We start from the raw sequence: 131,717 nt of genomic DNA on the forward strand, positions 1-131,717 counted from the left end.
AATATGAAGCTTAGGGGAATTGTCACATATATTTCGGTCCACGTAATTCCTTATCGTTACAGATTATGACTCCTTAATTATAAAATGTAAGGTAGCATGCTAGCCATTAGAATGTAATTAAAAAATTCAGTAACTTGTATTTTTATTGTAAATGCATTGTTAAATTAGCGAAAACAAAGTCATTCAATTTTGACTTACTCGGCTTCCTTTTTTTGTTTTATTTTGATTTTTTTAATTACTAATTTACTATGTAAATATTTATATTAGGTATAGAATACAACTAATTAAACCAACAAATGAATTGGAGCCACAAGTTGGCCGTCAGGTCCAAAACATTGCAGGCCTAGAAAGTAGAAGCCATACATATAACTAAAATAATTAAATGTTTGATTTGCTTATCTATGGCTAATATATTACGCTATGATTTTTCTAATCATTTTAGGAGGAAATGTATTAACTGTCATTTAACTATAAATAAAACTAAATAAACTTATTTTTCGCTTTTTTGCAATGCACTATTTTTATTAGATTTAAAAATTGAATGCGAGTGGGCATACTAATTATAGTACTTTCTTCGTCCCACAAGAATATCAACTCTTTCTTTTTTAGTCCGTCCCACAAGAATATGCATTTTCTAATTTTGGAATTTTTTTTCTCTCTGATGAGATGGTGGGACTCATTCTCCATTAACAATACTTTAATTACTTTTCTCTCTACCTCTCTCTTACTAAATTTTGCATTAAAACTCGTGTCAAACTCAAAGTGCATATTTTTTAGGGACGGGAAGAGAGTAATTATATAGCTTAAAGATGAAGTAGCATACCGTATAAAAATAGATTGTATGAGACACTAAATACCGCTACTCTGATCTCCTAAACTATCTGGGTACCAAATAAATAGGAGTTCTTATCACTGAATATTAACAAAAGGATAAAAGATAATTGAGATGGACACTTAAACAAAGAAATTATAGGATAAAGATTTCATTAATTTTCAATTGCATAACCTATTAATTCAATGTCTAGTTACATCAAAAGTGCTAGTTGATCACTTTTTTTGTTAAATCATAGACTAAATGTTCCAACCCAAGTTCCTCTATAGATTCCAAAATACACTTTCAAAAAGCTTCTCGTATCAATGCCCTCGACAAATTAGGCTCTCAAGTCTTTACGTGGGTCATCTGACCCCATCAACTATTGATCATGTAGCAATGTTTGTAGTGTGTACCTTCCATATCTACACATACATCCATAAACTAATAATCCCTCTCCGTTCCTAGAAAATATAAATTTATGTATGACATGAGTTTTAATTTGTAATTAGTGAAGTAAGAGAGATTAAAAAAAGTAAGAAAGAGAAAGGGAAAAGGTAGTGGAAGTAGTGTTATTGGATTGTGGCATCTGTATTATAAGTGTTGTGTAATTGATTAAAAACTTTTCATCTTTAGACTTTGTCTAATTTGTGGGAACGATCCAAAATGGTAAAACTAGTCTATTTTTGGGGACTGGGAAAGTACTAATGTGATGTTATAACGCACCCGAATCGTTCACGAAAATAATTGAAGCAAAATTTGAAAAGAATAATACTAGGACTATTTTTAATGGACACAGAGGACATGCTAGTAATTTTCAATAAACAAGGACACTGATAACGCAATTCCAAAGGAATACGTAAATAATGAAATAACAATATAAAACCCACATAGTCAAATCTCGTGATTCCTTAATATTAAGCACCTTCCTTGTTTTGCTTGATCTTCCTAAAATTTACGAGCAATATGTACATGGCGATCATGAAATACTATATATTGTGAAATTATGGAATATTATTTCTCTCATTATGCTCTAGTTCCGCAGGCATATTTCACAGTATTTGTAATGTTGGGGAATAGCTATTCGTGATAGAATTTGAGCTCCATGGGATATACTCCCTCTATCCCATTAAGATTATTCACTTTTCTTTTTTGTTTGTCCCAATCAAGATAATTCATTGTTAAAGATGGAAACAATTTTATCTTTACTTTATTCTCTCCACTTAACACATAAAATAAAGTTGCATAAATTCATGTGCCGCCCAAGTAAGGAATCGTCTTCCTTGAAATAGATGGAGTATTAAAGATTGACATCAAAAGAAAAGTTTATCTCTAAACTTTGCTCGGCCCAAATAACGGACTCAGCTGAGTCATTATGTTTCACTAAGTGACCCAGTCAAGTCATGATCTTTTTAGTTGCGTCAAACATTTATTATTTCACCACATAACTCGACAAACTCTTATATGCCGAATGGATAAAATATTGGTAATAACAAAGAAAAATATTGTAAATTCAAACAAATTAAGTTAAATCTAACCCTTAAATTAAAACACCGAAATTTACAAGTGAATAAGACTGACATGTATTTTAAGCATTTTTTCCTTTACTTTTTTTCAGCAACACATATCAAAAATCTTACACCGACCAAGCCATATATTTAATATTCACATTTTATTAATTATTCTCCAAAACGAACGAAAGATAGTTAAACAATATTCGATAGGAAGCATAACTAACATGGTAAAACATCAAACAAACCACATAAATTACTCTTGCACCAAAAAAAATGGCTTCAAATTTATACTAATTTTTAAAATTGATGAATGTTTTCAGAACACGGCATATGTTCCTAAAAACACAAATTCACTTTTTAATTGACATGTTATATTTGTGATTTTTAATTTATCTGATAATACATTTGCGTTTATCCGATGAAATTTTAGTGTTGAGAACATAGTTTATGATTTACATGAACACATGATTAATTCTAGGGGTTTAGGGATACACAATTTTAGTGTTGAATTATTAGTATTTTTTGTTTGCGTATGCCTTGGACCAGCACGGGCCAAGTCGACGTTCCAACAGGGGCTTGGTCACTGGTTAGTGTTGGACCACTGGCTCCACTAGAGTTTACAAGGGCACCATTTTGCAAAGTTAAGTGTCTGGGCTGGTTTATTCATATAAAATTAGTCATGTTCAGGCCCACTTTAATATGAAAAATTAATAATATTATGGGCTTCTACAAGATTCTAGATTAATACTGTCTAGTCCAGCATGTGAAAATTAGCATACTATTTTGTTTCCTGTCTTTGTATATAAACATCAAATTTTATTTTTCAGCTAGAATTATATTTGAGGATTTATTTTAAGTGTACGGGTTAGTGATTTGGGCTGATTCAATTCAAATTCAACCCAAACTAAAATCCAGCTCAATGATCAGTGATTTGGACCCAATACAATAATAATTAAAAGGAGCCCAAACCGATATCTGTAAACTTAGGCATCACAACAATGAATTGATTTTTCATTTCTAGAAGTTCAACATAGTCATTATTAATTTGGACCAATTCAATTCTTGCCTGAAAAGTACTACTCAGTATAAGTTATTTCTTTTTTAGCCCGTTTCTAAAAAATATAACCATTTTTATTTTAAAAATTTAACTACACTACCGCTACTATTAATATTACTTTACAATTATAACATTATTTTCACTATCATGTTTTTATTTGTCTTACTTTTATCGATTATGCATTCAAACTTCTATAATCTAACAGTGATATTACTAAAACCATTTTACTAATGAATTCATAAATTTGTAACTAATAGAGTACTATTATTATACTTGATAACTAAAATTGATCCAATTTAAATTTCTCAAAAAGTTAAATATTTGTGTGCACTAACTAACTGACAATATAATTTGAGATGATCGTAGAATAGTAAAAGTTTGATAGAATCCACAAATATGTATCGTATGTGATCATGATTATTAATTTGACGTTGAGTATTAGTAATTTTGTTCATTTTAAAATAAGCATAATATTAATTCTTGTGTATTGACGTAGTCAAAATTTGATCTCAATAGTAGAGTAAATTCGTTAACCTTGAATTTGATGATACTTATTTAGTCAATAACCAATTAAAATATGTGCCACAATTTTGCGGTCGTCGTCAACATGCTTGCTTTGCTGCTGCCTCCAATTCTTATTTCACCAAACTGAGAGAAACCTTTTTTTTGTACTGTAAAACCCTAAAATTCGATTATTGTGGAGAGAAATGAGCTCAGAGGTGTTGCTCAATTACGACCCTCCCGAGCTGAGTTTCCAATGTAAGTTTCATCGTTATCGCAATTTGACTTTTTCTTTTTCGGTTTCGATTGTAGCTTTTAATCATCTCATGATAATCGGTTGCTGTTATCGGGTTGTTGTATTTGCTCAGTTGATCAGAACAGACAGCTATCATCTTCTGTCCGATTGTTGAATAAAACCGACGATTATGTTGCTTTCAAGGTGGGTTTATTTGTTCTTATTCCGAATAATTGTTCATGATGTGTGATGTTTCGTTTTTTTTGTAAAAAAACTGTAACCTAGTTGTCTCTGTTTGTGGGCTACGTGTTCAGCTCAAGTCCACTAATCCGAGATATTATGTGGTTCGACCAAGAATTGGAATTCTGTTGCCTCAATCAACTTGTGAAATCAAAGGTTCTTATTTTATTGGTTAACTATTTCTTCCCAATGGATGTTAAGCACCAAGGAACCATTACTTTGAGATTGTTCCTTTTATTCTTGCATCATTTTGAAAGAACTCAACTTCGCACGTTTTGCTGTGACAGTGCGCGCCCTGAGGGAATCTCAGCACAGTCTGAGGTCCAAGGACAAGTTCATGATTGAAAGTGTAGCTGCAGCTCCTGATACAACCGTGGAAGATGCTCGGAAACTGGTAAATGCTTAATCTGATGTTCGCCTTTCCAATGCTTGTATTTTAGTAATTTTTAGCGACTACATGCTTGGCCTGATTCTGATGAGTGCTTCCAAATATTTTGGTTAAAAATATTTAATATGGATAGAGATAGTTCCCTGCATTATCATTAGTTATTCTTTTTGTTACTTGTTTATTTGCATAGACGTCTGTGGAGTAGTTTATTTTAGATGGGGCTAAGTTTCATTCTTTCAGAAATATATTGAGTTCAGCATTTGCTAATGGCCTTTTTGGAGGAGGTTTATTTTGTATTGGTAGAGATACTATTACTTTGATGAATTTGAATGAGTTGATACAACTTAATGAAACACCTAGTATTTCATTTAAAGTTAAAAAAATGATTTTCATGTTTATATGTTAGTGAACTTTCTGGTTCATTATTTTTGTAACTTTGTTGGTTTATATGGATTATGTAGTTTGATAAGGAGTCCGGACATCCTATTCAAGAGTTCATACTACGAGTCAATTACAGTAGGCCAACAGAATCTTCACCTGACACATCTGTCATTGAAAATACAGATGTATCTGCTCCTGAGGTTGGCTTATTAAAATTTTGAGATTTACTTGATTTTCAAATCCAGGATAACCACTTCATCCTTTTGTTGGTTACTCCAGGTTAATAGATCTCTTACGGAACCTCATGAGAACGGTTTACAGGTAAAAAATATGTTTCTCTCATGCCAATTTATTTTCCACTCCATGGGCATGATCTTGTTAGCTGGGATAGTGACTTGTGTTTTTGTTCGTTATTGCAGGTCACTAGCTCTGTCACTGACTCTCATGACTATAATTTACGGGTGAAAAGCCATTTTACTCTCACATATTGTTTTCTCCACTCACAAACATCAATGCACAAAGTGGGGATGATGACAACTTCTTTTGGGTTTATTCATAATGCAGGTCATCAACAATGTTAATGAACTTCGTCCCAATGGCGCACAGGTAGACATTCATTTTCTTGTATGGAATAAAAAAGTATGGGGGTTACATTCTTGCATGTTTGAGTACTGTGGTTGTTCCATTGAAGTCATCAACTAAATTGCTTTTAAAGTGTTATGAGGTTTCAGAAAAGATGCAATGATTCAAAAATCATCTGTTTAAACTTTTGATGAAGATTAAATCATGCATTAAGTTTTAGTTGCTATATGCATATTTACTCCTCACAATAGACTAAGTGTTGAGTGAACCAGTGAATTAAATTTGTTTAACCATTTAACTTTTGGGATTTTTATAGCTGTTTTTGTTAGGTTTCATGAGTGATATATATAATCTTCCTAGTCTTCCAATGCTGTAGAATGAAGTAGCAATCTATGTTTTTGTTACTTTTACCCATTTCTAGTTATTCTGGTTTATTTACGAAAAAAAAATAAAAAAACAGGACTGAAGATCCACTCTCAGTTATGTGTCTTTAAGAGCCTTCATGAATCTATCGACTGCACATATCGAAATAAGTCCAAACATTTCTTTGTGTATATTGTATTTGACCAGCAATACCGTGCACATATGTGGTGTAGGATAGTGTTAGCAGTTAACTTCACATTATCATTCTTACTAAGTGTCTTCTGATCCTTCTGCAACACAATGTTCAATGTATCTTGCAGGAAAATGATATCACTCGTAGTGGTGACTCAATTCTCGGGCGCTTTATCAGCAATTGTACTGGTGAATCAATTCTAAAGGAGGTCATTGGTAGCTTGCTGATATTAGTATTCTTATACCTCATGAAACAGACGATATCATGGATCTGGTATGTAACTCTAAGTCTATGTTTGATTCACATATATAACTGGGATACTATTGCCTTTATTCTCTAATATTTTGGACCTAGCTTGGCATTTAACCGAGGATTTTGCTTGGCCAGTGTTGAGTAATCTCCCGAAAGTGTTGTGCCTGTCTTCTTAGAGGATGTTTGGCTGAGCTTATAAGTCCTTAAAACAGCTTATAAACTGTTTAGGAGCTTATAAGATCTTGCAAAGTGTTTAGCAAAATGAGCTCCACAAAAAATAAATTCCCGAACCCCAATTTAAGTTTTCTTAAACTAACATTATATTCTTTTTTTACTCTCAAACTTAATATTCACTATCTACCTTATACGTTCAATTGTCCAAACATTTTCACAACTTATAAGCTCTTTAGACATTATAAGCTATCCAAAAATAAGCTTAGCTCTGAAACAACAGTTCATCATCATTAACCTACAAACACTTTATTTCCTTTTCTCTAATATGTAAAATTGCACATTTATTTCTTTTAGAAGATAGGTTACACTAAGCACGAACTGTATTATTCTAAAAGTGACTTCTGTTTAGTCCTGTGGGAAGGCACTACTATTGTCTCTGTCAAATTTGTTGGTTCTTTACATTCTTGGGGCATGCTGGATAGATGGAAACTCTCTCCCACTTCAACCATTATAAGCCTAAGTTGTAGTAAGATTTGAGTTTTGTGGTTGCAGGAGTCTGGTAATGTTTGTGGCCATGGTGATAATAAAGATGATAAAGAAATTGGTGTCTGATTCTGTTGAAGACTGGATAGTGAAAACACTTATACATATCGTTATGTATATTCTATTTGGGCGCAAGGAAAACACTGGCCTTACGTAGCACTCTGCCTTCTTGTGTCAATGATAGTGATAAACAGGGTTATGAAAGGAAGTATGTGTTCTATGTGAAGCTATGCCTGCATGTAAATTAGAAGCATTTGGAGTTTTGTACATGTTCTCTTTTAGATGGCGTATATTATTACAATGGAATGGACTACAGATAGTGATTGTAAGCATTTGCCACGAAATGAGAGACACCCGCACTGAAAGGTGGTAGGAGTACTATTTTTGCCATCATGTTCATATTTATTACTCTTGTTAATATTTATTCTTTCACTTGGATCATTATCCTGAAATCCATTTTATTCAAGTTTGTGCAGTTTTTTGTTCATTCAAGCTCTTCTCCTGATGTTGCGTGTTGTTGAGCAGTGCAGATCAAATTGTTCGTTACTTAGTTTACAATGATGTTTGTAATATATTAAGATCGAGAAACAACACCATTCGTTGCAAAATAGCTTCATATTTGAGTTTGTGTGGTTTGTTCATTCAAATGCTTATTTGAAGATCAACACCTGGAGTTACATTTTTTTCTCTGAGTATTGTGCAACCTTTTGACATAGATTTTTTTTGTGTGTGATGTTTAAGTATCAAACTTCACTATGGTTCGTTCATTTAAACGCTGAATTGAAGTGTAATTCCGAAAGTTTAAGTTTTTTAAAGCAATATCGCTACCTACCTTATTATGACGTGTCAAATGTAAAACTAGCATTATAAAAACAATATAATTCTCCTCAAAATAAGCATCAAATGGTTTGTTCATTCAAACACTTATTTGCAGCATCAAAACAAGCTATGATTATATGTTCTCACCCCTTATTACGATGTTTCAGATGTAATAGCAAATCTACTACTATTTGAGATTTAAATGGTTTATTCATTCAAACGCTTATTTGAAACATCAAAACAAGCTATAATTATAAGCTCTCACCCTGCGACCGCATTGTTGTTTGAGACGAGTTGAACTGAGCCGTTTGTGGAGAATTATTGTTAGAAGTGTTCATTCAGTTGGACATGTTATCCAATGCCGGGACGGGCCGCAAATGAGCGCAGCCCCAGGACCCTCCACCATCCCGAGTCACGTCCCAGGACCCTCCCTTCCCACCCCACCCAACCAGGCCCCTATAGCTTTGGGGATGGCCTTAGGGGTTCGAGCCCATGGGAATCCGTATCACCCAGCCCTAGAGCAGCATTACAGAAGCCTAGCTCAACTTTAACATAGTGTAAAGTTGTACAACTAAAATCGCGATGCAACAATTATTGACAAATAATCGAACTTACAAATTAAAGGGGTTACAAGTACATTTTTTATCAGGTTCAATTCTAAGAGAAATAAAGTTTACCATAGGAAAAATAACTAAACTAAACAAGTTCACAAAACAATACTGATTTTCTCCAATGCATACAATCTTCTTTGAATAAGATAAGGCGCCTCATCTGGAGCAACACTTGACATAGAGAGGTTCACAAAAATTTAATTAACTGATCTAACATCTAATAACAAAACTATTCAATGGGAAAAGGATAGCTGAGTTGTGATGAAAAGAGATACCGTTGAAACAGTAGCTGTAGCAACACAGGGTGGCAGACAGAGGTCTTTCAAAGCTACCGGCAGAGCTGCTCAACAGCCGTTACAATCTGCCCAGGTTGGACAACAGTCCACTCCTCCAACGTCCCAGCATAAGGAGTAGGGACATCCTGCGACGAGAGGCAAACAATTGGTGCATCCAAATAGTCGTTGAAATTCTCATTTATTGCAGCGGTAAGGCTGGCCCCAATACCACCTGTTCTCATGCACTCCTCAACGATCAATACCTTGTGTGTTTTCTTAATGGAGTTTCCAATTGTGTAGAGATCAAAGGGCTTCAAGGATCTAATGTCGATCACTTCTGGGTCATAGCCTTTGTTAACCAGAGTCTTGGCAGCTTGCATGACATGGTATCGCATCCTAGAGTATGTTAAGATCGTAACATGCTCACCGGGCCTCACCATCTCTGCTTCTTCTAGTGACACTACATACTCTTCATCTGGAATTCTTTCCTTTAAGTTGTATAGGAGCACATGCTCGAACAGAACCACGGGGTTCTCACTGCGGATGGCAGCCTTCATCAGACCCTTGGCATTGTATGGGGTCGAACAGGCAACCATCTGTATTCCAGGGATTGACTGGAAGTAGGACTCGAGCCTCTGTGAATGCTCAGCCCCAAGTTGACGTCCAACTCCTCCGGGCCCTCGGATCACAGTTGGAATCGTGAATTGCCCCCCTGAGGTGTAGTGCAACATGCCACAGTTGTCAGATATTTGGTTGAATGCCAAGAGAAGAAATCCCATGTTCATGCCCTCAACGACTGGCCTTAGACCTGTCATAGCTGCCCCAACGGCCATGCCAGTGAAAGAGTTTTCAGCAATGGGTGTATCTAGCACCCTCAGATCTCCATACTTGTCAGCAAGACCCTTGCTGACCTTGTACGAACCACCATAATGTCCCACATCTTCACCAAATATACAAACTCGAGGATCCCTCTCCATTTCTTCATCCAGTCCTTCTTTAAGGGCTTCAAACAACAGCACTTCATGCCTAGAAATATCCAAAATCAAAAGTTAATTGACATATTTCAGGTATCACCCACAATGCATCATTCAAGTATTTGGGATTGATCATCAGAGAATAATATGAAACACAATTGCAAATTAAAGAGATAAACATGATTGTGTCACCATATATAGATGTCTCCCAACACTGCAACAGCTTGAGTATAGAATCTCAAATGTGCTCACACAATTCCACCAATTGATTTAAAATTATAATTAGAAATTTATATTACATCGATTAGAAAGATCTTTAATGTTTAAAAGAAAACATGCACTTCAATGGAAAAATATTGCCACCCAAACTAAGGCCATTTTTTAACTTTGCAACCTAAGTTGTAAGTTGTTTTGTTGCAATATGTGGCCTGAACTTTTCAAAACGTAATGCTTAACAACCAGCAGCCAAAATATTCATTAGATGTCTATTATTTACTCTATCTTTGTCTTGTTAGAAGTTAAAGCTAATTCTTTTCTCACATGAAGTGCTCACAGTTGAATAAAATGTGCACATAATTGAGCTATACTCAGTTGATGGCGACTTATATACTAACTATTCAAATTCTCAATTAAGCACAATTAACATAAGTTAAAATAAACAGGCACCAGCTACCACTCATATAACAACAAAAATTGCAAATTTAGGGCTTAGCCATATCTGAATGCTTGACTGCAGTAAAATACTAATGTATATATGTGTAAAAGATTCCTAGTTGTAATTTTTGAATTCAATCTATCAAGCTACTGCACTTTCCAATAATTAACAAACTCTTAAAGACCATACCATAGCAAAGTCTGCATCCATGATTCAACCTTGTAGACAATCAAGCTAGGACATTATCAATTTATCATTCACGCGATAAGATTATACAACACAAACAAACTCATGATAGGCTTGTATTTTTCTATAACAATCACATGTACATCCATAATGCTGGACCAGGATACAAATTCCAAATACATACTATCATATAGTGAGTATGTGAATCAGGCATGACTCACAGTCTCACATCACTGCAAATTTCCAAAGATAATTGAATTTTCGGTTTTGTGTTGTGCAAGCAATGTATCAATCAACAGTCAACACTTATTATTTGTATGCTGGCTCTTAACGAAAAAATGAAAAGGTTTAGCCACTCCATATACAGTAAGAAGCCTATCTTTGATTAACATGGAAATTAATAACTATAGCCAGCACATGACTGACATTGCCAAAGGGAAGAAACAGAAGCCATATGCAAAGTTAACAACTAAAAACCTTACCCTGGTTTGGAAGCCGCTGATGCAGGATTTTCAGCCTGTGCCTGAATACCAAGTAAAAACCAAATAATTGCATTCTATGTAATGAAGAAAATGAACCAACAAGAAGTCCAACTACACAACATAATACTAACCGCAACTGCCTTGGTAGTGATTTTCCCAGCCTTGCGGGATTTATTAATTCGACAAGAGATCGGCCTCGCCTCAGATCTGATGACTGTGAAACCAACAGAACGTGAACAGCGGAATACAATGTGGAATCCTCAATGATTTAAAAAAATAACCAGACGCACTTTCGCAGGATCAAATTAATATATCTGACAATTCCCAATCATCATAACAGTATTCAAATTATACATGAGCAAAACTAAGATTCAGCTAAAAAAATCTAATAATTTCAGTTACTATAGTATTTGAACTTTTATATGAGCAAAAGTAAGATTCAGAGAGGGAGAGGTGATATACCTGGAAGAGAAGGAGGAGAGAGCGCAGGCGATTTGACGGCGTTGGCAGCTGCGGCCGATGAAACTCCAAATGAAGCTGCCATTGAAGCCTGTGTATCTACAAATGTAGTATGCGTTTGAAGCTGTGAGCGTGGAGAGAGATCGGAAGCAGGGTGGTGTGGCGGAAAAAGTGATTATAAAGGGAGAGAGAGAAATTGGGGAGGCGGAGATACAAATGCAAATAGGTGACCAGATTTGAGCAAAGATTCAATGCATATAGCAATGACGATGATTCCAATGACGATCCATCTGTATTTTCTTGCTCTTTGATTTTTATGTTAGCGGCATAGCGCTGTCACTGTGTATGCGGGAGAAATTGTAGGTCAAAATATCAAATTTTGGATTTAATTGTCATTATTAATTGACTTAAATTATTTAGTGCTATGTATTGTTGATTTTTTCAGCTATCAATTTAGATACAATTTCACAAAAAAGGGAAAAAAAATCAGTTAGAATAATTATAAAAAGTTCAAAGTTCTTAAATTTTTTACTGGTTTCTTTAGTTGCATGAAAACAAAAGGTTTAGGCAATTTTTACAATAATTTTTCCTCTTTTATACATTAAATATAGTATATCATAGGTAACAACTCAAATGTTTGATGGTATTGGTATACTTTTATAAAAGTTATTGACATTTTTAATTTACAAAATTTATATAAATCAAAATTTAATTTATTATTTTATGTATTTATTTAATTAGTTATAAAGAAAACGAAGAAATTGATTTATGAATTATATAAATTTAAAAATGTCAATAACATTTTTTGTAATATTCAAATCAAATTAAATATATAAAAAAAATAATATTAAACGAGCATCAAACAAGGATAATACTCACATAAAGTATGAATGATAGCATAATTTATCTATATTAATATGCACATTTTTTATTTTAATTTTTAGATTCATTGTAATGATACTTTGTTAAGAATAGACATACTTCATATCATTAATAAGCTCACCTGTTATTTACCTAACTTATAAAAAATACTATACTAATTATCTTTGTTCAATGACTTTTTCATATCTCTAGAATTGAGTCGAATTGAGTCCTCTAAGCTCAATCTATACTATATAAAAGTCAAATCCCCAAAAAGTTGTTTTTGTGCCGATTTTCATAAAATATTGATAAGTATATTATAAAATTATATCAGCATTTAATATACAATATTAACATATATATTAATATATGATTGATTTGATATAGAGATAAATGGTTGTCAATTAGTCAAATTGTACTCCTTTTGTCCATTGGATAAAAATAAAATCAAGCGGTCTCTCTTTCATTTATTTTATTGACCAATAAGATTATGTCATTTGTTACAATCTCGTAAGTCAATAAATATTTTAGTTATTATTCAAATATCTTTAATATATGAAATGAAATCGATAAAAAAATTATATCAAAATTCATATTTTTTCATCCTCTACAAATTAAGATCACATTTGCTATAGTTCTATTCACAAAAAAAATCTCTATTTCTCTCTACATACAATCTTCCTTCAATTTTATTATATATTAGCATATAATATAGTATTATATTAACATATGATGGATATAAATATGTAACATAAAGAGTTGTCAAATCAATCAAATCACACTTATATCCAGTGAACACAGTCTGATGCATAAAATGAGACCAAGTGGTTGAGGAATATATGTGATTATGCCATTTGTTACAATGTCATTCGTCAATAAATGTTTTATTTAATATTCAAATATTTTTTATATATTATATTTATATATATATATAGATAGATAAATTATATCAAAATTCATATTTTTTTTATCCTCTATAAATAGAGATCACATTTGCTATAGTTCTATTCAAAAAAAAAATCTCTATTTTTCTTTGTATATAATATTCTTTCTATTTTACAATTTCTCGTTTTTAAAAATTTATTGACATGTTCCCTAATTCCTAAAATTTCATACCTTCCTAAGATTATTTGTATTTTAATTGTTACTACAACTCCTACTAATTTAATGAATAGTATTTCAGATATTGGTTTGTTTTGTTTGAATATTGATTTAATGAATATTTTAGGTCTTGGATTTTTTTAGGAACTATATGTTTATTTGAATTTTTAAATATTAATTGTTATATTTTTATATGCTAGATTATGGAGTAGGTTTCTTTTAGGTGTTTAATTTATTGAAATTTTAGGTATTGAATGATAAATATTGTCGTCATGTCGGTTTGTATAGTTGTGAGTTTTTTTTTTTGAATTTTTAGGTATTTAATTTATTGAAATTTTAGTTATTGGATGATAAATATTGAATCATTTAAATCTTTATTCAAATAAATTTGGATTAAATATTACAACGGTTCCGGTTTTGAATCGGAATCGACCGGTTCTTAACCAGCCGGTTTCAAACCGATAGTTTCGGTTCTAAGATTTATGAAAATTTAAAATTGATTAACCGATCAATCGGTCCGGTTAGAACCGAACCGGCCGAATAAGCAAGCCTAGAGTTGAACAATTTTAAGTTGTCTTTATTAAAATTGTAGTACATTTATATATATTTAAGTTGCATCTATTACAGTAGTAGTACATTTTAAGCTGCCTCCCATGCAGACACACGTTAAAAATCTCGGTTATAACATAATCCCAAAATGAATAAACTTTAAAAAATGGTGCAAGTTTCAGCGGCTTCAATTTTTTCTTTAATTACGCTTTAACAAAGTTAAAGTTAAACTATATCTAAAGCTAACTTAAGCAAATGTGAAACAATATAAATTAAGTCAAATGTTACATAACAATACGAAAAAAATGCAACTTTGCTTTAAACAATATAAATCAATTAAAATTTTATATAAGAATACTAAAAAAATCATCATTCTAATAATACTATAAGTTGTTTATTTTTTGGAATAAAAATTAATCTTAATACTGTACAGTGATAACAAAATTTAACGTTATTAAAAACTTATTCAATTAATAAAATAGTGCATCGCGCTGGGATTGAATATATGGACAATATTTCATTAGACGGATGGAGCATATAACGATTTGATTCTAAAGTTCACATGTATCAATAATGTACATGATTATGTACTTATTTGATTACTATAAATATCGTCAGCTGCGCATCGCGTCGGGGCTGATGTGTAATTCCAACATGTTGAAATAATTGCGTGAACAATTACATAAACCGATGATTAACCAAGAAAAATGAAGAAAGAGCATAAACTAGAGCGGAAGCGTACCTTGATCCATCTAGAACAGAACAGCGGAATTGCTGGAATTGCTTTGCAGCGGCTATGGATCTTCCAAACAATCAGAGACGTTCTTCACAATAGTCTGTAGAGGGAATACAGAAATATCGAATCGTTTTTCTGACGTCTGGGGACCATAACCATAACTTATATTTATAAAAAACATAAGTTCCTTTATTTTCTATTTGGTCCCTCAACAAATAGAAAATCACAAATTGGTATCTACACTTATTTCCAAAACAAATAAATACACTTTAGTCCAAACTTTAATCTTTATTGGATCACCATATATTGGACAACTAAATGATAGTCATACACATTAAATTAGTCCAGTGGAAGTCCAAATTTCTAACACAACACTCCAAGGGTTTAGTAGTCCATGAGGTTAGGGTATAGCACCAACTCAATAAACTAGCATTTACTAAGTGTCGAAGTTAAATCCATCTCCCAAGGGTTTAGTAATTCATAAGATATAGTAGTAATTGAATATTATAATAAATCACCTTTTATCTATGAATGATTGGAGTAACAATCTCATCTCTTAATTCATCTTGCTCATTTTATTTTTTTTAATTGTTGTTGCATGGTCTTTGATCAAAATCTTCAGAGTAAAGTATTTATTGTTATGTGTTTTGTTTGCTTTAGAGTTTAATAATCTTTACTTTTCTTGTGGATCGACACTTGAAGTAGTATATTTGATGATATATTCTTGCAGTATTGTTGTAATATTAGAGTTATTTTATTAAACTTGTGTGATCTTGCACTTGATTATATAACTTGAAAATTATACATCAGTTGTGATGATGATTTATGTTAGTTGAAATGATACATTTAATGTTATGTCATTTTCGTATTTTATTCAGGTGTCTCGGGAGTAGATGTGGACAAATAAGTATTCACGTCTCTACACTTGATATTTTTCATATGTTGAGCCTTTCTTTTGGTTTTGTGATGAAAATGATATTAGTTCTAATGATATATTCAATGTTGTGTTGTTTCAACATAGATTCATATTTTTAAAATAATGAGTCGTGCATCGCACGGGTGTAATACTTATTTTGTTAAAATTGTATTCCAACTTTCAACAAAAACACCAAGACAAAACTTTATGCTAGAAATCGATTTTAATTTACAAGAAAAAGGTAACCTAATGACCTAAAAAAAATGAATATATAACAAGTTCATTTTAACAATGTCTTGTAAACTGAAATTTCGATCGATCAGCCCAGCCAATTCATCACATTCTGATCCAAAAAATTTCTATTGCTTTTTTATTTTGTTATATTAGATTTTCACTACTTTTAACTTATTGATAATTACAAAAATTTTACCATTCGAACTTGACATCTTGAATAGTGATGATAATTAATATCGAGATATATTTAGTATTATTACTGCATTGAATTTTATCATGAAAAACCAAATAAATTATAGTACTATTAAAAAAAAGGTTTTAGTGCATAAAGCATGACCAGTTGGATTTATTTCAAAATAGACCACTAATAATAGTATTTAAACTCCATTATATATTACTCCTATTATCCAACAAACATAAAATGAAGCCCATCTACATTTTCTCTCTATATTAATATGTCAACAAACAAGTCATACTAGTATTTATCCAAAATTGAAACTTAAGTGAAGCTTGTAGCCTCTAGGCCCGTCCATACTCATTGTTGCATCATATTTAATTATTTATATTACGATCTACACATATAATAAAAATAAACTTATAGGAGCTTAAAATGAAGCTTCTAGGCCCGTCTATACAATTTGTTGCATTTCCTCAATTATTGAGATTCGTCCCTCTATTATTGATATATTTTTGACACAAAAATAAAAAAAAAATTAATTAGTTAAATAAATTAAGAATAAAATAGATAAATAAAGAGATAGTAATAGAATATGAAAAAGTGTAATCAAAATAATTAAAGAGAAAGAAAATTATGCGAGAATAAGTAAAAATTAAGTGTGGATGTTTGCTATAAAAAAGAATATGATCCAATTACAATGAGACGAACGGAGAATTTATATAAGGTCACCACACAAAATAAATTAAATGAATAAATCACATGAACTTAAAGAAAATAAAAATTTAATTCTCTTCTATTTTTTTATAAATCAATTAATGAATATGCTAACAAACAAGCCTATTATTTATCCAAACTACTTAATTTTTTAAACTAAATGATGTGTTAAACAAACAAGCCCTAGTATTTATCCAAAACCCAAAACTTGATAGAAGCTTCTAGACCCCCTTCGATAGAAATGTATACCTCAGTTTCTTTGCTCTTTACAACAAGACTCGCATTCCCTCTCCGTTTGTACACAGCAAAGCTAGAATTTTTATTCAAGTAGCTGCGCAAAGGAGTTCAGTACTGCGACCATGGATTCATCAAAAGTAAATCAACTGAAGCAATTTATCGAACAGTGCAAGGCAAATCCGTCCATTCTCTCCGATCCTTCTCTCTCTTTTTTCCGGGAATACGTTGAGAGGTAGTAATAGAATTTGTTCGTGTATTATCTCTTTCCTTCAGCAAAATTTGTGCTTGAAATGCTGTAGTGAGTTCTTGTATTTAGATGATTCGGTTAGTGATTCCAATTTTAATTCGAATTTTTTTGGTCAATTAAATGTAATTGTTTCGATGGTTTTCAGTCTCGGAGGCGAGATTCCGTCGTCTGCAAGGGCTTCTGAAGCGGTATGTTCAAGTTCACTCGGATTTTGTGTCTCGTCTTTTCAAATTTTGTTTCATTTCCTTTGGTTTGATTCGTACTGGTGAATATGGGTTGGATTAATCTAGTGGAGAATAATTCAATGATGGGGAATAATATCTGTAATTTTTCTTTGATTCCATATGTTGTGCACGTCTTTTTGTTTTTCATTGTTTAGAGATATGACTCAAGTTTGTTTTGTAAATGACGGACTACAGAAGTCTCATGTGGCACATGATAGTGATGACGATATGGACAACACTGAGTATGAGACACAGCCACCTCAGGAAGAAGAGGAGCCTGAGATAGTTGAATCTGATATTGACCTCGATGATTCTGATGTTGTGGAGCCTGACAATGATCCTCCACAGAAGGTCTGCACAACCCACATTTGCCCGTTTTCTTTATTTCATCACTTCTGTGAAACTTTTAGCTGTAAATGAGTGTTTTTATGATAAAATTCTCTAGATGGGTGACGCTACTGTTGAGGTTACTGAGGAAAACAGAGATGCTTCTCAGGAGGCTAAAATGCAGGCAATGGAAGCAATTTCTGAAGGTACTTTGCTACTATGAACATTATCTTTTGGTAAGTATTACTAATCGCTTTGTTCCATTTAGTAATTTTTTCTTTTCATTAAATAGGCAAACATGATGAAGCTATCGAGAGTCTCACCAAGGCTATCATGCTGAACCCTACTTCTGCAATTATGTATGCAACCCGAGGTGTATTGCCATACCCATTTCTTTTGTATTCTTAAATGTGTTTACATCATAAATGCTTAGCTAATATGTGAATTTTATTATTAACTTGCAGCTAGTGTCTATATTAAAATGAAAAAACCAAATGCTGCTATTCGGGATGCTACTGCGGCATTAGAGGTATATATGTCTTACGATGTTTGAGATATGTAACAATAACAATTGTCATTCCAAATTTTGTCAGTACGGAGTATTATTCTCTGCTGGTTCTATTAATTAAAGATCTTACTTGATGATAACATGGTATCTTGCAACATAATTGCATATGGCATTTATGGATTGCTTTCAGCTACAACCATCCAAATTAGTAAAGAAATATTGCATCAGGATAATGTGTTCTCTACAATAATTTCATATCTGTAATTTCTGTTACTTGCATTCTGTTTGGATTTTCCACATTGACATCTCTTTTGAACTAAGCATATCTTGTGGTGGTTTAGGTAGTTCTGAATCCGCAATGTTGCATTAACATGTACCATCAGCATTTTTCTTTTCAAATTACATTTTTTGAGAAATGTCTGTGTTACACCCTTCTGTGGCCGATGAAAGTCATATAGATAACTTCTACTGCAGATCAATCCAGACTCTGCCAAAGGGTACAAGTCACGTGGTATAGCACAGGCCATGCTTGGGAAATGGGAAGAAGCAGCCAAGGATCTTCACCTGGCCTCAAAACTTGACTATGATGAGGAAATCAGTGCTGTGCTAAAGAAGGTTGGCTTTTGTGTCTTTTTCTGCAGTAAAGCTGTCATAGTATAATAGAAATAGCAACCTCTTACTATTGAATGTTTGTTAGGTTGAGCCAAATGCTCATAAGATTGAGGAACATCGTAGAAAATATGATAGGCTTCGAAAAGAGAGAGAAGATAGGAAGAATGAACGCGAGAGACAACGGCGCCGAGCTGAAGCAAAGGTGACTCATCTTTCATGTATCACTTGTGTTCCCTTTTACTCCCTAAGCATAAACCAATTTTCCATATTTCTTTTTGAAGGCTGCATATGAAAAGGCTAAGAGACAAGAGGAATCATCATCAAGTAGAGGAGCTGGGGGCATGCCCGGTGGATTTCCTGGTGGAATGCCAGGAGGTTTTCCTGGGGGCATGCCGGGAGGCTTTCCTGGAGGTATGCCTGGTGGATTTCCTGGCGGTATGCCCGGAATGGGGGGAGGTATGCCGGGTATGGGGGGAGGTATGCCCGGAATGGGGGGAGGTATGCCCGGTATGGGGGGAGGTATGCCTGGAATGGGGGGAGGTATGCCCGGGAATGTTGACTACAGCAAGATACTGAATGTGAGTTGTTTGTTCAGATCAGGTTTATCTTGTGGACATTGATATTTAAGAGATGTACAGGTTTATCTTGTGGACATTGATATTTAAGAGATTTACATGATAAATAATTTTTTAAAATTTGCATGACATCATCTGTGTTGTTTTCATCAGTTTCATTGTGTGCTATTTCAAAAGTCAGATTCTAACAGCTTGCAATTTATTGTAATGCAACAGGATCCTGAATTGATGTCAGCATTCAAAGATCCTGAAGTCATGGCTGCACTCCAAGATGGTATATATTTTCTTGCTCAATTATCCAATTTTAATTTTCTAATTTCGTGCTGGTGGATCTTCACATTTCATGATTTCTACTGTTGCTTTTCAACATCTTTTTAGAAGATAGTAGTTACTATGTTGGCATCGTTTGCAATATATCATTATGTGTTATTGAAAGTAACTGTGCTCAGCATCTTCTTATGGCGTTCTTCATCGTTACGTATTCTTGTTTTTTGTTAACATAAATTGGTTATTTTGTAATGGATAACTTTAGTTACTTGTGGATTAGATATCTAGAATTTTAGGGATTTGACTAAATTTCCAGCTGAATGATAAAATGTTTAGAATTTCCAAATTTCCAATGCCTTCTCACAAAAAGTTAAAAAGAAAAAAAATGAAAAAAGGAATAAAGTTTCCATAGCCTTGCTTTTATCGCTTGGTATCTATGTATTTAATGTTTGTCAGATTGAAAGTAGAGCGAACTATATGTGAAACATGACAATTGCTTTTAGCTCATTCACTGTTGTCTATTGTTGCAACCTATGTATTATTATAAGTAAATTGATCCAACATTCACCTGCATGATTTGTTTTGTATGTTTCCTAGGATCTTTAATTTCGAATGACATACATTGCTTTGTTAAGAATAAGCAGTGCTTCTCATGAGGGTCTTATAGAGCTCAAGATTATGCCTATGTTTTCTGATTTTCTATTCTTGTTGGCTTTTATTCAGTTATGAAGAACCCTGCTAACCTGGCCAAGCATCAATCGAACCCAAAGGTAGCTCCAATAATAGCAAAAATGATGGGTAAATTTGCTGGTTCACAGTGAGTAGTGATTGCTGGCTCTCATTTTGGCATTACTGGAGGTTTCTATTGTTTTGAAGGGCGTCTACATGTTTTCGGAACATGCTTTAAAAACTCCGTTTTAGACAGGAAATGTTTCTTTACAATCTGAGTTCACATATGATATGATGCAATTTACCTCAGAATATGGCAACTTGTGAAGATCATGGATTTGTTGCGTATGTATCTTATAAGTAATCATTTGGGGATGCTAATTTGTTTTATGCTCCACAAACTTGAAGACTAATGTATCTCCCTTTGTTGGCAATGTGGTTTGCTCTGGTAATGTAAAGAATTTCAACCTGTTGAAGAAACATTTCAAACTTAATAGGGTTTTTACAAGTACAAAACAGTGGCATGTAAAGCCTATTGGAGATGGTGAATTGTTTCAAAAATTAAGGCCATCAATGATACTCCTATAATGGAATGTTGGAAGAAAGGAATCATGTTTGCTACTTCTATTTTATTCATTTCTCAAAGTATTAGTACTTTTTCTTAGTCACTATTTCTATCTTCATTTCATCTATTATTGTATTATCCATTTTATTCTATTTCTATTTCTATTTCTATTTCTTATTATTTTAGGTTTTGACAAAATTTTACGTGCATTCTATTTTATGTTACTCGCATTTTATTTTATGTTACTCGCATTTTCTATTTCGACTCATCTCAAACTATTTATACTAGCTATTTAAGTAAGAATATGATAATGTATTAGAGTTAATTAAATATTTTCTTATTTAGTGATGTCTCATTGTATTTAAAGTACTAATTAATTCACTACAAATTAGTAATTTCAAATTTATGATTGAAAGTGCAAGTAACATTGAAAACCGGAAGTATTATATTGGTGGCTAGGGCTATAAGCGCCAATAAATAAAATCTCAATTGATTCTTTTTAGTGTGTTTTTAATTAAGAACTGAAAAAATGAGTTGTATTTAGATATAGTCCTTGAAATTCGAGTCAAAAAATCTTCGAGTTATTAAAGTATGAATTGCCGCTTGATTGCTGCAACACCTTATAAAAAGAATTTCCCTTCGACTATGAACGGGAAGGATGAAAGCGAGTCGGTATACTAATTCCTCATCTACAAATCAGCTCTTCCCATTAGTTATTTTCTCAACCAATACCGATAAGATTAAACAAAAGGATTCGCAAAGAGATGTGATCAATTGCTAATATTCTAAAGTTGTTAACTCTGCTAATTCATTAACACATTGTATTAAAAATGTCAATATGATGATATTAAAATGTCAAACATATAATTTTATTGATATTTTAATATAGGTGGTGTTCGGTTGCATAGATTAAATAGTCATAAGATATAGTATGAGATTGAATGTTGGTTGACACAAAGTTGTTCGTTTAATAGGACAATTTTGATATAAATATGCGCCATTTTGATTTGAAATATTAATTACAACAACTAACTGCATATTTACTACTATGCCCTCAAAAACACCTCTTCGATAAATATGTCTAATATGCTATAGTATACCAGAAAATAATTATAATTTAATTATTTTTCATCGGAACTTCCAAGACAAAATCATGCCACTTTCCAACCAACTAAAACCCTAATTTCTCAAAATAATAAGCGATCAACAAATCAGAACATTTATCCAAATTTCTAACCATGAAAAATTACTTCATTTCCTTCTTTCATAAACCATACAACGGAGATAAATTACCTATCTTGGAATTCAGTTTTCTTATCATCTTTCTTGAAATACCCAAATGATAGAAAATTGGTTGCGTAGCCTGGTTTCTTGCAAAATTGGACAATAGCAGAGATTGATTTGGCTAAAAAGGAAAAGGCTAAAAAAGGAAGAAATGTTAGTCGTGGCCCCAGATTGTTTTGTCGGAGGGGGGAGGCGGAGATTGAGAGTCCCGGGACAATCCATCTCTGATTAAGTCTTGGATGAAGTTGGGGATCTAATATTGCCATCCGAACATGAGTTTAATTATATCTGGGATATGATAGTCCATCCGAACGGGCCCATAATGTATTTTTAGCGCATCTCCATCCTGCCAATACCATAGTGTCACAATTAATTGAACCCATCACTAGAATAAGAAGGCGTATATAAATCAAGAGTAAAATGGTTCACAAGCTGACATCATAAAGTCGCTTGAAAGTAAATTGAAATAGTCGCAAGATGACGGAAATAGAGATGAGCTGCCGCCTGCCGCTGGCATAGGTGTCGCAGAATACTTGGCTATGTATCTCAGATTACTTGTCTAGATTATCATTTTAACTAGGGGTGTCGAAACGGGTAGCGGGTATCGGGTATTTTCCAACCCGACCCGATACCCGTCGGGTATCGGATACCCGTTACCCGCAAAATTCGGGATCGGGTACAAAATTTTCAGAATGTCGGGTATATTGGATATACCCGATACCCGAATAAATACCCGATTCAAATTTGAGAAAGAATGATTTTTCCCATATTTATACAACTCATCATCTAATATCATTTACCTCAATTTCAATGTGGGACAACTTAATCAACTACCACCACTATCATTTCAGATTTTAATCAAAAACCATATCATTCCAATTGTCATTACAAAAGTAATTCAACTAAACGTAAACGCAAACTTTTATTGTTAATTTTGAATATCAATTGAAATGAAACAACCATCAACAAACGAGTTTACAAAAATAGTTGGATTTAGACAAAAAAAAAAAAAAAAAAAGTAAAATAAATTCAACATTAGAATTAGAATAGTAGATAAAATCAAAGATAGTAAGTACATTTCCAAAAAAAATATTAAATATTGTAAATTTTGAGAATTTACATGAACAATATTCTACATGTAATGTATATTTGAACTTTGAGGTTTGTCGTCTTATTTCTATCAATAGTGTGTCTATTTCTATTTTTCTTTGTTTAAGATATTAATCATTATTATAGTATTTGACAACACTGAGTGTTTTGGATCTTGGCATACTTCCAATCTCAGAAATATATAAATATTACATAAATATATAAGCTTAAGCTGTGTAAAAATATTAGGTAATAAGCTTATTCACAAGTTAAAAATATTAGTAATAAGCTTATTCACAAAAGCCATCCCACATCGTTGATTACATAACAAATGAGTCCTTAATCAAGGTATAAATATCGGCATATTTGCATTCATTATTTCAATCTAACTTGCTGGCGGGTACGGATACCCGAGATTGCGGGTGCGGGTTACCCGCAAGCATTGCGGGTTGGGTGTCGGGTAGTACAAATTGTCTTTTTTCGGGTTCGGGTACCCGCAAAATCGGGTGCGGATACGTACCCGTTTCGACACCCCTAATTTTAACTATGGTGTCACAATATTTGTTGTAATAAACAAATGAGTGTACTTTATTCTTTTTGAAGAATCGAAATAAAATTATAAATGTTTGACAATAAGAACAGTTATCTTAAATAAAAACAAATCAATTATTAATAATAATAATATATAGCTAGAATTGATTAAAATTATAAATGTTTGACAATAAGAACAATTATCTTAAATAAAAATAAATCAATTAATAATAATAATATATTGCTGGAATTATGAAAATAAGTTAATATATTATTCCAACCCAAAATTAGTTTCTGTAACAGATAGTTCAATTATCTCTTCTATCTGGGTACAATTGAAAAAAAAGTGGGGATGAGATGTTCAACTTCGTCTATATTAGGTGTGTTCTTTCAATATCTTTATATTTGTGTAGTATTAATTATTATGATATAAATTTATAAGAAATATATAATTAAAATACATATAAAAATAATTAAAATAATATTAATACATAATATCTATGAGTTTAAGATAAAGACTTATTGTCATGAATTTGAGCATGAAACAGTGGACCACTTTGGCATTGAGTTAAAAATGATGGCAATATTTTTTTTCAAAGAAGCTCTATAAACAATTAACTATTGCAATAGTTAACTCGTCTATATTAGGTGTGTTCTTTCAATATCTTTATATTTGTGTAGTGTTAATTATTATGATATAAATTTATAAGAAGTATATAATTAAAATACATATAAAAATAATTAAAATATATTAATACATAATATCTATGAGTTTAAGATAAAGACTAATTGTCATGAATTTGAGCATGAAACAGTGGACCACTCTGGCATTGAGTTAAAAATGATGGCAATTTTTTTACTTTCAAATACTAACTAAGTTACCGTAATAACTAATATCAATGTTGTAGGTTAATAATAATATCAACACAAAGACATAAATTTATCAATCTTTTTGTGTTGATAAACTTATGTCTTTGTATTGATATTTAAATTTACATGTTGTATTGATGTAATTATGTCTTTGTGTCGATAATTTTAATACACAGAATTAAATGTTATTAGTTATTATTGTAAATTAGTTAGCACAATAACACAACCCTAACTATCAAAACCCTGCTGCTCTAATTAGATATGTATGAATTTATAATTTCAACTAAAAATTAAGGTTCAACCCTTTTAACCCAACCATTTAAAAACAGGCTCTATTTACTACACAAATCGGCCCAAGTACCAACTAAAAGAAATGACAGCCCATTTCCCATCCCTCTCATCCAAACCAAAATATTAAAAAATAAAAATAAAAATCTAAAATAATAAAAAAAAGATCAGCCCAAAACCCGGAGACATAGAATGTACGTGTCTACATGAATTTAAAGTTTACAACCATCATTCCAAGTGCAAAAAAATAATAGGATCAAGTATGCTTATCCTCAGCTGTGCCGGCGCTATTGTAGCTATTTCTGCTGCTTCTTCAATGAGTGTTTTGCAAGTAAGACTTTTAGTCGTAGCATACATCTTCAGCTCTTCTGAGTCTCACAGTACTCTGCACCCCATTGCGTGATCTTTGATACTTACGTAGACCCCATCCACTTCAGCCTCGTTTCTAACAACCACCCTCTCAGATGTTGTAATCTGCATACGCTTTTTCGTCAATCTTTTCAATGCAGTGTGTTGTGCTGGCAGGGAAACTTTGTGGTTCATTTTAGCAACTTCCCTTTCATAGTCTTTGATACTTTTGTGATAGTTATTAGCTTGGTCTTCTGCATCTCTGTACTATTGGGCCAATTAACCATAAAAAAAAGTTGAGTTTATCAATATAATAATTGTCCATTTATAGACAAGTTAAAATACTAATATAAATTATAGTGTAATTGTCTATTGTACTACTCCAATATTATACTAAGATTATCAAATTTGAAATTTTGTAGGAGTATTTCTATTTATATTAAGTTCATATTGGGCCCCCCAATTAGTCAGGGATCTATGGAAGGTTTTGGATATGGGCTCCCCCAATTAGCTTTCTACTAATTAAATTGAACCCCAATTTAATATAAGCTTTTAATTGGAATATTACGAGCAGTCACTACAGAAGTAATATTGCACTCCCCATCCAAATCCGAAATTACAAGTAATCTGGGTTTCCATTATTTATATTATTTATTTCTCGCGCTTAAGATATAAAATGTCCATTAATTAATTAATGTCTGCTATGGACTTAATTAATTAACATCTTATTAATTCCAAGAGTGGACTTAGCAAGAAACACTTATTTATTATTCATAGAGTAATAAAACTCCAACTGGCCAGTTTTCTAAATAATAAAACCTTGTTCGAGCTCCTCTTGAGGACATTATCAAACGAGACTCACCTCGCGCACGATTCAACATAATAGCAATCCTAGCACCGCTAGATATTAATCACCACTACCCAATATATCGGGATTATTGGGTTGCGAAAAACCTGCACCATTTGATAAGTCAAAGTAATGCATAATCAATACCGTATGCTCAATGCTAACGTATGTAGATTAAGAAATGGTTATTTATCAAGACCTAGTCTTTCGGTAGATAGGATAAAGACACGTCTTGCTGTTAGATCCATTCAGTGCTATACCACACCAATGTCATCTTATTTCAGTAAGGCTTAGAAATAATCGGACTGACATTGCAACCTTTCACGATAGGTAGTCTAAGCCTATCTGGGTTGTGAAATTCTTCCTTTTCTTTTGCAAAGCATTGCATAGAACCGACTGCGTTACCTTAAAGTGGACGACGCCCACAACCAGTCTACTAAGCAAAAGACTTAGACTTTGTTTGCTTCTTATACATTCAAATGTTTATAAAACATCTTCTAAATGCACAAGCAAACACAATGTGATAATATATTGATTCTATTCGTGCGAATCTGCTCGAATAATACTGAATCGGGTTAAAAGTGAATTATAGAGTTTTAAGTATACAAGCAAGATTCTATTCGAGCGAAACTAGCTCGAAACATGCTTTTCAGTATACCAAACCTAACTATAATATATAAATATATATTTATATATGTTATATTTAAACTAAATTTTAAAAAATAAGAATTTTTATTATACAAAAATAAAAGAATCAAAATTGGGAACCCTATTTTTTGAAGTAGTCTAAAACTAGATTTTTTTTTTAATATTTTGGATATAATAGATTTTTTCACGGTATAATGGTATAACGGTATGTCGTACCGTAAAACACGGTATATCGGAATGCCACATCGCAGTTCGGTATACCGCAAAAGTACGGTATACCGATAACACGGTATGGTGACGGTATGGAAAACTGCCATACCGAATTTCCGGTATACCGAAACTTACGGTACGGTATCGGTATGATTTTTGTCATACCGTAACTTTCGGTATGTTATACGGTATGACACTCCCGGTATGGTATACCGTACCGAACCACCCCTAGTTTTTATAGGCACAAAATAAGCATGCGAGAGGTTTTGTAATTAAGTCTCCTTAAACCACAAAGTTAAAGCAATGGAAGTTACAAGAAACGAAAAAGTCAAATGTTTCTCCATTACCATCCTCCACTACTCAAGCCATTATTCTCCTAAGAGATCTCTTTTTATTTTTTTTCTTAATTTCTTTGCACAATTAGTTAGATGTAATTTAACGTACGAGACTTGATATGCATGATTGAATTGAGACATAACATTAGTGATGGATCATAATATTAAATTATTTCAGTCACACATTAAATCCAACAATATTTAAATTAAATTATTCAAAACTCATAGTTTCTTAATAGTATTGCTAAATATATTGGATTGTCTTTTTTTTTTACCATGTACTCCCCGTCCCCGATTAAGAGTCATACTTTTCCATTTCAGTCCGTCCCCAATTAAGAGTCACACTTCATTTTTACCATAAGTAGTAAATAGGTCTCACATTCCACTAACTCTATTCACTCACATTTTATTATAAAACTAATATAAAAAATAGGTTCCACATTTCACTAACTTTTTCAACCAACTTTTTTTTACATAAATTTCTTAAAATTCGTACCCGATCAAAGTGTGACTCTTAATCGGGGACGAAGGGAGTATCATGTATATACTATATATGTTTATGGGGCGGTAGTATTTACTATGGTGAAACGGCTGGTTAAATATAGATAAAATCTTTTCATTTTTCTAATTATTATCACACAATAAATACAACCTTTTTGTTTTTTCAATTTTATTAAAAATTTTATAGTGGCAATTTGTTATTTTCTCCAAAACCCATATATGTATAGATTTATAATTAACAAAAATAATACTTATATATGCAATTTTCAATTTTGGAAACCCTTTTATATTTAATGAGGTTGGGTTCCAATCCCACTAATAATATTTTAATTACTTTTATTTTTTATCTCTCTTTACCAATTTTTCATTAAAACTCATATCGAACCCAAAGTGGATATTCTTTAGGGACCTAGGGAGTAATATGCAAATCTTCGTGGTATTACATTTTAATGTGATTGTGTTAAAATTTTTTATATACTGCGTTGATGAATTAATAAGTTAACAATTTAAGAAAATCAATCCCACTAATAATATTTTAATTACTTTTATTTTCTATCTATTTCTTTACCAATTTTGCATTAAATTCCGTACTGAACCCAAAGTGTATATTCTTTAGGAATCAAGCGAGTAATATGCAAATCTTCGTGGTATTATATCTTAATGTGATCGTGTTAACATTGTTTTATATACTGCGTTAATGAGTTAGCAAATTAGTAATTTAAGAAAAGTTATCATTATAATGCATTAAAATTGTATAAAATTATATATTAAATATAAAATGGTTCAATCCAGTATCTTGATAGATACAAATTTATTTTTGGTATTGTTTATAATATAATAGATACTTTTTAAAATTATTTTATATATACAATATATTTTTATATTATTTATTATATATTTATTTTTTAATATATTTAGCTGTTAATATATCTTCGTTACTTTAAGTGCATAATACAGGGTAACACTAGTTAAGAGTGAAGCTGACATCATAAAGTCGAGTAAATTGAAAAAGGCGCAAGGTGACGGAAATAGAGATGAGCTGTGGGCCCACCCGCTGCCGCTGGCACAGGTGTCGCTCCCTTCTTCTGCATGCCTGAGCACGCTGCTTTTAATAAGACTAGCAAACGCCTACGCCACTTCATTTGTGCATTTCTGGATGGCTCTTACTCGGATTTTTGTGCTCTTCATGTTTATCGCGGCGGTGGTGGCAAGGCGGCAGAGTGTGTGGGATCCCATTATCCGGCTGCCCACGGAGGAGAATGCCACCAGGTGGGCGGTGCTTGTGGCCGGTTCTAATGGCTTTGGAAATTATCGCCATCAGGTTTATTTTTTTGCTAAACTGATTTTATTGCTCAATTTGTCTATTCATTTTTTTCTTACTTTTTGTTTATTAGATATAAGAAATATATAAAAATGTTTTGTATGTCTTAATATCGTTAAAGTACTAATTTTTTATACTTTATACTTGTCTCTATGTAGTAGGATTATCATATTTATACTTTCTGAATGAAAGAAGAACCCCAAATTATATGTATTTTTTGTGAGAATATGAAAATAATGTTATGAACTATGTGGAGTCCCAAAACCATGTCTAACCTTTTTTTTCGACTGCACAAAAACCTCCTTCATTATCAGCTTTACTTTAATTGAAATATTAGCATGATTTTGTGGATTGATGGAATATATTCTTGTAAATAATTTTATGAGTAGTATAGTCTCAACTTCATCGCTACCATTTTACTGGATCATATTGAAGCTTGGTAACTCATCAGAGGGTAATATGCATTATAAAAGAAGTTTGATTTGAGTCATGAGGAAGTGCAGCAGCACCTGAATATGAACTACGCCTCAACAAGGATGAGTAGGCGTTTGTGTTCATTTCAATTGACACATAAACCAAATAATGCAGCCAAATTATGGTTTTGGATGTGCTACGGGCTACAGCTTTTGTTACATATGTTTCATTACAACTTCTACAATTAAATCGCATACACATGAAGATCTTCTACGTATATATGATAGATTGCTGTGTACTCATACATGAAAAATTACTGCAGGCAGACGTTTGCCATGCATACCAAATACTCAAAAAAGGAGGCATCAACGATGAGAACATTATAGTTTTCATGTATGATGACATCGCAATGAATGATCTAAATCCTCGAAAAGGAGTTTTGATCAATCACCCAACAGGCGAGGACGTCTATGCTGGTGTTCCAAAGGTAAATTGTGACATTTATGAATGTCAAGATTATTTCCTGAAATTATTATTTCAATCTCCAAGAGACTATTGGTGAGGAACTTGACAGTTTGATTACTTTGGCATCTATGTTAGAATTAACTTGACATGATGGTTTCTAGATAAATTTTAGACCTGATTTATTTATTTCTTATTGAAGGACTATACTGGTGAGCAAGTCACAACGGAGAATTTCTATGCTGTGATCCTAGGCAACACAAGTGCTTTAACAGGTGGAAGTGGTAAAGTTGTCGACAGTAAACCAGGAGACACGATATTTGTTTACTATTCCGACCATGGTGGCCCTGGAGTGCTTGGTGAGTAAATAGTATCCTGCGACGTCCATTTAGCATTGTAACAAAGCCCATGACTTAGGGCTCGTTGTAATCCTCAGGGATGCCGAATATGCCACATCTGTATGGAAAAGATTTCATTGACGTTCTAAAGAAGAAGCATGAATCTGGCACCTACAAAGAAATGGTGAGGCCTTCGTGTACAGTTTTGAAGGCCTTCTAAGTTGTTTTTGGTCTCTGATGTCGGTTGTGGTTCATGCAGGTGGTATATATTGAAGCATGTGAGAGTGGAAGTGTATTCGAAGGTATGATGCCGGATGATCTGGACGTCTATGTGACCACAGCATCAAATGCTGAAGAAAGTAGCTGGGGAACTTACTGTCCTGGGATGGATCCCCCGCCACCTCCCGAGTACATGACGTGTTTGGGAGATTTGTATAGCGTTGCTTGGATGGAAGACAGGTACTTCTAACTATGTTATTCAACTATTATTATCCCTACACATTCTGTTCTTATGTGGTGCATTTGAAATTACGACGTGCCTAGCTGACAGAGGAGCTCCTGTAATGTATTCCCTCCGTTCCATAGCAATAGAGGCGTTTCTTTTCGACACAGAGATTAAGAAAAATTGTGTTAGGTGAGTTAAATAAAGGGAGAATAAAGTGAAAAATGAAAAAGGTAGAGAGATGAAGAGAGAAAAAAATAAGAGAGAGTAAAGTAGGTGTGGAAAAATGTGTTGACTTTTACTAAAAAGGGAAATGACTATATTACTATGGAACGTACCAAAATGGCAAAAGGACTCTATTACTATGGAACGGAGGAAGTATGATTTTGAAATTTTTTTCAGCTGGCTCACGTTCAAATCTCAAGTATGACGTGTTTTCCCATCCTTCTCTTTCATGCCGAAATTTTATGATTGTTATGATTATGTTAGAACTCTTGATAGCTTAAATCATACTCCTACTTAGTACGTAATATTTAGACATTACGTTTCAAGTGTGATGTATTTTCCATCGCTATCTTATAAACTGGAATGTGCAATAAATTGCCAGGATTATATGAATCCTAGTTATTTTGATCAAAGCTACATTTAAACATTGGTTTCATCTTCTCTGCTTCTGCTTTTGGATTGGCTTGCTGATACTTACAGTGTATGCTTGTCTTTCGAGTGCAGCGAGTCCCACAACCTCAAACGAGAAACAGTACAGCAACAATACGACCAGGTATAAATCCGACTGATGGCTTGTAAGGTGGATGGCTATTTCTAATTTGCATTACTTTTTGTAGGTCAAGGAACGAACGTCTAACTACAACACATACAATGCTGGATCTCATGTTATGGAATACGGGAACAAAAGCATCAAATCTGAGAAGCTGTATCTCTTCCAAGGATTTGACCCTGCGACTGAGAACCTTCCACCGAATCAATTCAATGCCAAAGCTAACATGGGTGTTATCAACCAGAGGGATGCCGATATCCTCTCTCTGTGGGAAATGGTAAGTTGATGCACCGTGCAGTTTTCTCGCCAGAGTTGATGAGATCCCTCTCACGAAACTTGGATATTGTTGTTTCTGATCCAGTACAACAGGCTGGATGATGGTACAGAAAAGAAGGCACAACTGCTAAAGCAGATTACGAGCACGATGCTGCACCGGAAGCATCTTGATGGTAGCTTGGACATTATCGGCATTGTCTTATTCGGCCCAGCAAAGGCTCCTACTGTCCTTAAATCAAGAAGAGGAGGTGGTTTGCCCCTCGTGGATGACTGGGACTGTTTGAAATCAATGGTTTGTTTTCTTAATTGTGCTTTATAGTGTGTGTGTCTCGGCTAAGCTTATATAGTGGTTAATGTCTGAAGCCAAAATGGTTATTTTTGAAATTGTGTGTGTTTTTGACGTATATGATCGATGAACAGGTTCGTGTATTCGAAGCTCAGTGTGGCCCATTGGCGCAGTATGGGATGAAACACATGCGGTCATTTGCGAATATTTGCAATGCTGGGGTTTCCGTAAGCAGAATGGAGGCAGCATGTATGGCGGCTTGTGGTGCTACATCGACCCCTCTGCTGCCTGCTGCATAAATATGTACGAATTGTGGAAGTTACAGATTTTGTGCAATGTGGTGTGTTTAGATTGTGTTTGTTGCATGATACAGGATGATGATCAATGAATAACATAATTTATAGATATGCGAATGATATCATGAACGGATGATACATGAGCAGAAATGTGTTGAAGTGAAGTGGATCTCAAATTTGTAGAAATTCATACATTGGGATTGATAAATGGATCAACAAATACTAAAAAATGTGTTTATAGGCCTTTTCTGAAGGAGGAAAAGAGGAGACAAACGGGAGTATTTCTAGGCTGGAATGGATCCATGAAATAGAATTTGTGGGAATGGATATAGCAGTAGTTGCTACTGTCAGTCTCCGGATGGAGCAGAGGACATAAAACGCAAATCTCTGCACTCCCTCCATTCCATTCAAGATAACCTTTACTTTTTTGTTTGTCCTAAACTCCCAATTAAGTTAACTTTCTAATTTTGTAAATACTTCTCTCTCTTCGTTAAAATATCTAAATTATTTTTTTCAATTTTATTTTATTTCATTTAACAACACTTTCTAGAATCTCGTGCATGATCATTTTGAGTGGGACGGAGGGAGTACTATGCATGACACTAATTTTTATTACTTCGGAAATCGTATAGATAGATGATTTTTTATGAAAGAAAGTGGTAGCTTTAATTTGTTACCAGTAGTATTTAATTTCATAATATTCTTTCTGTCTAGACAAAAATACTCTTAAAATTATAGACTTCTAACGAAATTGATATGAACTGAGATTAAATTGGGATAATTTATTTTCGAATTTAATGGCATAAGGTGTTTGATTCCATCGCGGAAATTGTGATGAAATTAGACTAGTTTTACTTAATGGAAATGGTCTTATTTTGAGTCCATATTACTATGTTATTTCCTCGCGCTAAAATTCGTACCGGTTAGTGTGATCAATATTTCTGAAGTCACACATAAATATTTATTGGCTGTACAACTTAAGCATATTTTGTAGTAGCAGAAATTTGAAGAAGCCATAAGCCACAAAAATATATACCAAAGACACAGAATTTAGCATCATCATAACTAAATGTGGCCAGGGAGGTTATTAATGATGGTAAGAGTCAAAATTTCCAACTAAAATTTGAAAACACATATGAAAATAATTAGTCAAAATGTAGACATTAAAAATACAAAAAAAGGATCTAGATGGTAGACTCGGCTTCCACACCATTTCATATGTAAATTTCCATGAGAAAACCATCTACTACCATTCTTTTATCTTTACTAATTCAACATCCCGTTTTCACACGCAATCATATTCAATAAATACAAGTCCTCAACTCTCAACGACCCCACCCTCCTTTTTAAGATCGGACAACCCCAATTCCTAACCCACCACCACCAAAAAAAGGTTAATTTAATTTGCCGATCTATCAATTTCAATGGCGATTAGGTCCTCGACGATCGCGGCGGCGGTGATGACGGTGGCGGTGCTGTTGGCCGCTGGGAGAGTGGTGGAGGGGCAGTCGGACTGCGCCTCTAAGCTGATTCCCTGCGTGGACTACTTGAACTCGACGAAACCCTCCAAGGAGTGCTGCGACGCCATGAGCACTGTCATAACAACTCAGCTTCCTTGTCTCTGCGGATTGCTTAGAAACCCAGCCGCTATCCCCGTCAATATCACTCAAGCTCTTGAGCTCCCTAAGCATTGCAACCTCCCCGGCGACACCACTGCTTGCAACGGTATGCTCTTCATTTCTTCAATTTTTGGATTAATTAAATATTTACTGATAATGCAATAAAAAAAATTGAATTGATGTGTGAACTAACATCTGAATGGTAAAACTAGAAATACACATGTTGTCTTTATGAATGGCCAGCTAATACACATGTTGAATTTGGTTTCTGTCAACAGCACTTGCTGATGCTCCAGGATCCTCATCTCTCCCTCCTCCAGGTAAATTCATTAAATTATGCCTCTTTTGTTACTAACTACAACTACTACTAATATTTTATATAGCAGTCCCCTCACCCAAATTAGTTAAATAAATAAATAATTTGTTTAGTAAGTAAGTAGTATTACACATAATTGGTAGCAATTATTAATACACACGAACACATTAATAGTACTATTATGTAAATGGATTATTTAATACCACTATGCTAAAATGATAAAATAAATGATCGAGCACAATAATACTCTGCCTAATAATTCTGACTAACTCAAAATACAAGCCTAGCGCCTTAATGTTGATGACTAGATTCATAACATTTGTCAGTTGAAGTTTCGCTAGCCAATTAATTAGATATTGAATTACTAGAAGCTCTATAAGATGACCCAATTTATGTATATAGATTATGGTAACCTAAAGACTGTGTTTGGAATTAGAAAATGAAAAAGAATCTTTTGGTAATTAATTAGTGTAGCGATTACCAAATCAAATAGATAGACTATTACAATAAAGTTAAAAATTTGACCAGTACACCATAGTGGCCAAATTTACGCTATTTCCGAGCTGCTAAATGTTGACCCACGTGGCCGACCAACTATTCAAACACCTAATAATATACACCTAAATAGTACTTAATAGTTTGTCCAAATTGAATTGCATCTGTTTGTTTGTTTTCACTTTACATTAGCAACCAATAATGGTCTTAAAAGTCATCTTATCACTGGTTCCAAACATTCATGGGTGTTTGAGAATACAATATTTTTTTATCTCTGGTTATTTATTTATATCAAAAGTTTGGCATATGCAACTTACACGCTGTGCATTTAAATAGCGACACCCGGTGGCAACGGCGGTAACGGTGCTGGTGCACTCACACAGATGGGGATGCCGGCTCTTCTTCTGGCCTCAGCTTTCACTTTCTTCTATTAGTTGAAGAAATCGAGATATATACCCATTTCTATCTATGATTTATTTTGTTTTGATGGTAGAGGTTAATAAGTTTGGATGTTGTTGCTATTGCTACACTGCGTTATTTTTATTTATCTCATGGGTTAATAAATATTCGGCATATTATTTCCGATTTGGATCCCGATGGCGATTTCTATTTTCAGTTGTGACTTGTGAGTGTAGTTAAGATTAATCTAATTACTATGAAAATAATACTATGCATCATTGATTAATAAATTATTAATCTTATCACTTCCACATGTCACTCCGCCACATACGTTTTGAACAATGTTACTATCATCGATAAATTCGGAGAATTACAACATAGGACTAAGTTTAGTGACAAAGATTGTGATTACTCTGTCAGTGTCATTGTGACCCTATAACTTAAAATATTAGTTATATACTTATGATAGTATAACTATTTGACTATTTCTTATAATGAAACTTTTCTTAAAAATAAATTAAACTTTTGCGTACGTCAAAGTGATGCAATGAATACTGTTTATACCATTTTTGTTAAGGAAAACGAGATATTTTGTTAGATTAAATGAATATCCAACCACATAGAAGGATCATTCGGCTGTAAAAAATGTCCGGACCGACAGGCCGAACCTAATAGCCCAAGTATAAAGTGGAAAAGCCCAAAAGTTATAGCCCAAAATTTTAAAAATTTGACTAGCCTGAAACCAAAATATCCCGAAACTAACACGGTTTGCCTGGATACCAAATGGATTGTTCTAAATTCTAATTAACCAAAATTGATATATGATAATTGAAAAATGTGTTTTGATTTTCTTTATAACCTAATAAAAATATTTATGACATAAAAATTAAAGAACGATACTGTATTTATGTTGCATGTGTGTCACTATTTTTTTTAAAAAAATAGCGTTTAAGTATTACTCCATCCATTTCGCGGTGGTGGAGTGTTTCTTTTCGGCAAGCGATTTAAGAAAAATTGTGTTAAGTGCGTTAAGTAAATAAACAATAAAGTAGGAAATGAAAAATGTAAAGGCAGGCGAAGAAAGAATATAAGGTATAGTAAAAAATAAGTGAGAAGAAATGTGTTAACTTTTATATAAAAAAAAGAAATGACTCCACTACTATGGAACGTACCAAACTAGCAAAATGTCTCCACTACTATGAAATAGAGGAAGTACTTGCATGTATCTAATACTCAATCCGTCTTAAGTTTATTGAGATGATTTAAATAGAGAGAATATAAAGTGAAGTGGACAAAGTAGAAATAGAAATAAAGTACGAAGACAAATAAAATAATTGTTTTTGTCTTAAAAGAGAAAAGAAAATGGTTCATTTTAACTTGAAAAATCTAGTAAAAGAGTATAAACTTTAATGGTGTTATTGAGTCGTACAAGGTTCGTCCATTTTTAACTAAATGATTAGAAGATCGATCATTATTTTAGATTAGTTGTCTATCCTTCAAGGTGCCTACAAATTAGTAGTTATTGGATTTTGTCAATAGATGTCATTTAGAGCGTCCACAGTGGTGGCCTTCTTGGGCATGCCCAAGCCACCAAAACTTGGGCATGCCCAACAAACTTGGCCATTCCCGTCAAAACTATATGCCTATAATTTTGATATTATGAAAATGGTAAAGAAGGAAATTTAGGGTTTAAAATTGAGAATGAAGTAAACAATTTTCGGGAAAAAAAATTCTGAAATTCGGGAGGGCCGCGGCTCTCGGCTCCTTGCAGTGGAGGGTCGCGTTTCGCGCCTAAGAGCCTCGGCCAGGCCGAGAGCACGCCTCTCGCTTGGGCACCCCCCCTGGGCCACGCCTCCTCGCGCCTCTAGCAATGGGGGCCGCGCCCAAGCCAACTCCGGGCCAAGTGCCGCGGCCCTCCCACTGTGGACACTCTTAATCTAGTAGTAACTAAAAAACGACTATGGATAGATTAATTTGGAATAGAAGAATAGAAAAAGGTGGCGTTCGGTTGCCATGACTAATAATCATGAGACTATTCATCTAGGATTAAGTTGTGAGATAATTTTAGTTGGAGGGGAACTATGACTAATTATCAAGAGACTATCCATCTAGGATCAAGTTGTAGAGTTTAATCTTATGAACCAAACATGATACATAATTAATTATGAAATTTAATCTTGACAACCGAACACTCAAGAGTATACTATCGCAATTTTGAGAAAACCCAACCCAATCTTTGAAACTATCGCAATTTTGAGAAAACACAACCCAATCTTTGAAATAAAATATCCACTGGACCAAATAAAAATAGACTGATCAAACACCAATCAGTTACCACGTGGGATTGTTAATCTAATTTTGCCACGTGCAAATTTTATTTCAGCAGGTTCCCCCTGTAACCACTCTCGTAATCATATTTTGGATTTAAATTATCTAAATATTCTCCAAGAATGCTAAAAATCACAGTGCTTCACTATCTTCATCCATAAACATTGATACATTCACCACATTGAGCCGTTTCCCATCATTATCCGTTGTCAATTATGTCATCTACTTTGCATTCTCCGCTATCCTCCCCACTCTCTCCAACTTCATCTCTCCAGGCAAATCCCAAGCTCTCACACCTTTCTCTGTGTTGTACTTGTATGTATGCTTTAATTATCTGGTGGCGATTGATATGTGTGTATGTGTGTGTAATGTGCCCGGCAGGTGAAGAGACTGCGGATTCCAGCTCGCTCCGTAGATTCGGCTGTCGTTTTCAAGCCTCGGCGGTTTTACCCTTCGATTCGAGCTGCTGCAAACTTCTCTTCGTCGCTCGACACCGGTGCAGTTTTTGTTTATTTCTTTGTTTTGATTTTTTTTTCTCTTCTGTTTTTATTACATTTTATTAGTGGATTCCGGTGTTGGAATTAGGTTTGAGCACCGAATTGGATGCCGTTACGAGTTACAGCGAGATTGTTCCGGACACGGTCGTTTTTGATGATTTCGAGAGGTGGGGGTTTCAAAATCGTGAAATGAATAACTACAAAAATCTCGATTTACATTTATGTTTACGTGTAATGTGTGTATTGGTGTTTCTTTTTGTTATAGTGTTTCTAATTTACTGATTATATCTTAAATTCTACAGGTTTCCTCCTACCGCTGCCACTGTTAGTTCCTCTTTACTCCTGGGTATTTGTAGCCTTCCCGATACTAAATTCAGGGTAATTATCCAGATTTTATTTCAGTAAACTGATAAACTTGGCTGGTAGTAGTACTTTTTATTACTTTGCCCCTTACTTATTTTTCAGGTTAAATTCTGTCTAGGTAGATATAAACTCTTCTAGTTTACATGTTGAACTAAGAATTAGGTACAAGTCCACTAGCGGAAACCTTCCTTCTGTAACAATATTGCTTTACTTAATTTAATTTTCAGTGAGGACTTCAGCTATCTACTTGTATCCTCCTTGCAATCACACCGATTATCCATTCTGTATCAGCTCCCATTTAAAGACTGTCCATTTGGATAACCAATTCCTGTAACAGCTCCCATTTTAAAACTCTTTACATGGAGTATTAAGTACTCCATAAGTCCATATAAAAGATAGCTCTGTTCCTACCACTATATAATCATAAAGAAAACTCAAAGAGTTAACAGTGGATTTGGCTAGGTTAGGGATGAGTAACATTACATGTATAGTTTTACCTCAAAAAAACTTGAGTCACTTACTTTTACCCTAGCAAAAAGGGTCACTTTTCCCTATAATGTATGAGAACATAAGGAAGATGATAACGAATGTGTTATTAGTAAAGGATGCTCATACTTCTAAATTCCTTTTATGTTTTATTGTATGTGATTTTATTTGAGAAACAATGGGAATTTTAATACTAAGGAGCACTTAAACTATCATTGCTAATATAGATGAAATTCAATTTTATTTCTTTCGTTTTATAGAGCGCTGTTGACACTGCATTGGCTGATTCAGAGTGTTATGCCTTTGAAAATTCTGATGATCGAATATCTTGCTTCGTCAACAAGGTAGGTCCTGTAAATTGCACATGGAGTTAATAGCGTGAATTTTGTATGAGGTTATGAACATGTTACTGCATGCATTATTTGGGTGTGTATTTAATCATTGTTGTGTTAAAACTTATAATAGGCTTTGGTGAATGTTGGAGGTGATCTTGCAAAGCTTGTGCCTGGTCGCGTTTCTACTGAAGTTGATGCTCGTCTTGCATATGACACTCAAGCCATTGTTCAAAAGGTTACATTTGATTGATTATTCATTTTGGTCTTATGTCTTCTGCTTCTCTACTTGCTAAGCTATAATGTTGCTCGACCATAGTAGTAGTTTAATAGCACTTTATTTACTGTTGCATAGTATAATATAGCTTATAAATATTTTCACCAACGTTGCCTAAATATATAATCTCACAAACCTTCTTTTATTTGCATACATGATCTCACCAGAAGGTTCGTTGATCAACAGTTTGAATTTGCTTTTTCAGGTACATGACCTTTCGAAATTATATAACAAGATTGGTGTATCTTCCGAGCGTTTGTTGTTCAAAATTCCTGCAACTTGGCAGGTTAGTGTTTCCTACTTTAATATACAGATTTCACTTCTTAGAACAGCTGAATAGTCGAGCCAAAATTGAGTTATAAATTTTGATCATCTGTACCTGTTTTATCACTTTGCTTTATGCTTTTCTAGGGAATTGAAGCATCAAGGATATTGGAGTTGGAAGGCATTCAGACACACATGACTTTTGTCTACAGGTATTAAGCATATTGCTACATAACTTTGAAACTAATGCATTTAAAAGATTCTAGAGAAAATAACTACACTAACTATGGACACCTTAAAAGTTCTAGTGATGGATGACTAGTTTATTAGGACTTAGGAGTATCAAATAACCCCAGAAACCCCGGAAACCCGTGTACCTTCTCCCTAGAAATTGTACTGATTACAAGATTAATCGAAGCATTACCCTAACTTAAAACTTCTGCCTACCTAATAAGTAATAACAACATGCATTGATAACATCCCATCATATGACTGGCCCAAGAGGCACTTGAGATAATTGAAACAACATAATTAAGTAGTACATCGTCCTCTTACTGTGTTAAACAATGTACTACACATGCTGATTATATTCTGCACTACGATGTCAATGATAAACTAGGATTGACAGATCATTATCTACACCATCCTTATGCGCGAAACAACTTTACTCTTGAGACAGAAATGTGGAAATTCGCCTTAAAACTCCCACTAGCCCTATCAACTTATCAATCCCACAGCTTAATAAAGACTTGACCACACGTTCATCCTCCCACGAAGTTTTTGTCTACATATCACAAACTGAATCTTTTACCAGCAAATCTGATGACGACGAATACAGACCTCATTATTCTCATCCAGTACCTTCAACTGGGAGACGTGGTAAAAACGTAAAACTAGACGAAGACCCAACACAGGTAACTGAAACCGATAAGCTACAGCACTCACTCTGCCAATAACCTTAAAAGGACAAAAGTACTAGGAGCAAGCTTGGTATTTATCTGCTGAAAATGTGACTCATCTTGTGGGGTGTTATTTCATAAAAACCTTACCTCACATTGAAATTTGATATTCCAACAGTGTTTGTTGGCAGACTAACAAATGAATGTTTCAAGATTTTGTCCCTCTATGAGAGATCACATGTGGGAGTTTTTACTCAAATTTCTCTAGGAAAAAAATGAAGTCTGTATAGTCAGGTGAACAACCATACACCATCTCAAATGTTTGTTCTCCCTGAGTGAAAACTCATATTAAAGCAACTTTGGCCCTTTTTGGAAGAAAACCAAGACACATGAGCAATGTTAACTCATTTCTATGGTTACCTCATTCCTAAGGACCTCAAGGACTGCCAAACCTGATGACTGATTTCTGTTTTCTCTAGGTAGTACCTAAAACCTGTGCCCCTCAAGGACAACCTTACATATGAATGGCATGAGAGCCACTTGACAGTAATTGGAAAGTAACATATTTGATTAAAGTCCAGCATCTTTCCATGCTAAAGACAAGTACTACATAGGTGAAGTCGCCTGATGATGCTAAACTTGGAATTTTTAGATCTCTATTCATTATGTTTTTATGATAAACTTTCAAATTCATAATACTGTATGTGATTCAAAAGTTACCTGTTTTATTTTTTATTTTTTTGAATTTATTTTCTTCTACTTATACTAAAAAAGTGTAAGGTAGTGTCATTAAGGCTTCTGTGGATATTTTATTAACCAGTAACCACTTTAAAGAGTTAAGTCAATGATAAAATTATACATCTTGGGGGGTGTGGGGGGGGTCTCTATATCTTGTTTCTGTAGGTATCTTATTTCTTTTAGCAGGGGCAGTCGTATGTACAAGTTCTTATTTGATTGCCTATTAGCCATACTCAATCCCATCGAGGGGTTGCTATTTCTATGTTTCTCCAGAAAGGACCGCTGCCTAACTGCTACACCAGCACATTAGCCTCTCTTGTTCCTTGTAGCCAGAATAAATCTAAATCAGCCATGCCGCAGCCTCCTTCTATTTCCTTGATGCTGCTGCCTGCTTCTCTTGTTGATAGATTTGCTTTGGTGGCTTTTACTCTAGATGTTGTGGTTTCTCCTCTCCTTACAAAGGCCCTTACTCCTTAAAGCATTGCCCCTCTCTTGCAGAGCCCCCTGCATCTTAAAGGATGGGAAGAGCGTATGTGGCTTCCCTCATTGAAATTGGAGGGAACTGACCGTGGAGTCCTTTAACAATATGGACTCAGAAAACTAAGGCTCACTTTGTAGCAAGGGGATTGGGGAATATGGATTTGCTGATCAATATATAACTTGAACGAGTTTCAAACATTTGACCTCTTCAAATATCAGACAGCCGCACAAAATGGCTCATGTCCGCAAGCAATGACTATGACCTCCTTCCTAAAATGACAATGATGATTATGAAGTGACACATACAACAGAAATTATGGGTCCTGTTGAACTCCATATATTTTATGTGCCCGCATTCTCCACTTACAACAGCATGCCTCTTTCTTGTAAAATATTTTACAACCGCATTTAATGTGTATCAACAGTTTTTGCCAGGCTGCTGCTGCAGCTCAAGCCGGAGCTTCCATCATTCAAATTTTTGTCGGTCGCCTTAGGGTAATTCATTCTCAAATTAATTTGTGCTCAATTGTAATTTATTTACTATGGTTGAATAAGCGACTATGTTCTTTATTAGGACTGGGCCCGCAACCATACTGGTGATTCTGAAGTAGAAGCTGCTCTCAGTAAAGGAGAAGATCCTGGATTGGCTTTGGTCAGTTTTTCCTGTTGCAAAACCTATACCAACTAGACTATCTTGAATTTTCTGAATTTGCTGCCAATTTTTCATGATTAATTAAGTTATTTCACATCTGGTCACAAGTTCCATTGTTGTAACTTGTAATATCATTTAACTAAACACAGTTTGAGTTTTCTGTTAAAAATAGTGATATTTTTGTTCAAAATGTTTATAGTTGGAGAATATAATTACAATTCTGTATAAATTGAAACATTTTTGTTAAAAGGCTAATAGTTTGGTAGTCTTTTAGTGAAATTAAGAATCGTGCTGTTCTTAGTCTTGTCATCTCATGATTACTGATTTGCTGTCAATAACTTCTACTTTATTCTTAGTTCATTGTTGCATTTATTTAATATGAGAAGGGAAAGGTCGAACTTTTATCAGTACTATCATGATTTCAGGTTACAAAGACCTATAATTATATTCATAAATATGGACACAAGTCGAAATTGATGGCAGCCGCAATTCGTAACAAGCAGGACGTGTTTAATCTATTAGGGTAATATTCCTGTCACGAGCTTGTAGTTATCAGTTAGTTGTATATGACGGTTTCTCTTTTGCAGGGTTGATTACATTATCTGCCCATTGAAGATATTGCAGCTGCTTAAGGAATCAGTGACACCTCCTGATGAGAAATATTCTCTTATAAGGAGGCTATCACCACAAACTGCAGCCTCCTATAATTTTAGCAATGAAGAGGTTTGCTGGCTTTAATGCTGTTATGATATAGATAGAGATACTACTATAAGAAAAGACTTGAACCTTGAAACACTAAGCGGGGGTTTACTTTGAGTGCTATGATTAAATGTTAAAAATAATCCAAGCTACTTGTTTGACCATCTTATCGTTCAGATACTCAATCCTATATTTTCTCAATCTATCCCATCACTCAAAGTAAATGCCCCCCTAAAAGAAAAGAAAAAACTTTATTTTACTCACATCAGGTGTCAGTGAGTTCTCTGAATGCATTTTACCCTACATGAGTTCCATTTTTTAGGCAAACCTTGTTTCATCTTTGCTCATGTGTGACTGTTACAATTGTCATGGGCATATCCTTGTTTTTTGGACATTAAAAAGCTTTATCTCTTCCTTCCTAATAAAAATGTATCTAGAGGACATTCTTGACTAAATTCAAAATTGGACATATCATTCCCCCGCTGAATCTTCGTTTTATTTGAGGTGGCAAGAATCAATGCCGCATATTTATTTCCAACAGTAACATAATAATTCTTGTACCAAAATGAGTTGCTGGACATTTTTGTGACTTTTGTGGAACGCTGGGTGTATGATTACGTAATTCGTTAAACACTGGTAATTTTTTAAAAAAGTGATCTCTGATTAAAATCTGGACATTATGCTATTTTACCCAAAATAATTGAACCAATAGGTTTTGATCTCCTGTGTTAGATTATGGTTGCTCCTTCATAGGAAATTTGAGATTTGGGGTAAGAAACCATAAGCCTAAACAACATTTACACACCACACAGGAGTCTTTCTTTAGACTATCCTCTGGATCTGGTCATGGAGCCATCAAACAAGAATTGGAATAAATGGTTTATATTGGTATATATTTAGTGTCGTGGTGGAAATTATAACATGGCCTGGAAATGCATGGGATCAATCTGTGACTATCTTTTGACGTAATGAGCTTGAGATGTCTTTAGATGTTTGTTGGGGAAGATAGCCTCAGAGTCCTCTCTCTGTCCTTATCCTAGAAGATTAAGTCGATAGACAATGTGGAACCGAACCTTGCACTCATTCTTTCTTGCTCTATTTAACGCACAATTAACACACATTTCAGAGCTTTCCAGTGTTTAAAAATAATGCTTTATAATTAGTTATTTCATATATTCTGGCCTTGTACATATGTTTCATACCTTTGGAAAAATCCTTTTTCTTGAGAGATTTTTCTGTACCTGAGGATTGACCTAATAATGCTCAAATGGCAAATCTATTTTCAGCTTGTCAACTGGGACGAGAATAGCTTTGCCTCTGCTTTGGGGCCTGCAGCGATGGGGCTTCTAACCGCTGGAATGGATGGGTATGCTAGCCAATCTACGCGGGTTGAAGAATTATTCGACAAAATCTGGCCACCCCCTAATGTGTAAAGGTGTCATGAAGTAGAAGATTTTCAGTGGTGGAATTAAGGTGGTAAAGAGAGTTAGCTGCGAGATCTTTTGTTATAAATCTTTTTTACTCTGGTGAATTTGGCTGTGAAATTCCTCAAATTGTCTCTCTCCAAAATCCATGGGATAATTAACTAATTTTGTGGATCGGTATCTGCAGCAATTCTATTCGCATAACTCAGTCGTGCTTGATACTACTTTTCAGGTGCACATTTTTGGTAAGGAAGCAGTATAATCAACCGTATTTTGGAGTAATGACAATTGACAGCTTTACTAAAAGTACTCGGTGGTGAAATGTTTAATAAGATTAAATTTTAATATTTTTAAATTCAAATGTTAAAAATTAAATAAAAGATGGACACAATTCAAAATAATGAGAATACAGTTCAAAATAATGCAAAATGCCTCCACTATTTTTTAAATTATAATATTTTGTCTAATTGGTCCGATTGTCAAAATTAGTTTTATTTTTAAAATATATTGACAATAAATTACTCATATACATTATTTTATTTACTAACTTATATTTTTTGCAGTTAACATAACAAAACAATATTAATGATATGGATTTGACTTCTAACAATAACTTTTTTCCCATTTTCTCTTTACTAGTTTAAGAGACTACTCGAGTTACAAAGATGAACACTGTACGTGCTTCAAATTTAAGTAATAAACGATGAAGATAAAAAAGAATAATACAATTTATGTACATTTTCTCTAATGGAATAATACAAGTGCTTTAAAGTTAAGTATTTGCATATAGAGAACAACATGTTATTTATTATGAGTAGGTGGAGTAGGAGTGGAGTAGGGGATCCGGTCCGGTTATATATCTTATGCGAACTCCTTATGTGAGCAACAATCTCGTTTAACATACGTTTAGTATTGTTCGTTTCGATTTATATAGTATTTGGTTTGATTCAAATACATTATAAAATATTATTGAAATTTTAATTTCACATAATTCATTAAAATCAAAGTTCGATTTACTCATTTTCTCTATAATTTTAAATAAATTAATAAAATAATAATTTGATTTTTTCATGATTTTTTTAAATTAAAAATTTTAATAACATTTTTTAATATATTAAAGTCAAATTAAATATATACTAAATCAAAGCTAACAACAATAAACCCGTGTCAAACAAGAGTAGCGCTAACATAATAAGTTGGCAAAGAATGTAGCATAACATTCCTATGTGAATAAAAATTACGAATGGTGGTTGTGTGCTCAAGGTTTTTCCAAATATAGGGTCTGAAATTGATAAAAATACAATTCAATGCCATAAAAGATAAAGATTTCTTGCGAGGACCTCAGTGATTAAGTTTAGCTGTTTCGTTCACTCTTGATGTTTCCGGTTTCCCAATGCGTGCGCCAGCACAATGATGGGCCCCCCACCACCACGTGGACCGCCCATTTCGTTGTTTCTGCTCCTCGTCAAACCCAATGAATCGGAATTAACCAATTCTCTCCTAAATCTTGCAAAGGCAAGGAAAAAAGAAGCAAACCCCAATCAAAATCACAAATCCCAAGCTAATTAAAGGTGCAATATTACTCTTTAGAATCGATCTCATACAAAATTAGATGCGTTAAAATCGGCAATGAAAGGCTCATTTTCAGTCCCCGGCGACTACATCTACTTCAAGTCTCAGGTTCCTTTACATAAAATCCCGGTAAGCTCTGGTTTCCTTCCTCCTTTTGGGGATTTAAATATCGATTCACTATGAAACTGTACTCACTTATCTGTCTGATTTGCTTGATTGCTCAATTGGGGAATTTCTGGTTTCAGTTCTCAATTCTCATCTTAATTTTGGTGGTGAAGTAGTGTTTTGAATTTTTTGGATCGTCCATGATCACTGGTCTGAAGTTCTCTTTACGTGTTATTATTGAAGTTGAGATCTTTACTTAATTGATTGTCGTTTTGTCGAAAGTGTGATGCCATCAGTTTTTGAGCGGATTAGATTCGAGTTAATGGAATCATGTACATGCTAGTAAGGATTGGTATTGTCCATATTTAAGTAGAATTAGGGATGTTCTCCTTCTGTGCGGATTTGTCATAAGCAAAGAACGGATTTTATCACATTTTGGTGGTTCCCATATTTTTATGCCATGCTCTTTAAGGTTGAAATCATGGGAAAAATCTTGTCACATCAACACCCAATGATAACATTATCATGAATTGGAGTGAAAAGGTAGAAACAGGGACTGTCCAAATCCTCTTTCCATCTATAGAACGTGTGAAAAGAGTGTCCTTTTCCATCAAAGAAGAAAACACCTTTAATGAGTAACAAAGGCACTGCTGGGATGAAACTTCATATGAAGTTGTTCTTATCGGGATCTATTGTTCAATGGGAGGGGGGCACATTCAGCACAACCTTTATGATATTGGAATGTTCAGAAAGAAGTATAGGATAACCATGCTTAAAAATCTTCAGCTATTTGGCAGTTTTTTACTTTCTAATTCCTTTAGTGATGTTGGGTAATTATACTCCTAAATGTGATATGGAGGCACATTCACCCGTGTCATTTTCCATAACTGATGAGCATCTGTGAAGGACTACTATCTTGTTACTTATTAAGGCTAGCATATGCTATGCTTTTCTGGTTTTCTTATAGTTGACATTATTCATGAGAAGAATGAACTTTGTATTGGGCAACAGAAGTTAATAGTTTCTCAAATTTTCAATGTAGATTGGCTCAAAGCAATGGAGATATTACGATTTTGGTCCAAAATACGTGCCTCCTTTAATCTGCCTGCCTGGTATAGCTGGAACTGCTGATGTGTACTACAAACAAATCATGTCACTATCAAATAAGGTAATGAGCTCCAGATTACTCAAATATCAAACTAGTTTATGGTTGCTTGCAGACACTTAAGTGTTTTATTGAACGGATGCTGGATTCGGGAAACTGTGACATAAGATGAGTGGCCACAGTTCAATGAAGTACTTGTTTATCGTTGTACTTCACATCTGTGCTTTTTAGATAAAAGGACCCCCATACCTATATGATTTTATTACATATTTTGAATCATTCTTCATCCATTATTTATTCATACATTATACATCTATGAGCATTTGCTTGGTGTTAAACTTTCCCTTGTTGGCTGTCTTCCAGTCACATAATATACAGTGTGACCTAGGCGCTTGACTTTCATTACAATATCCACTTTAAACTACTCCTATAAGTTAAATGGTATTCTCTTCACAAGGTCCTATGCATACAGAGACTTCCCGATACCAATTTGCTTTCTCTTTCATGGTGACTGCACAGAACTTCCAGTGAATTTGCGTTTGCTACTTATGTAGGTGTCTATTTGTTATCTTTGTATTCAAACAAATATCTCTTACTTTAACTGTTTAGCATTCACTTATTTTCTGTATAAAGAAAAGAAACATGGATTAGAATTTGGAGGCAAGAAAAGTCAGAATCAAGAGCCATTTGGAAAAGAAAGCACGCCATACCCAATGGGCTCCCATGTCTGGATATCTCTTTGTTACTCGATCGTCTTAGTTTACAAGTCTCTAAGTTGTGACTTCGAGAATGTTAGCAAAAATGATGAGACAAGTTGACGAATATTGTGCAAATTTTATTCCAAGATACACTTCAATGTTTCAGATCTATTATTGTGAGATGGTCTTCCAATGCACTCCTGAAGCACATTTCGACTACAAACTACAATTATAGTAATAGGAAATTCAACACTTAAACCTGCATTATTAATTGATTATATGTCTCCATCATTCTATCTCACTGAAGTCAGTAAAAGCCTATTGAGTTTGCCCTTTTGAGATGTTTCTATTACTTCATGTTTATTTTCAAAATGCCTAGCTAATTCTCTCTCCCCCCCCCCCTGAAAATGCATCTAAATAGACACCTGGCGACTGAAAACTGTCCGTTTCTTAAATTACTAAAATTTCTATTGGCAAACAGTGCCCAGAAAATTTGGGTAACCTCTATGCATGAACTGTTGGGAGTAATGTACTATTGTACTGCAGAGATTGTATACTGCGTCATCAACGTGCATATTTAACTGTGTTAATGCACAACTTTCCAGCCTAGCTCCAGCTTAATTCCCGTATTTATTCTAGGGTTTAACTTCTGAGCAGAGAGATGTTATGCCTGTTTTTCCCATTGTTGATGCAGTTGTCTCTCCTTTTGAATTCTGTTGTGTGGTATTTACTTATTGGAATTTGAAGGTGATCTTCATTTGAGATGGTTTCTACGATGTTCTTTCACTTGGCTTAAAGTAAAATAACTTGTTCTTGATAAGGCCATTGATTTGATTTACTAATGTCTCAGGGTTATCGAGTCATATCAGTTGATATTCCCCGTGTATGGAATAATCAAGAGTGGATCCAAGCATTTGAGAAGTTTTTGGATGTTATTGATGTCCACCATGTAAGATGTCCTTAAAAATTGCACTCAATGGGCATTAGCATCCTTATGTTAATATAGATGAAAGGACAGAGATTCTGTCATACTTATATTAGATTGCAAGTCCATATTTTATGCTATGTTTGTGTTGAATATCATTTTGTACATAATGAGTTGCTGGCTAGAGTATTTCTCCTCTGGTTTCTTGTTCGCTTTCCCTACTTTCTTCTTGCTCATCATGAAGGGAAGAGTTTTCTTCTTGACCTCCAGATACATCTGTATGGCACATCACTTGGAGGGTTCCTGGCTCAACTTTTTGCTCAGCATCGTCCACGGAGAGTTAAATCATTGGTACTCTCAAACACGTTCTTGGAGACAAGTAATTTTTCGGCAGCCATGCCTTGGGCTCCCATGTATGTCATTAATGATGCTTTGATCCTTTTCGCTAGACAAGCTAGATCTAATATAATATTTGTTTGTTTTATGTTGCATTACTTCAACTTAATATTTCAGTTTCTGAAATGTTTCTATCTGAATTCTGAACTGGGTCTGTAATAATCTGGGCCTTAAAAGACCATTGTTGTCTACAAAAATATATTTTAGGTGTTTCAATGTTTTTAGGTTGGGGTAAGGTTGGGGTATCAACCATTATATATTAATAAGTACCAGTTTTGACATTTTTTATTATCAAATGAGGCACATTAACAGGTGTCAGTTGAAATGCTAATTCTGTAATTAGATTGTGACTTTTGCCTAGTATATCTTTTCTATCAATTGGCTTTATTTGCACTCCCACTTGGTGAAACTGCTGTATTGTCATTGTCACTACACATGCTTCTTCATCTTCATGTGCTGTCTGTTGTCCGTAACCTTATTATAATTTATGGAAAACTTAATTTTTGACAGTGTAGGCTGGGCCCCTTCGTTTTTACTGAAACGGTATGTCCTTACTGGAATCCGTGATGGTCCTCATGAACCTTTCATTGCAGATTCAGTGGATTTTGTTGTTGCACAGGTGAATAATTTTTAAAAGAATATGACAACTCGCGATGTCTTTCTGCTTGTAGCTTCAACTGTTGCTCTAATTTGTAACTTCTTATGCAAAAACTGTATGTGCTTGCTGGTTTCAGTTTGTGTTTGTTTTGGCACATATTTTTAATGATTATGTACGTCCAGAACTCCAGATGTTATAGATGTATTTTCTCCCTCAGTCTAATTTTACTCAAATAGTTCCATTGGACTTGTGTAGAAAAATTGGCTATCAAATAGTAATTGAGTTACTAGGCATTCCTAGAATAATAAATACACTTCATGTTAGTGGACAACCAACCTTGATAAAGGGAATATGTGAACAAGAATACCAAAGATTCACGATTTGGTCGCTTTAATCTTTATCATCCAGGCATATGAACAGCAAATTCTTTACTAAGGCGTGTACATTGACTTCAATGCAGGTTGAGACCCTTTCTAAAGATGACTTGGCCTCAAGGTTGAGTTTAACGGTGGATTCAGCATCAGTTGGACCACTTCGGCTTTCAGATACTTTTATAACAATAATGGATGTAAGTATACTGTCATTTGGTGTGTCTAGCGATGAAGACAAGCATGTGGTTGATTTTCAATGATGGTTCTTTATCCATAGAAATCTTTCTAACAAATAATTTCTGACGGAAAACTTGTCTAATCTTACCAATCCAAATCCTATTATTACACGGAAGAAGAGGCAATTCTTTTTTATCTCTTCTAAACAGATGTAGCAAATTTTATCCATCTAGGCTCACCTCACATCCAGGGTATGATATAGTTGAAGAGACACTAAAGAAACCAAATCTCAGTATACTTTGTTTGAAAGGAAATACAGAGCGAATGCTAGATTGAATATGCGAAGGAACATGTTAACATCATGATTTTCAACTACACCGTGGAAGTTTTGAATATTTTGCTAATTGGCAGTTTTTTACATATACTTTGTTCAAACAAAACTGGAGCCAGGGGTTTGGGGATATAATTTTAAAAATGTAGACTTCTTCTAGTGATTTTATAAATTCTGTACTTCCAGTAACATAATCTAAGCTAATTTTACTTTCCAAGCATCATTTAGTACTTTACTATTAGTGATATCATGTTTTCCATTTTCATTCTTTACTCCTATCCTTTTCAAATTCATTAAAATATTATCAAGATCAATGTATCACTTTTACATACTCTCTTTTATCTTAACAAATTTTGCTTCTTATAGTTATTTTCAGTTTTCTCTTCACTGGTTCTACCTTGAGTGTTTTAGCATTTATGGCCTGTTTACTTGAGGATTAGTCTAGATAGATAAAATTAGTATAGGCTAATCCCTTGTTTATAAGATGGATTGGAACTTTGGATATCCCCACGGCTCTTGAATTATGATTAATATCTATCATTTGAGCTTAAATTTGCTGGATCCATATCCCTTTGAAAGGATGGAGTGGATAAATCCTAGTAATGAGAATAAAAATACTGATTTACTATATCTTATCAATCATGAAAAGTAAAGTCACCTTAGAATCTATTTCAATCATGAAATTAAATTCTAGTCTTCTTAACTATTTGTTAGTTGCTTCCTAAACCCTAATCAATTAGGGTAATATTACAAACTTTTTTTTTTCTGAATTGTTATATTATTATATTTACTGTTTGGAGGTACATGGTTTTCCAAGTTGTATTTTTATATTTCCCCTTCATAATGATTCATGAAATTAGACAAGCATTCTTTAAATGTAGAGTATCTTCAAAAATTTGCACGAAGTTTGTTATTTACTTGTGTGTCTATGACAATCGGTCTGTCCATCCCAAGCGTGTGTCGCTCAGCTCTGCTGCATTGTAACGCCAGCTGATTCAGTGTGGCTGCAGCATAGAGTTGGAAAACTCTGAAAATCCAACATAAGATGCAATAAATTGTATTGTGGTTATATTTTCAGCTTTATAGCTTTTGATGTACCGGATCACGAATCAACTTGTGCTTATGTACACCATGAATAAAAGGCAACTTTACTGAATTCATGATTATTTCTTGTTTTGTTGAAGACCAATGACTTCTGTGCGGTTCCTCAAGAACTCAAGGATCAAGTGATTGAACGATATCCTGGTGCCAGACTAGCGAATCTCAAGTCTGGTGGAGATTTTCCTTTTCTTTCACGGCCAGATGAAGTAAATCTTCATCTTCAGGTATATACTAATTTTTGCTTATTCCATCCATACCAAATCACGATTTTTGAGACTATTTTACACTGTGGTCATAGCAATTGCATCTTTCAAAAGTAATCGAGCATTAACTTGATTAATCACAGCTACACCTGAGACGAGTTGGTGTTGAAGCCCAGCCAGAACTTGTCCAAGGCACCAATAGGGATGGTGCTGGTGAGAGTTCAAGTGACCAAAACAATGAACGAGGTGGTGTGGACGATGTCTCAAAAGACGAGACGAGGGACTACATTGGTGTCACAAATGAAAACAGTGTCGCCACAAATGAAAACGAATCACCTCTGGCTTTGGAAACTCCTTTTCTGGGTAATTTTGATAATGAGATTCTCAGGAATGTGCATTTATCTAATGATGAGTGATCGATGCACATGACCACTTATGCTGAAAGCTATGGCGACGAATCGGAGCTTTCGCATGAATATATCATTCTTAAAATTGCTCCATTTTGCATAGATTGTACATTAATAGGATACCAGTGTTGGGAATTTAAGCATTATTTGATGTATTATTTTGTACATTAATATTGAAGTTTTCTGGATAGGGGATGCTTGTCTTGAAATTTTATCATCCATTTTCTGTGTGAGAAACCAACATTTTCCTTTGTATAATCGTATTGTGCTCCTCTGCAATTTTCTAAATAAGCATGTTGCCATGATGAAAAACAATCCGCTCTCACACAACCCAAGTAACTATGATGGTTTAATGAAGACCTATACAGAGAAGTGGATTTATCATAAAAAATTCATAACCAAAATAGTTGATTTAAATGCGTATATTTACTCGTGAAATTTGAAGTTTGAATATATATTTTGAATGCAATAAGTATTTCAAGCAAATCTTAATGGTTGATATTAGTACAAAATTTGACCTTGAAACAATGAAATGGAGTATAACAAAAGAAAATAAGAGTTAGCGTAAATCCACATTAATTCTAGATATTTCTTTCATATTACTTCAACACTTATCAAATTTAATTTGTAAGGTTGAAATGATCAAATTATAAAAATGAAAAATAAAGGAAAGATTGAGAAAAAGGCCGACCCGCCCGAAAATTCACCAAATAGGGGGTCGAACAGTCAAACCCACGCAAAACCCGAATTAAATGCCATTTCTGTCTTCCCTCCTTCTATGAAAGCATCTGTTTCTCTATTTCTCTCAACAATCAACAACCAGAAATCAGGATCAACAACGTTATTTCGGGACTCTGATTGATCTCTCACAGAAGGAAGCAGTCTCGCCTTTAGAAACTATCGCCATGTCGATGTCTGATTCCGATACGTCGTCGCAGGGGAGCGAGTATAAGAATTTTCGCCAAATTAGCCGAGATAGTAAGTCAATTTTGCATCGCTGTGCCTAATTTCTACGACCTGTACGTATTTTCCGGAGAGTGTGTTAAAATTAGCTGGTTTGTGCATGTGATTGGGTTGAGTGTGGTTCTTCATTCGAGATTGATGCTTGTTAGTAAATCTTGCGGGAATTATTTTCAGTTTTCTTTCCGTTATTGTATTGGTGCCTTTGATTTTGTGGTATTTGTTATTGTGTATGACTTGATCTCGATGTAGTTGTATACTTTGATGTTGGATGTAGTGATCGTGTAACATCACTTAAATTATTTGGGAGGCGAAAATTGTTGTTGGATTTGAGGCTTGAAAACTGATTTAGATCAACTGAATAAAACCGCCAGCAAGTTTCCAGTGCTAATGATTGATGTATATATTCCTAAGATTATACTTAGCTTATAATTCTGCTTAGAGTTTCACTCGAGTCAGCGTGTTAAGGGCACCAAATTTCCTCAGTTTCTTTAAAAAATGTGGTCATTTTCAGATACTACTAGATATGGCTCTGTGATACTTATCGTAAACAGTCTTAGCACGGCTCTATTGTTAATTATCTTTTTCAAATTTGAGTATGCCACCGTAACGCTTTAACAAATGAGTTAGGATCTAGTATGCTATAGTTATGCTGTATCATTGGCAATGTTTCCTGTATTATCAGCACTCTTGATCATGAAGATTGAAGATACCTTGATAAGTAATGCAGGTCCCAAACTAGTTCACAACTTAGAGTTATGTCTTACCTTTAGACAATTAATTGAGACTTTGAGAGTTTTCTAATACTCTATTGATAGTTTTTAGATGTCAGCATCTCCTGTTATTCAAGATCATTACTTTCTGACACAAAAGGATATATTCTAGTTCATGAAATTTTATTTTTTGTTCAATACTTTTCTATGATCAGAAAGAATGTAAATTGATTACGGAAGGCATGGAAACCAAATAACCAATTGACATGGTAGAGCAGGATTTTCCTGTATCACACCATAGTATATTAGAAAGCACCTTTCTCAGAAAAAAAAGTATCGGCAGAAGAGGAGGCCTTTCCGGATGAAATCTTGAATAACCTAATAAGATAGAACATTTAATTCTCTTATATTCCATAAGGTGATGCATAGATGAAGAATGTCATTGAGCACCAGAACTTGAAAAGCTTTATCAAGGTCCAGTCTGAATCAGTTTTTTTGTGCTGGTCACTTGTAGGAACTGTGGGTTGCTATGAAAATTCTAATAAAACACCACTAGTAAAATGGCCAACTGAGCCTCTCTATGGTTTTTAGTGTCTGTTGATACATTGATTGCAGAATTGAATACCTTCCATGCTTCAATCTGTTTCAATCTTTTTAATGATTACTTGTAGCAGCTGTTGATCATTGATACTATAAAATCCCTGTTTAAGCACCACTTTTAAGATCCAATCTGAATCAGTTTTTTTGTGCTGGTCACTTGTAGGAACTGGTGGGTTGCTACGCAAATTCTAATAAAACACCACTAGTAAAATGGCCAACTGAGCCTCTCTATGGTTTTTAGTGCCTGTTGATACATTGATTTCAGAATTGAATACTAGGATTTGAATACCTTCCAAGCTTCAATCTGTTTCAATCTTTTTAATGATTACTTGTAGCAGCTGTTGATACTATAAATTCCCTGTTTAAGCACCACTTTTAAGATCCAATTCAAGCACCATTTCTTTTTTTACGTCTATTGATGCATTAGTTAAAGAATATCATTAAGCACCAGAAGTTAAAAAGCTTCAGAAGCTCCAGTCTGTATCAGTTTCTTTCTACTATCTACTTTTAGAAACAGTTGATCGCTAAAAAATTTCCTGTTAAAAATAACCAATAAGTTTGGAAAGTTGGAATTCAATCTTCCTATGGATCTTACATCTGTTGATGCATACATTAATGATCATTGAGCTTCAGTCTGTATCAGTTTTCTTACAACTGGTACATGTTAACTGATTAAAGTAGTTTAACTATTTTGTAGTTCATAATATCTGGTCCAGAAGTCAATTTTCCAATCTCCTTTATCAGTTTCTTATGACTTGTGTTGTGCTTGCTGATGTAATGGTGTGAGTAGTAGTTTGTTCTCTGAAAATATTTCTTAGTGGTGGTTATTTTTGAAGGATTGCATTTATATATTTTTTGTCTTGTGTAAGTTCTCAAAATTGGTAATTTCTGCTATGCCATATACAGGATTGTTATATGAAATGCTCCGATCAGCCAAAACAGGGGACTCAAAGTCGAGTTGGAAGGTAGAAAAGAATAAACATTTCTCTTGCATTCAGAAAATTGATAAGATTTTAGGAGTGGGTAATTGGGTTGGAGGATTACTTGGACTTCTCCTCTCCATCAATCCCTTACATCTGCATATATGTATATTGCCTAAGGCATCGAGTTTTTAAAATTAATCTATCATGTGATGCCCCTTTATCCCTAATTTTCTACAAGTTTGTCACCTCCATGTTCTGATACATTGACATGTAGGTACTCATTATGGACAAAATAACTGTTAAAATAATGTCTTACGCATGCAAGATGGCAGATATCACAGAGGAAGGAGTTTCATGTAAGAAATACCCAACACTATTGTTTTCTTGTTGCTCTCATACATCTATGCCATGATCTTATCTTTATACATTACAAGGTGTTATTGTTCATAGTGTATTTATTAATGTGAGTGCTTGTATGTTGCTTGTAAAATGTTTCAATAATATGCATGTAACCCCTGTATAAAACTCAGTACAAGACCAATAATTGATACTTTGATAATTTAATAATCTAACAACAACAACTACATTAATACCACTACTATTTCAGGCAATGATTTGAACAGTTATAGTCAACTCTCATTGTAAAGATAGTGAATATAAATATTGATTATGATATTCACAGAACAAAACCTGTTGAAACTTACCTTCTTATGAAAGCAACTTCAAATCCATATTCTTTACTGTTTAAACGTCTAACCAAATACTTCAGGTACTAAATGTCTCTTTGTGCTAGCTATTTGGTGAGTTACTTTACTGTTTGCCCTTTATAATTTACATGCCTGTCAGCCTGTACCATCCTTGTACCTTTATGTAATTTCTCTAATTTGTGCATTTAATACCATTTTATAATAACATATTTTATGGCTTGCTATGAAAACAGTCAGACGTATTATCTGTATGCTTAGACCAATAGAAAAGCTTTGGATGTGTAGAGGTCCTTTGGTCCATGCAGTTTTGATTTATTATAAGTTGGTGGAAGCATTATATCTGGACTCCATGTCTAGTGTAATCTTTAACTTCATTTTTCTGGAAAGAAGAAACATGTATTTGATTGATTCCTAATTGCAATTCACTTCTTTTAGTAGTACTATTTTTTATGGAACAAAAAGTAGCATATGATTGTCTAATGTTTGAAAGATTCACTTTGATACAAATAAATGCAATAAATTCTTTAGATAGAGGAAGTAACAATTTCTCTGAACTGTTGCAGTGGTGGAAGATATACACAAACGAAGGCAACCTTTGCCCTCCATGGATGCCATATATTTCATCCAACCAACCAAAGAAAAGTGCGTGAGTTCACTTTTTTTTATCATCTGACTTTGGTTTTGGCATCACCCTGATAGTTACCGGACTCAGAGCATCCTTAAATGAATGTTATTCATCATATATCAATTATCCTTTTTCATTTTCTTCTTCTAACTATTATTTATGCTACTGAGTGACAATGAATTAACATGTAGATTTATAACATTTTGTAGCTTTGTAGTGCATGATTTTGTTAGCAGCAATTATAGAATTGGTGATCTAAAAGCAGGCCGTTTGAAGCACTGTGGCATGTGGTGCTCGTCTTTCTAGCGATGGTCATCCTTCAGTATATTTCGGAGAAATCTACCAATTTCTTCCATTTTGTCTTGCCTTAGATCATAATGCATTTGTGCTGCCTTCAGTTAGGATAGCAAGTATGAAAGTTACAGTTCTGACTTCTGAGCTAGCAGCATCGTAATATCTTGTTTGTTTGATGATAGTATTGAGTTGTAGGTGCAGTAGTTTTAAAAATATGGAAGTAGCAGCACTTTGGTGGCATTCTAATACCACTAGTTTGATATAGTAGTCGCTTATATCTGGAAGATAAATGTTGGAGTACTAGATAGTAGATACCATTATCTTTTACCATATGATAAGTGTTGCACATTAAAGCAGGAAGGGTTAGTTTACTGAACTTAATCTGGTTTTATGACTATGAGTCATGACTTATGTGAGATATCATGCTTCCTGCTGGGGTGAAAAACGAAACCAACTAAGAAAAGTCACATCGTAAATTGTAGGTGCACCATGCAATTTGCTCTAGCTAAATTGTAAAGAACACAAAATCTAGGTGGGCATTTTGAGTGAGTGCATAAGACATGCAACCTCCTTGCATTTAATCACAATATGTCCATATAGAAAGAGATTTTTCTCACAGATTGAGACACTTGAACAAATTTCTATTTGATATTCTTTTTCATCAATCACTGAGAATGCAATGATCTTAGGAGTATTATGTAAATACAAGGTGGTACGGTAGTGTTTATAACAGCAGGGGCAAGTGCTGACCCTATTAGGCCCCTTGACTAGGTAAAAATGCAAAAATCTTGTGTATCCTAAACAAGCTTCAGGCCTTCTATTCTCGGTTTAAACCTGCCAAGATGTGATATTCTTTTGTATTTTTCTTGTAATATGACCTATGTACAAAGAGCTGAGAGGTTGCATTTTCTAATTTCTACCCACTAATATTATTGTAATAGGTTTTGCTCAACCTTTTCCAATATTTATTGCCCAATGCGGTAGTTATCAGCACTGCAATGTTGTTTACGCATGTAAAGGGTTTTTTAGTTTTTACATAGGCTATTTGGAGGTTGCCCAAGCTGGAAGATCGTAACTACATCCAAAACTTTTTTCAGGAAAGACGCATGATATAGGCAACTTTTAATTCCTTGCTTGGCCCTTCACAAATAGCGCTCTTTTTCCTCGTTGAATTTGGATAACCAATGTACTTTATATGGTTTAAAATGTGCTTTTGCTTGGTGCGAGGCACCCAGAAATTGCTCTTGAGCACCTCACCTTGTTCGAACTGGGCGGATGCCTCGAACCTGCTGAGGCACACCTGCATTTTTCTTCTTCCTTTTTTTTCCTGGTTTTGAAGGACGAAAATTGAATGGGCTTCTCTCTTGCCTCAGTTTGAAGGGGGCTGTTAAAACAGCCTCAATAAACAAATTAAAAGTAAAAAAGTAAGTTCCTGAATGCTAAACCTAAAGAAAATGAGAGAACTCTCTCTCGCGCGCGCGCTGCATCGTGGACATTTGATTATGGATAATAATTATTTAACCTTTTAGATTTTGAAGCCATTAGTAGTCATGAGCTTATATGTTTTACTCCCTCTGTCCACCAATACACGTCCCATTTTACCATTTTTGTCCGTCCACCAATAAAAGTCTCATTTGCTTTTTTACGACTTTTGGTAATGGACCCCACATTCCACTAACTTTATTTCACTGACATTTCATTATAAAACCAATATATAAAAGTAGGACTCACATTTCAATAACCCTTTACATTCACTTTCCACAACATTTCTTAAACCCGTGCCCAGTCAAACTTGGCCTTATATTGGTGGACGGAGGGAGTATTGTTTTTCTCATATATTTGCCGTACTTAGTTTTTACGTGTTCTATTAGGCATAATTTTCATGTGTATCACGATTTCTGCCTTGGTGTTACGCTTTGGACTGCCTCGAGGCTTATGCCTCGCGGGGTCACTGGAAAATGTCTGGGGACTTAAAACCTTGGTACTTTGGCTATATTGATAGGAAACACTCAAGTGTTTTTATTTGTTTGCATTTTGTGGTAAAATGCTCCGTGAGCTTTGTTACTTTGTATATCAAAGCTCTGCAGTTCAAGCCTGGGGAGGGTTGGTAATTACTTGCTCTTTGGAATTTCATACTTCTGATGCTAATTACACAGTAAATGTTGTGGCTGCTAGCATAGTCCATACAGTTCCCTACTAGTTTTTTTGAATGTTTTTGCTTGCAAAGTTCTTCTAGATAACTTTTAGTTAATGTTTTCTTTTCTTTATATGCCTCTAGTTCTTGCTCTTATCCTTCATTTTCTTGATGGTGCAGCATCGTCATCTTCCTGTCTGATATGTCTGGAAAATCGCCATTGTACAGAAAGTATGTCAAATGTTCCATTTCTATTTCATTAGGTGTTCCTCTACTGTTTTATGGATTCCTTCCAACTAACATTTGTGGAGTTATCTGCGTCTATTGCTATAGAAAAAATATTGGGCTCATCATCTCTCTGTTTTATCTAATTTATTTTTAATCTGCCTTCAGGGCATTTATCTTCTTCAGTTCACCTGTTTCCCGCGAATTGGTGGCCCAAATAAAGAAGGATGGAAGTGTTTTATCTCGCATCGGTGCCTTAAGAGAGGTTACCCGATTTTCGTCCTTTCTTTTCTGTCTGTGTCCATACAAATTACTAGCGGTAGATCTAGTATTTGTTCTTATTTGAATCTGAAATGTACAGATGAACTTGGAATATTTCGCTATAGACAGCCAGGTATACAATCATTTATACTTTTGTGTTAGTTCTTGTAAAATAAGTCATGCTATATCAGAGGGGGGCATTCAGATCCGTGTATTTTAAACTGTTCCTGCTGCATGGTGATAACTACAACATTAAATGGAACGGATTCATTTAATAATTGGCTAATACAAATACTTCAGGGTTTCATCACTGACAATGAGAGAGCCCTTGAGGATCTCTTCGGGGATGAAGAAAGCTCTCGCAGAGGTGATGCATGTTTGAATGTGATGGGGTCACGAATAGCTACAGTATTTGCTTCTTTGAGGGTACGTCATCTTAAACCTAAATGTTGGCCCACTTCATTAGCAATTTCAGAGTGAAGACCTCTATTATATTGTGATGTGACAGGAGTTTCCATATGTGCGTTACCGTGCTGCTAAATCCCTTGACCCTAATACAATGACCACTTTTCGTGATCTAATTCCGACAAAGCTTGCTGCTTCTGTATGGAATAATCTGATGAAATATAAAGCCAATCTTCCTAACTTTCCCCAGTTAGAGACATGTGAGCTGCTAATCTTAGATAGATCAATAGACCAGGTTTGTAGCTATCTATTTCCTTCCCTATATCTCAATTACTCTCGAATCCAGTTTACCTTTTCATGTATGACATGCTTATGATTCTGTTCAGATCGCTCCTATTATACATGAATGGACATATGATGCCATGTGCCATGATTTACTGAATATGGACGGAAATAAATACATCCATGAGGTAGTGTTTCTGAGGTCTTACCAGTCTGTTATATTACAATTCGGAAGTTCCTCAATCATGTTAAGTAATCATATTGGTCAGGTTCCAAGCAAGACAGGTGGTCGCCCTGAGAAGAAGGAGGTTCTTTTAGAGGATCACGACCCTATCTGGTTAGAGCTCCGACATGCACATATAGCTGATGTATGTATGGAGAATCCTCCTTCTATATATTTTATGATAAAGTTTTGCAGAGATTTGTCTCACTTGCTATATTTACTTTTATCAATTATCAGGCAAGTGAGCGGCTGCATGAGAAAATGACAAACTTTGTGTCTAAAAATAAGGCTGCACAAATTCATGGTTCAAGGTTGGTTAATATATATTTTGGCTGCTTTCTAAAAAATTTGGTCCATCTAACCAATGTCAACTTTTAATTTGAAATAGTCTTAGATCACCGACAATTTACTTGTTGGGGAGATCAATATTTAATCTGTCAACTTATCATTAAATATATTATCTTATTACTTTACTAGGGACTTTTAACCTTCGTTTATGTTTCTGCTGCCTGTTTCGGTATTTATCTTTTTTATGTTGTTAAGATATATGGCTATACTTAGGTCTGGGTAGCTATTTCAATGCGAATATCTAAGACTATTGTTTTAGCTAGGATTTAACCTTAAACATTACATGGCTGACATTTTCAATGATGTTGTCTTATGTCAACTGGAACTATTAACCTCGGTCCCTTGTAATCCCCCCCCCCCCTATTTGAATGTGGATTAAAATTGTTTTGGTGTTCTTGGGTTGAATTAAAGAGCTGAGGGTTTTGCATATCTTTGTTTTTTCTATTTAAAGTTATGTTGTGCTGTGTGTGTATGAGTTTGTCATGTTATCACTTAAAGTTGTACCAATTTGTAGCAGGACAGGACATAACACTGCTCTGAGACTTTGAACCATCCAAGTATAGAAAAAAGTGAACACATTCAGTTATATGGCTATATTTTCATTTACCTAACAACCTTAATAATCCTAAAAGTTATTGTCTTTCTTTTTCATGCTTCTGTATTGTGGTAATGATATAAAAATATATATGTCCTGCCCTGGTATTATGTATATCTATTATGCGAGTTAAATATGCAGATCTGGTGGTGAATTGTCTACTCGGGACTTGCAAAAGATGGTTCAAGCTTTGCCTCAGTATAGTGAACAAATTGAAAAGCTCTCTCTCCATGTTGATGTGAGTATATTTTATCATCTTCTGTCATCGTCACTCAAGTCCACATGTATTATGACTTTGGCAGAAAGTGTTGCTAATGAGTACTGGTTAAAGCTAAATGGCATATGTTGGGTCGTTTTGATTGCATTTTGAAGCTCGACAAAAAAAATATGTAATCCGATTCTTGGAGAAGCAAATAAGTTACAGAAAAATTACTTCTATAGTTCTATTTTTGTTTCTGGGTTAAATCAAAATACTTCTGTTTTTGTTTCTGGGTTGACTGAAACTATGTGTTTCTTCAGATTGCAGGAAAAATTAACAAAATTATCAGGGAATCTGGGCTTAAAGATGTTGGTCAACTAGAGCAGGATCTTGTTTTTGGAGATGCAGGAACCAAGGATATTATTAACTTTCTTAGAACAAAAGAGGTGAGTTGCATTTTATACTTTCTGCTGAAAATGTGAAGAACCTTAGCTGTTGTTGACGGATTGTAATTTATATTGGTCAATTGTTGCAGGATGTGTCGCGTGAATATAAATTGCGATTATTGATGATTTATGCTGCCGTATACCCTGAGAAGTTTGATGATGATAAAATCTCAAAGTTAATGGAGGTTAGTGCTAACTTCGAATTTTTATTTCAATAGTCCAGGGGCTGTGACATGTGCCTTATAACCTTGTGGATGTGAACTCTTAATTGTTAATCTTAGATTCTTAACTACAGCAGATGGTATCACACTCCAGTGGTTGTTATATTCTTTCGTGTAGGGATAACCTTCTTATTAAGTTTATGTTCACATGCATGTTTACATATGGATCACCGGTGTGTTCATTTTTGCATGAGAAATATTGCATGTTCTACATAAACATGCATTTTCTTGAGATGAAAAAAAAAGTCTGGTGACCCTAAAATCCCAGGGACATGCCTTGACAACATAGTTCGCCTTCCCAACCAAAGGTGATTTCTTAATAAGGAATTTTTAGACCTTCAGCAAAAAACGGCTAAAGAGTTACTTACATATGTTGATGGCTAATATATGCATTTAGCTATTCATATGTAACCTTGATAAATGTAATGCCTTAGCCTTAAAATAATTTTCTTATAAGGAACCTGGAATCATGATACAAGTACAACTGGAATCATGATACAACTATAGAAACAACTACTGTCTCAAAAATGATCTGTACCATCTTTCTCACTATACACATCATCAAGAATTAGTCGCGAAAACTCATGCTGTTACTTTGAGAGACCTACTTTTAGGTCACCTTTTTAAAACTGTTGAAAAACATTATGAAGGCTGAATTAGTGCTGCTTAAAGTCTTCCCTTTAGCATAAGATACTATAAAAAGTTCTGGACTTGACTTTGTATTTTGCTTTAATTTTCATATTCTTGCCTCTTGCTCTTTTTGTTTATTTTTATTTTATTTTATTTTGTTGCATACAGGTAGCTGTATGTTTTTAAGTCTATACATTCCTAGAGGTGGTTCTTGTGGCTGAAGCTATTAAGCAATTTGGTAAAGCTTTAATATGAAAACTAATATCATGTTACAAAAAATGCAGCTGGCTAAACTAACACCAGATGATGCGACTGCGGTTTATAATATGAGATTGCTAGAATCATCTTCAGATCCCAAAAAGAGCTCACTTGCACCATTTTCTCTTAAGTTTGATGCCCACAAGGTAGTGAATACAAAAGTTGTTTTGCTTTAGTATCCATGCACATCATAGTGAAGTTAATTTCATATTTCCTTGTTTGCAGAAGAAGCATGCTGCTCGAAAAGACAGAGCTGGTGAAGAAGTGACATGGCAATTATCACGTTTTTACCCCGTTATAGAGGTAAAATTACAGTTTACGAATGCCACTGTTTTCTTCAAACAAGCTAATCAATAAAACAGATGAACAATTATAGGAACCTCTCTCTCTTTTGAGCCTTCTATTGGTAGAATGGACCATCACTGTGGTAACTCAATGACTTGCCTCAGCCAGTTATACTGCTTACTTAATGAGCTTCAAAATTCCATGAATTCTTATAGCAACCTGCTTGTTAGAATGGATTCAAATGTACTTATCTCAGACTAATATGTTGAATTGGTTTAAATTTCAATAACAATATGAAGATTATATGTATTCAGGGCCATAATTGGTTGATTTATTCTCTCATAATTATTAGGGGTGGGAATACGTTTATCCGTGGATATCCGACCCGAAAAAACCGGGTACTCAAACCCGAAAATCATCTAAAATGTCCACCCGATACCCGACCCGATATATTTTTGGGTAATCCAATACCCGCCCCCGGGTATTCAAACCCGAAAAATTGGGTACCCAAATACCTCACTCTTTACATGTGTTAATAACTAAATTTTTTTTCAAATTATAATTATATTTATATAACTATAGAAAATATTTAAATAGACTAATATCTTTAATGTTGCCTTTATTTTGTAGTATAAAAATATAAAAAAAATGGGTCACTTTTATTTTAAAGTACACGATTATATTTATAAGGATCGGTTATGTAAGTAAAACATTAAAAGTTACACATTTAATTAAAATGTAGAAGCACTGAAGCAGTGACCTAGTGTAAGAGAGATTGACTTATTTATACTAGGAGTATAAGTTTAGAGAAAGTTATAATTAGTAAATAAATTAGCCCGGCTCTTGAAGCCCGAAATGACTAAACCTAATTTATAAAAATACTTGAAATAATAAATCGGGTATTCGGGTAATTCCCGATGCCCATTCAGGTTACCCAATACCCGAATTATCTTAAATTTCAATACCCAATCCCATAAAAGTGGATATTGGATACCCAATACCGGGCGGGTATCAGGTCGGGTACGGGTAAACCCAATACCCGATATCCGTATTCCCACCCCTAATAATTATGATTAAAGTTTGCAAAGTAAATAAGGACCTGACCCTGTCATGCTCTGGTAGCTTGAATTAAAAATTGCAATATAGAAATTTATAGCAACCTATTAAAAATTGCTCTGGTTTGTGTATGCATTATAAGGTGTCTAGTGATGAAAACTAGTGGTAATACATGTTGGACTGCCATGTGAAGTCTATTGTAACCATATTGTCTGACTAATCTGTTCCCAATGCCGTGCAGGAGCTTGTAGAAAAACTAAGTAAAGGCGAACTACCTAGGAATGATTTTCCGTGTATGAATGAACCTAGTCCTACTATTCATGGATCCTCTCATGCTTTAACAGCAAGGTCAGGTAGCATGCCAGCACCTCATTCAAAGAGATCAAGAAGAACAGCTACATGGGCTCGTCCACGGAACTCTGACGATGGGTATTCAAGGTATCTACGGAGTCTTGATTTTGTTAATTGACTCAGTTTGTCTCCTATGGTTTTTGTAATATAAAAGTTGGCTTTATTGGTTTCTGAAAAATGTCTAGTGCTGTATTTTAAAGTTAAAAAAACTTGCGCATTTTGCCTTTCAACTTTTTGTTGCTCTGCCTGATGCTTGCCCATCATTTCACCTTGAAATTATATTGTTTGACGTGCCTTTTTTTTTGTAGTGATTCAATTTTAAGGCATGCTTCTTCTAGTGATTTCAAGAAGATGGGTCAACGGATTTTTGTGTTTATTGTAGGTGGGGCAACCCGTTCTGAGGTAATATATAAGTTGTGCTCTCTCTCTGTGTGTGTTTCTGGATCTCTCTCTTGTTTCTGAAATTTGTTTCTGCAGTTACGAGCTTGTCACAAATTATCAACAAAGTTGCAGAGAGAAATTGTTCTAGGATCATCCAGTCTCGATGATCCCCCGCAATTTATCACGGTAAAAGACTTCATTCTTTTCTATTATGCATTCATCTCCTTTTTTTTGTGTTACTACATTCACCGGGAATGTGTATTGAGTTCATGAGACAATGAATCTACTCCTAGGTCTGGTGTCTGATTCTTAGATGAGTCCTTGGCTAGCATGTTTTGTCTGTAGAATTGAATAGTCGATATGGTAGGAATATGCATAGGATTGAATTCACAATATAAGTTGCGCTGAAGTGGATGATTGTATGTGTTCCTTATTCATGATTTCTATTTCAGTAGATTAACTAATTATTTACGAACAGACTTTGCGTTCTGCATTCGCTTTGGTTTTAAACCTGTTGAAATGATTGCAACTGTGTCTATTAGAAGATTGCAGATTTACTATATAAATCAACATGATTGTATGATCGTTAACCTTAAGTAGAATGCCCTGATTCCATTCTCTATTTTACAGAAGCTAAAGTTACTGAATGCAAATGAGTTGTCGTTGGACGATCTCCAGATCTAGATATTTACGGGTGGTGAAGCTGGATATGCTTTGCAATTGTAATCATATAACAAAGTACTATCATGCTGCGTTCCACAATTCTTCTATTTACTCTCACCGTGTACAAAATGGGTCTGTGGCAGTTGTGTTGTACTAACTTATTTGTTGAGGCTTTCTGGAAATCCATGGTGTATGACAGCGTAAGTATACATTCTTTGAATATCGCAATTTCTGATTGCCTATGAATGTCACTCTTTTTCTCTAGCTAATTATTTACAGTTAACCCCACCTCGCTTCGTTGTGGATCATTATAATGCCAAACCACAAACAATAGCAGCATGTTCATAATTGAAACTCTATGTCCGACTAGGTATGTGAGTTTTGGTCGAAACACATCCCTTGCATTGTTCACGCACGATTCAATATTATCCATAATCAATTATCACTGAGAATTTGAGAACTAACTTTTCACTAACTTTTTTCTATTGTTCTTTTTTTTTTTATTATAACCACTAATTAAATTTACAAATAAACAGAAAATACTAATTTTTTCATTAAACAAGTAATTTTATAAGTAAAAGATAGGAGTAAAACTTTATAATTATTGGCATTCTGCCGTCACTGGAAATAAATTACTGCTACTATCAGTAATCTCTAAACATATTTTTGTCCCTTTCTTCTTTCTCTTCAACTACACCCTTCTATCTATTTCATTTTTCTTCATCACTCACGCCTCACCTCTGAACCGATAACCATCTTTCAGCTTACCTAGTCTACTCCGTCTCTCAGGACCAACAAGGGGTAGTAAAAGAATATTCCAAATTAGCACGATGTTTCTTTCCTATTTTGTCGTTGTGGTCTTTTTTAATTTTATTTATTGCATAATCGAGCATGCCTTGGTCGTATACAAAGTACGTAAAGAGAAACAATAACATATAAAAAGTAGGAGTATTGACAAAATAATTAGTGTATCTAAACAAAATAAATTAAAGTACATCAATGCTTTAGGACATCCACAACGCTATCTCTTAATCTCATGCATCCTTCCATCTCTTAACCATCTCATTTCTTAACTATTCATTCAATTTTATTTTTTATTTTTATTTTCAACAAATCCAATTAATAAAAAACACACTTCATTAAATAAAATAAAATTACAATTTAAAATCCTAAAAATATAAAAAACACATAATTAAAATCCTCAAAAAATAAAAACACATAATTAATTCAATTACTAGACGCATTTGCTCAAATGGATCCATGAATTGATTCAATTTGGGAGAAGAAAAATGTTTTGAGATGAAGAATGTAGAGTGTTTGATTGAGAATAGAGAGTTTTTTTATGGTGGATAATTTGTGGGAATGATTTGGTATTTTATAGAAGTGATTGGAGGCTTTAAAAATATTGAAAAAAAATTAAAAATTTGAATAAAAAAGGCTAGTATAATTTTTGGAATTTTTTTTATATATTTTTTTAATTTTTGAATTTTTCTGAATTTTTAAAAAAATAAAAAAACAATCAATTTTAACGGATATAAATGACTCCCACTCGCGGGCCGGCGATTGGGCGTCACGCACGAACCACAGCTCGCCACGTCGCCAAGGCGCGTGGCGAGCTGTCTCCGAGACGGCTCCTCCGGGCGAGACACGCGACGAGATGCGCTCCGCATCACCGTCTCTTATCTGACTCGTCTCTTCGAGACGAGATGGAGACCGCAGCGCGATGTGCTTTGGATGCTACTGCTACTACTAACTACTGTTACTACTAATTTTTTTGGTCCGAGACAATCTAGTTGGCAAATTCCAAGCTGCCAAGTATCCAACCAGCCACTTTCCCCTCCAATAACAGAAAGATCCTAATATCCTATTTGTTCGGATTTTAGATAAAATGACAGTAGAAATATAATTTAGAATAAGCTGTGAGATTATTTAGTAAGATAGGTTTGACTATAACTAATTATCACATGACTATTTATCTAGGATTAAAATATGATATTCAATTTTATGATCCAAACATAATACTTCATTCGGTCCATAATAATGGAGATATTTTTTCTGTCACGGAAATTAAGAAAAAAGTGTGCAATGAATTAAATAAAAAGATAATTAAGTAGGAGAGAATAAAAGGTATAGAGATTAAAGTAAGAGTGAGGAAAAAGTAGGTGAGAAGAAATATGTTGACTTTTATTAAAAAAATAAAATGACTTCACTACTATGAAACGTATTAAAATGACAAAATGACTTCACTACTATGGAATGAAGGGAGTATATATTTAATACTATGAGATATAATCTTGCAAACTGAACACCACCCTAACAATACAAACAAGTTGTGGTGCCACTTTTAGCCATTTTTAGGAATGCACGCCACCAACGTCAAAATGACAATCGATTTATCTTTATAACTACCTTCACTACCAAGCAAAACTCACCCCCAAAACAATTACCCCCTACGTCCCAACTTAAGAGTCCTAATTAATTAGGGCACGAGTTTTAAGAAATATAAAGAAAAGTGGGTTGAATAAATCGGTGGAATATGTGTCCCACTTATATATATTACTTTTATAATATAATGTAAGTGGAATAAGTTGGTGGAATGTACTGCCTACTTCCTATTTATGATAAAAGTGAAATAAGATTCTTAAATTAGGACGGACGAAAATGGCAAAACATGACTCTTAAATTGGGACGGAATGAGTACTTATGTACTACCCAAATGAAGGAGATCTGCTTTATGGGAATTTAATCTTCAGCACAACAGAAATTTCTCCCCATCTTGGAGGTACTTTCCTCAAATTGTTACCTCAGTTTCACATCACTTTTGGATTCGCACTTAGCTAGAACACAACATTAAAGATATAGCTCAAGGCTTCAAGCAATTATCTTTGGTTTCCAAGTAATTATTCATTCAATATTGACGGACGTCGTTTCTGTTCTCATCTTCTAAATCACCATCCATAGTAACAGTTTCACGAGCATTGCTACTATTAGCAAGTGTGGTCATGACAGAGTAGTATTACAGTAAACGAGAGCCTTGCCAAACAATATTCTAGACTCGTTTCACTAAACTAATTCAGTGAGTCACAAAATCTCAGCACTCCCACTTATCATGTAAGTCATTCTTTTTCAAAAGAAGAGAGTAACTCGTTTTCTCACCAATGTTTACAATACTCAAGTCACATTCTCACTTCCGCATCGTGCACCACCGCTTAGTCAAATAATCATTAATAATTTCATTTTTGTAATTGAAAAAGTAAGATAAAAAAAAAAAACATTATCTGAAATCCAAGTAAATATCCACACCATCTTGGTGTGCGTGATGCAACCAACTATCTAAACATACTTGGTTGCGCCAATTGGTTTAGGTTGATTGTTAAAGATGATTGTTCCAATCGCAAACAAGGTTGGAATTGTTTCGACGAGGATAGACACTTGCCGCAGCTCTCTCTTCTGCAGCAAGAATTCCTCCGTCTCTCTTCATCCCACTAACGTTGCTGACAGAGTGTTGATGGATATTCAAAATTCCGGCATTATTGCTTGCCTTCGCGCCAAAAGGTCCACCATTCTTTTTTTCAATTTAGGGCTTGGAGTTTCTTACTTACATATCTCGATTTCTCTTTCTTTTTAGTGCAGAGTTAGCCGTGGAGGCTGCTCGTGCAGCACTCCGGGGTGGAATTTCCGTTGTAAGTTGTGGCCATGCCTCAAATTCTCTACTTTCAATCTTTAACTTTTGAATTTCATGCAATTAGAAAAGAGAAATGATAATATTTCTGCTGATTTAGTTTGTAAAAGTATCGAATCTGTTGGTTATATTCTTAAAAAAACTTATCTCAGATCAATTGTGTTTCAGTTGGAAATCACAATGTCAACTCCGGGTGTTTTTGAGGTAATTGTTGAATTCAAACTTGATATACCTTGTTTGCAGCTCCATTATGAAATCTTGTGTTTTTTCAACAGGCGTTGCAATGTCTGGTTCAAGAATATCCTTCAGCATCAATAGGAGTAAGTGCCATTTGGTAGAATATTTTAAACTCTTGGGTTCTCATTTGGTCTTTGACAAGGATTCTAAACAATATCAGTAATATAAAAAGCTGTGTTATGCTTATTATGTCCATGGTTTGTGTTTTTTGAGGGTTCAAATGAGAAAAAATCTCACTAGCCTTACTTTTTGAATTGCAGGTAGGAACTGTTTTAGATAGACGAGTGGCGAAAGAAGCAGTGCATATTGGAGCTAAGTTTCTTATGAGTCCTGCAATGGTGAAGGTATCATTCATATTAGAGGCCTCAAATTTATGAAAACAAATCTTTGTATTCAGATTGATTCTATTTGGTGGTATCAGGGAATTCTAAGCGATGTTGCAGAGGGCCAAGCTCTGTATATACCAGGAGCAGCAACCCCTACAGAGGTATTATCTGCATCGACTGATGGTGCCAAACTCATCAAGGTGAGCGAGCCATTTTCACCGCTTTTTGTACTTGAGAGATCAAGCATATGCTACACTGAGTCTGTTATCAAAATCTGCACTACACTCATGGAGTATTTAGTATTGTAGGTGTATCCAGTCTCTGTATTAGGTGGAGTTGAGTATTTAGCAGCATTAAAGAAGCCATTCCCCCATATCCCACTGGTGGCATCACAAGGCATGAGATTAGGTCAGAATTTATTTTTTCTTAACCACATAGAATCAAACAAAACAAAAGAAGACATTATTAATCATGTCTGCAGTTAACTGATACAGATTCAGTTGGAGCATATATATGTGAGGGAGCATCAGCTGTTGTTTTATCGGATGCCATATTTGACAAAAAGGCTATGGCCGAAAGAAATTTTCTTCGAATACATCACTTGGCATGCTCTGCTGCAACTAAGGGGAATCAAGCTGTGAGGTTAGAACTTCAATCTCTCTCTCTCTCATGTCAGCTTGCCTAAACACCTTAATTAATGTGCAGGAAAATTAAGTGTATGGATGAATGAAATTGTTATGGTGCATTTTTGGAAATGAAAGACAGCAACTATGGTTCTTGAAAATCATCTTTGTACTTGGAAAATGTTGAAGCAACATACAAGACTTTCTTGGTTGTGGGAGAAGATGACAGTTTTGTTGTAGTCCTAGTCTCGTAGTTGTAGACAATGCCCCAATGTGTTGCAGTTGGGACTTTCAACTAATTCAGCAACCACATGAATGTAAACATATAAGGAGGTAGTATACTTCCTTTTATTCCTATCATGAGTGTAGTTTGAATCCACATAACTGCACAATTTTGTTTTTATCATTACACTTGAAAAAACATAGATCATAGTACGTAGTATGTTTTAGGTACCTCAGTAACCATTGTAAATCTTCAAACATGAAATGTCGGGGTTGGATATATATCTGCTTAAATAAGATACACCGTAAACATATCATGTCTAGTACTGACCATTGGAGTACATCATAAAGCCAATGGTATTTGAGTAAGGAACAATTTTTATCTGAGTTAGTTCATGTTCAGTTTTAGGGGATTGTTCTTTCCTCATAATAGGGAACAATGGATGCTTTTGCCTTGGGTCATTGAAAATTTTCTCAAACATAGATAATTGGTGTAAAAGTAAAATAGAACTTTTCTTGTTTCTATCGAGGTACACTCCTAGAAATTAAAATTGAGATTTTTCACTCATGTGGTAATGCCATAACTTAGTGCTATTAATCTTACAAAATTTTGAAAATTTAGACTTCCGTTGAGAAATATGGTAAATATCGTAGATATAGACTTCCGTTTGAAAAATAGAGGCGCATTAGTAAAAACTACCTAGCTACAATTATTATACTTTTGTTGTACTAATAATTTTAATTCAAATAGTACTAAAATGTGAAAACGGAAAAGAATAAGGTCCCACCGAGACTTGAACTCGGGTTACTGGATTCAGAGTCCAATGTCCTAACCACTAGACCATGGGACCATTTCATGCTTAAACTACATCCATATTTATTCATATCCTCTCAAATGTTAATGCTTTCCTTTCCGAACCATAACATCTTTCTTGAGGGCCAACGCCACAACGTGGCAATATTTTTGTTGTTTAATTTGTTGACTCCAAATTCAAGTACGTATAAGTTATAACTTAATCTTCCCTTTAGAATAGGTGAATTCTTTTTAAAGCTTTTTATCTCTTTTTTAGTTGAGAGAGAATTTTCTTTTGCCTATAAATCGGCCTTTGCGTTGTATCGTTGTTTAGGGAGCCCTATTATGATTCAATATATTATACTTTTGAGTGTCAAACTCTCTTTTGCATTTCTTCCTAGCATAATTCTATCCAACTTATCAAAGATCCTTATTACAGCCCATTGTGTAAAGCCATTCTACCCTTTGATATTGAATTGCTTGTTGGGTTGAAAAGGCTCATGCATTCATTCTTGCCTACAAGTGAGGATCAATATGTTGGATCGTCAGTTTCAACCCGCGGTTAGGTGCGTCCTGGGAAATACATAAATTGAGTGTGCCATTTACAGCTACATATTTTGCTTGTTCTAATCTTTTACACCTATCGACGAATACGTAAAATTTTTATAAGCGGTAGCATTAAAAAAAATCTCACTGTAATAATAACAAATTTTTCTTTAAAAAAAAGGCTGAACAAAATTTTGATCTTCTTTTATACGTAGCCTAGTTCCACTAAAACTCCACAATGCTCAACTTATATTGCAATCGTACCTGCGGATACGAAGTTTATTTACGAAAGTTATCTTCTTAATAAAAAGATGAAATTCAAAAAGAGCAGAATGTGCTTAATTGGTTCTTACCCATAACTACTGCTCATATCTCCTTCTCATCTGCACCCAAATTCCACTTTTCTTCTCCACCGCGAGGACTTGTGAGATTAATGTCGGGCACAACCTCAACGTTCCTGTCAGCCTTTTTAACACCCGATGATGACCATTAAATAGAGGTTGCAATACAATTAATGTTGCAATAAGAGACAAGTACCTGCCACAGCTGGAGCAGTCGCCATAACAGAAAATCGATTATCATGACCATGCAGAAGAGCTTTCCTGCCCATGTACCACAAGATAGGTACCTAGAAATTAAAGTTATCAACAGCTCTCCTCTTTCCAATCGCACAGTCATAAGTTAAGTCTTTGTGAGAGAATACCTGGGTAGACGATCTATGAGGGACTGATTGGAACATTTGAGAGCACGATCGTACACAATCTCCGTCCTTTTAGCAACATCATGCCAACTGTATAGTTTTTTAATCTGCATTCAAATGATTTCGGAAAGTCAATTACGTGGTGCTTATTTGTCAAGCATGAACTTATTGGAAACCATATTTGACACAGTTCAAAAATTCCTAGGAATGAACTTTTGTTATATCTGGATAAATGATAAAGAGAATTGGAGCTTTTGGCCATAGTTTTACTGTGACTCCATTGCTTGCATTGTAGTGCAAATGAAGTTCACGTATGTCAGAGAATACTCACACGGTTGTGCATTTCTTCTGGATCAATCTGGGGAAGCAAATCTATAGCTTTTGTGATTGCCATTACCATGTCATTTGGATCTGGCTCCGCAAGAACAATAATGTCATCTGGAAGAACCTAGAAAATAAAGGTGAGCTATCAGAAACCCGAATATAAACTTTACATTTGTAAAAATGTTCAAGGCAGTGGTGCTGGAAATCTCATCCCTATTTAACGTTAGCAAGAAAGGCTGTTCTCATCAAATTTAGCAAATGTAAGTGAACACGTTAAATGACCATGCCTCTGGGACACCACCGACTCGTGTACTGACAGTCAGCAATCCACAACTAGCTGCTTCCAATATCGCTATACAGAACGCTTCTGTTAAGGAACTGTTGAAATGCACATTTATCATGTCAACAAGATTGATACAGAGTGGTGGTGGCACAAAAACTGCCCATCATAGGCTTCAGCTCTTTGGTCAGATGCTAAAAGTTTAAAATATATACTCAATGCATATTGCCTATGCTGTAATTATTTATAGCCTGGATGGGATGATAACTTAGCTTTACAGGGTCAATTGAAGATGATTTTATGGTTATGCTAAGTGGTCTTCCAGTCTTTAGGTTATCTGTTTCACTGATTTTCTTTCACAAACGGCCTATTATAGTTTCCAAGACATAGTATATAATATATTCATTCTAGAACTTGACCAAATGATGTAGTTAATGATATGTGAGTACATACATTCTCAAGGGAATTTCAGATCCTTAGAACTAGCAATGTATAGTTCTCTGCTGATAGTACTTAAAGGTTTATGAGGAAAGAATGTCAATCTCAATTTAGCAGTGAATAGTACCTATTTAAGAAGATATGTCCTGTAACCAAAACAGACTGTACTTTAGCATGTGGGACAGCACCCAACATATCAACCCGATCTTGAAGAGAGTGCTTTTCCCTCATCTCTTCCAGCCGCACTCTTTTAGGTCCATCGCCACCGATTATGAACCTTACCTGAAGGAATGTTCCAACAAGATATAGGTAAAGAAAGTCATACAGACAGTGATGGAATAAACAAACTCACATAGCAGCTTAAAATCTATTCAACACCCTAACAACGGCATTTGCAGCAATAGAATTAAAAGAGTATCTAGCATGCTATAATACTCCCTCCGTCCCGCGTTACTTGCACTAGTTTCCTTTTTGGGCGTCCCAAGTTATTTGCACTCTTTCCTTTTTTAACAAAAGACAAAACATCTAATCACTCTTTTTTTATTCTATCATTTACTTTACTCTCTCTTATCTTTCCTACTTTTTTCATCTCTCCTATTTATTTAATATAATTTCTTAACCTCCGTGCCCAACAGTAAACGTGCGACTAACCCGGGACGGAGGGAGTACTTTTTTGTGAATAACAAATATGGATAGCTACTAATTATTTTATTTACCTTTTAAAAATACAAAAGTCAGATACAAAGGAAATATTGAAACTAAGTGCTCACATTTTGATGCAAACGACAAACTTCAGGGATGACTTCAACAAGTAGATCAGCCCCTTTTCGGTAGACCAACCGACTTATCACAACTATAACAATTTCATGATTGCTGAGTCGCACTGGAGCAGGCTTGAACATTGCCGTATCCACAGCATTTGGAATAACAAAAACCCTTTCAGGTGGCAGTCCAGACCTCAACACTGTATTTTCCTTACTCGTATGTGATACACATATAGCCTGGCTGACATCGGCTAGAGTAAATTGTAAAACCTTGTTCATGTGAATACTTCCCACATCGGCAAAGCCATAAAGGGAATGATCAGTAAATACAACTTTGTATCCCATTGTGCGTGCATGCATCAGAGCTTCATGACACAGAGTTGAAAAGGCTTGGTGTCCATGCACTAATGTTATTCTCTCTCGAATCAGTATTGTTCTTATGATTGGAAGTGTTCCATAAAATGTAGGCAATGTATTCTGCATTAGAAATGGCTTCCACGGGACGTAATAAACTTTCAAACCACCAGTCATGTATCGCACTCCAGAACGATTTCCATAAGCATGGGTCATAACTATCACCTAGAAGATGGATCAATCCATGCTTATTCTATTTGTAATATCTAAGGTTGATTCAGTTACAGAAACGAACAGAATCATAATTGAGATTACGTAAGTTCAACAGTAGACGAACCTTGTGGCCGAGTTTCATCAAACACTGAGATAGATAATAAATGTGATTCTCTACTCCACCGAAGTTGGGGTAGAAAAAGTCAGATACCATTAAGATTCTATGTTTTCCTTGGTGGCTCATTTTATCTTCAGGTCTCATAGCCTACAACCAATAAAAGAATGCGACTTCAAAACTCGTAACGAACATATGTGCAATAAAAGTATGGAAAATCACTAAACTCAGCAGTAAACATCATACTGTCCTAATACACATTTGCCATCAAGACAGGCTCATACAAACAGACATAACACTAAATTAAAATTCAAATCGTTTGTCAAAAATAAAATTAACAAATTATGCCAAAAAATCCACCCAATATAATGATCAGTACATACAGACATGCTTATTAGTCCACTTCTGATATTGCTAATCTTCCTTATCAGAAAATCAATCTATTCAACAAAGAAATCCAGCTGCATTTATTATAGCTTCCGAGAAATAGCGGCAGGAGATGAGCAATCATTTGGAGGTCACTATCAAGAAATCAAGTTGGATCATTTTCCTCACAAGCACAGTAGTGCAATACCATTACAACACTCTTTCTCTATGATAAATCTAAAACTTCATTTCTATTTGAGATTATTTTACTGGTTAAAAAAAACGAGCTGCGTTGAAAGGATGCAAGTTAGGGATCAGAAAGAGGGGAAACCAACATACTCCAACTGATATGCTTAGAATAAAGAATAAAGAGATCTAACCTCGAATTGCAGTATTTTGGATGTTGAGTTGATGTGGTTTTGAAATTCAATTTCTGAAATGGAGAAAAACTAATGGAAATTGGGAATTGGGGTAAGATGCGTGGACTTCCGGCGACTTCGCCGGCAAGTTCGGGGCGGCGGCGTGCAGCTGAACGGAGAGAGAGCGGGGTGGCGCCGTGGCGGTGGAGATTACATAGAGAGATGTTGATTCATTTGATTCAATTCTTTTTCTTACTTCTCTATTTTCTAGTGGTATTTCTTTTGTTTCTAATAAAGTAGTATAAAAAAACTCACTATATAAGTAAATTCTAATTCATACATATACTCCATAAAAGAAGAATTTTAGAGAAATTTATACAAATATTATTTTGCTTAAAAATTTATTTACTAATTAAAATATTTTTTATTTATAGGTTATGTGATATAGATTTCACTTAATTTTTATAAATTTTGATTTCTATGTATTAAATTAATGATATGTACAGCGTACATGTGTTTAGTTCTAAATCTAAATTCTAACATTTAAAATTTGGAATTTTACAACTTCTCTCCACTTAAAAATTTCATCCCGAAAATTGAAACATGAATAGAATGGTAGGTATTGTCATCGCATCACGTTCTTTGGCTCTCAAATACTCCCTCCATCCCATGTAATTCGTCCCACTTTGACCGGGCATGAGTTTTAAAAATTGTAATGAAAAGTAAGTTAAAAAAGTTGGTGGAATGTGAGTTCTATTTTTATATATTAATTTTATAATAAAATGTGAATAAGAATGAGTTAGTGGAATATAAGGTCCACTACCAAATAGGGTAAAAGTAAAATGAAACAAATTATATGGGACATACCAAAATAGAATACTGGGTCAAATTATGTGGGACGAAGGGAGTACCTTTTATAACATTGTGACTTCACCACAATACTTTGACAAGAGATGTACTTTTATTTCAAAGTTCTTTGATCCATCTTCTCCTGTTTCAAGTTTGGTTGTATAGTCAATCTGTATATCTTCTCAATATTGACGTGGAACACATTATGTATCTTTTATAACTCAGGTGGTAATGCGAGTTAGTACGCTACTAGACCAACACAGTCCAAAATTTCATATGGGTCAATAAATTTTGGGCTCAACTTACCTTTCTTACCAAATCGAAGTACTTTCTTCCAGGAAGATGCTTTTAAAAACACTTTCTCAATAATACATAATTTATTATCTTTTCTCTTCAAATGTGTACAAGATTTTTGTGTATCTGCTATTTTTTCAGTTGGTTTTGTATTAATCAATTATTTTCTTCTCTCTCTTGTATAAGATTGGGTCTCACTATCTTGCTTTCACTTAGCTTTGTATTGCATAGCGGTGTTCGATATTTACGGCCATATAATACTTCATATGGAGCTACCTAAATATTGAAATTTGAAATGGTAACTATTGTTACATGCGAATTCCACTAACGGTAAGTACTTTTCCCAACTACCTTCAAAACTGATAACACAATTTCTCAACATGTCTTCTAGAATTTGTATTACTCGTACCGACCAACCATTTATATGTGGATGAAAAGTTATACTATTGTGTAGTTGAGAACCCAAGGCTTCTTGAAACTTCTTTCAGAATCATGAAGTAATCGTTGATGTCTAACGGAGATTATTGAGATAGATACTATATGTATAACTCAATTAGTGAAATAGATGATGAAAAATATGTTAATTATTTCTTTTAATTCTTCCGATTTTTATTATCTTTAATTTTCATAGTACTAGTTATTTATTTATTTATTATAACTATAGCTAGGATTATTAAAAATATGTTATTTGTCATTTATAGACTTGAGCTCAATCTATACATATAAAAAAGCCGAGTTTTGGCTTCAATTTGAATATTTATAAGTTTTGGTCTTGAATTTTAATAATTATAAATTTTGGGTCAATTTGGATATTTATAATAACTAATGAATATTTATGTATAATAAATGCCATGATATAATATAGGCCATAAACGATATAACTAATGAATTTAGACTATAAATAACAGTTACAAATGTTTACGTGTTTTGGAGTGTTTGTGGTAAGGAACGTTTCCTTGATCTTCATATCAATTAGCACAATATAGCTCTCCGTTAAAGATTATATATAAGTTATCTTTGAGCCTCTAATACAATCAATTTTTAAAATAAATTTTGGATTTTTAATACAATTTTTCATATTGATAGGAGTTACAAACCTTAATTTTTGTGACCGTTAGCCAGTTACAAATATTATAATTAGTGTAACTTATTGCAACTAATTAGCGTCTATTATAATATGCGCAAAAACGCTTGATCTTATTATTTATGATTTTATAAAATTATTTTGAAGTATGAATAAATGTGAAGTAAATAGAATAGTTCGTGCATCGCACGGGTGTGATACTAGTTAGCATAATAGACTAGCTCAAAATCAAAATGTGTAGTTGGAATTTTTTTAATCTTGTAAATTACTTACTTCTACACCATAATTAATCCGCACCGAATGGCCTGCAATCCGAGTAAAGTGGGCTGAAATCCAATGGGCTGACCAGTCTTATTGACACCCTACTTATGAGTGGAAGAAACTCATATTTAATGCTTGCAAATTATTGATTGAATAAGGGCAATTGTAGCAAGTAGGAAACTGCTAAATACAATTGTGACAAAGGGACAAATATTAAATACCTTAAAAGAGGACATAAAGACAGAAGACTTTAACAAGAAGTTGAAAGGAAGACCAAACTTCTGCCAATGCTTCACAGCCCACGAAAACAGAAAAATATTCCAGTAAATAATATGTGAACCATGTGAATCAACAGTATATTAATCTAACATCTCCCTTTCCCACTTCTTAATAAACAATATGCAGTACGTATTAATTAAATAATTAAACACGTATGGAATGTCACATATTTATTGTTTATATCTAAAGTCTTCGCTATTTACTTATCAATTAGCTCAATTTGTGTCTCCTTTTTGCACTCTAATAAGTAGTAGTACTACTAGTCAATAATACATTTGGACCACTGCTATAAGTAGTCTACATATTCTGCTGAGAATTCTGAAAAGGAGTGGTACAAGGACCAAACTATAAATACGTATAGCTAAATAATTCTATTCCAAAATTACCTATTAGCCCTTTCCTTTTATGATTTGACATGTTTAACCTTTAATTCTTATATCGATTCAAACTATAAAATTAATTTTTTAGTACCAAAGTTTACTTACTGATATAATGAAATTGAGTTATGGTACAATTGACAGAGAATAGTTGTCCTATCAGTATGATCAATTATGCTGAAAACACGAGACAACTATAATTATGAAGATTGTACATGACAACTACCCATTAACTCTAATACTTACCTAAAAAGAATAATAGCTTTATCTCAGCCAATCATAAAAAATGTCACATAATGATTGAATTAATTAAATATCGTATTATAATGTGACAAATAAAAAAGAAAGTGTACAACTAACTATACATACCCGAAAAATTGGGCAAGTTAAAGTATAGTGAATTAATGTAGCTCTGTTTTTAATATTAGTAGTAGCATTATTTTAGCTTGGAGGAAAATCTTGGACATAGGAAGGGGAAAGATTCTTGGAGAAAGATTGTCGTCCTACATTAATGATTATACCCACTTTAACTTTTTTGTCAGCTTAGAGAGGGAGAGAAGCATATTTATGTATACTGGTGAAATTGTACAAACCTCTAGAAAAAGTAGAAGTGTGTAATTTGGAGTAGGTGAGCAGTCGGTATTACTAAGCTCTTTTCCTGTTTGAAAAACAATGTAACTAATCGCTGCCGACAAGAATTTGTGTCTCTCCACTAATTCTGTAATTAGATGACATAAAAGCCAAAGCTACCATAATACTCTACTCCATTAATTTATTCTACTTTTCTACTCTCTCTCACTAGCACCCAACCAAAAAGTTAACCAATAATTGATTTCTCTGTTTTCTCACCCTCCACTCCCCTTCTTGGTGGGTAGATGAATCTCTAGTGAAATTCCATCATTTCACTAATTATGCTTATGCATACATGTATGTGTCAATGAGTACATAGACAGTGAGAGTTGACGCCAATATGAATATCATCTTTGTAGTTATACTTACTTCATAAATCTATTGCTAGTATTTCATACCTATTATTGGAAATGTTGAATATCCATATTGCATGGCTTCAATAAACCTAATTCTTGTTTTCTCCTTTAATTTGAAATACCCATAATTCTTGTTTACTCCAGTATTTATTCTTCCCAAAACATGATATATAATCCACTACTACTACTACTATGGTTTTTTTACACTTCTTGATGATTTCAACTATGACTGTAAAATAAAGATATAAGTGTAGATGATATTTTTAATTAATGTAAATTCGGGTTTAAAAAGAGGTTATACTTCATTTTCACTTTTCAGTATTCAAACTCCATTTCGATTTTAATTTTTTTTTTATAATAAATGGCTAAATACTTATCTTAAATAGACAAATAAACCAATAAGAGCGCGATATAAAAATTGTCAACTATACATTTTCATACTACAATACATAGCATGTTTTATTATAATGCATGAAATATGAAAAATAAGGATAGAATATTGAGTCTCATTATGAAATGTAGTAATAAACTCACCTCGTCAATTAATGCATTTCCTCGTATGTCTTCTTAGTTTGGTCCTCACGTAACTCTTGGCAATACATTTGCTTCACAAACAAGAACACTCATCTTGATGTGCCTCGTTGACAACCAACATATAATAATGGTAAAGAGAAAAACAAGATACTCCTACTACAATATTAAAACATGATTTCTAACAATACATTGATGGTGTAATCAAATGAAATGAGAAAGTGGAAGAATAATAATAATTCATGAATAAGCAAAGCAAACACAAAAAAAAAGAAAAGTAGAGAAGCACATGAAAAATGGTGGATAATGATAAGTTTGCATCTACAATTAGTCAAATCTTGGTTATGCAATCACTGTCGACAATTTTGATCAACTTTGGGTCCCCTTTATGCGATGATGGGGGGCATCACCCAACGAATCTGCATGAACACCACCACCTTTCCAATGTTTAAAACTTAACCATGATTCCAATAAAGCCTTCTCTCCAACAACCAAAATTTGGAGTAGACTCCCACTTTGCTTTGCTCTTGGTGGGCCATCCCTCACATTCACCCTTTGCTCTCTTCATCTTCTCATTTTGTCAACTAGATGCTTCTGCCATAACAATTCCATCAGTTGTTGCAATTCTCTTCCAATACAAGTATATAATTCACCAATAACAAGCATGCTTTTCTAGTCTACAAATTTTGATATCATGAAAACAAGTGTGGTTTGTGAGATCATTTCAATTGCACTAACAAGGTAGCTATCCATAAAAGGCCATCAAGTGAGCCAACCTCTCATTTCATTTACTAATTCTAATCTCCTTTTCAACCAATACACTAACCACAAGAATTCAAACAAAACTCAAATAAAATAATGAAAAAACCAGCAAAACTATAATACAAAGATGTTAATAAAAAAAGGGGAAATCTTACACAGAGGAAGTATCAACAAAAACCTCATTGAGCACATCGTCCTCACCATTTGCCAATCCGAAAAGCTCGTTCTCCTTGTCGTCGCCATCATCGCCAAACTCCCGCTTCGAATGTGCAGATATGAACATCAACTTATGAGCCCTGTCCATCCCCACCCTCGAATGCGAATGAGCACTCACCCATCTCAGCAACGACGAGTTGCGTTTGTAGCCAGACGACGACGTAGCATGGAGGAAGATAAGCCTAACTGCCACCTTCCCCAACGACTTGAGCTCCGTTAAATGCGCCTCCCACACAAGCCTACTACTCTGCGGGTTGGCAATCCTCATCTTCCCCGTGCTCGGATCCCTCTGCTTCAGCTGCACAGCTTGCGCGTACACTGGATCCAGCCCTTCCGTCCGCCACTTCATCAGCTCCATGAGCGCAATGTGCGCCTCCTCCCTTGACACGAGCCGCATTATAAGCTTGTCCACGTCCTTCTCCTGCTCGTGGCTCAAGCATTTGAAGGGCGGGAGGTACTTCCCGCTAGCATCCCTAATCAAGTAGAGCGGGTCGAGAATGAACGCAGCTGCCCATGCCGGATGGTAGTTCTTCTTGAACCTCGATTCGATCACCTTCTCCACGGGTGCTACCATAATGTTGAACTTAGAGCACCAGTCCTTCACTTTGAGTTTAAGCTCCTCCCATAGAGGCAGGCATTGCCCGATCCGCGGCTTCTCTGTCTCGATGTCTTGAGCCATTGTCTTGATCAGCTTCACTAAAGAGTGCACGGCTTCTAACTCGTTCCAGAAGTGAGGATTCCTCATTGTCTCCGCGACTTCCCTAGCGATCGGCTCCTCTATTTTGTAGGACTCATCCGACAGCACCAAATGCAGGGCACGAGCAGAGCTCAGAATATCCTCAACGAGCGCGTAAACAGCCCAAAAATCCGAGGCATCGAACGGAACCCTCAGCAAGCCGGCGTGGCCGTATTCCTGCAGCTGGAATTTCTGAAAGCTGTGGCGAATTTGGGATTTGTTGTTGACGAAAGCCGCGAGCTTCATGCAGTTGTTCGCCACGTTCTTGAACAGGACAAGCTCTTTCCCTAAATCCTTGATCAGACTAGTGAAGCCTTGATACTGACAGCAGAGGTTCACCATCCACGGATGCTGACTCTCGAGATTCGCCAATGCTTTGGCCTTGAACTTGTCGGAAACGACGCCCACGCATTGACGCACATTGGAATCGCAAATGTCGGTTATGGTATCCCAGAGGACCTCCTCGGCGTACTTGGAGTGGACGTAGCCGGTGGTGAAGACGGCCCTCCGGAAGACGCTGGTGCCGTTGGGGAGATTGAGGGATAAATTGACCAAATTGCCATCGCGGGTGAAGTCGTGCGGCTTCCAGCCGTCGGAGGCGATTTGGAAGAACATGGCGTCGCGGATTTTGGCCTCGCATTTGGACTTGACCTCGTCGTACTTGGCGTCTAATCGGGAGCCGGCGAAGTCGGGCTTGGAGATGGCGGGGAGGCCGACTTGATTGAGGAAGGCTTTGAATTTGGGGTGGTCGAGGCTGGAGAAGGAGACGGAGCCGCAGCATTCGTAGACCCAATCGGCGAGGGAGTCGAGGGCGGAGTCGACCTGGGCCTTGCTCAATGCCGGCGAGGGAGAGGCTTTGGGGCTCTTGAGGCGCTTCACGCTGTCTTCCAGCACTGCTAGAGCGCCCAGATCCTCTTTTCCGCCGGAGAGGACTAATTGCTGCTGGTGGCCGTACAGGCCGGAGGGGCTTGCGCCGCCGGAGGTGACGATTAGGCTCGTGCTCGGCGGCGGGTAGGCTAAATCCACTGTGAATCTCGAGGGGTCGACGATTGCAAGGGGAGGGATGACGGAGGAGGTGCCGTTGCCGCCGCCGGAGGAGGAGGAGGAGGCGCGTTTGCGGTGGTTGTGGGGCGGGTGAGGGGAGGTGGGGGAGAGAGTGGCGGAGGCGGAAGAAGGGGGGAGGGAGGAGATGGGCTTGGGGGCGGAGGCGAAGTTGGGGCAGGTGCCGCGCTTGAGGTGCTCGGAGGCGGTGCGGGAGGGGTTGGAGGCGGAGAAGACGGCGTCGCAGAGGGAGCAGCGGAGCTTGACGGCTTTGGGGAGGCCGGTGTCGGAGTTGTTGACGAGAATGGGCTCCAGGTGGGCCCAGTACCAGGCGCCCTTCCCTTTAATCGCCTTGGTCCGTACCATCACCAGCCCCTCGTACCGCTTGCTCACCGCCTTCGCGGCCAGCTCCTCCGATGGGGCCGAGGTCGACTCCAGCGGCGGCGTCGCGGCGGCATTAGTTGCGGCCATTGTGTGTGGGGAAAGCTGTGGTGATTAATACGTTTGTGGCACGAGGCGAAATTAATTAGGTAGTGTGATTTATTATATGTGGAGGATTTTGATGGTGTTGAACGTGGAGTTGACTAGGTCGTGACGGCGGTCGTGGCCGTGGGTGCATTATATGAGTGTGAAAGGGAGGCGGAGGGTGGAGGCTGTGGGCGGAGGGCGGTGAGGGGGGTTTTGGGGAATGTATTGAAGGGAGGAGAAAAGAGAGAGAGAGAGCAAATGAGCAATGGAGTTAGTGCAGAGAGAGAGAGAGAAGGGAAATAGGAATATGGTGTGTAGTTGAAATGAGTTTGGCTGCTAAGAGAGCAGAACTGTTACTTCAAACGCGCGCGTGTCTACTGTTGATGAATAGAAGCTTCTAAGACCTCCGTCACATCGTCAAACCTTTTTATTCATCTGATATTTTAACTAGTCCCTTTCTCTATTTATATTACTAATATAATACTATTCATTAAAGTATTCTTGGACATCTTATTAAGGACAACCAACAACACTATAGTATTTATGAATTTTACATTTTTTTATCACATGTAATATAATACTCACAATGTCATTTACTAGAAAAGTTTCGTTAGGCATCATTAATTATGTACCATCTCCTTTTATTTTATTTAAGTAGTAGTATAATTGTAATTTCGTATATTTATATATCATAATTATTTTGATACGAGAATAATAAAAACAAATGACACTAACATTTTAAGAATAAATAAAAAAAATCAAAATTGATAGTATATAATGTAAAAAATTACAACTACATTAAAAGCCTCTCAATTCCCCGTCGGTCATTTAATTAGCGATGCGTTTGCAAATGTTCCTCATCCGTCTAAGATGTGTTTTTGTTGTATGCTTTGTAATATAAATTCCACAACGCTGACTTATTATATTGTAAATCACCGTCTGGATACACATGTAATTAAGTTGCTCGTTGTCGCATTGCTCGTGTTTGTTGCCTTCCATTATGCGTTGCATTTATTCACTTTTTGTCCATTTAGACGACTCCTACTCTATAGCACACCAACGCTTCTCATCTGCGTTGTCGCTTAGAATATAGTTGACATCCCATATGGTGGTGAATTGGCTGTTGGAGTTGTGCTCCATTCTCTTTATTTGGGTTGATACAGAAAACACGCTTTGAGCTACTTGTAATCTTATTTCCTGATTACATTAAAATAAATAATTTTCATTACATTGTTTTTGGTTTTTTTTTTTTATAATTAGAAGTCCAATTATTTTGCATTATAATATAAGAGGTGATTAGGTGTAACCGAAGAGTGCAGTGCCTTAGCATACTAACATTGAGATTACGAATGACATTAATGTGATATAGAGAGCTGAACATGATTGCAATGAGATAAGTTTTCTTGTTGATTTTGAATGACAAGATTTCAGTGATTATTATTTCTTGATCATGCATATGACATTGAGCATATATCATTAATTATTTATTTCTTTGACTTGTTAGATGGGTTTTTTCTTCTGATATCTTGGATTAATAATAATTAATGTCTAGGGATGTTATTGTTATTGTTATTGTTATTTCTTCTTAGATGTTATTGTTATTTATTTAAACCGTGTCTTGAAAAAAGTGATATTGATTGATTATGAAGTGTTTAAGGTACATGTTTTATTTTATGTAAACTTTGTTTAATTGGAATTTAATTCCTCTATAATAAATAATTAAGTGTTTTGGAAAATACAACTCTTAAAAAAATAAGTTAATGATATCAAGAGTTAAACGGATACTGGATATTTAAAAACGATGAAATAATCAACATGTAGAGTTTAACTCATTTTGGGTCAATCATATGACACGCATATTAATTTAAGGCCCCGTCGCATTATGGGCCATTCGATTTAGGGTAATTCGAATGACTTTTTCGGGTTATAAATTTTTAATTTTAACCGCTCATATTAATTTCAGGACAACCCCATTACTGGCTATTCAATTTAGCATTATGCGAATGAATTTTTTCTGGTAAATTTTAGCCTCAACCACTTAACCTTATCAAGTTGGGCTATTTGAATCAACCCGCATGTTTTATCATGAAACTGACGTCCCTAGCTATTCCCTCATAGAATTTTACTAAGAACTTTACTAAACACATAAAAATGGATGAGAACATATCCCCACCTCGACATCTCGGTAAAATGTTTCACTATTAAGAATAAAGTAGTAAATACTAAGATTTATCCCCGGTCCTATAAAAGCATGGTAAACTAAAATTTTCGATAAAGAAAACCCTCAATATCTAGTAAAATTAAAAATATGATATTGGAATATTCACATGACTCACAACTCGATAATAAATTAGAATTCGAATTATGTATCCATGCATATCGTGACGCATTACAATGGTAGTGTGACATGGGTCCACGGTCCAATCATCCAATTTGATCAATTATGGGCTAAATTAAAAACCGAGTAGAAATAAAAAAGGGCCGAATTAGTAATGCTTGGTAGAATGTCTACCATTAGATTCAGGTGAATTCAAATGAGCCTCACAATTATGGAAAGGAGTCTGACCATTTTTATTCGGCCCACACATTTATCTTCCACATATAGTATATTGATACCTATGTAACAATATAATGACACTATACTGCAATCACTATACCGCATTCAGTATACGTGTGCATTTAAATTGTTGTATTTATAGTATTATAACTCTATATCACAACTAATACAAATGCAACTTCTGACATACCATCAATATTGGAGTCTCTTCATATTTTTGGTTCGATGCAAGTACCATATTATATAGTGAACTTAAGCCAAATCATCAATAGCGAAATCACCACTAGCAAACTAGATCAGAAAAATCAATATTGAACTACTACATAGTAACTAGCAATTTCATCCCAAACCAAATTACTTGTAGAAAAGTAGTACTACTACAAGAAAAATATTAACTTGTGACTAAGTGAACAATATAAACCGAAGATAAAAATTTGTGTTAAGGCAATCACTTGCCCCAAACAATCAACCTTTTTTTTCCCACCTAAAAACAACAAGATAATGGCAACTACAGACTAAAAAGAAGAGATTCTAGACCAACACTACTACAAACGATACATGAGTTCAACTCAAAGGATAAATTGTAGTATGAAGATACAATACATGAGAAAAAAACAAGCGCAACTAAGGCACTAATTCGAAACATGAACCTTGCTCTGGAATTGGCGTACACGCCGTGGTTTAAGGCAAGCGTTTAAGAGACAAGATTCCTCAAATAGGAGCCTCCTTCAAAAGGAATACTATGCAGATGAGGTCGGTAAGAAATCAGAATCCTCTAACCGGGCAAAGTCACATTGATGTCAGTAGGCTTGTTCTTTGATTCTTGGGGCATCGAAGACCAACTATCACCACGAAACGATGGGGATGTATGGTAAGTGTCTTCCATACCTGCACTGGAGATGGGTATGGCAGCAGTAGGTATAATAGCCAAGGAGTCGGGTTTTTGTTTCTTAGTTGTCTGCTCGAGCTGGTTGCCTGCGAGAAAGCTTCCCACTACAATCTATTGCAAAACACGAGAAATCAAAATTATGGTTACATGAACAAATATTTATGTAGCTGCTAAGAAAAAGATTGCACGGTAAGTGTGCGTTTACTTTTCATAATTGATAAGATACATGATTTCTCCTATCCTAACCTTTGAAGGTTATATGAATCAAACAAAATTAGCGCAAACGACAGATATTATCGAGGGAAAAATTTATAGTTCCAATCCATCTTAGTAAAAATGGACTAGTCTACACTATTCATATCTATCTGAAGCTAATTGTCAAAAAGTAAACGCTGCCTAACGGAAATGTAAATACTAGAAATTCACTTTTCGAGCTGCTGATACCTGTACAGGACTCGCGGCTACTAATAAGCCAGCAACTCCACCTCCAACAACACGCCCATCAGGACTAGCCAAAGAAACACTCATGCCACCAGATCTGTTTCTCATTCCTCCAGTCTCCGAGGGCATGAATGAGCCAGTCAACGACAGTATCTCAAAGCGACCCTGGTCAACACAACAAATAACGATAAAAATATGTTGGTTGATGACAACTGACTAACATCTACAGGAGAAGAATAACGAGCAGGCAAGACTAGTTCAGGATAACATATCAATGCATTCCCATCTAACATAACATAAGAATGAAATGGCAAACAGAAGTTATCACTAAAGTATATCTCCTTATCTTGAAACATGTCAAAACATATGATTAAAAACAGGATGTGCTAATATATTCTCCTGCTAATAGCCTAATATATCACTGAAGTCATTAAAACCATTAATACTTTAATAATTCTATCCTCAAAATTAAACAACAAAACATCATAATCAGTTCCATGACTTTTCTAGTTCAAATCCAAGGACAAAGATAAAACAAATCATTAATCAATCTCCACTTAAGATGCGGTTCAGCTTCTGAAGACATATTTCAGAAACCGAAATTGAGAAAATCAAATAACTCTGCTTATAACCCAAATATTAGACTTCAGTTATATCTAAACATAAGCTAGATATAGAAAAATAGGACTAACATGAACTATCTCAATATCAGGTTTGACTAAACAACCATAATTTATAACCAAACAGGACAAAGCCATAAAAAGGCAGTCTGAAGAAGAAAAAAGATAAATTTTAATTATTAAAATCAGAACCTACTTCCATAGAGATGGCGTCCAAGAAACACTAGTAAAATATTCAAAATAAAAATATGCTTGGAAGAAAACACTTCACATATTAGAAATGGTTATGCATGGATAATTATGAAAGAGATATTTCACTTAGTAGAGTAAACTAAGGAAAGTTTAAACTATTGTAGTACCTCATACGTCAATGTACCACCGGAAGAATCAGGTTGACGAAGAGTTACACTTGAAATTACACCATTAGCCGAGAGAATGCATATTGCTCGGGGACCTTGCTGAGAGAACGATATGACCTTCATAGTGACATCCTGTAAACCATAAAGATACAAATGGATTGTTTGAAAATAAGCTATCAAAAAAAGCAGGAATAGGTAGATAAGACATGCAAACTTATCGCTATTTGAACAACGATCAAACTTTGGTTAAACATGAGAACATCGAAAGTAAAGAATCACAAGCAGGCACATGTACTCTAGAGAGCGGTGAGAGATAATTTGATCAATATCAACATAAAATGTCATGGAAAACATATTTATTCCCTTTTACCTCTCCAGCATTGACCGTGATAATATGAGGTGTAAAATTAGCACCAACTGAACATGAAACCCATTCACCTACAAAATCAAAAATAGCATCAATCAGCAACTAAGATATCTAGAATGTGTGCTGTCTGTAATCAATTTCCTTGCACCACCAAAAAGTCCAACATACAGTGTTTCACACAAAATAAAATCTGATGGAAAAACCACCAAAATCGAATACCATCACGTGAATTTTTACGCAACTTCTTCAGCTCAAGGCAGGTGAATGATGAATGAGTTTCATATAGATAACTACCATCAGCAGAATTTTAGCGAAAAAGGGCAGCTAAGTACCACTAATTGTTCTCATTTTCCACTAGACAAATTAATTCAGCTACAACATCCACTCCCTTGAATACCAGACACAAAAATTACAAGATAATACACCCACATTGAAGCTTCTAATAACGAATTTCAACCCTATTCCACAAAAGTGAAAAAGAAAAGAAAAAAAATCCATAAATTAAGTCCCGTGCAGCAAATGAACGCAGGTGTCAATTAATTGAAGAAGCCAACTCCAAAAGGGAAAGAAAGGGAAAGGGCTCTCTCAGTAACTTCCATAATTTCAAGATTCCCTTTTTCCCCACACTTTGAAAACCAGCCATTTCCCCCAAACCTATCACACTTGGATCAATCTCTCAACAGGCCCCACACACTTAAATTCCAAATCATCATGTGCTTAGATTTCCAGTGTCGGATTCAGACAACACAGCACACAACATAAGCCTCACAGATCGCTGCATAACATAAAACCCAACTCCATCAACATGCATGCACCACACACACACACACGCACTCACCCATACTCTCCGTCTCCATCACTGGCATCTGAACCTTGGCAGCGGAGGAGATAGAAGACCGGATTTTCCCGCGCTTTGAGACGGCCGAGAAGTCGATAACCGGAGGCGGAGCAGAGGAAGAAATCGGCTTGGGAGAGAGAGCCCCAGCAACTGACCCATCAGGGCCGTACTTCCTCGGCCTTCCCCTCTTCTTCTTCAAGATTGCAACAGTCCCAGCCACGGCCACGGCCGCTGCCGGCGGAGGCGGAGGAGGAGTTGCAGAAGCTGGAGGCGGCGGAGTCACGGCGGCGGGTGGTGGCGCTGATACAGGGGGGGTTTCGGCGGCGGTCCTGGGAGCCACATGGTAGTCCGACGGAGCATCTGATCCCACCACTGTTACTCCGCTGCCACTCAAAGTATTACTCACTTCCATTACTAAGCAAGCTGGTATCAGATTTTTTTTCCCTTCAAAATCTCATTATTTTTAAACAAGCTTTTCTTGGACTCTGATAAGCTATTAGAGAGAAAGAAAAGTTGTAAAAAAAATAAAAAAAATAAAAATTGGTTATGAGGGAGAAAATTGTTGGAGATGAAGAAGGATTTTCAGGGAGAAAGATTGGATTTTTGGAGGAAAAAACAGAGATTTGGAAGAGAAAAAGGTTTGGTGATGGGAAAAATGGGAAAATATGAGGTTTAGGAAGTTAAAAAAAAGCCAATTTAGGTTCTCTAACTTTTCTCAGATTGTCCGAATTGCAATTTAAAAATTGTTAGGAAAACATTAAATATTGGGACATTAATTGTTAATTATTTGAAGCAAGGAAATTATGTATTTTGGTTAATAAAATGGTTTGGAGTCCGGTTGGGGGAAAATTAAAATAAACAAAAAAAGAGAGAAATTAAATAAAGTAATTGTAGTTGGGAAAAGTGAAATTAGGTTGCCAAGGCATGAAGACAACCATCACTCTCTTTTAAATAAAGCGAAAAATAAGGATTATATACATTATCAATGGCTAATTTAATTAAAATACTTATGGGAACCAAATGAAGACAAAAAAGGAATATGAAAAGAAGACAAATAGGAAATATTGAAATAACTAAAACCCCAGTTGCTAATAGTCATCAATTTTAAAATCTCAGCCATATTCCAGCTCTTTTCCTTCATTATTTTGAGCCATAGTTAATTACCATAATTTTCCATAATTTATAAGATGATGAAATTATAAAAGAAAAGAGAAAGTCAATTGAGTTTATAACGGGGAATCATTTGCTAGATTGGTCTGGTCTCTCATTGGCCAATAGTAAAAAAGCATGCTTTATATATTCACAATGTACTAACGAGAACTTTAATTATCATTATTCATTTAATTTTAATTCTTTTATTTTAATTCTTTGTTATTTTACAATAATTTATAATTATATAATGTAGTAAAAATTCACAAATAATTAGACAATACCAATTTATTAATTTTTTAAAATTACACAAATTAAATATTCTATTCTAATTATGAACCGTTGCAAAAAATCGAATACCATAATCCGTATTAGGTGGTAATTTTTTATAACTTGATTAGCACATTAGTCAAAAATTGCGTTATATTTATCGAACTGGAGGGAGATTTTCAAAAAAATTATTTAAAATTTTAAAAACATTGTCAAGATAAAGAAAAATTATAATACACTAATTTAAAAGCGAAAAAAAAAGAAAATCGATAGAAAATGGATGGAAAAAAAATTGGTCTGAAAATAATGAACAAAATGCAAAAAATTAATAAAAAGGGAAGAAATTTTGAACTATACTAAGTACGATATTGGGGGAGAATCGTTTGTTGGTGAGTATTTGTGTATTTTACTTGTAAATGCGTATACTGTTAGCATGTATGGTGTATTACAACTTTGTGCGCACATATTATTTGGCGGCTTTATACAACGTGTTAATGCTCTTTTAGATTCTTCAATTTTCACGTGATAGTTTGAGCATATAATTAAGTTAGGAATATGCTAAATTAAGTGTATTTTGTTAGAGGATATATAAATTTATACTCCTAATTTCTTCACAAAAACTTATAAAAAATTAATATTAGGCACAATAAATTTGTATGAAGTTTTTAAAATTCAATTTGGATAACATAATAGGATACTTAGATCATCTTCAAATGTACTCTAAAATCTAAAAGGAGTAGGTAAATAGTCCAATGGTACTCTAAAACTTATCTCATTTTAAATTTTTTAGTACAATATATCTATTTTTAGGTTTACACTATAATAAACTCAAATCATCTTCTCATATTTTGTGAGTAAAAAAAGTAAGTGCATCGAAAATATTCTTTAAGCTTTAATTTAATATAAATAGTTAGAGTAAAATCACTACTTAACGTGATATCTACCTTCAAATTAATATAAATTTAATGTAAATAACTGATAGTGACATTATTAGTTTTAGAGTGTTGATCTTATTTCATATCCCCAACTTTTAGCATTTTTAGAAAATATCCTTAATTTTTATTTTTTACTCAAAATATTTTAACTATAACTTTCATAAAATATCTCGCTATCTAAAAGTTATTAAAAAGATGGAAAATTGATTCATCTCACTAAGTTTTAGGTTAATTTTTTTTAGCATGTTTTACCGTTCATTATAGTAGTGAATTTGAATTTCTAATCAGTCTAACTGTTGTTATACTTATACTGTACTCCTATTACATAAATTGGGGAGCTAATTTTATTTTATTGGTGTAATGCTATTTATTTTATCAAAATCTTCATTATTAAGTATCGATTTACTTAGTTGGGCTCATTCTAAGCTATATATTTTTTGTTTTTATGATATCTCACTTTAAATAACACATTTCTTAAAATAAATATATTATTGTACTATGTTATTTTATTTCCACTTAACTAATAAAATAAAATATTATATCAAATAAGTATGCTCCACTTAAAATGATACGCAGAGACTAGTTGTCATACATGATTAATCCATAAAGATCCGAGTCAGTCTTATTTGGGACAATCTTAATCAGACTGAAAAATCAAGTGAATCTATTAAATTTTTGGCCTAATTGCGTGTGCATTAATCAAGTAGAGATTTTATTTTGCTTGATATTTTTAAGTACAATCCTATAAATTTAAAGGGTTATTCAAATCGACCAACATGCTATTGGCTATATTGACATTAACACATGAGCTTGGGACTATATTAAACATATTTACTTTTATGCATTTGTCCAAATACAATAGATCATTAAATAAATGAGCGGAATTACTATTTCGCCGAAAACTACAACTTAATAAAACAAAAGCCATATTACATTTTTTCTAATACCAATAAATGTAAATCGTCTGGAATTCGCTCATTTATTTCAGAACATGCGACCTTAGTTAAACACTTAAACTCAATTAAGGATCATTTTTATGTGGAAGTAGTTTGTTGACTTATGTGTTATTTTGATTTTGCACTAAAATTTAATCTAGTTCATATCTAAACAAAATATCGAATTATACTTCTATTTCTTTTCTTACTTTAGGAATGGGAAAATGATGAAATTTGTTCTCGACAACTCTCTGTTACAAAGCAATAGATCACATTATTTATTATTCCTAAAGACATACATATACTTTTACCTTTTATTTCCACTTAATATGTACGTTATTTTGGTCTAAATATTGAAATTGAATTGTATGACTTCTATTAATTGACGCAATTTTCTCAACCAAGAATCCCTTTTTTTCACAATAAATATTCAATTATAAGATAACGAAATGGCATTTTAAAATTTGTGCTGGCCTCGACCTTAGACTTTTATGCATTCATAATAATTTAACTAATAATTAACTCATCAAATAATGGAGCAAGCCAAGCAAAAATCTAAATTGGCGTGCAATTATAATATTAACTTTTAATCTTTTGCTTTATTAATAGCAGTAAGATGCAAGCAACAATTTTAAATTTTATTTAAAGCTCATAATTAAGCAAAGTTGTACCATCTTATAAAAGCAGTAGTTTTCAAGTTTTCCCAATTATATTAAATTATTTCCATCTTACAAAAGCAGTAGTTTTCAAGTTTTCCTAATTATATTATATATTATTTTAAATGTGCAAGGTTTGTAGGGGACCACGCGTATTGACCAAGGCAGAATATGTATGGAACCCATATGCAACTCCATAAGTATGATGACACCTATATAAATAAAATAGTTAGTCCTCTCAATTAATTTATTTTATGCAACTTCTCATCAAAAACAAAATAAATAAATAAAATATAGTATTATATAGTAAAGTAGTTTTAGATAAGAACGATGCATCCTTTTTCAGAATTATTTACTGATAAAAAATTAATTTAATGAGGGTGAGTTGCATCCACACATAAATTATTTTAATATATTTCGGAACAGTCTTTCATTAATATTAATGTTATTTTAATGTTTACATCTTGTTTTTAGTTGTAGCATCTCGGAAAAATTGAACCACCAACCCACCTTCCAAATTGTATAATCATCCGAATTGAATAAAATTTGAATTATGCTTTATGCCGAATGGACGTCTAATTTCAAATTATATTGGTATCAATGCAATTCAATTGACCAGAGATTAATAGAGCTCCCATATATATTATGGGCCCTGAATTATGATATGCATCCAGGCCCAATAAACTGATTTTAGCAAGCAATGAAAAAAAAACAGATTGATGTTTATACATGAAAACAAAATACTACCTTGTGTATGGAATGATGCAAATCATGTACCTCTAAATTATTAGTTAATCACTTAATCGAGTCCTTGTAAATTGTAATGGCCGACTTCATTGGATGAATGGGAAAATACATGAGACTTTATCCATATAAAATGGAAAAGAGATTGAGTATACTCGATACCCATTAAAAGAAAGACTCACTCGATTTTACTTTGTCAAGACCTCTATAAGATTAATATACAATGAGATGGTCAATCTCACAACAACATACCGAATAAAAAAAAAACCCAATTAAAACAGAATTTTCAGTTAAAATCTAAACAAGAATACAACAGTATTTACAGATAAAAGTGGATGGATTAATCAGTAGCCATACAAGCATTTACCAAAAATCTCAATGAATAACACCAGTAAAATCCACACAGAGCTTACAACACACCAGCATGACCACCGTCACCACAATCCACGGACAGAGGTTATGATTGAACATTCACAGTCGTCCGGAAACCCAAGGGCCAAGGGGTAACCTCGACTAGAAGATTCACTTCAAACTCACGTAGGAAGAGAAAGAGGTGATCGTAGAGAGATTTCTAGTTAGAAGCAAGAGCGTTTCTCAAATAGAGAGACAAAACAAAATATAATGTGTGAGAGACACCCAGAGAGTGAGAGGGAGGTCGTTAATCACGATTCGAGTGGAGCGACAAATGGTTGACTCATCACTCTTTCCTTGTATTTAACTATATTTCTCCATCTAACTGCAATTCCTTTCTCCACCTTTTGATCGTCTCACCTATAAATTCTTCAATTCGGCTCTCTAGATTTTCATCACCATCTCCTTTTTCATCGTCGTAGTTGTCATCAGCTGACTCCTCTATTGCTACAGAGGTATCTGATTCTGCATAATCACCATCATCACTATCAACATTGCTCCTTTGCTCACCTATCGTTTCCTCATCTTCTTGATCATAAACCAAGCCATGAAAAGCCATAATCTCATAAAAATATTGCGCAAGATTCCTTCTCACATTTCATAATTGTGAAGGAAATAATAATGTTAAGCACTGCAAATACGAAAATTGGGCTAGAAGAAAATCCATTAAAGTTGCCATACAAATGCAGTGAGATGAAGAACATTAGGAAAAACAGAAATATGAGAAGCCACCCAAATTTCATAACCAGGTTCTTGCACTACACGCAAATTAAAGAAAACTTGATGTTTTGGTTAAGGAGTTCATGTCCCTATTTTATAGATTACAGTTTGATTAGTCACCAAGCACTATTAGTAAAATTTCCAAGAAATTTAATTGCTTATTTTATTACTAGTATATCATTTGTAACACATCAGTTTTGGATGTAATCCACGCAAAAAGTGGAATGAAATTTCGTGGAATGGTCTGTATCGGCAAAAAGTGGATTAATTTAACTTACTAGATGACGAAACTATGTATGCGTCACCATACTTAGCTACTGTGGTTGACATTTCGAATTAATAAAAATTGACTTGTAGGGTTTATTTGGTTAAATTTATATTTATATCTTGAATCCGGATGAGTGCAACCATTTAAGTTAAATGATGCAAAATTAATTTTAAATTGAGTTAGATCCCGTCTACTCTAAAATCAAGATCACCAACACAGGATTCATACAGAATAAATTTGGTAGAATGTCAAATCTCAAGTTGCCCTAATTAAATAGTTTTAATTTAAAATTTAAAAGATGTGCTCATAGATTATTTCAACTGTATTTGCTCAGTACTTGAGATATGTAAGACAAGAGTTAATGGGCTATATATATAATAAGATAAGAATTAATGGGCCAAATTATCGGAAAGCGGAGACTACTTTTCTCGACAAATCCTGAGTTTCAATACCATTAACCACGTTTTTGAGTTTTACTACTAGTTTTTATGCCCTTTACCAAAATAACATGGAAAATGCTAAAAATGAGATTCAAAACCCATATTAAAATTAAAAAATAGTAAAAAAGAAAAACCAAACACCGAATATTTTCCTATTTTTCTTTACTTCAAGAAAAACACCATACACCACAACAATCCATAAACACTTAACATAAAAATCAATCTTTTATGTAGCCATATTTAATTTTCCCAAAGACACATGTAGTATCAGTATTTATCTGACCCCAAAACCATTTTCGTATTTATCTAAATACTTCATAGTACTAATCATACATTTATTTATAATTTCCTCTCTCACACTGTACTTGTACGGAATTTCTTTAAGTGAAAATTTATGTAAAATGGTATTTAGATTAATTGTCTCGACCAAAACATAATATTTCATTGACAAGAGTGGTTGAGATGAATAAATTTAAAATGTAAAAAACCAATTTAATATGGTCATATTAAATATATAAATGAAAATATATAGATAAAGCTACATTTCATATGTTATGATAAAGTAATTATCTATTGAATTTCGACGCTTACGTACATGTTAGTTTGTATTTCAAAATAAAACTATTTACGTTTCAAAAATAGTTTAAAAACTATCATGATCCGGGAGAAATTAATTACAGTACTAAAGAAAGCTAACATGAAAAAATGGTTGAGGGAAACATTTTTTTTTTTAAGTACATCAATTATCCTAAATGAGCAAATTTTTCTGTAACATTTCATAATATCTTTTGAGGTTCTTCAACTAAGCTAATATCAATTTTATTACTTTTTGGCTATTTCTAATATTTTCATGACCAAAGTACCCTTAAGGCCATGAAGGGCAATTCGATCTATTTACCCTCTCATTTTCATTAAAGCATGTAATTTATTTTTCTTTCTTTATTCATCCACTTTCTGCGTTCTTCTAATTTATTTGGTATTACGTTTAATAGTTTCTTATACTATTGTTATTAATATATACAATACATACCTTATTTAAGTATTATGATATTACTTTCTAGTGCTAGTTAATACTTTTACATTCTCAACTATTTACATAAATATTTTATTTTAATGAATCTCATAATTTTTTTAAACTGAAAATTTAAGTTAATCATAATATATAACATATACTACATTGAAATAAAAATTTAATATAGTAGAAAAAATATATTCACGAATAGTCAAGGGAATAGATAAGAGGGTTTTCATGATGTTATTGTAAATAGTCTAATGATAATATTAAGACGCGACATTGTGATATTAAGCAATTGATAGCAACTATTAATTTTTTATTTAATTAAACAATTATAGATTTAAATTAATTATATATTCAACGAAGGAATGCTATTGTCTTTTTTATTAAATTGATTATGATAATTTCAAATAATTTTTTTAGACTACAATTACTGCATAAGAGTAGATAAAATAAAACTGAGCTCTTTGAATTATTTAATATTTTGTATATGTTAATGAATTTTAATTTATTTTTAATTGTCAATTTTGTATTGCACTTAAAAATAACATATTCTTCAACGTATAGCTTTAATATTGAAAACTTAATATTCCATCTAATAAATTGAACTACTTATTACATATATTGTATAAGTATAAAGTTTACATATATTTATATCTTAAGTTATATCACTATTAATATTAAATATAATACAATGATTTAAAATATTACACATACGTAAAACTAAACGTAAATAATTAATAGTAATAGAATATTAATATCATTAAGATATTTTTATTTTGAAATTAAAATTAGAGAGAATATCTTTTTTCGTATATCAATTATTCCAAATTATACTTTAATAAAAATGAGAGAATAAATAGATTTAATTGCTCTCGTGGCCTTAAGGGTATTTTGATCATGAAAATATTGAAAATAGTTAAAAAATAGTTGAATTCATATTAACTTATAATTGATGGACCTCAAAATATTATAAAATGTTATGGACCAAATTAATTTGCTCATCTAGGATAGTTGATAAACTTAAAAAAGATGTTCCATCAAAATGGAATTACAAATTTGACTCATATTAAATACTAACATCTTATTAAATAAGTCACTTTATAAAATAAATTTGACTCGATTCAATGGTTCCCACTATATAGATGATTTATAGAGAGTAGTCCACTAAATTATTTAGATTGTATGGCCACTTCATCTCGCTCTTGCCTCTCCCCTGTTGATCTCTGCCTTAGCAACAATACCTCTCTCAAAAATGGCGGAAAATGTTCATTTCTTCGCAGCAAAACCGATTTGCAGCTTCTCCACAGATCCCCCAACAAAAATATCTCCAAAAAGTACTTGTGTTTCTAACCCTCATTTTTTTTAATTAGCTGATCATTAATTAATACTTAAGTCGATCATCGCGCAGGAATTTTATTGTAACGAATATTGCTACGCCGGAAGCAGCTGCAGATCTTGTTTCCTCTTCGGCCGGCGCAGATCTTCTCTCTTCTTTCTCTCTCCCCACCTTCCAAGGCATCTCTGACAATCCATGGTCAGCTCATTAAATTTATTTCACCATCGATTGGATAAATTATATTATTTGAATCCTTTGGCTGCAGGGTTGCTGGGATAGCTGGATTGATGGTGGGAGTGCCTTTCCTGATCCAGTGGCTTGTAACAGTGTCAAGTATGTTAGTCAAACATTATCAATTATACTACTTGTAGCTAGTGTTTAATTGAGTAGTTAATCTTTTTTTGTTACATCTCCAGAGGAGGTTGGGGTGGTGGCGGAGACGGTGGAGGAAATAGCTGACGCGGTAGGTAAAGTGGCGGAGGAAGTGGACAGAGCGGCGGAGGACTTGGCGGAGTCGCTGCCGGAGGGAGGGCTAAAGCAGGTTGTGAGCTTTGTTGAGGATTTGGCTGAAGAAACAGCCAAGGACGCTCAAATGGTTGAGGAGTTGATGGACAAGGTGCATTTCTTATTTCCTTTTTTTGTGCCTTCTTTTATTCTTTGAAATATCAAATTATCAATGCCATGGGAATGCCAATTACTACATCAAATGGCAATAATTGAAATATCATGATAAATATAGTATATAACCAATAAATATGGTAGTTGGGGTTGTGGGACGCGCACCTGTCACACCCTTCAATATTTGATATGGTTTCATATTAAAAATTGAATAATAATAATAATAATAATAATAATAATAATAATAATAATAATTCAAGCTAATAAATTGATTAATTTAAACTTCTTGTAGCTAAATGAATTCTATTTAGTTAATTATTATATCACTCAAAATAAATGTTTATTCATTGGAAATGGTTATTTTAATTAATATTATCTCCTCAAATAAGTAGAGGGGAACACCAGACGTGGCCACGTGGGTTGATGTTAATTTCAATTTTCTTTCTTTATAAGGAAAACCACTTCAAAGTGTTTTTATAGTACACCCTTGATTCACGAAATGACGAAAAGTACTCTCTCCGTCAATATGATTTTTAAGAAGCTGTGATTTTATAAATTTTACTATTGCATTTTTTGTCCATCCACAAAAATATGGTCCTTCTGTTTTAGTGCATAATCTCACCATATCTTTTGCGGTTGGATAGGTGGAAGAATTGGACGAGAAGTTGGAAAAAATATTGGAGAAAGAATCCAAAAAAGGCACTGAGAAAGAATGATGGGTTATTGATTGTTAGAAGAATGGATATATTGCTGCACTTTAAAAGCAACAAATAAAACGTGATGATTATACTACTCAAGTAAGAAAGGCTTTTGGAGCTTAATCGGTTTAACTATGTATCTCTCTTTTAATTTCCTATTATTTTGGTTTTCGGATACAAATATACACAATAATGTAAGTCTCTCTCTTTTTTATTTAACTTGGGTCAAATCGCCATTTATTTAAATTACAACTTACATTAAACGTACTATTTAGAAAATAAACTTACACCTACTCATGTAACTATGTAAGTGCACATAATAAAATCATAGTGTTGCCTTAATTTGTATAGTCAATCAGATACGTGCCAAACGGAGAGAGTCTCTATTGCATGGGTTTCAGTTGAGTTGCAGAAAAAATGATAGAGAAAGAGTTGGAGTGCAACTTTGTATAATATAATAATTAAATTAATATACTTCTTTCAAACCAGAGCTTTTTTTTATTCGTCATAAATTTAGAATTGAATTTTTAATATAATTAAATTAGTCTTATAAATTTAACTAGAAATCTCTTAATATTGAAACACTTCATTAACTATAACATGGAGTAGTAATTTCGTTATTCTTGTTTAAAATAGAATTAGTATAAGTAGTTTGTGACGGGATGAAATAACAAAGTGTGAATAACATGAAATAGAGGGAGTTCATTTTATTTAATATTTAATTTTTTTTATCTTAGGCCATGGCCCAGAAAAAGTGTCATAATTTAGATTCCACATCTCTTATCTTTGTCAACTATTCGATTCTGCAATTGTTTGTTCTAGTTAATTATAATTTTCATTTCGATTATTCACAATCCTCACAAAAAAAATTGTAAATAAAAAAAACAATTCGAACGAACGGGTCGCTTAAATTATTTACTATACATATCACAAAACGTCAGGAACAGTATTATATGGTTCAAACCATCAAAAGACACCTGAAAGAAAAACTAACTAAATCCACCCCTATTTAATGAGGAATCAAAGGGACCATTTCTCTTTTTTCCTTATTTAATTCCAATATTCCATCATCATTTTTCCCTTTTTTTTGGTTCTTTTTTTAAAGTCAGGCTTTCTAAGCTTTCAAAGGTAGAGAGAAAAGCTGGACAGCATCAGTGGCCTCGCAACAAATTCTACAAGGTTTATCAGCCGGAGGCCGTAAGCACCTACGTTAGCTGGAGGTTCTCATTTCTCAGCGACGGTGATGATACCTTGCACAATATATCACATCCTCTTCTCAGAAAATAAAACACAGAATGTGCCTACTCTTTCACTACAAGCATTTCTAATCAACAAATTAAGGCATGGAATTACATGAACACAGTCGTTTAATGAATTTAAACTTATGGCAAAGTGTCAATACTGACTTATAGTATTAAGTGAAGCCAAGGTAATAATAGCTTGGATGGCTTCTTGTAACATAACCCTTAAAAAGCCGAGAACGAGGACTATGTATATATACAGATCATGATGGGGAGGGTAAGGAAGGAAGCAAGAATCGATATCATCAGTTGCGGTGCCCAACTAAATCACTTTCCCCCTCCAGGCAGACGAGTCTCAAAGAATGAGGAGCCAACTTATAAACTCACCAGATGATGAAACAGTTCGTTATATGCTACGGGTGGTATATAATTGCAATAGAAAGCAATAATCTTGCCACATGTAATGTGAGGTGTTACTGCAAGACTAGCACCTCTTCCATCTGCAGTTCCTTCAGTCGCCTTTTCGCATACAATGTTACTAGCACTGTCGCTGCCGCGGTGATGGAAAAGCCAGCAATGTTGAGCAGAATCTGAGGACCTGACATAGTTTGCCGATCATCCGCAGCATCAGCTATAGTTTGTATTATAATTCCACTGCATTTAAAGTAATAACACATTAGTCTCAACTGATAAGAGCACAAAAAGAAAATTGCCTGTGTACTTTTGCATCCAAGCAACACATGAAACAAGGAAAAAAGAAGAATCCAATATAAAATACTAATAAAATATGCATCATTGCAAGCGAGAGGGTACATCCCAAATATTATTAAGAGCACACAGAAGATAAACAGAGAGAAAGATAGAGACGAAACGAGTGAGAGGAGGGAGGAAGAGAACTAACGTGTAAAGTGTAAGAAATATTTCTGGCACCATCCCAACAAGTGTCCCAGAGAAGTAAGGACCAAATTTCACATCTGTAGCTACGGCACAGTAGTTATATATGATGTAAGGGAAAGGAGAAATCCTAATGAGTGCTACAGCTCTGAACTGATTAAACAGACTTCCCTCGCCAGCCAATCTTATCACAGAAGCTCGCTTAGGATATTGCTCTAGCCATACCTACAAGTGAGGAAAAGGATGATTAAGTTTGTAACGTGTTTATGAGTATGAAACAGTAAAGAATGACAAATGATATAAATATTCATCAATACCTGGATTTTGTGGTAAAAAAGTGAACCAATGAAATACGGAAGAGAGACACCAAATATGACTCCTCCAACAACCAGTAAAAATCCATAACCATATCCGAAAGTCATCCCAGCAAGCCACATAGACGGCGAAGAAGGTAAAAGGATGGATGGGAATATTGCCAGAGAACAAAAGATTAAAAATCCTAGCTGCTTTCTGCTGAACGATTCTCTCTCCCAATTAATTAACGGGATGATCTCCTGGAAAAGTATAGATAAGACTTAGTTAAAATTGGAGCTAGAAAAGAATGAAATGACAAATAGATGCAAGGCAGTGAAAACAGTCTAGTTATATCCAGATTTCCCACTTTATCTTAGGCACAGATATTACAAGAATAATGGCAATTTGAATTGCTTATTTGAACAAATAGATTGATACACTAAAATGCATCAGCTCTAACTGATACATGGCACTAAGTTAAAACTGGAACTACTAAGAATGAAATGATAAGCAGATGCTAATACTTGAAAACAATTGAGTTACAAATAGACTTCTCACTTGAGCTCTAAGCCTCTTTTGGGCACATAAAATACAAGCGTAATGGCAATTTGAATTGCACATTAGAAAATTATCGGAGAGAGAATACAATAGAAGGATCATTCCCCAGCTTAACATCATCCTCTACTTGTGAATTCCAAAGTAACTTGTAAGCAAAAACAGAGAGCCATCATCACATCTTAGATGAGCCCATAACTTTGAATTGAACAATGTAAGTTAAGATGTAAGAAACCTAAAATGCAATGGTACATTACAATGCATCAACTTTAACTAGCACAGGAAATGGGTCAAAGTAAAGAAGAGAAAGATGGATTACACCAAATACATACACACTAGTACATCCAGTTTTTTTCAACAACAACCAATCATCATACATTATACCAACACCAATAAACTTAATAATTGCATACAAGTTAGCTTCTCCAATGATTAAAGAATGAAGGAGCAATTCTTAGACAAAAGCACCTGAATCTTCAAAGTTTATGTTCCAAATTGGTACAAAGAGCTCACAAGCACATATACCTAAATTGGGTACAAATGCTTGCAATTGCTTAATGAAATCACAGCAAAATATAGACCTAACTTATAATTGAGAAAGAAACAAATGTATGCAATCTTTTGCACATAAATCCCCAAAACAGAAACAGACCCAAATTAAGAGAAACCTAACCTTCTCCATGACGAAGGGTCCGATCCATTTCAAGAAAACCGCGAGCAAAATCCCAATAAACAAAGCCACCAGTAGAAGCTTCGCCCACCACCACAGCCACGACCACCATTGGCCTCGTCCGCCGCAAGAAGGCGAGGCCTCATTCAGGCACTGGGCCCCAGCGCCCACGCCAACCGCCAATTTCACGTAATCCACATCCATCCTAAGATCGCCGTGGCCGGCATTATTGTAAGTCATCACAAACCCGAATCAAAAACCAGTTGTGATTTTGATCAATTGGATAGAATCCCAATTATTCAGCAATGAAAAAGATGAGAATTTGGGGGCCCCACCGAGAGAGGGGGGCATTCAGGGTTTCGCAACAATAGTCAAAATATAGCCGTTTGTGAACCTTTTTTCATCTTTTGGGTTAATATAAATTGAGCTAGAAAGATGAACGAATGAATGTATTTCTGCGGTGATGGAAGAAGAGAAACAGAGGGAAAATCGGAGATTACGTGGCAAGCTTTCCTGTGTATAGTTGCGCTGACTTGCTGGTTTAGAAATTAGAATGATGAGGAAACAAGTGACCGTTTCGGTAGATGAAATGAAATTTTCACCTTTTACTTTGATTTTATTTCACTATGTACAGTTACAACTTACAAGTTTCTTTTCTTTTCTTTTTTTTTTTCTTTTTTTTTTCTTCTCATTTTTAGGTGTGTCTGTTACTTGCAAATTTTACACTTCGTCAGCAGAAGTCAGCCAAAGATTTTTGGTTTTTTCGGAATTTTGGTTATGATATTCTTGGTTCCTTTGAAGATTTTTTTTCCGGAATTGTGGTTCATTGACTTTTTTTTCTTTCAGAATTTGGTTATGATCGATTTGCTTCTTAAACTAAATCTAATTGAAAATAAAAGTTTATATATACATATTTTATAATTTGATGTATTATTTTGTAATCGTAATTTAGTAGCCCCAACAAAATTCCCTCAAGTTTATCGAAGTAATGTCTGTTGTCTGCAATCGTGAACTCACGTACTCACCTCACTAGAACTAGAGAGATAACATGAGATAACGAAAATAGGAAAATTAATCATTTAGTTGCTTTAGCTCACAAAATATGTACCACATATTGTTACAAAGTACAAAAGATAATAGCTTTCGCAAACGCAAGATACATTTCAACTATTTAACCGTTTATTCAACTAATTTCTCAACCAACTTCTGAACTACATTATATTTCTTCGGTTAGTTTCATTATCAAAGAAATCAAGTTTAAAGGGATGACAAAAGGGTGCCTAAATGGCTAAATCAATTGGTTAGATGATGTTGTAACTTGCTACGATGCGGTGGCAATTGTATATGGACACGTGGCAGTTGGAAGGCCAACTGTCCTACTAATAAGAAATCAATTATGAATAAAGGAAATTCATTTGTATATATTAATTTTAAATAAAATAAGAGGTGAATAAGTCAGTGAAAGGTGGAATTCTATCAATATTTATGGTAAAAGTGAATTGAGACTCCTATTTGCGGACAGACTAAAATGAAAAACGAGACTCCTATTAGTGGACGGAAAGTGTAAATTTCTTGATTTATTGAAATAAAAAAAATATGGATTCAATTTTGACTTCTATTGATCAGACGGATCACTTAATTTACTTTATGTTATGAATCTCATATGCACATCTACCCACTTCGAAACTGCTATAACTAAGATATACTACTATAATGATAATGGTTGTGAACCTTATTTTAATTTTAACGAAGATTGTCAACAGTCTAAACTCTATATTAAAATGACAAAAGAAATCTACTATTGCCTACATTGATACTCCCTTCGTTCCATAGCAATAGAGTCATTTTGTCATTTTGATACGTTTCATAGTAATAAAGTAATTTCTCTTTTTAGTAAAACTCAACACATTTTTTCACACCTATTTTATTGTCTCTTACTTTTTTCTCTCTTCATCTTTCTACCTTTTTTATTTTCCACTTTATTCTCCATTTACTTAATTTACCTAACATAATTTTTCTTAATCTCCGTGTCGATTACTATGGAACGGAGGGAGTACTATATTGACTATACTCCCCATCCGTTTTTCATTTTGATATGTCCTTCGTTAATTATCTTAATTTATTTTTATTGTGTTTTGATAGTGGACTACATTCTAATAATTCTTTTTATTTATATTTTATTAATATTAAAATATAAAAATTGAATTTACGTTTCATTAACTATTTTAACCTACTTTCTTTAATATGTTTTTAAATTTGTGTCAGATCAAAATAGGGCGCACATGAAGAATAATTTAATTTATAATCATATTATAAAATAGGTAGTATATCGTTATATCTGATTTCATGGGCTTCAATCCACAGTACAAATGCTCAATATTAATTTTGGCCCATGATACTATTGACAAAGCTTCGTGAAGTTTGTTTGTTTGCTTTTGTTTAAAAATTAGTAGTCCATCCATATGGCATGAGTTCCAAAAAATTATTTAGTTTTGTCAAGAATATTAAATGGATAATGTTAATGATTCTGTGTTCATGGTGCATGATCTGCAATTTGTGAATGCCTCTCCTGCCTGTCCTTTTACCACTAATGACTGGTTATGTGATTCTGGATGTACTTATCATGTGAGTCCTTTCAAGGAAGTGTTTTCTGAGCTGAAACCTGTAACTAAAACGTTTGTGTCAATGGCTGATGACAAGAAATGTGAAATTCTTGGTATTGGCACTGTGTGTTTGAAGTTTGAAAATGGTAATGTGCTCAACTTGAAGGATATTAGATATGTTCCAGACCTGTGCTATAACTTGATGTCTTGTACTACTCTTGAAAATGAGGGTATGGGGGGTAAATGAGGGGAAGGCTGTATGAAAATTTGCAAAGGATCTATGTGCCTTTACAAAGCTAAGAAAAAGTGTGGTTTGTATGTCTATACTGTTGTGCCTCTTGCATGTGAAAAAGCTTATGTCAATGTAGTTAAAACTGATAGAACCATGTTGTGGCATAATAGGCTAGGTCACATGAGTGCTAAAGGCTTGAGTATTCTAAAAAAGCATGCCATCCTTTCTGATAATGATGTTCAAAGTGAGTTGCCTTTCTGTGATTCTTGTGTGCTGGGTAAACAACATAGAGTTTCTTTCCCTGGTACTCCTGCTCCTGCTAATGTGAGTAAATGTATTTTGGAATACTTGCATATGGATGTCTGGGGTCCTGCTTCTGTGTCTTCTCACTCTGGATGTGTTTACTTCTTGTCTGTGATTGATGATTTTTCAAGAAAAGTTTGGTGTTTTTTGATGAGACATAAGTCTGATGTTTTTGAAAAACTTAAAACTTGGAAAACCTGGATTGAGACTCAAACTGGTAAGAAGATTAAGGCTATTAGAACTGATAATGGCCTGGAGTTTTGCAATAATCAGATGGATGATTTATGTGATAGTTTTGGAATCAAAAGACATAAAACTGTGTCTTATACCCCACAGCAAAATGGGGTTGCTGAGAGAATGAACAGAACTTTACTTGAAAAAGTGAGATGCATGCTTTCTAAGTCTGGTTTGTCAAAAAAGTTTTGGGGTGAGGCTTTATTAAATGCTACTTATTTGGTAAATAGGTCTCCTTCTGTGCCTCCGGTTGGTCAGTGTCCTGGATATGTGTTATATGGAAAGCCTCTTAACTTTTCTCACCTAAGGGTTTTTGGCTGTACTGCTTTTGTGCATAATAAGTCTGATAAATTGAGCCTAGATCTAGGAAAGGTGTTTTTCTAGGTTACCCTGAGGGTGTCAAAGGGTATAGAGTCTGGCTAAGGGATGAACCTGGGTTCAAGGTCATAATAAGTAGGGATGTAGTCTTCAATGAAGATGAATTCCCCTGCTTAAGATTGACAAATAGCCCAGATCCTATAGATGTGGACAATGAGCCCCTCAATGAGGTGGAGTCCACAGATACACTCACTGGAGTGGAGCATCCCAGTGATGCTCCAAGTGAGGTGGAACAACCATTTTGGAACACTTATCCAGTCTATACACCTAATGAACACCTGATGAAGGAAATCCAAATGTGATGCATGATAATCCTACCCAAAATGTTGCTGACAATGTGCCTAATTTGAATGATAGTCCTGTTAGATATTCTCCTCCTGTTCCTGCCCAGAATGTGATACATAGCCATAGTGGCATTCAAAATGCTATTGATAATACTAACTTGCAGGATTATGTGTTATCCATTGATAGAACTTGAAGGGTCAATGTCAATAGACCTTCTAGGTTTGATGGCTTGTTGGCTTAGTTGCTCTTATAAATTTGGCTTTCAATGTGTATGAACCTGATGGTGATGAGCCCCAAACCTATAAGCAGGCTACTAAGTCTAAGTTCTGGAGTCAGTGGCAAAAGGCAATGTTGGAGGAGATGCATTCTCTAAAAATTAATTTTACTTGGATTCTTGTACCTTTGCCTCCTGGTGCATCTGTGGTTGATTGACTATATTGACTATACTCCCCATCCGTTTTTCATTTTGATATGTCCTTCGTTAATTATCTTAATTTATTTTTATTGTGTTTTGATAGTGGACTACATTCTAATAATTCTTTTTATTTATATTTTATTAATATTAAAATATAAAAATTGAATTTACGTTTCATTAACTATTTTAACCTACTTTCTTTAATATGTTTTTAAATTTGTGTCAGATCAAAATAGGGCGCACATGAAGAATAATTTAATTTATAATCATATATAAAATAGGTAGTATATCGTTATATCTGATTTCATGGGCTTCAATCCACAGTACAAATGCTCAATATTAATTTTGGCCCATGATACTATTGACAAAGCTTCGTGAAGTTTGTTTGTTTGCTTTTGTTTAAAAATTAGTAGTCCATCCATATGGCATGAGTTCCAAAAAATTATTTAGTTTTGTCAAGAATATTAAATGGAGAATGTAAATAGAATGCGAGACTCATTTTAGTATAAATTTTAAAATAAATTTCAAATGTAAAAAGTTAATAAAATATGAGGTTCGCATGCGAAAAATGAGAAAGAAAATAATTATTTAAATCACAGACAACTCAAAATGACCAAAATAACTATTTATACTAAAACGTGTGTGTGGGTTTGTGAATTTTAAAATGAGTTAGTACTTCTGTCAAGATATTCATATTTTTCTATTTTTAAATACCCATCAAAATTAATCTATTAGCACTATTTACGATTAATACTTTTTCTCTCTATTTTCCACTAAAAATATTACTCCATAATAGTAGTATTTTTTTTTATTTCTCTTATTTCACCTATTTCTTAAAAACTAGTATAGCTATATAGACAGAGTAATATTAATACAAGCATAAACATATAGCAATCGACATAATCATAGTATCTTATTAATTGCATGAGCCTTTCAATGTAATCAAGTGGTTATTAGAAATCGAGTTCGCTGCAATGGGCAAAACTGATACTTATAATTAAAATAATAGTAATATGATAACATTCACATTTTCTTTGATTGAATTCATAAGCTCTCTGCTAATTATGATGTTAAATTACTTCTGATCATCATTCGAATTATTATGAATATCTAGTCTAATTAAACTTTTGACATTGATTCATTTTATTTAGTTTCCAGCTGACAACGTTTAAATTGGTTAATTGATTAGTAATTCTTCAACTGGCTAATATTCTTCTTAATACATAATTAAGGAGTATTACTCCTTTTTGCTTTTTCCATTCACAATAAATATGGATTTCAACATTTTTTCCATTTATTATTCTAGTACAAAGTTGTTTTAATGGACACCAATCACATTAAAATTTTCAATGTAGATTGATGGTGGTGGCTTGGTTGTTGCAGAGAATAAATGCTTCTCCACTGTACTGAAACGGACCTTACAAGTTAAAGCTCAGTAATAGTCAAACATTAGAGCTGTCAGACAGAATGGCTTCATCCCTTGTTTGTGAATGCTAATTTAATTTAAGAAGATGGAGATGGAGGCTGTAGTCTTATTACATCTTATACCACGTGGAGGTATACCTCTCAGTTTTCACTTTTCTACGCTAGCGGAGAGAGAAAGGTCTTAATAAATTACCCAAATGCGTCTCTTTCCAGCCAGGCTTGGCAGTTTTCCCATTCACAAACCAACTCTCCATGCCAGCTCCCCATCTCTCCTTCAACTTTCTTGAAATTGTATAAAATTAAATATTTTGACACTAACCCACACACACAATCTGCCCAGAGCAGAGATCCCACTTTTCTATTCAGTGGAGAAGATTCCCCCAAACAATACCATAAAAGACAAAAAATTTGCATCCACCCCCTTCACATTTGCAGCAAAATGTTGAATTTTGGAAGAGAGAAAGATGGGATTTTGTGTAAGGGGCATTGGTGTATGAGCAGAGGAGGCACAGAATCTGGAACTATAATGCTGGGGTTATGATGGGAACATGAGAATGCGAGGTACAACACTCCACTGCATTGTGTTCCTGTATGCATTTTGTCTGCTTCAATTTGTGGTAGTTTTAGTGTCTCCCATTACGGAGAAGGAGATTTTGCTTCAATTTAGGGGCAACATTTCTAGCGACCCTTTTGATAGTTTGAGTTCTTGGATTCCTAGTAGTAGCCCTTGCCAAGATTATCAAGGGGTGTTCTGTAATTCTGATGGAAATGTGGCAAAAATTGTGCTTTGGAACACTAATCTTTCTGGAGTTTTGTCACCTTCTTTATCAGGATTGAAATCACTTAGGATTATAACCTTGTTTGGTAATAAGTTAACTGGTAATATCCCTTCGGAATATGGAGAGATCAGTACTTTGTGGAAGATAAACTTGAGCTCCAATGCTCTTTCAGGACCAATCCCAGAGTTTCTTGGAGATTTGCCAAACATTAGGTTTCTTGATTTGTCTAGAAATGGGTATAGTGGTGAGATTCCTTCAGCATTGTTCAGGAACTGTTACAAGACTAGATTTGTTTCCTTGGCTCATAACAATCTATCAGGGCCACTCCCTGCTTCAGTTGGTAACTGTTTGGATCTAGAAGGGATTGATGTGTCTTTCAATGGTCTCAGTGGGGCGTTGCCGTCACAAATTTGCAGCCCTCCAGGGATGATGTACTTGTCTGTGATGAGTAATATGCTATCAGGGAGTGTTGAGCAACAACTTTCACAATGTAGAAGCTTGAGTCTTTTGGATCTTGGTAGCAATATGTTTTCTGGGGCAGCCCCATTTGGGGTTATTGGATTGGAAAATCTAACGTATTTCAATGCTTCATGGAATATGTTTGAAGGGGAGATCCCAGAAATGGTTTCTTGCACAAAATTGGAAGTGTTTGATGTTTCTGGGAATGCTTTGTATGGAGAGGTTCCATCAAGCATCACTAAGTGCAGTGGCCTTAAATATTTAGATTTGGGTTTTAATAGACTTAATGGAAGTATACCAGATGGAATATCTGGATTGAGAAATCTGGTGCTGCTTCGGTTGTCAAGTAACTCGATAGATGGGATGGTTCCTGCAGAGATCGGTAGTATAGAATGGCTTGAAGTTCTTGATTTAGACAATCTCAGACTTCATGGTGAAATTCCTAACGAGATCACTCAATGCCGGTTTCTTCTCGAACTGTAAGTCCACTCCTCTCATTTTCATTGTGCCAATGTGAATATTGAATAAGTTATTAAATGATTGATCATGGCTGCAATCTGTTTTTGCTATTCCATTTATCTGATTGGTGTCTTAAACATACTTGCAGGAACGTCTCAGGGAACTCTTTAGTGGGAGAGATTCCACAAAACCTTGATAACATGACGCATCTTGTAATTCTCGACCTCCATCACAACGAGCTCAATGGAAGCATACCAATGACCATTGGAAATTTTTCTAACCTCTATTATTTGGATTTATCCGAGAACTTACTCTCTGGTCCGATTCCTTCTGCACTTGGAAATATCAACAATCTATCTCATTTCAACCTCTCTTATAACAACCTTTCTGGTGCTATCCCTCCAATCGAAAGCATCAAGCAGTTTGGATACTATGCGTTTTTCCACAATGCAGGTCTGTGTGGTGCTCCTTTAGAGAACTCCTGCTCAGGCAGTGCTTCCAATCCGTCTGCAAGGAAGCCAAGGCTGAGCGCTTCTGCAATTGTCGCCATAGTGGCTGCTGCCTTGATTGTTGCTGGTGTCCTCATCATCACAGTGATTAACATGAGGGCTCGTCGTAGGAGGAGAACTGAAGACGAGACCATGATTGTAGAAAGCACTCCACTTGCTTCTTCAACAGAATCAAATGTCATCATTGGAAAACTGGTCCTCTTCAGCAAAAGCTTACCCTCAAAGTACGAGGATTGGGAAATCGGAACCAAGGCTTTGCTAGACAAAGAATGTTTAGTAGGTGGAGGCTCAATTGGAACCGTCTACAAGAGTACCTTCGAAGGTGGGATTGCCATAGCAGTGAAGAAACTCGAGACACTGGGGAGGATCAGGAGCCAGGATGAGTTCGAGCAGGAAATAAGCCGCCTTGGAAACCTTCATCAGGCCAATCTGGCTGCTGTCCAGGGTTACTATTGGTCGTCTAGCATGCAACTAATTCTGTCGGAATTCGTATCAAGAGGAAATCTGTATGATAATCTCCATGGTCTTGGCTATCCTGGCACAAGCACTGGCTCTGGTAATCCGGAATTGAATTGGTCTAGAAGGTTCAACATAGCAGTCGGGACTGCCAGGGCTCTAGCCTACCTTCACCACGACTGCAAGCCTCCAGTTCTACACCTCAACGTCAAGTCCACTAACATACTCCTCGATGACAGCTACACAGCAAAGCTGTCTGATTTCGGGTTGGGGAAGCTGCTTCCTCTACTTGACAGCTATGGCCACCAAAAAATTCACAATGCAGTTGGGTACATTGCTCCAGAGCTTGCTGAGAGTTCAAGAATTAGTGATAAATGCGACGTTTATAGCTTCGGGGTCATCCTTTTGGAGCTAGTAACCGGAAGGAAGCCAGTAGGGAGCCCATCAGCGAATGAAGTGATGATTCTGTGTGAATATGTTAGGGGTCTGATCGAGCATGGTAACGCCTCAGACTGTTTCGACAGAAGCTTGAGAGGGTTTGTGGAAAACGAGCTCATCCAGGTGATGAAGCTGGGGTTGATTTGTACTTCTGAAACGCCGTCGAGGAGACCAAGCATGGCTGAGGTTGTTCAAGTTCTTGAATCTGTAAGAAATGGTTCGGAATCATAAATTAAATGTGTAACTAGACGTGTTGTGTTCTTCACTTGGTACAGGGAGGCCTTAGTGATTCTTTTGGGTTCATTGGAATATTTATGACAATCAATTGTTTGCTAATAGTTGGTAATAATGTTGTTTGTTCAATTATTTTGTAGCTTATGACTAATTCAACGTTTAAGCATTCTTTTGATATAAATACACATCAAGCCTGCTTCCTGAATTTGCTACTTGCCATTGAATGTGCAGCTCACTCTATTTATTAGTATTAAGTTGTTTTATCTTTGGCGGTACATTTATGACGGACGGGAAGGAATTAAAAATAATAATTGCTCCCTCTGTCTTTCAAGAATTTGCATTTTTTAATTTTAAAAATTCTTTTTTCTGAGATGGATCTATTCTCCACTAATAATATTTTAATTATTTTTCTCTTTACTTCTCTCTTACTTTACCAATTTATATTAAAATTCGTGGCGAACCCAAAATGCATATTCTTTAGGGACGGAAGAAGTATTTCTTTTCTAGAATAACTCATAGTTTATGATCTATGAGTGATTTCTAGAATAATCCCTAAATAATTATTTCGTCATTTTTATTTCTAGAATAACTCCTAATTTATAATGTAAGATTGATTTCTAGAATAATCCCACTATATATATAGAAATATATGTGTGTATGATCATGCGTATGACATAAATATTATTGGAATAGAGAAAGTATAATTGAAGTTTTTGAATTTAAAAATTAAAGTATAGAAAAGTCAATAACTTTTGCAAAAATAGTTTCAATGGTCTTTATTTTTTTATGCATATAAGTAAAACCTGTTTATAACAAATTGTACTAATCATAATTATCATATTATGGCTAAACATAGTAGTCCTCGTTAAGCAATCATTTAACTAACTTTATTCTATTCGCATTTTATTATAAATATATAAAAATAGAATCCACTTTTAACTAATATTTTCTCACCCACTTTCTATTACATTTTCTAAAACTTACATGAAGGGAGTATATTTATCATTTTATTCGATATCAAGCCGATCCACTCCTAGATCCATCACTGATCACATCAGCCACTAAAAAATGTGCAAGAAACCAACAAACAAAGCAAAACAAAGATCCGAATACTTTACAAGAATCAAAATAAAAACACAACACAAAATGTCACCATACTAACTTTCAACCGCGAATCAATGCCAAAACCTTAGCAACTGAAGTGATGGCTTTTTTTAGATCATTTATGGACATGACACCACAAAAAACTTACTTTTAAGAAAATAAATATTGAGACACACATTTGCGTTGGAAATTTTTAAAAATAACAACAATTTAGAACGTAAAAGAAAACAACAATTTAGAACGTAAAAGAAAACGTTCTTATATTAAGGACAAATTAATTTTATCTTTTGCTTTTTAGGACGCTTCCATTTGTGTCGTGTAATTTTAGTTGGGATACCAACATTAAGGACACTTTTTGAAGCGTTATTGATATATTTAGAAACATAAATAAGCATCCTTAACGAGTTTTTTTTTTGTAGCATTATTGCATTAAACAACGTTCTTAATGAGTTTTTTTTTTGTAGCGTGAGCTCCTATTTTCTTTTGTTTTAAAAGTCTGACCAACCTCTACTGCCGTTCGGATTGTCAACCATTTGTCTCGGGGAAATGAAATCCGGGTCTCTTCTTTCTAACTTTTTGGTGTGAAGTCTTGGAATTTTTTTGATAGGATCTTTGTGATTGGAACCATGTAATTTATCCAAGGATTATGCTAAAGTGTTGTGACTCAACTTTATTTTACCCAAATAGTATCCGCAAGTGTATGGGGTTATCATAGCAAATAACAAACAAGAGTATATCGTATCCCACAGAGACAATTAAGTGTAAACCTAAGTACCACGAACAAATTTCAACTACTATCCAGACGATCAAGAATTTTAGGTTTTGAAACTAACAACTACGAAAAGTATATAAATTCGGAGATTAAAATAAACACTTAAACAAGAGAGCAACTAAGCAAGTTGTGAAAGATGATAGAGAAAGATGCAGAATTCAAGGATCCGATGCACAACTCATAGTCTAACCCAATTAAAATAGATTTACCATTTAAAGTCTCCAGAATTGTTGAATCAATCACAATTGTAGATTAAATCCCCTCTCGAGGTGAGAAATCCGTAGATTAAGTGTAATAATTGAAGTCCCCTTCTAAGTCTTAGATCTAACTCCTAACAGGTTGATTAGATTAAAGATCACACTCAGAATCTCAACTCTCCCGAGTTCTATTGAATTAAGGTGTGAATTATCCTTTTTTCAAGATTAATTATTTCATTTCACGATTACTCTAAGAAACCCTAACACTCCCAATTGGTGATCACGCAATTGATAGGAAAAAACAAAAGAATAATTCAAACAATTGCAAGAGCAAGATAAAAACAAAGTCAATTGGATTAAAACTATGAATCAATGTATCTTCACACAGAATTCTACATGAAAAGTTTAGCTACTCATGTTCATGTAGAAAATAAATAGAAACTAGGAAAAACAATGGAAATCATGATACGAATTACAATTGGCGGAGGAATTGAAGCTTGAATCTTCAATCTTCTTCCAAGAGTTCTTCAGAGAGAGAGAGTGTGTGCGTTTGGCGGTTGGTGTAGAATGCCCAAGCTTAACCTAAATCTTCTTCTTATTTTTCTCTTCTAAAAATCGCGTTTGCACTCAGAAAAACGCCAAATTGACGGACCCGCCCAGATGGAATCAATCCACTGGAAATTCACCTGGCCAGGTACATGTTTATGGAATTTCTCATGCCTTAGCAGACCACTCGGCTGGGTGGAATTATACGTAATATGTCGGGTGAGATTTTCTAGACATCGCAGTGTTTGTAACGGCCATAACTTTTTCTACAGGACTCCGATTGAGGCGTTTAAGATACTCACGTGAAGCTCTTTCGAAGACGAAGAGAATGATATGCATTAGAGGCTGATTGGAGTTCAAAATCTCAAGTAAAATTGTCTCAAACCAAGGCTACTGCACATCGACATATTTTGTACTCCCTCCGTCCCAGAGAAGTTGGCACACTTTCCTTTTTAGTTTGTCCCACAAAAGATGTCACATTTCCCTTTTTGGAAAAAGTTCTCTCTCACATGAATATAAAAATTATATTTTCTCTCTCCATTTAACACACAAAACAAAACCTCCTAAAATCCTATGCCATTTTCAAAGTATGCCAACTTCTCTGGGACGGAGGGAGTACCTTTTTCTACACATTCTTAACAAAATGGTCAACATACCAGCATAATAGAGAAGTAGATATAAACACGCCTAATAATAGACGAAATATGATCAAATTCATACAAAACCACCCTCTAAAACCATGTAAAATCCAAGTATGTCAACTTGATCATCAAAATAACCCAAAAACACACAGAGATAAAATAGATATAGCCACAAAATCTATATCCAAACTTGAATTGAATGGAAGATTAGAAGACTAAGAATGTGTAAATGATTAATAGCTAGGATTAGAGCGATAGGACCTTAACCAAAATGATGGAGGCATTTCTAGACAACTTCCATTGATCCACACCATCCTTTGGCTTTACCACTCAATGGTTACACTACGATTGATGCGTACCTCTACTTGATTCATTCAAAGAAAGAATACAAGCAACCTTCACTGAAGGAATTCGATAAACCCTCTAAGGGGAAAACCACACAGGAGATACAATTTCAATAATTCATCAAAGTCTAACTTTTAAAGCCTTAAAAATACTCCCTCCGTTTCTTCATAATTGAGTCATTTTTCCATTTCGGAAAGTTTTTTCATAGTTGAGTCATTTTCATATATGGTAACTTTTTCCTCTTTCTTACTTTACTCTCTCTTACTTTATTCTCTCTACTTTATTCACTTTATACTTTATTCTTTCTACCTTTTTCTCTCTCTTACTTTTTTATCTATTTATTTAACACACCCAACATTCATTTCTAAAACTCCGTGCCAAAAAGTTCCGCCTCAACTATGAAAAAACGGAGGGAGTATATCGGTGGGGTTGAAAACGCAAGGAAAAAAGCCATCAAAAATAGAGAAAAACGTCCGACCTGACGTTTCGAACCCTCATTTTGCTCGGCCGCATGAACTCTCTGGAGTAATTGGCCAAAATTGGGCAAAACGCCCGCCCACCCGGGCGTCTTTCCTACTTCAATTCACCTGACTGCGCGATTTCTCTGGAGTCAACCACTCTTCATTGCATGACTTTCTTAAAAACGACCACAACTCTCTCTACTGACTCTAATTGAGGAGTGCAAGATACTCACGCGAAGCTCTATTGGAGAAAAAGACATTGATAGCCTTTTCAGAGCATTTGGACGTCATCATGATAAGCCGATTACTGATTGAAACTAGCTGCAATTGAAACCTTTTGTTTTTGGTTTTTTAATTTCAAAGACATTGAAATGCTCCATTGTTCACATGAAAAAATACAATACATTTTAATTCACTTCCATATTAAGGGGCAATTGATTGTAAAGATAAATAAATACAGTAAATTATAAATAAATATTTTAAATATTTTTTGTCATATAACTTCAAAATAGATGAGTTATTACTATACGAAATTGCCCCTAAGAGTTTGGTCAACTAATACTTGGATGATTATTATTATTATTATTATTATTATTATTATTTACTCTCCCGTTCCTTGTTAATAGATGTGTTTCTTTTCGGCACGTAGATTAAGAATAGTGTTTTAAGTAGATAGTAAATAAAGTAGGAGAGATGATTACTTTTTGCCAAAAATAGAAATAATATGATTCAAATAACTTAGAATTTTTCAAAATAGTAAAATAACTCTATTAACAGGAACATGGGAGTACTATTCTAGCCAATATCATATAACAATATCTTTTTTTAAAAGATTTTGGTTATAAAGTGATATACATAACATATGTTACGCTTTGGCGTGTACACAATGACCGACCGATGTGGGGTCGACCGACCCCGCCGTCGTCCGCCGAGAGCTGCCGAAAACTCCATTAAAGGACCTTCGAGATCCGGCGCAACTCCACCTTCGACCCCACTGAGCTCCGCCTAGACGCCAAGAGACAGATCTCCACTGCAATTCTTCATCCTTTGCAGAAAATAAAAGAGATAGAGAATAACAATTGAAATAATAGATGAGAGAGATGGAGAGGAAGAGGGAGGGGTCGCCGGCGCCGCTGTGGAAAGAACCGACGGAGAAGAAGACGTGTGTTCTAACTTCTAAATGTAATTCATACTTTTGTATGAAATGAGCTAAATAATTGGGCCTACTCTTAAAAAATGATAGTTATAGATTAATTAAGGGTAATTATAATGTCATTTTATTAATGATAATTTCATCATAACTTTTTTTTTTTTTTAATTTATTGATAAATATCAATAAGATTAGTTTTAAAATATTTAACGATAACTTAAAAAAAATTTAAGTTAGAAAATAAACTATTTAAAGTAAATACTAACTTAAATCGTGTACTAACTTAATTTACATTGTGAAAATTTTCACAGTGGCGTACATAAATCGTGTACTAACTAATTCACAGCGATCTATATTAAAGTCCAAGGCAGCTATTTCCATTTTTATATACACTCCTACATAGTAGTACTACTATAAATTATAGTGTTACACTATGACTATTTGATGTTTGTTAGTATTAATACGGGCTCTTTTTTTATTATTAGCATTAAATTATTCACAAAGCTGAGTCTCCTAAGAAATATTTCCAGTTGTAACCTTGGCACAGACTCTGGCCTTATCATAGATTTTTCCAGGCACGCACAAATATCCCTTGTTAGGCGCGCAATGGCTATCTTGAGAGCAAATACACAACCCTTCAAGCGCACATCCTTCCCTCACCACACTCAACCCGTCCGCGAGCCCCAACATCTGATCACTCCACCCACTCGAAAACACCCCTTCAGGATCATACCTCTGCTTCACCTCCACGAACCGCGCGCCGTTTCTATACTTCCCAATCGCCCCGAGAAACGCCACGTTCCGATTCTTCCCCCAATGCGGCAGAGCTCCGTACTTGAACACCGCCATCTGCTCTATCTCCTCCAGCACGTCTTCGAAGAGCCGGGGCTGGAGGGGATCCTTGCTCCGGTAGTAAGTGATGTCGAAGTCGAGGGAGTCCTCCTGTTTCCCCAAGTAGGCTGAGGAGGCGGTGACGTATCGCATGAGGATCCCGTTGTAGAGGTCGAGGCCGCAGAGGGAGTCCGGGAAAAGGGAGACGAGCTTCTGCACGTCGAGGATGAAGCCCTTGACTCTCGACAGGGCGATGCTGAATGTGGTCTGGTGGAAGAAGAGGCCCTTCACGCGGGAATCCCACGGGCATGCCGTGAGCCGAGCGTCGTCCGGGCTGTCGAGGCATGTGCCGGAAGCTTGGATGCGGTTTTGGTAGCCGATCACTGGGTAGCCCTTGAATATGAGGCCGTCGTTTGTTAGCCCGAAGCCTGTGGATCTTAAAAAAGAGGCCGTGATTCTCCCGTTTATGCATTTTCCGTTGGCGTCGCCTAGGGACTCCTGCGTCTCCTCTGATTCAATACGACACCTTATTTAATTAGTTATAACAAAATAATCATTTTTGGATAACACTTATATAGGTCATAGCTTGCCTGTGCTTCTGAGAGTGGCGAGAACGAGGGTGGAAGTGGACCGGAATCCTGGGAAGTTGTTGAGCCCATTTCCGGATGAGTTGGTTGAGGTTCTGTCGTCCTGTCGATAAATGACGCGTTTCTGACTGGGGAACCATGTGAAATCTGCAAATTCGTGTTTCCGCCCCAACGTTACAGCATCTTCTCCCAAATCGGAATCGTTCCTTGTTATGTATGTTACTGACCTTTTGAACAGCGGCTCCAATTTCAGTGTTACCTACATATATACATCATACATGCATTCTTATTAGGGAAACTCATACTCCTAGTTTACATATACATGCATTCTTAAAATACTACTCCACCTACTTAGTAAGAGTACTAACTAACAAAACCACCTCCTTTTTTATTTCTAATATGGGAGTATTACTTTTTAAGTTTCGTCAGCTTAAAACTTTCTTCCTTGACATGCGGTATATCTTAAAAAATTCAACGAGATGTCGAGCTTTTTATAGTTTGGAGTAATTAGTCGGATATCAAAGTACAAGCCACTTTTGTTATATAGTTTTCACATAGTTTGTACATTTTATTTTATTATAATTATAAATATTTCACAATATTTTCTTAAACTATATATAGTACTCCCCATCCACCAATAAATTTCCCTTTTTTTACTAGCTTAGAATTTTAAAAAAAATTGTTTTACTTAGTAAAAAAGGTGGTAGAAAATTAGTAGAATATGTGTCATACTTTTATATTATTGACTTTACTTCAAAATTGAATATGGGTGGTGTGAGTTAGTAAAATATGAGGTTCACTTATCAAAAATAGTAAAAATGCAATATGACATTTACTAGCAGACGAACGAAGAAAAAAATGGGACATTTAATAGTGGACGGAGAGAGTTATATTCCCTATCTTCAATTTCTTCAATTAATATAGCCATATAGGGATGAATGAGAATGAGTTTCTACTTTCTACTTTAGACATGAGGACATTCCGTTGACCCTTGAGCGAATCTAAGACGTAAGAATCCTCCCCATGCACTCGACGAGGGTAATTAATAAGGCCCTTATATATAAATGTCACTCTACCTATATTTGTTCACCTATTTCCTTCAGCAATAAATTAAATTGGTACCATTTTCAGTGGCATACTCACATGGAGGGAACAGTTGTGCATTTTACCCAAAAAAATAGCTAATGATAGTATTGAGATCCATTTTAACAAGGTTGTATAAATGGTAGGCAGTACTATTTGTCATGGTGATAGATTAAGTGGAAATTCGGTCACAAACAATGGTGTGATTTAAAAAAAATTGTTTTACTTAGTAAAAAAGGTGGTAGAAAATTAGTAGAATATGTGTCATACTTTTATATTATTGACTTTACTTCAAAATTGAATATGGGTGGTGTGAGTTAGTAAAATATGAGGTTCACTTATCAAAAATAGTAAAAATGCAATATGACATTTACTAGCAGACGAACGAAGAAAAAAATGGGACATTTAATAGTGGACGGAGAGAGTTATATTCCCTATCTTCAATTTCTTCAATTAATATAGCCATATAGGGATGAATGAGAATGAGTTTCTACTTTCTACTTTAGACATGAGGACATTCCGTTGACCCTTGAGCGAATCTAAGACGTAAGAATCCTCCCCATGCACTCGACGAGGGTAATTAATAAGGCCCTTATATATAAATGTCACTCTACCTATATTTGTTCACCTATTTCCTTCAGCAATAAATTAAATTGGTACCATTTTCAGTGGCATACTCACATGGAGGGAACAGTTGTGCATTTTACCCAAAAAAATAGCTAATGATAGTATTGAGATCCATTTTAACAAGGTTGTATAAATGGTAGGCAGTACTATTTGTCATGGTGATAGATTAAGTGGAAATTCGGTCACAAACAATGGTGTGATATGTTGTTTATTCTGTGTTTAAAGCCTGCAATTTTATTACTCCTTTTCATTTTTTTTTTCATCTCAATTTCATAAATTTTACGTGTTTGCACATGTCCAATTTTGACTATATATAACCGGTAACGAAATGAAATGAAGTAGTACCTGAGAGATAACACCAAGAACCCCAAGCGAGACTTTAGCCGCATCAAGGTCCGCATCCCCGGTTTCCAGCACGCGGACGTGTGGCTGCGCGGGCGCCACAATAGTCAGGCGCGTGACGCGGTCATGCACCTGGCTCCCCAAGCCCCACAGCGAGCTCCCATGAGCACCCGTCCCCATCATCCCGCCCACGGTCAGCCCCCACCAATACGGCGCGTAAGGCAGCGCCATATTGGCGCTGGCCGCCTCGCTGATCAGCTGCCTCAGCGTCACCCCACTCTCCACCGTGATGGTCATCGCGGACGCGTCCACGCTCAGCGTCCGGTTGAGGTACTTGGTGCTTATCAGCAGCCCCTCGTCCCCGTCCGGGCACACCAGCTTCGGAATGCTGTGGGAGTAGCGCGTGGCCACTTTGATCTTCCTCTTGGCCGCGGCCGCGCTCGCCACGGCCGCGACCAGCTCGGCCTCGGACGTGGGGTACACTGCCTCGGCTGCGCGGCAGGCGCTTCGGTCGGGGAAGGCGCCGTAGGAGTTTGTGATGGTGCAGTTTGTGTTTTTGATGGCTCCATTGCACTGGATGGGATCTTCTGGTGAGGTGGAATTTGCGGCGATGCTCATTAATGTCACCAACAAAGCAATGGTGGTGATGGTGTTCATATTCGTATTCATTCAAGCTTGATTGATTCCTTTTCACAGCTTGTAGAGAATACAGTGTTTTTGAAGGAGTAGAGAAGAGAGTTATTGTTCTTACCAACCAAATGGGTTTAAGTACCTTCGAAGTTGAGTAAGGTTCCAACAAACGGAGAATGAGCTAGTTTTAATTTTACACGACACGGACTACGTGGCTGTGTGCATCTCTACGGCCTTGGCTTGAGTGGTGATGTTTCTTTTTGGTTTAATTTGCTTTGGGAATATTATATCTGTATTCGCAAATTTTAGTATTGCTTTATTTTTTTTTCGAAAGAATCTAAGAATTGTTCCTAAAAGTAGGGATGTCAATTGGGCTAATCCGCTCGGGTTCGGGCCAATCCACTTGAGTTGTCGGGCTATTTGGGTGCAGGTTATTCGGATTGTGAATTTTTCCGGGTTATAAATTTTTGGCCCTACCCTTGAATCTTCGGGTTTCAAGCTAACCCACGGGCTATTCGTGTCGAAAGTGACCTTACGTGTTACTTTCTATCCAATCCAATATATATTCCAACTTATTAAAAAACAGATTGTCGCAAATAGTAAAATACTATTATCAATGTGATCAAGAGAAAGAAAATAATAGCACTTGAAATTTGAAACAAAATTCATAAACATATTACTTAATTAATAGCACACGTACAACAATTAAATAAAAATTATGCATTCCATATAAACTTAACTTTCAATTTAAGAGAAAAGACATAATTACCATATTTACTTCATATCAATATTGCATTTAATATTGATATTACCATATATACTTCATATAAGTATATAACTCAAAATTTTAATTATATTTTTACTATTTTAAATGCTCAATTCATGGGCTAACCCGAAACCCACCTGGGCCAGCCCGCATAATCCGCCAACCTGAACAGGTCAGCCCGTGTAGCTCGCTTCTGAATTTGGATTGTGATTTTCCGGCCTTAACCCCTAAGATTTTACCGGATTATTTCGATGGACTGAGATTTCGAGCTAGATTGACATCCCTACCTAAATTAAAGTATATGGCTGAAGTTTTGTTGTGAGACAAGGCTAGCATAATAAAATACACACATTGCCCCACGGTCAGCACAACACCAATGAAGAAACAAACAGCAAACATACCGGAGAAGTAAATGGCAAGCAGTGGCGGAGCCAGAAATTTTATCACGGGGGGTTTAGATTTAAACTTAAAAAAAATTATATAAATTAAATTATATGGTTCAAAATGTAAAAGTTAAATACAATCACATCATGACATTTGTCTTCTATTCTTCATCTTCTGAAATCGTTGTATAATAGTTTCATTGGTAACTTTAACAAACACATCCTTTTCCATATAAGGAACTAAGCAACCATTCAACTGATGAAGAATCAACGGAAGAAAGTTTCTTGAAATAACGATCCATATACCTACAAAAATAGTCAACACTGATTAAGTTTGCAAAATATAAACCATACACAAAAAAGAATAAAGTTCATCTTATGCTTCACAACTAAAAGAATAAAAAGTAAACAAAATATACAATATGCTCAAATCTAAAATGTTGCTCTCACAAATCAAAGCGTAAAACTATTAATACATACCCATCAAATTAAGAATAAGGGTTAAAGAATTCCAACATAGAACTGTCGTAGCCATTGAATTACATAAGCTATCTTCTTTCTCCCCATTTGAAATTTATGTATACCAATTTTAGAGCTTGAATATGATTATTTAGGTCTCAATTTACATAACTATTGCAGCCAAACAAAAAAACAACATATATAGAAAAATCAATTGAATTATATTTGAGTTTTAAAATATACCTAGTTTTAGATAACTAGATTTCAGATTACGCTGCAGAAGGAGTAGAACTGCGGCAGAAGGAGAATACTAATTAAGAGGAAACGATTTATAGAGTATAATTTTGCTGAAATCTATCTTTAATATTATATATATTATAATTATAATGAATGTGAAATTACTAAAATACCCCTAGGTTTTTAAAAAAATTAGTGGGGGGACCATGCCCCCTTACCCCACCCTCCCTCCGCCCCTGATGGCAAGTCAAGGCATGGTAATCTCTCGCTTTTATATAGTACTAGTATTTATTTTTTGTGTCGGGTTAATGCAGAGTATAATCATCATAAAAACAATTTTTACGACAAAGTCTGTGCATTAATTTTTTTTATGGTACAAGAAGCTTTGATATAATATTATAATTGCTAGGTGCAATCCATCCAAATATAAAATGAAGTCTAATAATTGCTAGGTTACGTTGCGGGACAAGAGCATGGCGCAACGACCATTGTATGATATATGGTCCAACCGTCTTTGCGGCTGTATTTGATGCCACATATTTGAATTTTTCAAAAGTTGTTTTTATAGTATTTATTTTAATAAAAATCGATATTAAAATATAAACAAAAATTAATTCTAAAATATTACAGTGCCCAAAAGTTGAATTTATGAATTGTGAGTATATTTTAGGAAATGGCTTGATGGTTTATTTTATAAATTATTGAAAAAAGTGTGCTATTGTGGTGCTGATTTAAAAGTGAATATGGTTTGAGTTTTAGAATCTTGTAGTTGTAGTCATCAACTAATGTACGAGTTCAAGACGGCAATTTGTCCCGTAGACAAGTATTTATATGAGTTCAAGGCGCCATTTTGTCCTATAGATAAAAAGTGTGTGTTTAGACTAAACGTTTACACTCTTTTCCCTAACTTGTTAGTTTTCCCTAACTTGTTAGTTTTCCCTAATGAATTATATATGAAGTTATTATAGTAATGCAAAAAGGAATATCATATCCACATACATTAAATAGTTACTTGAGAACTTCGAATTAGAATTTTTCACTATTTAGACTATCAAAGTTTTGGTTTGGAATAAAATATCATACTCCTTCCGTCTCATAAAAATATGTGCACTTTCCATTTTTCGTCCGTCCCACAAAAATATGTGCATTCCATTTTTTATAAAGTTATATCAATTTAATAATGTAGGTTCCACTACCACTAGCACTACTTTAACTATCATTCTCCTCATCTCTCTTACTTTACCATACCATTCTCTCCATCTCTTTTACTTTATCATACCATTCTCTCCATCTCTTTTACTTTACCAATTTTATCTTAAATTCCGTACCATATCCAATGCCCATATTTTTATTGGACGGAGGGAGTACTACTTACTAACTAATTCAAGCAAAATAAAATAAAAATAAAATAAAATAAAAGAAGAGATGTTTTAGTGGTTCTAAAATAAGGAGAAAATGCCGTTTAGATCCAACTACAACAACTTAGTATTGATTCATCTAACAAAATCAATATCTTTATGTGTCTCTAGGATTAATAGGAAAGTCATTACTATATGATTAGTCCTTTTTCGAGTGCATGTATCCAATTGATTAAATTCTAATTAATGTCTCCTTTCAATAATTCGAATCTAACTCATGTAGTATAGATCCACCTTTCGTGAGAAAATGTGAAAAAGAGGGTTCACTATGGATCTGGCATAACAAATTAGGGTTCACGGCAGATCTGGTGGCGGTGGTCATCCCCACTATTAAAGATCATTATTGGACCATATACATTTGTATTTTTAGTAAATGCGTCTTTTCAAAGCATAAACTGTTGGATATATTTGAATGGATTCTTATTTGGGCTGTGTTATTTGTTAGTCCGGATGTGATTAATTGGGCTGAGCCCAATTACTTATCCCCTCTCACACCAGATGCTACCACGTGCCCTCTCACTGGGATCAAGCTTCTCAGCCGTTGGATTTAGGGCTGTGTTCTGTTATGTGAGAAGGCTATGCGCTGTTCTCATACACACTCTAATCTCTCTCTCTACACTCGATTTAGTGTATTCTCTCTTCTCTCTCTTCTTCTCCGATGAACTTCCGGCCATCTCTTGGTGATCTTCCATGGTTCTCTGAGTGGTAGATCTGTTGTGAGTGCTGGTGTGAGGCAATCTTTTTGATTGCTTGTTGCTGGAGAGGAACTAGGGTTTGTGAGACTTGGAGGCTTTGTGTTGAGATTTGTTCGGTGGAACTTGATCTGGTGTGAGGGGATTTTCTGGTGGAGGTATTGGTGGTCTGAGGGTTAACTCTATCCAATCCATCTGTGCTCCCTTGGATCTAGTTCTGGAAGAATAGATCAGTGTTGTTGTGGCGGGTTCTGAGCCAAGATTCTTTGATCTATTGTCTTTCACTTTGTTCTTAGTTAGTATCTTGTGTTTGGATCTGAGAGGATCCTTCTTGTTGTTACTAACTTGTGTGTTGAGTGTGCAGGCTGAAGTAACTACAAGGAAGTTGAGTTAATAGCTTCCAAGACCTAATAATAGTTAGAACTTGATTCTTGTAATCTAAGTTGTATTACTTGTCTTAATCAGCTGCGTGGGTGAGAGTTTGGCTGAGCTCTCTTGTACAAGAATAAAGAGGTCTCGGTAATTAGTGAATCTAGACTGATCTGATCCCTACAGTGGTATCAGAGCCACGGGGGGATTAGTCTAGCACGCCGAGTCGCTTAAGGAGGTGGGCATGTGGAATCCTTATTCGAGAGGGGATTCACTCTGGTAAATTGGCTATATCTTCCTTGTTTTAGTTTTCTGTTTAGTGCCAAATATAGGCTTGAGATCTTGTTTTCTGGTAGACAGTCTCTGGCAAAGACTTAGGACTTCTGTGTTGCTTCCGCTGGTTCTTGTTCTCTGTGATCTTGTGATCTCATTTTACTTGACCACCAAGCATCTTATACTGCCCAAGTGACCCCCTGCGCCCTCCAGTAGTGAGCGATTGCGAGATGGGATAGCCTTGGCCAGTGTTGCTCGTGACAGTCAAAGATTTGAGGTCCTATCTGTTGTGTGAAAGCTGTCGGTCTGTTCTTGTGTTGCTTGTGTATGTCTCTGTGTTTCCAGGTGTGTAAGGCTTTGTGTTTTTGTCTTGCTTCCTGTGTTCTTGCAAAATTTCTTGCTAAAATGTCTCAGCCTGTTGGTTTGGTTCCCTATAATGGTAAAAATGATTTTGCTATTTGGAAACAGAAAATGAAATATGTTTTGATTCAACAAAAAATTTTCAAAGTTGTTGATGGTTCTTTACCTGAGGATACTGCTTAGGATAAAACTGATGAGATGAATGAGTTGGCTAGGGCCACTATTGTGTTAAATCTATCTGATTCTGTGATTAGGAAAGTTGATCATGAGAAATCTGCTGCTGAAATGTGGAAACTGCTTGATACTCTGTATACTGAAATATCTATGTCTTCCAGAATGTATTTGCTTGAAAAATTGTTCAAATTTAAGCTTGATCTTGCTAAGGATATTGATGACAATGTGGATAGGTTTCAGAAGTTAGTTCAGGACATTAAGAGATAAGGTGATAAAACCATAGATGAATAAACTAGTATAGCCCTTATGAATGCCATACCTGACTCCTATAGTGATGTAAAGGCTGCCATTAAGTATGATAGGGATTCTGCCCCTCTGGACCTTATTATAAGCTCCCTAAAGTCTAAAGAACTTGAACTTAGGGAGAGAGCTGCTGATAAGAATGCTTATAACAAAGTTTTAAATGTCAGAGGTAGATCTAAATCTAGAGGGGGAAATGAGCCTAATGGAGGTTCTGGAAATGGCTCCAACTCTAGAAAAAAGTTTAGGTCTAGGTCTAGAAGCAATGATCCTAAAACCTATAGGAAGTGTTTCAATTGTGGTGATGTTGGGCACTATAAGAAAGATTGCACTAAGCCTAAGAAGAATAAGTTTCCCAACAACAATACCCAGATTGAAACCCTTGTTAATGTTGCTACATATGATAATGTTAATGATTCTGTGTTCATGGTGCATGATCTGCAATTTGTGAATGCCTCTTCTGCCTGTCCTTTTACCTCTAATGACTGGTTATGTGATTCTGGATGTACTTATCATGTGAGTCCTTTCAAGGAAGTGTTTTCTGAGCTGAAACCTGTAACTAAAACTTTTGTGTCAATGGCTGATGACAAGAAATGTGAAATTCTTGGTATTGGCACTGTGTGTTTGAAGTTTGAAAATGGTAATGTGCTCAACTTGAAGGATATTAGATATGTTCCAGACCTGTGCTATAACTTGATGTCTTGTACTACTCTTGAAAATGAGGGTATGGGGGGTAAATGAGGGGAAGGCTGTATGAAAATTTGCAAAGGATCTATGTGCCTTTACAAAGCTAAGAAAAAGTGTGGTTTGTATGTCTGTACTGTTGTGCCTCTTGCATGTGAAAAAGCTTATGTCAATGTAGTTAAAACTGATAGAACCATGTTGTGGCATAATAGGCTAGGTCACATGAGTGCTAAAGGCTTGAGTATTCTAAAAAAGCATGCCATCCTTTCTGATAATGATGTTCAAAGTGAGTTGCCTTTCTGTGATTCTTGTGTGCTGGGTAAACAACATAGAGTTTCTTTCCCTGGTACTCCTGCTCCTGCTAATGTGAGTAAATGTATTTTGGAATACTTGCATATGGATGTCTGGGGTCCTGCTTCTGTGTCTTCTCACTCTGGATGTGTTTACTTCTTGTCTGTGATTGATGATTTTTCAAGAAAAGTTTGGTGTTTTTTGATGAGACATAAGTCTGATGTTTTTGAAAAACTTAAAACTTGGAAAACCTTGATTGAGACTCAAACTGGTAAGAAGATTAAGGCTATTAGAACTGATAATGGCCTGGAGTTTTGCAATAATCAGATGGATGATTTATGTGATAGTTTTGGAATCAAAAGACATAAAACTGTGTCTTATACCCCACAGCAAAATGGGGTTGCTGAGAGAATGAACAGAACTTTACTTGAAAAAGTGAGATGCATGCTTTCTAAGTCTGGTTTGTCAAAAAAGTTTTGGGGTGAGGCTTTATTAAATGCTACTTATTTGGTAAATAGGTCTCCTTCTGTGCCTCTGGTTGGTCAGTGTCCTGAATATGTGTTATATGGAAAGCCTCTTAACTTTTCTCACCTAAGGGTTTTTGGCTGTACTGCTTTTGTGCATAATAAGTCTGATAAACTTGAGCCTAGATCTAGGAAAGGTGTTTTTCTAGGTTACCCTGAGGGTGTCAAAGGGTATAGAGTCTGGCTAAGGGATGAACCTGGGTTCAAGGTCATAATAAGTAGGGATGTAGTCTTCAATGAAGATGAATTCCCCTGCTTAAGATTGACAAATAGCCCAGATCCTATAGATGTGGACAATGAGCCCCTCAATGAGGTGGAGTCCACAGATACACTCACTGGAGTGGAGCATCCCAGTGATGCTCCAAGTGAGGTGGAACAGCCATTTTGGAACACTTATCCAGTCTATACACCTAATGAACACCTGATGAAGGAAATCCAAATGTGATGCATGATAATCCTACCCAAAATGTTGCTGACAATGTGCCTAATTTGCATGATAGTCCTGTTAGATATTCTCCTCCTGTTCCTGCCCAGAATGTGATACATAGCCATAGTGGCATTCAAAATGCTATTGATAATACTAACTTGCAGGATTATGTGTTATCCATTGATAGAACTTGAAGGGTCAATGTCAATAGACCTTCTAGGTTTGATGGCTTGTTGGCTTAGTTGCTCTTATAAATTTGGCTTTCAATGTGTATGAATCTGATGGTGATGAGCCCCAAACCTATAAGCAGGCTACTAAGTCTATGTTCTGGAGTCAGTGGCAAAAGGTAATGTTGGAGGAGATGCATTCTCTAAAAATTAATTTTACTTGGATTCTTGTACCTTTGCCTCCTGGTGCATCTGTGGTTGATTGCAGGTGGCTTTACAAACTGAAAAATGAGGTGGAGGGCCTTAGGTACAAGGCTAGATTAGTGGCAAAGGGTTTTACTCAACAAGAGGGGGTAGATTACACAGAAATCTTTGCCCCTGTTGTTAAATTCACTACTGTCAGAATGATGCTTGCCTTGTGTGCTCATTTTGATTGGGAATTAAAGCAAATGGATGTTAAAACTGTCTTCTTGCATGGTGATCTTGATAAGCCCATTTACATGAAACAGCCTGAGGGCTTCGTAGATCCCAAGTTTCCCAACCATGTGTGTTTGTTGAAAAAGGCTTTATATGGTTTAAAACAGTCTCCTAGGCAGTGGAACATCAAGTTTAATACATGTATGCAGAAGTTAGGCTTTGTTAGAAGTACCTTTGATGCATGTTTATATGTTAAGAATCTTGATGTTGTGCCTGTTTTCTTG

The 131,717-nt window shown here is 34.8% G+C and overlaps 16 protein-coding genes and 1 non-coding gene across 31 annotated transcripts; 10 read left to right on the top strand and 7 right to left on the bottom strand.

The window, feature by feature from the left end:
- The first annotated feature begins 3,969 nt into the window (after positions 1–3,969).
- LOC125216173 (vesicle-associated protein 1-4-like) lies at positions 3,970–7,923 on the top strand. Of its 7 annotated transcripts, none has more exons than XR_007175367.1 (11): positions 3,970–4,141; positions 4,252–4,322; positions 4,433–4,514; positions 4,646–4,752; positions 5,208–5,327; positions 5,407–5,448; positions 5,547–5,588; positions 5,692–5,733; positions 6,393–6,538; positions 7,244–7,603; positions 7,702–7,923. XR_007175367.1 is itself a non-coding variant. In XM_048117815.1 (10 exons), the coding sequence occupies exons 1-10, from the start codon at positions 4,090–4,092 to the stop codon at positions 7,793–7,795; spliced, it is 798 nt and encodes a 265-aa protein (XP_047973772.1). In that variant the 5' UTR covers positions 3,970–4,089; the 3' UTR covers positions 7,796–7,923. The 7 variants fall into 7 exon arrangements, 2 of the variants coding, with proteins under 2 accessions (XP_047973772.1, XP_047973771.1); XR_007175366.1 differs by having other exon boundaries at positions 7,244–7,600; XR_007175369.1 differs by having other exon boundaries at positions 7,244–7,600; positions 7,711–7,923.
- Positions 7,924–8,625: 702 nt separating this feature from the next.
- Positions 8,626–12,011, bottom strand: LOC125208933 (pyruvate dehydrogenase E1 component subunit beta-like). Of its 3 annotated transcripts, none has more exons than XR_007174268.1 (5): positions 11,699–12,011; positions 11,368–11,450; positions 11,237–11,277; positions 8,940–9,965; positions 8,626–8,824 (listed from the first exon to the last, which is right to left on the bottom strand). XR_007174268.1 is itself a non-coding variant. In XM_048108466.1 (4 exons), exons 1-4 carry the CDS (start codon positions 11,778–11,780, stop codon positions 8,993–8,995), a joined length of 1,179 nt encoding a protein of 392 aa, XP_047964423.1. In that variant the 5' UTR covers positions 11,781–12,010; the 3' UTR covers positions 8,626–8,992. The 3 variants fall into 3 exon arrangements, 1 of the variants encoding a protein (XP_047964423.1); XR_007174267.1 differs by having other exon boundaries at positions 8,626–8,835; positions 11,699–12,010; XM_048108466.1 differs by having other exon boundaries at positions 8,626–9,965; positions 11,699–12,010.
- A 5,227-nt stretch (positions 12,012–17,238) lies between these two features.
- Positions 17,239–21,031, top strand: LOC125214485 (FAM10 family protein At4g22670). The gene is made up of 11 exons (XM_048115534.1): positions 17,239–17,453; positions 17,614–17,656; positions 17,888–18,043; positions 18,138–18,225; positions 18,312–18,392; positions 18,484–18,548; positions 19,002–19,142; positions 19,225–19,341; positions 19,421–19,717; positions 19,931–19,988; positions 20,705–21,031. The coding sequence occupies exons 1-11, from the start codon at positions 17,344–17,346 to the stop codon at positions 20,800–20,802; spliced, it is 1,254 nt and encodes a 417-aa protein (XP_047971491.1). The 5' UTR covers positions 17,239–17,343; the 3' UTR covers positions 20,803–21,031.
- An 8,267-nt stretch (positions 21,032–29,298) lies between these two features.
- On the top strand, positions 29,299–32,887 carry LOC125210732 (vacuolar-processing enzyme). Its single transcript, XM_048110315.1, has 9 exons — positions 29,299–29,487; positions 30,224–30,388; positions 30,566–30,722; positions 30,800–30,885; positions 30,961–31,160; positions 31,873–31,921; positions 31,986–32,195; positions 32,280–32,486; positions 32,615–32,887. The coding sequence occupies exons 1-9, from the start codon at positions 29,323–29,325 to the stop codon at positions 32,777–32,779; spliced, it is 1,404 nt and encodes a 467-aa protein (XP_047966272.1). The 5' UTR covers positions 29,299–29,322; the 3' UTR covers positions 32,780–32,887.
- Positions 32,888–34,050: 1,163 nt separating this feature from the next.
- Positions 34,051–35,797, top strand: LOC125209735 (non-specific lipid transfer protein GPI-anchored 7-like). Its single transcript, XM_048109320.1, has 3 exons — positions 34,051–34,501; positions 34,674–34,715; positions 35,543–35,797. Exons 1-3 carry the CDS (start codon positions 34,201–34,203, stop codon positions 35,638–35,640), a joined length of 441 nt encoding a protein of 146 aa, XP_047965277.1. The 5' UTR covers positions 34,051–34,200; the 3' UTR covers positions 35,641–35,797.
- Positions 35,798–38,038: 2,241 nt separating this feature from the next.
- On the top strand, positions 38,039–45,248 carry LOC125215509 (transaldolase-like). The gene is made up of 13 exons (XM_048116942.1): positions 38,039–38,208; positions 38,315–38,429; positions 38,519–38,597; positions 38,733–38,808; positions 39,540–39,623; positions 39,745–39,849; positions 40,094–40,174; positions 40,300–40,364; positions 42,695–42,764; positions 42,844–42,921; positions 43,347–43,444; positions 43,509–43,644; positions 44,907–45,248. Exons 1-13 carry the CDS (start codon positions 38,149–38,151, stop codon positions 45,051–45,053), a joined length of 1,194 nt encoding a protein of 397 aa, XP_047972899.1. The 5' UTR covers positions 38,039–38,148; the 3' UTR covers positions 45,054–45,248.
- A 1,172-nt stretch (positions 45,249–46,420) lies between these two features.
- LOC125216467 (maspardin) lies at positions 46,421–53,305 on the top strand. 2 transcript variants are annotated; one of them, XM_048118183.1, is made up of 8 exons: positions 46,421–46,745; positions 47,764–47,889; positions 49,375–49,473; positions 49,720–49,862; positions 50,361–50,464; positions 50,904–51,011; positions 52,507–52,647; positions 52,770–53,305. In XM_048118183.1, the coding sequence occupies exons 2-8, from the start codon at positions 47,852–47,854 to the stop codon at positions 53,040–53,042; spliced, it is 906 nt and encodes a 301-aa protein (XP_047974140.1). In that variant the 5' UTR covers positions 46,421–46,745; positions 47,764–47,851; the 3' UTR covers positions 53,043–53,305. The 2 variants fall into 2 exon arrangements, with proteins under 2 accessions (XP_047974140.1, XP_047974139.1); XM_048118182.1 differs by having other exon boundaries at positions 46,422–46,745; positions 50,356–50,464.
- Positions 53,306–53,763: 458 nt separating this feature from the next.
- On the top strand, positions 53,764–67,082 carry LOC125215066 (SNARE-interacting protein KEULE-like). The gene is made up of 21 exons (XM_048116372.1): positions 53,764–54,011; positions 56,213–56,271; positions 56,504–56,585; positions 57,500–57,578; positions 60,170–60,220; positions 60,383–60,479; positions 60,576–60,608; positions 60,776–60,901; positions 60,984–61,175; positions 61,267–61,350; positions 61,432–61,530; positions 61,623–61,696; positions 62,470–62,566; positions 62,848–62,973; positions 63,063–63,158; positions 64,109–64,228; positions 64,308–64,385; positions 65,665–65,861; positions 66,083–66,176; positions 66,252–66,341; positions 66,786–67,082. Exons 1-21 carry the CDS (start codon positions 53,939–53,941, stop codon positions 66,837–66,839), a joined length of 2,001 nt encoding a protein of 666 aa, XP_047972329.1. The 5' UTR covers positions 53,764–53,938; the 3' UTR covers positions 66,840–67,082.
- Positions 67,083–70,129: 3,047 nt separating this feature from the next.
- Positions 70,130–72,092, top strand: LOC125215523 (KHG/KDPG aldolase-like). Of its 3 annotated transcripts, XM_048116964.1 has the most exons (9): positions 70,137–70,373; positions 70,447–70,501; positions 70,669–70,704; positions 70,776–70,820; positions 70,998–71,081; positions 71,159–71,263; positions 71,372–71,471; positions 71,558–71,705; positions 71,769–72,092. In XM_048116964.1, exons 1-9 carry the CDS (start codon positions 70,198–70,200, stop codon positions 71,791–71,793), a joined length of 774 nt encoding a protein of 257 aa, XP_047972921.1. In that variant the 5' UTR covers positions 70,137–70,197; the 3' UTR covers positions 71,794–72,092. The 3 variants fall into 3 exon arrangements, with proteins under 3 accessions (XP_047972923.1, XP_047972922.1, XP_047972921.1); XM_048116966.1 differs by lacking the exon at positions 71,769–72,092 and having other exon boundaries at positions 70,130–70,373; positions 71,545–71,682; XM_048116965.1 differs by lacking the exon at positions 71,372–71,471 and having other exon boundaries at positions 70,131–70,373; positions 71,545–71,705.
- A 595-nt stretch (positions 72,093–72,687) lies between these two features.
- TRNAQ-CUG lies at positions 72,688–72,759 on the bottom strand. The gene has a single exon. It is a non-coding gene; the product is annotated as a tRNA-Gln (tRNA).
- A 636-nt stretch (positions 72,760–73,395) lies between these two features.
- On the bottom strand, positions 73,396–77,418 carry LOC125210960 (phosphatidylinositol N-acetylglucosaminyltransferase subunit A). Its single transcript, XM_048110611.1, has 10 exons — positions 77,182–77,418; positions 76,445–76,585; positions 75,760–76,332; positions 75,117–75,271; positions 74,559–74,649; positions 74,279–74,395; positions 73,951–74,054; positions 73,785–73,875; positions 73,601–73,712; positions 73,396–73,511 (listed from the first exon to the last, which is right to left on the bottom strand). The coding sequence occupies exons 2-9, from the start codon at positions 76,580–76,582 to the stop codon at positions 73,614–73,616; spliced, it is 1,368 nt and encodes a 455-aa protein (XP_047966568.1). The 5' UTR covers positions 76,583–76,585; positions 77,182–77,418; the 3' UTR covers positions 73,396–73,511; positions 73,601–73,613.
- Positions 77,419–81,952: 4,534 nt separating this feature from the next.
- LOC125216048 lies at positions 81,953–85,369 on the bottom strand. Of its 4 annotated transcripts, none has more exons than XM_048117655.1 (2): positions 82,785–85,369; positions 81,953–82,415 (listed from the first exon to the last, which is right to left on the bottom strand). In XM_048117655.1, exons 1-2 carry the CDS (start codon positions 85,045–85,047, stop codon positions 82,402–82,404), a joined length of 2,277 nt encoding a protein of 758 aa, XP_047973612.1. In that variant the 5' UTR covers positions 85,048–85,369; the 3' UTR covers positions 81,953–82,401. The 4 variants fall into 4 exon arrangements, with proteins under 4 accessions (XP_047973612.1, XP_047973610.1, XP_047973609.1 ...); XM_048117653.1 differs by having other exon boundaries at positions 81,953–82,412; positions 82,739–85,368; XM_048117652.1 differs by having other exon boundaries at positions 82,739–85,367.
- Positions 85,370–87,992: 2,623 nt separating this feature from the next.
- LOC125208891 (AT-hook motif nuclear-localized protein 1-like) lies at positions 87,993–91,824 on the bottom strand. The gene is made up of 5 exons (XM_048108402.1): positions 91,116–91,824; positions 90,281–90,348; positions 89,911–90,042; positions 88,935–89,096; positions 87,993–88,601 (listed from the first exon to the last, which is right to left on the bottom strand). Exons 1-5 carry the CDS (start codon positions 91,525–91,527, stop codon positions 88,377–88,379), a joined length of 999 nt encoding a protein of 332 aa, XP_047964359.1. The 5' UTR covers positions 91,528–91,824; the 3' UTR covers positions 87,993–88,376.
- Positions 91,825–99,820: 7,996 nt separating this feature from the next.
- LOC125216110 lies at positions 99,821–101,532 on the top strand. The gene is made up of 5 exons (XM_048117735.1): positions 99,821–99,995; positions 100,070–100,195; positions 100,263–100,330; positions 100,414–100,613; positions 101,260–101,532. The coding sequence occupies exons 1-5, from the start codon at positions 99,844–99,846 to the stop codon at positions 101,329–101,331; spliced, it is 618 nt and encodes a 205-aa protein (XP_047973692.1). The 5' UTR covers positions 99,821–99,843; the 3' UTR covers positions 101,332–101,532.
- A 1,102-nt stretch (positions 101,533–102,634) lies between these two features.
- Positions 102,635–105,531, bottom strand: LOC125211265 (transmembrane protein 64). The gene is made up of 4 exons (XM_048110991.1): positions 104,971–105,531; positions 103,766–104,002; positions 103,456–103,673; positions 102,635–103,208 (listed from the first exon to the last, which is right to left on the bottom strand). The coding sequence occupies exons 1-4, from the start codon at positions 105,205–105,207 to the stop codon at positions 103,028–103,030; spliced, it is 873 nt and encodes a 290-aa protein (XP_047966948.1). The 5' UTR covers positions 105,208–105,531; the 3' UTR covers positions 102,635–103,027.
- Positions 105,532–111,067: 5,536 nt separating this feature from the next.
- On the top strand, positions 111,068–114,381 carry LOC125210578 (probable LRR receptor-like serine/threonine-protein kinase At1g12460). Its single transcript, XM_048110116.1, has 2 exons — positions 111,068–112,559; positions 112,688–114,381. Exons 1-2 carry the CDS (start codon positions 111,391–111,393, stop codon positions 114,171–114,173), a joined length of 2,655 nt encoding a protein of 884 aa, XP_047966073.1. The 5' UTR covers positions 111,068–111,390; the 3' UTR covers positions 114,174–114,381.
- A 5,314-nt stretch (positions 114,382–119,695) lies between these two features.
- LOC125216006 (probable L-gulonolactone oxidase 6) lies at positions 119,696–123,599 on the bottom strand. Its single transcript, XM_048117601.1, has 3 exons — positions 122,866–123,599; positions 120,814–121,069; positions 119,696–120,732 (listed from the first exon to the last, which is right to left on the bottom strand). Exons 1-3 carry the CDS (start codon positions 123,529–123,531, stop codon positions 119,906–119,908), a joined length of 1,749 nt encoding a protein of 582 aa, XP_047973558.1. The 5' UTR covers positions 123,532–123,599; the 3' UTR covers positions 119,696–119,905.
- Between the last annotated feature and the right edge of the window lie 8,118 nt (positions 123,600–131,717).

This window comes from Salvia hispanica, chromosome 3, assembly GCF_023119035.1.
Source record: "Salvia hispanica cultivar TCC Black 2014 chromosome 3, UniMelb_Shisp_WGS_1.0, whole genome shotgun sequence".
In the NCBI taxonomy this organism is placed as follows: Eukaryota; Viridiplantae; Streptophyta; class Magnoliopsida; order Lamiales; family Lamiaceae; genus Salvia; species Salvia hispanica.

What these genes read in the sequence shown, in the direction of transcription:
- LOC125209735 (XM_048109320.1), top strand. Translation starts at nt 34,201, where the DNA reads ATGGCGATTAGGTCCTCGACGATCGCGGCGGCGGTGATGACGGTGGCG. An exon ending in CGACACCACTGCTTGCAACG is followed by an intron (nt 34,502 to 34,673) that starts GTATGCTCTTCA and finishes TTCTGTCAACAG; the next exon opens with CACTTGCTGATGCTCCAGGA. An exon ending in CTCATCTCTCCCTCCTCCAG is followed by an intron (nt 34,716 to 35,542) that starts GTAAATTCATTA and finishes GCATTTAAATAG; the next exon opens with CGACACCCGGTGGCAACGGC.
- LOC125208933 (XM_048108466.1), bottom strand. Translation starts at nt 11,780, where the DNA reads ATGGCAGCTTCATTTGGAGTTTCATCGGCCGCAGCTGCCAACGCCGTC. An exon ending in CTCTCCTCCTTCTCTTCCAG is followed by an intron (nt 11,451 to 11,698) that starts GTATATCACCTC and finishes TTGGTTTCACAG; the next exon opens with TCATCAGATCTGAGGCGAGG. An exon ending in TCAGCGGCTTCCAAACCAGG is followed by an intron (nt 9,966 to 11,236) that starts GTAAGGTTTTTA and finishes GGATATTTCTAG; the next exon opens with GCATGAAGTGCTGTTGTTTG.
- LOC125216048 (XM_048117652.1), bottom strand. Translation starts at nt 85,047, where the DNA reads ATGGCCGCAACTAATGCCGCCGCGACGCCGCCGCTGGAGTCGACCTCG.
- LOC125214485 (XM_048115534.1), top strand. Translation starts at nt 17,344, where the DNA reads ATGGATTCATCAAAAGTAAATCAACTGAAGCAATTTATCGAACAGTGC. An exon ending in AATGGAAGCAATTTCTGAAG is followed by an intron (nt 18,226 to 18,311) that starts GTACTTTGCTAC and finishes TTCATTAAATAG; the next exon opens with GCAAACATGATGAAGCTATC. An exon ending in ATGCTACTGCGGCATTAGAG is followed by an intron (nt 18,549 to 19,001) that starts GTATATATGTCT and finishes CTTCTACTGCAG; the next exon opens with ATCAATCCAGACTCTGCCAA.
- LOC125208891 (XM_048108402.1), bottom strand. Translation starts at nt 91,527, where the DNA reads ATGGAAGTGAGTAATACTTTGAGTGGCAGCGGAGTAACAGTGGTGGGA. An exon ending in GATGGAGACGGAGAGTATGG is followed by an intron (nt 90,349 to 91,115) that starts GTGAGTGCGTGT and finishes TTGATTTTGTAG; the next exon opens with GTGAATGGGTTTCATGTTCA. An exon ending in TAGCCGCGAGTCCTGTACAG is followed by an intron (nt 88,602 to 88,934) that starts GTATCAGCAGCT and finishes GTTTTGCAATAG; the next exon opens with ATTGTAGTGGGAAGCTTTCT.
- LOC125216110 (XM_048117735.1), top strand. Translation starts at nt 99,844, where the DNA reads ATGGCCACTTCATCTCGCTCTTGCCTCTCCCCTGTTGATCTCTGCCTT. An exon ending in GGCATCTCTGACAATCCATG is followed by an intron (nt 100,196 to 100,262) that starts GTCAGCTCATTA and finishes CTTTGGCTGCAG; the next exon opens with GGTTGCTGGGATAGCTGGAT. An exon ending in GTGGCTTGTAACAGTGTCAA is followed by an intron (nt 100,331 to 100,413) that starts GTATGTTAGTCA and finishes TTACATCTCCAG; the next exon opens with AGGAGGTTGGGGTGGTGGCG.
- LOC125210578 (XM_048110116.1), top strand. Translation starts at nt 111,391, where the DNA reads ATGAGAATGCGAGGTACAACACTCCACTGCATTGTGTTCCTGTATGCA. An exon ending in TGCCGGTTTCTTCTCGAACT is followed by an intron (nt 112,560 to 112,687) that starts GTAAGTCCACTC and finishes ACATACTTGCAG; the next exon opens with GAACGTCTCAGGGAACTCTT.
- LOC125215509 (XM_048116942.1), top strand. Translation starts at nt 38,149, where the DNA reads ATGTCATCTACTTTGCATTCTCCGCTATCCTCCCCACTCTCTCCAACT. An exon ending in CTCCAACTTCATCTCTCCAG is followed by an intron (nt 38,209 to 38,314) that starts GCAAATCCCAAG and finishes TGTGCCCGGCAG; the next exon opens with GTGAAGAGACTGCGGATTCC. An exon ending in CTCTTCGTCGCTCGACACCG is followed by an intron (nt 38,430 to 38,518) that starts GTGCAGTTTTTG and finishes TGTTGGAATTAG; the next exon opens with GTTTGAGCACCGAATTGGAT.
- LOC125210960 (XM_048110611.1), bottom strand. Translation starts at nt 76,582, where the DNA reads ATGAGACCTGAAGATAAAATGAGCCACCAAGGAAAACATAGAATCTTA. An exon ending in GGACATATCTTCTTAAATAG is followed by an intron (nt 74,650 to 75,116) that starts GTACTATTCACT and finishes GCATTTCAACAG; the next exon opens with TTCCTTAACAGAAGCGTTCT. An exon ending in CAGAAGAAATGCACAACCGT is followed by an intron (nt 74,055 to 74,278) that starts GTGAGTATTCTC and finishes ATTTGAATGCAG; the next exon opens with ATTAAAAAACTATACAGTTG.
- LOC125211265 (XM_048110991.1), bottom strand. Translation starts at nt 105,207, where the DNA reads ATGACTTACAATAATGCCGGCCACGGCGATCTTAGGATGGATGTGGAT. An exon ending in TTTTTTACCACAAAATCCAG is followed by an intron (nt 103,674 to 103,765) that starts GTATTGATGAAT and finishes CCTCACTTGTAG; the next exon opens with GTATGGCTAGAGCAATATCC. An exon ending in ATATTTCTTACACTTTACAC is followed by an intron (nt 103,209 to 103,455) that starts GTTAGTTCTCTT and finishes CTTTAAATGCAG; the next exon opens with TGGAATTATAATACAAACTA.
- LOC125215523 (XM_048116964.1), top strand. Translation starts at nt 70,198, where the DNA reads ATGATTGTTCCAATCGCAAACAAGGTTGGAATTGTTTCGACGAGGATA. An exon ending in CAACTCCGGGTGTTTTTGAG is followed by an intron (nt 70,705 to 70,775) that starts GTAATTGTTGAA and finishes TTTTTTCAACAG; the next exon opens with GCGTTGCAATGTCTGGTTCA. An exon ending in ATCCTTCAGCATCAATAGGA is followed by an intron (nt 70,821 to 70,997) that starts GTAAGTGCCATT and finishes TTTGAATTGCAG; the next exon opens with GTAGGAACTGTTTTAGATAG.
- LOC125216006 (XM_048117601.1), bottom strand. Translation starts at nt 123,531, where the DNA reads ATGAATACGAATATGAACACCATCACCACCATTGCTTTGTTGGTGACA. An exon ending in TTCTTGGTGTTATCTCTCAG is followed by an intron (nt 121,070 to 122,865) that starts GTACTACTTCAT and finishes GTATATATGTAG; the next exon opens with GTAACACTGAAATTGGAGCC. An exon ending in CGCCACTCTCAGAAGCACAG is followed by an intron (nt 120,733 to 120,813) that starts GCAAGCTATGAC and finishes GTATTGAATCAG; the next exon opens with AGGAGACGCAGGAGTCCCTA.
- LOC125210732 (XM_048110315.1), top strand. Translation starts at nt 29,323, where the DNA reads ATGGCTCTTACTCGGATTTTTGTGCTCTTCATGTTTATCGCGGCGGTG. An exon ending in TGGTGGCCCTGGAGTGCTTG is followed by an intron (nt 30,723 to 30,799) that starts GTGAGTAAATAG and finishes TGTAATCCTCAG; the next exon opens with GGATGCCGAATATGCCACAT. An exon ending in CTGGCACCTACAAAGAAATG is followed by an intron (nt 30,886 to 30,960) that starts GTGAGGCCTTCG and finishes TGGTTCATGCAG; the next exon opens with GTGGTATATATTGAAGCATG.
- LOC125215066 (XM_048116372.1), top strand. Translation starts at nt 53,939, where the DNA reads ATGTCGATGTCTGATTCCGATACGTCGTCGCAGGGGAGCGAGTATAAG. An exon ending in CACAGAGGAAGGAGTTTCAT is followed by an intron (nt 56,586 to 57,499) that starts GTAAGAAATACC and finishes GAACTGTTGCAG; the next exon opens with TGGTGGAAGATATACACAAA. An exon ending in ATTTCGCTATAGACAGCCAG is followed by an intron (nt 60,609 to 60,775) that starts GTATACAATCAT and finishes CAAATACTTCAG; the next exon opens with GGTTTCATCACTGACAATGA.
- LOC125216173 (XM_048117814.1), top strand. Translation starts at nt 4,090, where the DNA reads ATGAGCTCAGAGGTGTTGCTCAATTACGACCCTCCCGAGCTGAGTTTC. An exon ending in TCCCGAGCTGAGTTTCCAAT is followed by an intron (nt 4,142 to 4,251) that starts GTAAGTTTCATC and finishes GTATTTGCTCAG; the next exon opens with TTGATCAGAACAGACAGCTA. An exon ending in TTCGTCCCAATGGCGCACAG is followed by an intron (nt 5,734 to 6,392) that starts GTAGACATTCAT and finishes TGTATCTTGCAG; the next exon opens with GAAAATGATATCACTCGTAG.
- LOC125216467 (XM_048118182.1), top strand. Translation starts at nt 46,674, where the DNA reads ATGAAAGGCTCATTTTCAGTCCCCGGCGACTACATCTACTTCAAGTCT. An exon ending in TCATGTCACTATCAAATAAG is followed by an intron (nt 47,890 to 49,374) that starts GTAATGAGCTCC and finishes CTAATGTCTCAG; the next exon opens with GGTTATCGAGTCATATCAGT. An exon ending in ATGTTATTGATGTCCACCAT is followed by an intron (nt 49,474 to 49,719) that starts GTAAGATGTCCT and finishes CTTGACCTCCAG; the next exon opens with ATACATCTGTATGGCACATC.